The sequence below is a fragment of the Asterias amurensis genome, chromosome 9, assembly GCF_032118995.1.
Source record: "Asterias amurensis chromosome 9, ASM3211899v1".
Classification (NCBI taxonomy): domain Eukaryota; kingdom Metazoa; phylum Echinodermata; class Asteroidea; order Forcipulatida; family Asteriidae; genus Asterias; species Asterias amurensis.
In genome coordinates, this window is record NC_092656.1 from 7,325,484 (window position 1) to 7,467,224 (window position 141,741).

General features: G+C 39.2%; 12 protein-coding genes across 14 annotated transcripts in view; 5 read left to right on the plus strand and 7 right to left on the minus strand.

The window, feature by feature from the left end:
• Positions 1-5,141: 5,141 nt before the first annotated feature.
• On the minus strand, positions 5,142-15,394 carry LOC139942276 (zinc finger protein 474-like). The gene is made up of 4 exons (XM_071939075.1): positions 15,103-15,394; positions 9,773-11,498; positions 8,531-8,720; positions 5,142-6,510 (listed from the first exon to the last, which is right to left on the minus strand). The coding sequence occupies exons 2-4, from the start codon at positions 11,309-11,311 to the stop codon at positions 6,362-6,364; spliced, it is 1,878 nt and encodes a 625-aa protein (XP_071795176.1). The 5' UTR covers positions 11,312-11,498; positions 15,103-15,394; the 3' UTR covers positions 5,142-6,361.
• Positions 15,395-15,512: 118 nt separating this feature from the next.
• On the plus strand, positions 15,513-40,576 carry LOC139941528 (peroxisomal multifunctional enzyme type 2-like). The gene is made up of 22 exons (XM_071938068.1): positions 15,513-15,682; positions 18,724-18,777; positions 19,588-19,695; positions 20,347-20,406; positions 20,874-20,942; positions 21,455-21,604; positions 22,434-22,556; positions 23,659-23,775; positions 25,380-25,445; positions 26,287-26,349; positions 26,911-27,002; positions 27,512-27,590; positions 28,642-28,802; positions 29,844-29,967; positions 31,268-31,374; positions 32,270-32,405; positions 33,202-33,308; positions 34,121-34,207; positions 34,592-34,672; positions 36,577-36,724; positions 37,767-37,897; positions 39,232-40,576. The coding sequence occupies exons 1-22, from the start codon at positions 15,628-15,630 to the stop codon at positions 39,319-39,321; spliced, it is 2,208 nt and encodes a 735-aa protein (XP_071794169.1). The 5' UTR covers positions 15,513-15,627; the 3' UTR covers positions 39,322-40,576.
• Positions 40,577-41,969: 1,393 nt separating this feature from the next.
• LOC139941802 (uncharacterized) lies at positions 41,970-46,029 on the minus strand. The gene has a single exon (XM_071938424.1). It carries the CDS (start codon positions 46,027-46,029, stop codon positions 44,275-44,277), a length of 1,755 nt encoding a protein of 584 aa, XP_071794525.1. The 3' UTR covers positions 41,970-44,274.
• A 1,816-nt stretch (positions 46,030-47,845) lies between these two features.
• Positions 47,846-53,057, minus strand: LOC139942283 (uncharacterized). The gene has a single exon (XM_071939087.1). It carries the CDS (start codon positions 52,532-52,534, stop codon positions 50,879-50,881), a length of 1,656 nt encoding a protein of 551 aa, XP_071795188.1. The 5' UTR covers positions 52,535-53,057; the 3' UTR covers positions 47,846-50,878.
• Positions 53,058-55,140: 2,083 nt separating this feature from the next.
• Positions 55,141-68,577, plus strand: LOC139942205 (uncharacterized). 2 transcript variants are annotated; one of them, XM_071938981.1, is made up of 4 exons: positions 55,141-55,266; positions 63,374-63,597; positions 64,483-64,586; positions 65,208-68,577. In XM_071938981.1, the coding sequence occupies exons 2-4, from the start codon at positions 63,555-63,557 to the stop codon at positions 65,820-65,822; spliced, it is 762 nt and encodes a 253-aa protein (XP_071795082.1). In that variant the 5' UTR covers positions 55,141-55,266; positions 63,374-63,554; the 3' UTR covers positions 65,823-68,577. The 2 variants fall into 2 exon arrangements, with proteins under 2 accessions (XP_071795082.1, XP_071795081.1); XM_071938980.1 differs by having other exon boundaries at positions 55,146-55,310.
• Positions 68,578-69,060: 483 nt separating this feature from the next.
• LOC139942258 (DNA-directed RNA polymerase III subunit RPC3-like) lies at positions 69,061-78,530 on the minus strand. Its single transcript, XM_071939049.1, has 11 exons — positions 78,317-78,530; positions 77,526-77,772; positions 76,717-76,893; positions 76,185-76,264; positions 75,687-75,791; positions 74,867-75,040; positions 74,318-74,369; positions 73,480-73,607; positions 72,675-72,910; positions 71,877-72,026; positions 69,061-70,969 (listed from the first exon to the last, which is right to left on the minus strand). Exons 1-11 carry the CDS (start codon positions 78,461-78,463, stop codon positions 70,894-70,896), a joined length of 1,572 nt encoding a protein of 523 aa, XP_071795150.1. The 5' UTR covers positions 78,464-78,530; the 3' UTR covers positions 69,061-70,893.
• A 768-nt stretch (positions 78,531-79,298) lies between these two features.
• On the plus strand, positions 79,299-100,701 carry LOC139942199 (coiled-coil domain-containing protein 87-like). 2 transcript variants are annotated; one of them, XM_071938968.1, is made up of 24 exons: positions 79,299-79,449; positions 80,356-80,480; positions 80,964-81,036; positions 81,800-81,849; positions 82,539-82,652; positions 83,311-83,382; positions 84,260-84,356; positions 85,166-85,247; positions 85,774-85,903; positions 86,442-86,677; positions 87,020-87,170; positions 87,666-87,824; positions 89,891-89,991; positions 90,755-90,920; positions 91,578-91,694; positions 92,133-92,296; positions 93,682-93,985; positions 94,320-94,432; positions 94,672-94,787; positions 95,188-95,420; positions 95,941-96,090; positions 97,015-97,129; positions 97,506-97,648; positions 98,508-100,701. In XM_071938968.1, exons 2-24 carry the CDS (start codon positions 80,382-80,384, stop codon positions 98,676-98,678), a joined length of 3,156 nt encoding a protein of 1,051 aa, XP_071795069.1. In that variant the 5' UTR covers positions 79,299-79,449; positions 80,356-80,381; the 3' UTR covers positions 98,679-100,701. The 2 variants fall into 2 exon arrangements, with proteins under 2 accessions (XP_071795069.1, XP_071795070.1); XM_071938969.1 differs by having other exon boundaries at positions 79,300-79,449; positions 80,359-80,480.
• LOC139942202 (acetylcholinesterase-like) lies at positions 99,518-106,069 on the minus strand. The gene is made up of 7 exons (XM_071938973.1): positions 105,512-106,069; positions 104,227-104,386; positions 103,805-103,882; positions 103,189-103,307; positions 102,482-102,652; positions 101,322-101,938; positions 99,518-100,938 (listed from the first exon to the last, which is right to left on the minus strand). Exons 1-7 carry the CDS (start codon positions 105,890-105,892, stop codon positions 100,740-100,742), a joined length of 1,725 nt encoding a protein of 574 aa, XP_071795074.1. The 5' UTR covers positions 105,893-106,069; the 3' UTR covers positions 99,518-100,739.
• Positions 106,070-107,450: 1,381 nt separating this feature from the next.
• On the minus strand, positions 107,451-118,428 carry LOC139942200 (acetylcholinesterase-like). The gene is made up of 8 exons (XM_071938971.1): positions 117,826-118,428; positions 113,569-113,728; positions 113,062-113,139; positions 111,829-111,947; positions 111,093-111,263; positions 109,962-110,578; positions 108,736-108,923; positions 107,451-108,611 (listed from the first exon to the last, which is right to left on the minus strand). The coding sequence occupies exons 1-8, from the start codon at positions 118,192-118,194 to the stop codon at positions 108,505-108,507; spliced, it is 1,809 nt and encodes a 602-aa protein (XP_071795072.1). The 5' UTR covers positions 118,195-118,428; the 3' UTR covers positions 107,451-108,504.
• A 7,268-nt stretch (positions 118,429-125,696) lies between these two features.
• On the minus strand, positions 125,697-131,439 carry LOC139942201 (acetylcholinesterase-like). The gene is made up of 8 exons (XM_071938972.1): positions 130,991-131,439; positions 130,276-130,435; positions 129,947-130,024; positions 129,224-129,342; positions 128,764-128,925; positions 127,718-128,334; positions 126,597-126,784; positions 125,697-126,400 (listed from the first exon to the last, which is right to left on the minus strand). The coding sequence occupies exons 1-8, from the start codon at positions 131,357-131,359 to the stop codon at positions 126,294-126,296; spliced, it is 1,800 nt and encodes a 599-aa protein (XP_071795073.1). The 5' UTR covers positions 131,360-131,439; the 3' UTR covers positions 125,697-126,293.
• A 2,853-nt stretch (positions 131,440-134,292) lies between these two features.
• Positions 134,293-141,503, plus strand: LOC139941731 (cholinesterase-like). The gene is made up of 8 exons (XM_071938348.1): positions 134,293-134,738; positions 136,473-136,632; positions 137,887-137,964; positions 138,382-138,500; positions 138,866-139,036; positions 139,559-140,175; positions 140,571-140,758; positions 140,964-141,503. Exons 1-8 carry the CDS (start codon positions 134,325-134,327, stop codon positions 141,068-141,070), a joined length of 1,854 nt encoding a protein of 617 aa, XP_071794449.1. The 5' UTR covers positions 134,293-134,324; the 3' UTR covers positions 141,071-141,503.
• A 150-nt stretch (positions 141,504-141,653) lies between these two features.
• Positions 141,654-141,741, plus strand: part of LOC139941733 (acetylcholinesterase-like) — a 30,126-nt gene continuing 30,038 nt past the window's right edge. Inside the window, exon 1 of the mRNA XM_071938349.1 lies at positions 141,654-141,741. This exon is cut by the window's right edge and continues 1,356 nt beyond it. The gene's annotated coding sequence lies outside the window, so the exon portion shown is untranslated.

Genomic DNA, 141,741 nt, shown 5'->3' on the forward strand with positions numbered 1-141,741 from the left:
AAATTAATGTGCATGTCATGAATAACATGGGAAATGTTCGGCCGTTGGGTATTCGTTGCAATCATAAAATACGTGAATATTCATGCTGCATGTTCAGTCATGCATGCTCGCTTACGCGCGCACATACATGTCAGTCATGTACATGTCCGCCGGATGGTTTTTGCATAGCCCCGGAAAAGATTGCATGCAAAAGTGTCCGGAGCGGACAGTATTGCATGGCGGACACAATTGCATCTGACACCGGATTCAAGCTTCTGGTGTTTGATCAGCAGAGTGTGGGTGCGATTCCCGGTCGTGAAGCTTGCTACGTAAAATTTGGGAGGTAGTGCTTTCTGCTCTACCAGCCATGCTTCGGATTGATGATACCCAAGCCTACATCCATATGGACTGTAAAGGGGGTAACCCTGTTTCAACGGCCTCTGGAATAAAATAATTGTAGCCCACACCTTGAAGTGGCCTTCAGGCCTTGTGTGTCTGGCGACTTGCATATAAAAAAATAATAAAAAAAAAGAAAAAAAAATTGTCCTAGGAAATGGTTGGGAGACTGTACTGGCTGCTTAAACTTCAGCTCTTGAGGATTTGTACTGGTGAAATCAGTATCGCTTAAGGTTTGGTACTGGTAAAAACTATCAGTGGAGGATTTCTACTGGTAAAAAATAATCTGGAGGAATAGAATGGTTCTAATAAACGTTTATCTCTGTGAGATTGCTAGGGGACTATTGGTACAAACTTTACAATTACTTGATTTCATGTTGACACTAATCAATTTTATTTTACTTATTACGAATCCTAATAAAAGCTTTTCAATAGTTGTCACAAAATATTTCAGATATTTACTAAGAATGATAAAGTGACCTAAGGATGATTTACAAAACAAATTAATTACTACGCACACTTTGTACAAGTACTTTAAATTTTAAAAATAAAAAATAAACTCCATTTTTCTCTTAGTACCTGTAGTAAGTATACAGGCCTATATTTCAAACAAGAAATACAAATTGGCTAACTACACAAAATGACACACTTTGTACAAGTACTTTAAATTTTGAACATTAAATTTGTTTTTAACAAAATCTTTTTCTTTTATACCTGAGTGAGTCTAGACCTATATTATTTCAAACATACAATATTCAGTATATAAATACTTGAATGATCAAATAAATCTGGGTAATCATTTTAATAAACTGTCTAAGCAATAACAAAAAAATACATAATCTAAGAAAACAATACCTTTTGACGCCCCCCCCCTTCATTTAGTTGATTTCAATTTGCGCTATCAGAATGTGTCACTTGCATGCAGAGCAGGGCCCAATTTCATAGCGCTGCTAAGCACAAACATTAATGCTTAGCATGAGATTTCTTCCTTGATAAACACAGGGTTACCAACCACATTTCTATCTGTCGCATGTTGCTTCTTACTGGTATTCAGCTGTTGTTTGCTTGTCCTGAAAATCATGTGGAAATTTGGTTGGCATTCCTGTTTTTATAAAGGGAGAAATTTCATGCCAAGCAAATTTTTGTGTTTAGCAGCGCTATAAAATTGGGTCCACTTCAGTTGACTTTACATGTAACTTGTACTGCCAAAGTTTTTTATTTTTGCAAACAGAAAGTGGCCCTTTGCATACAGGGAGCAATGCAGTTGGTGTCACCTTGCACTGCCGAAATGTTAATTATGAATACAGAAAGTGTTCATTTTGTATACAGAGCATTGCAACTGGTTGCCTAAAAGTTGTCAGTAAAAAATGCCCTGTGACAAGTCTTTAAAGATGAATCTCTGCCTTAAAAGATACACACATTATGGGAACTAGGTCCATGAAAAGTGTAGACTTGCGGACAAGTCGTTAAATCGGCCCCACGTGCTGAGATAGTGCTCTCGCGAGATTACTGCTCTCGCGCGAACTGATGGCTCCCCGATTCGCCATCAGTTCGCGCGAGAGCAGTAATCTCGCGAGAGCACTATCTCAGCACGTGGGGCCGATTTAACGACTTGTCCACAAGTCTATGAAAAGTGTTGTTGTACGAGTTGTTTGATTTTAAGTATTAAAGGCACTGGACACATTTGGTAATAATATTGTCTGCAAACTTCCAACAAAGCAAACACTATGTTTGAGTATTTGTGTCTATTGTTACAAACAGTAGCTATCTGGTTTTTTTTTTTGCACTTTTGGCTTTCCAAAGTTTTTTAACCTCTGTTGGCAAAAGATCGGCCTGTGACGTTGCTCTAGAAAGGTCAACATTAGCATTCAGTGGGCACTGAACAAGTTCAGTCTATATTTTTTTTTGCTAGGCAAAATTGCCCCACAAAATTACTCCTTGTTTAGTGCATCCAGTGATGTAGCCACAGTGGCAGTGCTGGGCGGCCCCTGCCAAGGACTCACAATTTTTGCCCACATCCTGGGCAAAATATATTGTGCTGCCCAGTGTTGTAGTCGAGACCTCGCAGTCTAGTCTTATCTCGAGTTAGGAAGAGTTAATCGTCCTAACTTAGGACAAGCCATACGTTTCTTATATCTCCTAGGACTAGTACTAAGTTAGGACTAGTCCTAACTCTCTGTGAAATCGACCCCTGATGGTACCGGCATTAAGAGAAACGAATACTATTAAAAAAAAAAAAAAAAAACTGTGCTAAAATGTATTTATTATTTTATTGGTTTTTACATAGCATTCATTTTTAAATTAATTTATTCATTGCTGCTGTTTTTTCATTTTTTGTATTTTTTGTTTATCATGGACAACTACACTTTATTGTAATGGACTTTTTTATTGCAAAGTAATTTCATTTAAATTTAATATATTTGATATACTTTTTGCATTTTTAAAATGCTGGTTGAATTTTCGTCTGATAATGAAAGTTTTACTTTCTGACATCTGTTTACTGTTTTTTTTTAGCGCCAAGCCATTTTGGCAAAAGGGTATAGAAAACTTGTTCTGGGCCAACACTGGTTTCCAAGTGGCACACCATATTGGCAAATAATGGTATAAAAAAAACCGGACGGTTTTGCAAAATGCAATCGTGTCCATCGGACGGTTTTGCATATGCAATCGTGTCCGCCCGAACGCTGCTGCATAATGCAATTGTGTCCGCCCGAACACATTTGCATATGCAGTTGTGTCCGCCCCCGTGCAAAACCGTCCAGTAAATTAAACGCCCTTGGTCGACGGAACACATTCGCCATTTTTTCACAAGTATAAAATTAATGTGCATGTCATGAATAACATGGGAAATGTTCGGCCGTTGGGTATTCGTTGCAATCATAAAATACGTGAATATTCATGCTGCATGTTCAGTCATGCATGCTCGCTTACGCGCGCACATACATGTCAGTCATGTACATGTCCGCCGGATGGTTTTTGCATAGCCCCGGAAAAGATTGCATGCAAAAGTGTCCGGAGCGGACAGTATTGCATGGCGGACACAATTGCATCTGACACCGGATTCAAGCTTCTGGTGTTTGATCAGCAGAGTGTGGGTGCGATTCCCGGTCGTGAAGCTTGCTACGTAAAATTTGGGAGGTAGTGCTTTCTGCTCTACCAGCCATGCTTCGGATTGATGATACACAAGCCTACATCCATATGGACTGTAAAGGGGGTAACCCTGTTTCAACGGCCTCTGGAATAAAATAATTGTAGCCCACACCTTGAAGTGGCCTTCAGGCCTTGTGTGTCTGGCGACTTGCATATAAAAAAATAATAAAAAAATAAAAAAATTGTCCTAGGAAATGGTTGGGAGACTGTACTGGCTGCTTAAACTTCAGCTCTTGAGGATTTGTACTGGTGAAATCAGTATCGCTTAAGGTTTGGTACTGGTAAAAACTATCAGTGGAGGATTTCTACTGGTAAAAAATAATCTAGAGGAATAGAATGGTTCTAATAAACGTTTATCTCTGTGAGATTGCTAGGGGACTATTGGTACAAACTTTACAATCACTTGATTTCATGTTGACACTAATCATTTTTATTTTAATTATTACCAATCCTAATAAAAGCTTTTCAATAGTTGTCACAAATAATTTCAGATATTTACTAAGAATGATAAAGTGACCTAAGGATGATTTACAAAACAAATTAATTACTACGCACACTTTGTACAAGTACTTTAAATTTAAAAAATAAAAAATAAAAAATAAACTCCATTTTTCTCTTAGTACCTGTAAGTATACAGGCCTATATTTCAAACAAGAAATAAAAATTGGCTAACTACACACACTTTGTACAAGTACTATAAATTTTGAACATTAAATTTGTTTTTAACAAAATCTAACCTTTCTTTTGTACCTGAGTAAGTCTAGACCTATATTTCAAACATACAATATTCAGTATATATACATACTTGAAAGATCAATTAAATCTGGGTAATCATTTGAATTGTCTTAGAAGCAATAATAAAAATACATAATCTAAGAAAACAATACATGTTGACGCCCCACCCCCCTTTATTTAGTTGATTTTAATTTGTACTATCAGAATGTGTCACTTGCATGCAGAGCAGGGCCCAATTTCATAGCGCTGCTAAGCACAAACATTAATGCTTAGCATGAGATTTCTTCCTTGATAAACACAGGGTTACCAACCACATTTCCATTTGTTGCATGTTGCTTCTTACTGGTATTCAGCTGTTGTTTGCTTGTCCTGAAAATCATGTGGAAATTTGGTTGGCATTCTTGTTTTTATAAAGGGAGAAATTTCACAAATTTTTGTGTTTAGCAGCGCTATAAAATTGGGTCCACTTCAGTTGACTTTACATGTAACTTGTACTGCCAACGTTTTTTATTTTTGCAAGCAGAAAGTGTCCCTTTGCATACAGGGAGCAGTGCAGTTGGTGTCACCTTGCACTGCCGAACTGTTACTTATGAATACAGAAAGTGTTCATTTTGTATACAGAGCATTGCAACTGGTTGCCTAAAAATTGTCAGTAAAAAATGCCCTGTGACAAGTCTTTAAAGATGAATCTCTGCCTTAAAAGATACACACATTATGGGAACTAGGTCCATGAAAAGTGTAGACTTGTGGACAAGTCGTTAAATCGGCCCCACGTGCTGAGATAGTGCTCTCGCGAGATTACTGCTCTCGCGCGAACTGATGGCTCCCCGATTCGCCATCAGTTCGCACGAGAGCAGTAATCTCGCGAGAGCACTATCTCAGCACATGGGGCCGATTTAACGACTTGTCCACAAGTCTATGAAAAGTGTTGTTATACGAGTTGTTTGATTTTAGGTATTAAAGGCACTGGACACATTTGGTAATAATATTGTCTGCAAACTTCCAACAAAGCAAACACTATGTTTGAGTATTTGTGTCTATTGTTACAAACAGTAGCTATCTGGTTTTTTTTTGCACTTTTGGCTTTCCATAGTTTTTAACCTCTGTTGGCAAAAAATCGGCCTGTGACGATGCTATAGAAAGGTCAACATTAGCATTCAGTGGCGATGAACAATTTCTGTCTAGTTTTTTTTGCTAGGCAGAATTGCCGCACAAAATCACTCCTTGTTTAGTGCATCCAGTGATGTAGCCACAGTGCCAGTGCTGGGCGGCCCCTGCCAAGGACTCACAATTTTTGCCCACACCTCTGGGTAAAATATATTGTGCCGCCCAGTGTTGTAGTCGAGACCTCGCAGTCCGAGACCAAAACAGAGACACCAAAAAAGGTCTTGAGACGGTGGGGAGACCGAGACCAGGTCTCAAGACCTACAACACTGGTGCCGCCCAGCACAGAATTCCCCCTAGAGTAAATCAAAATATTGCCCACTGTGCATTGATCTGAGACACAGCTAATGATAAAGGAGTAGAGACACGTCCTAGAGAAAGAACACAGGCAAAAAGAATATTCAACTTATTGCACGGACCCATGTACAGTTTGGAAACCTGGCATCATGTCTGAAGCTTGCACTTAAAGCCATTGGACCCTTTCGGTAAACACTTTTGTCCAAGGCCCACACTTCGTGTATCACAACTTCTATATCAAATAACAAACCTGTGAAAATTTAGGCTCAATCGGTCATCGGAGTCTGGAGAAAATAACGGGGAAAAACCCACCCGTGTATCCGCGCGTTTGGCCGTGTCATGACATGTGTTTAAAATAAATCCGTAATTCTCGCTAACGAGAATTGATATTGTTTTACTGTTTTCCCAAAAAGTAAGGCATTTCATGGAATAATATTTCAAGGGAAGTCTTTCACCACTACCTTCTGTAAACCCTGTAAGTTATTTGTAAATCTGTGAAATTTTTTTTGTTTTTTTTGTACCCAAAGGGTCCAATGGCTTTAAGCAACGATGGTCCCATAATTAAACAAATACTTTTGCCCTTGGTGCACTGGATTGAAAGCCCACCACCTATATTGGTCTAGCTACAACCCTCATCGTATCATTTCTTTGGCTTGCATGATTTCTGGTGGACTAACAGTCTATCTGGTAGGAACGTTCTTCCGCAGTAATCACATGGGGCTAGATTAGCCTGAGAAGCCTGCCACGCTGCGTCGTTTAGCTCATCGATGTTATACTGACCCGATCCTCCTGAAGGAATGAGAGGAGAAGAGCAAATTAATAAGAGCATGATCTGGTAAGAATGCCTGTCTACAGTAACTTCATGCTGAGGGGTTTTAAGCACTAAATTTAAGTTCTGGTGGTTAAAGCCATTGGACCCTCTTGGTAAACAGTGTTGTCCAAGGTCCACACTTCGTGTATCACAACATCTATATCTGTGACGGTCATAGAAATTGTACCCCCCACTGTTATTTTTATTGCACTTACTTATTATGTAACATTTAATTATTCAAGAGAAGCGCCCTCTCTTGGACAGCATTCCAACTTCGCGCGCTTCCGCCACCCTCATAATGATTCTAGCGAAGACCTGACAACATGTATTTTGTCTTCGTCTGTTTCAGGTAATAATCTTTTGGTTTATTTTCATACATTTTCCCTCTAAATTCATCATTCATGTACATTATTGTAAACTGGTGTTTATCTTCAACGACTATTGATTCTATTTTTATTCATTTCGAGATTATTAGAGATTTAATGGAATTGATTGATTGCCGGACTAAAGATTTGTCCCGGTTTAGTTTTCTGAATACAAGTTAATTATTTATTTGTTGAACTATACCCTTGTAGTTTATTTGACAAGAGTTGCTATTTATAAGTATTTGTTCTTTAAAACATTTCCGATCAGGAGCATCGGCCAAGTTTTATTTGCATTTAAGTTGTTGTTTTCCATCGATAATCAAGATGGCGCATGATGTGAAAATCACATGTCATGATCTTGAGACATACCTGTTTACTTAAAGCCGTTTACGATTTCATTTAATACTGTTTGTACATAAATACTGTTCTGTGATTATTTGTTTTATAAGTTAATTAAGATAATGATTCTAGCGAAGACCTGACAACATGTATTTTGTCTTCGTCTGTTTCAGGAAATAAAATGGTGCACCGAGTGTAAAGAAAACAACTTGCCGTTAGCCTTTATCCTTATACGACTCTCTTAAGTATTGAGAGGGTCACATATCAAATAACAAACCTGTGAAAATTTAGGCTCAATCGGTCATCGGAGTCGGGAGAAAATAATGGGAAAACCCACCCTTGCTTCCGCGCGTTTCGCCGTGTCATGACATGTGTTTTTAAAATAAATCCGTAATTCTCGCTATCGAGAATTGATATTGTTTTACTGTTTTTTTTAAAAGTAAAGCATTTCATGGAATAATATTTCAAGAGAAGTCTTTCACTACTAAGTAAGTTATTTGTAAATCTGTGAACTTTTTTTTTCTTTTCTGTAACCGAAAGGGTCCAATGGTCAGTTGGGTGTGGGTTCAAATCCCGGTCGTGTTACTGGTGTCCTTGAGCAAGAGTGAATGTATTTCTGTTGAAATTGGCCGGGAAACCTACATTATTAGTAGTTACACTGCTGGATGGATAACCAGTGAAGATTTGTGATGGTTTGCCAGATATGTCGATAGTGTAATATAAAACAAGCCCCCGTCTCATACCAACTTAACACAATCAGTTGTGCTCTTCATGTATGCTTCAAGGATACAATGAAACATTGAGTTTACAATTGGCTAGGAGCATTTTGGAGAATCTCCTTCTGGTCCAAGATGCTCTATTACTTGCATACTGACTTGTAAAGCTAGAGAAACATATTGCACAATAGGTTTGCAGTAACACCATGTGTATATTGTTACCACACACCGATACATGTACAACTGTACACTGATACCTCACCACGCCTCAAAGCATATTAGAGAAATACAGTTGTCCGATCAAATGACAGCTTTTCAAACAGAGGCAATGCAACAAATGAACTTTTATTATGTTGAAAGCGCAGTGATAAATTCTCCTACAGGCCTTGAACTTCGCTCTTTAAGGGCAAAACAATTTTCCTCTAGTAAGGGGCACTCTACGAGGAAAACACACTTAATTTGTATTGGAACTTTGCAAAGGGAACCACCTGCAAAAGCATATGGCACCACTGCAAAAGCATAGGGCACAACAAGTGCTATTTTGAGGCCAGCTGTTATCTTTGTAAGATTTGATTTACCTTTTAGCATCCTGACTTGGGGTTTGACAGGCTCCGTTCTCTGTAACTTCTTAGGAAGTCGCTCGTTCTCCATGTGCCATTTCTGCAGACACTGTGGTTCGTGGATTGAAATGGATTTGGATCCGAACTCTCGGCTGCAGATGTAACAGATGATGGTCTGTGGTCTTCTGATGACTGGTGTCTTTGTCACCTGCAATATTAAAGTCAACATGGTCAATTAGGAATCAATATCGACAATGCGCCCCAACTACAATTTGAGGGTGAGGCAGCCACAGATGCAAGTCTTTGCCGTATGATGTTGATGATCAATGGGGGACTTTTGGGATGCTAGGTTGCGGCAGACAATACCAGGTTAACCCATTGTCCTTGGTAATGTGCGTATGCTCAGAGCTACATAATCAATGGAAATTTTCCTGGTAATTAGTCTGCTGCTACCTAAGTGTTCGAAAGTTTCCCATTGGTCTATACATCATGGAATTACATGACAACAGGGTGTAGGGCTTGACTTTGGGTGGAAAATTCCATAAGATGTTAAAAAGTTAAAAATAATTACTTGACCAGAATTTGTTTTACAAGACTAGAGTTGAAATGAGAATGTTCTCATTAAATATCGGTAAACAGTTTTCATATTTTAACTGTTTAGTCTGAACACGCTCTTTAGAGAAGATTTATCTAATTTTGTACAATGTACTATGGGTAATTATTCTTCACTACTCATTGTAACAGTATTACAATTTTGCTAACAGATTGAAAGTCAATATTCGAAAAACCTCCAAAATAAGACCGCCATACTTTTTTTAAAGTTTTTTTTTACCCATACACCGATGTGTGTTAGCACTGTATACTCAGTACTTTCCCCCCTGAGTCCTGTGAAAACAAATATATCACAGGCATGTTACTCGGATGGGATTCGAACCCACGACCCTTGCAATTTTAGAGCAGTGTCTTACCAACCAGACTGCCAAGATTGCCTGGTAGCTAGAGGCAGTTCGAATCCTACGTTTTGGCAGCGGGTACCGCAACGAAATATAATAAATGTTAAATTTGCATCCTGATAAAGAATATTATTTTTTTTGTGCGGTCATGAGTTTACTGGCCCGATGCTAGTATCACTGGCCTCAGGTCTGCAGTCAAGTGTAAAATTACAGCCCTCATGAGCTCCAGTATGTTCCGTTGAACAGATTTATAAAATTTGGCCTTGGTGTGTTGAAGGTCTTCAACTGATAGATTTATAAAACCTACCCGTGGGGGTCTGACATTCCCTGATGTTGATGTTGATAGCGGAGTTTTTCTCCCTGTTTTTCCCTGAGCACGACAGCTAGTTGTGTGTTTAACAATCCTGTCAGTTGCAAAGGTGCGTCCACAGTTATCACAAGGTACAAGGTTTGCCTTGTGTGCCTGCCATGCTGCCTCATTTATTGTCTCTGCTGACAATTTCCCAGTTGGCGTTCCTAATATTTCAGGCTTCTTTGGAACACGCTGTCTGAGCTCCCTCGGCAACTGCTGGTTCTGAATCTTCCATTTCTGAAGACACTGTGGTTCATGGATCGGAAGAGATTTGCTGCCGAATTCACGCCCGCAAATATAGCAAACGACTGTGCGCGGTTTCCCTGTGTTGTTGAAATTCTTTGGACTTGATGTCTGCTGAGAAGCCGAACTTCCACCTCTGGTTCCGGGCGGACCACAAGAACGCTGATGTACCGGCAAGCGATCGGGTAGAAAGGTTCGACCGCAATTCTCGCAAGGAAGCAACTGTGAATTGGCACTTTGTTGAGCAGCTTGGTTATAATCCTCTGGACCTGCAGCCGATTGGCCTATTCCGAGAGGTTTTCTGGGCGGAGGACGACGCATGTGCTTTGGCAGCTGGTTGTTTTCAATCTTCCACTTTTCAAGGCACTGCGGTTCATGAATTGAGATTGATTTTGAACCGAATTCTCGTCCACAAATGTAGCATACAACAGTGGCTGGTTTGCCTCTCATGGGATTTGATTTTGAAGAAGCTTTTTGAGGCGGTGTAGGTCGGGCGTTAGAAGGAGGTCTCGGCTTATAAAGTGCACCTGGACTCTGAGGAGGGGCAGAACCTTGGGATGCCAAAGCACCAGACTGGAGGTAAGGCTGTCCAGCGGCATCGGACTGGCGCCCTCGTTTGGCACTCTTTGGTCTAGGTTTCTTTATTTTATCAATCGGTGCATCAGGACTCGACAGTTCAGAAGGAGGCTCACTACTTGGGGTGCCACGTCTCAAGTCATTATCAATCGTCACAAGTTTCCTCTGCTTTAAGGTCACAGTGCTAGGCCGGACTAACGTTGCTGTACTTGGTCGAGGAGGATAATCCCCATCACACTGATCATCCGTTCCACCCCACGATTTTGACACATCTCCCCTTTCTTCCATCCCTCTAGAATCCACTCTTGACTGGTTCCTCACCCCAGACGTTTGACCGGCTAACGCTCTCCCAGCCGGACAAGTCTTCTCGTGAATTTTAACTCTCTCCGGAAGGAAAGTCCTGCCGCATTTTGAGCACGGGAGAAGCTGCGCTTGTGAAGTCTGGTATGCCGCCTCATTAAACCGATTCAAGTCCGAACCACTGCTTCCTTTTGAGATGCCTGGGAGGATGTTCGGTTTTTGAGGAGGAGCGGGACGTCGCTTGTCACGAGGCAGACGATCGTTCTCAGCTTGCCACTTTTTGCTGCACTCACGTTCATGGATCTCAATGGAGCGTGTACCGTACTCACGGCCGCAGATGTAACAGACAACGAGGCGGGGTTTACCGCCAGGCATTGTTACTTGGGAGTCTTTCAAGAAGTAGATGATAACTGTAGCAGTTCATCTGCATAAATCTGTGGCTCTTCTTTATCACGACATATTTAGACCCACATCAACATTTCTTTATCTGTAAACTTCATGGCAAACTCATTTTAATTACGGCTGGCAGGGCAGGATGATACATTATTTGTAGTATAGTGTCCTGAAAGACAAAAGATTTTAAAATGTTAACAGCAGAGCAGAACATCAGATTGACACAGTTACCTTCGTTCATACTTCCTGCTTAATATGGTTTGTGCGAAGCAAATTTTCTTGCATCACAGTGGAAGATAACTGCGGATTTCAATTATTGCGTCACCAAAAAATCCCTTCACATTCGCATTTGCAGGAAGTATGACCCGGCCCAGGCTTAACTGTGCTGAAGAAATTTGTGTTAAAAACAACAATATAAACAACAAGTTGTTAGTATGTAAGTCAGTCAAAATATTATGTAATAGAACAACACAATCGACACCTGTTCAAAACAGCCCATGGGTGATGGAAGAAAATACCATAAAACATAAAAATTGAAACTGACATCTTGGTAAGCTGTTTGTACACAAACATTTACACTATACATTAACTTTGGCGTTGTCTGCATATGTAGCTCTTAACCTGTTTCTCTCTTTGTTAAATCTATTAAATTGCATCACCTCACCACTGATCCAAAGAAAGAAAAACAAGCCAAATATCATACAAATCATCTTGCGTTGTGCTTCCATCAGCTTCTTGTTCATTCACTTTTAATTTGAAATGTGCAAAATTCCCTTTTACTTCAACAGCTTTCAACCAAACACACTGGCTCCGCCTTGCATTGTCTTTCATAAATGACTATTTTTTTTACATTGGACAGTTGGATAGAGTAAATCAGTACACATGGGAGTGATGTGACGACCTCTTTATAGATTCTGGTGCCACCATGGCAAAATAATGGGAATACAAAGATGTTAATTGCATCCTTCTTCCTCCTAACTGTGCCTGAGTTACATGATGACTATTTTTTACATTGGACAAGTGGATAGAGTAAATCAGTACACATGGGAGTGATGTGACGACCTCTTTATAGATTCAGGTGCCACCATGGCAACATAATGGGGAATACAGCGATGTTAATTGCATCCTTCCTCCTCCTAACTGTGCCTGAGTTACATGATGTGGAGTGTAGAGCATCTAGATTCAGCTAACGGCATCATATACTATACTGACTGTTATCTCACTAACTTGCTTTAACATCGTAGACTACGCCTACATTATGTACACGTAAATAATGTTAGAATATGCAGAATGAAGTTTGCTTCTTTAATGGATTTGGGTACTTTTTGTACGACACAAAACACAATGTCCATAGATTTACATTAAACTTACAGCATTTGAATATTATGACAGTAGAGAGCTGTCCTTAAAATATTACTAGCTGAGGTGATGTAGTTTTGGAGAAATGAGTTTAACAAAATAATTTGCAATTTTACACTTGACTCTCCTGAAAACATTGCTCTGTGATTTTGTTTGTTCCTTCTCAAAAACTTGATGAATAATGAAGCTGAAACTTCGACAAGTATGTCACAGTGAGTACAGATTCATGTGATGTCATGGCAAAGAACTTAAACTACAATTGAAAGGTACCAAAACCCTTTGACATCAAATGCCTTCATGATGTAAATATTTAGAAATATTTAATGCAGAATGAGCTTTGCTTCTTTAGAAGGGAAGCACTTTATAATCACTCATTTTGTAAAATTAATGCCAACAAAATATTTTGTTAGAAGCCTAGTCATAGCAGTTTTTTGATAGTAGGCCTACACAAAGCATTGAGAGAATACCTACATGTACAGACACTGGACACTAGGGCCTACTGGTAATTGTCAAAGACCAGTTTTCTCATTTGGTGTATCTCAACATATGCATAAAATAACAGTCCTGTGAAAATTTGAGCTCAATTTGTCATCAAAGTTGCGAGATAACTATGAAGAAAAAAACACCCTCAAGTGTCACATGAAGTTGTGTGCTTTCAGATGTTTGATTTCGGGACCTCAAATTCTAAATCTGAGGTCTTGAAATCAAATTCGTGGAAAATTACTTCTTTCTCGAAAACTACACCACTTCAGAGAGAGCCGTTTCTCACCATGTTTTATACTACCAACCACTCCCCATTACTCGTTACCAAGTAAGGTTTTATGCTAATAATTATTTTGTCCACTGCCTATTTAACCGATTGTGTTATAAATGTAAACAGATTTATAAGGTTTTATGCCCCCAAATTTGAACCTGAGGAGTGTTACGGTCAGTTATTAACTCGATTTGAACAAACGTACACTTTTGTCCACCTTTGAACCCGACAATTTGATTCTGAGATTGAGAAGTGTTTTTGTCAGTTATTAAAAACTACACGATTTGTACACCTTTTTTCAACCTCATTATAGGCCTTGTACTATTTGTAGCGTGCATGTTGTTTGGTCGGGAACACAGTTAACATCATGAAATCACCTTGGCCTAGTTCATTAACTTTGTTTATTACATTGTGGTCCACTGCTATTAGAGTACAATGCCAGTGAAAGGCTCAATATAATCATGTAAGATGCAATATTGATTGACTTTAATTAAATAATGGGGTCTTAATGGTTAAAGGCTCCATCATCAGACTCTCAAATGAAAATGAATATATGATAAATGGAGTATCATTTAAAAAATAGAAAGTTGTAGAATTAGCATTGCAGACCTGATACTTCACGGAGGCAACGAAGGCGATTGCCTCCGTGTCCCCTGGTCATTGCCTTGGTGCCCTTGAAATGCTCCAGTACAAATTTGCAATTTCATCATAGGGTGCCCTTTACCAAGAAGAAAATGCCTTAGTGCCCTTGCCCTTTCAAAAACGAAGCATACAGCCCTGGCATTGTACTGCACAATTAAATAGTTCCAGAATTGAGTGAAAGAAATCATTTTGTTTTGTTTGGGGGGGGGGGGGGGGGTAAATTTAGTCTTGCAAAAAAGGCAATGCAAGCAATCATTATGAACAGGTATATTGAGTGTGTGGGGAAAGTTTTCGTTGTATAGTACAAATAAAAGGAAACTTCAACTATTGGTGGCCAACTGTCGTAAAACTTTCATCTATCAACGACGATTTAAAAAAAAGTATAACAGTATTTTTTGTATTAACATTAAGCAAAGGAGGCCCAAAATATAAGACCCTAGCCTAGTAGGGCTAATTAATGGGTACCAGTCACTTCAGCACCTTGCAAACTCGGCAATGTTTTAAAAACTTGTCGACTGAACATGATGCGGGCGGACGGTAAATTTCCTGGCGGCCCAAATTTTCTCGAAAGTTCGGAATTCTTATCTTGAAACTCTCAACTAGTATTAACAGCGTTTACAATTACAAAGCTTAGTACTCTATCATTATCAACCATTTTTTTTATTTTGTAAAAAGTATACACGTAGCCTACGTTACAGCATGCCGAAAACAGAGCATTGTTTTAATGTCAGAGTTCCTCCATCACCCATCCATCTACATACATGTAAAAATAACGTCATTCTTTATCATGTTTGTTATTTTAATGAATATAATATAATATTTTGTATAATGGCCGGCTGCTGACTGACTGTCGGTGCTGGAGAAACCATCAACCATGTCAACATATCGAAATCATCATCTCCAATTTAGCAATTAAAATTATTTGATTTGATTTTGATTTTGAATTGATTTATAATAATATTATTATTTATAAAATTATTATTCACATTTTCAGACATTCAAAATGTATTTAACTTACTTGTTTCTTATCACTTTAGAGATCCTTTCAAGAGAGAATCAAACAAACGAACACGTCATTTTGTCATCATCAGTTGAAAAATTATTCAGAAAAATTAATATCTGTGGTTTACTCCTTAGCGCCATGACAACTGTACACTATATCGATTAGGGAGGCCGACTCTCATTTGCAAAACACTGCACTCGACCGCCAAGTACCCACTCGACCGAAAAGAAAAAATTAATACACAAATAAATTGATCTGTGGTCGACTTAGCCAAACCGACCTTCAGTGAAGCTATCTTTTACATGAGTAAAACACTGGTCGAGTAGGTAGATTAGTGTTATGTCAATGCGTTTGTTATCTCGGTCGAGATGGTTATTGCGGACCCGACTCGTCAAAGGAGGGCGCTTTGCGAAATGATCCTTTTTAATTTTAGCCTACATTTTATCGTCGTGATATTGCAAGAAAGGTGATCTAAAACTTATCTACGTTTTTGTCTTTAGAACTGAAGGCTCCAACGTACACATAGCTGGTCCTCCAAACATGGCAGAACTGAGATATGATGGCCGCGTTGCACTCATTACTGGTGCTGGTGGAGGTAAGCCATTGGTTAGAAACAAGTGAAAAACGCGGTAGACCGAGTTTTTACATACAGTTGAGTTAATATTAAAGTACAGGACAGATCATGCTGGTGGTGTGGTGTGGATCGTGGATGGGCGTGTGGGAGGGGGTGGGGCGGGTGGCAATGCATGCAGTACGCGTGCGGAACTCATGGCCCCCAAACAAAACAACTTTTTGAACTGTTGACACAGTGACCACAGCGGTGACACACACAGTGGTCACAGTCTGCAAAAGTTTGTTTAGTCAGGGAAAAGGTTTTTATCAATTCAATTGAATTAATTAATGGAATTCGAATTAATTAAAGGATAACTTTCTGTATGGCGCCACCACCTTTTCACTCATTTTTTACAAAAAGGGATATCTCATTGAGGTAAATTAGATACCATATTATTTCATATCGAATGAAAAAGTGGTGGCGCTATACGGAAACTTTTCCTAATTAAATTGATGAGAAATTAGTCTATTATTTTATTTATAGTCTTGACTTGTTGGAAAACTTTGCGCCATCACTTTTTAACTCATAGTCATTGTTATAAAAAGGACTATCTCGTAGCCAAAATGTTTTACTTTTTTATATAATTTTTCCCCCCAAAATTTTGGATTTGCTTTTCACCAAACTGGCAGAAGATTTATAATAAACATTTTTATATAGCGCTTTTCACACCCGGAGGGCGTCCCAAAGCGCTTCACATTATTACCCCTGGTCACTGGGCCTTAATTCACTCCTTACTCCTTAAACCATCTCAGCTCCCTGGTGGGGAGTATGCAGCCTGTGCAACATCAATATGTGCTTCTCGGCTAAATCATTCACAAGAACCATCTCTGCCCTCACAGGTACCCATTTACCCCTGGGTGGAGAGAAGCAATTATAGTTAAGTGTCTTGCCCAGGGACACAAGTGTCACGACCGGGATTCGAACCCACACTCTGCTGAACAGAAGCATCAGAGCTTGAGTTCGGTTTCAATGTATGAAAGTCGCTGGCGTATCACAGTTCACACATACCGTATGTATGGTGTTTGATGTTGAATGCAAATACTGGAAACTTTTAATCTACAGATCTATCAGGGGTACTGCAAGGAGTTGACTATTTCTCTCTTTAGCAGCACTACATAAACAGTAGCACTGACTGAGACTCAGAGCAGTGTACCTGCTGAGTGTTAGAGGGTCGAGAGTCATGACCAGTTGAGGCAGTACAATGTCATTTCAATACATACATGCACTACAGACAGGTCCAAAGTCCCACATTGTTGTGATGTATCTTATCACTAAAATAAACATCATTATCTTTTGTCTGACCTTTTTTAGTATGAAAGAAGGACTGATACAAAATTTGCCTAGTTAGCTAGTGATAACATTAATCTGGTTCTCGTCAATCTTGCCTATGTACATGTAGTCGTACCAAGACTCAAAGGGAAATTTACCATTGTTACCTTTTAGAAAAGCGTTTTCCTTAAAGAGAAGGTACACGTTTGGTAATTACTCAAAACAAAATATTAACTTAAAAGCTGACTTGGTAACGAACATTGTGAGAAAACGGCTCCCTCTGAAGTAGCATAAATTTTGAGAAAGAGGTATTCCTCACTAAAATAGTAAAAGACTTCTGGAGACTTCTAGCCAGAAGTCTTTTATTCCTATCTGAAAGCGCACAAATTCGTCCAACATGGGTGTTTTTTCTCTCATCATTTTCTCGCAACTTCGATGACCAATTTAGCTCACATTTTCACAGGTTTGTTGTTTTATGCTTATGTTGGGATACACCAAGTGAAAAGACTTGTCTGTGACATTTACCAAACGTGTACCTTCCCTTTAAACAGTGGTCTGCTGGCCACACGAGGACCAGTCAAAATTCACTGGAAGTGGTCTGGCTAGCTTGTACAGTGTTGAAAAGCATCCCTTGATGTATTTAATATCAATTAGTTGACTAGTGTCAAACCTGGTGGACTAGTGAAATGACCAGCTGACCGGTCTAGCTGGCCAGTCACTTAAAATTGTTACGTGCAAACCCTGAGAGTGAGAATGAACCAGACTTTATGATTGTAAAGAAAATTGACTAACAAAGAGCCAATTAAAGTTTATTACACTTGACTTTAACTTCCAACCCAGCATCAAACATAGTTTTTAAAGCGTTTGTTTTCTAATCAATAAGCCCTATAATAATATGCACAAATGAATTCTTGGATTTTATTGAGTCTTGATTTTAAATATTGTTGCAGGGAGTAAGGGATTGTATTCATAGTGTTACAATGTACAGAAGAGTTTGAAATTTTCACTGGAGCTCTGTCCCGAGGCCAGTAATTTTAGCATCGGCGAGTAAACCTATGACTAAGGCAGTCTTGTGTTGATGTACAAATGTCATCAATTTTAGGAAAATTAAAAAATATCTATCCTTGATACAAGAGTTTACGTACACCTTCTCTTGGTGCTTGTTCATATTAAAACGGTTCAAATCTTTATTAAAAAATTCTCATTTCAATTTTGAATCAGAATTATGCGCATGCTCAGAACACGTTGCCTTGGATCAGACGAGTTGGCCAAAACAAAAGCGTTTGTAACCATTTTTTTATATAATGCATATGGTTGGAAAGATGTTTTAAAAGTAGCATACAATGATCCACACAAGTTTGCCTCGAAATTGTGTGGTTTTCCTTCTACTGTGCGAACTATCACCGTCGGCCATTTATTGGAGTCAAAATTTTGACCCCCATAAATGGCCGACGTGTTAGTCGACGAGGTAAAAGGAAAACCACGCAATTTCGAGGTATGTTTGTGTGGATCATTGTATTCTACTTTTACAACATCTTTCTACCCATGTGCATTTTATAAAAAATGGTTAAAAACGTTTGTCAAAGACCAACTCGACCGATTCAAGGCAACGTGTTCCTTTAAACAATGAAAATTTATCAGGTAAGTCTGCTGCCACCTAGCGTTTGAAAGTCGCCCATTGAATGTTTATTTAAAAAAAAATTTTTTTAACGGTTTTATGAAAAAACACACATTTTTTTAATGTCTGAATGCAGGTCTTGGAAGAGAGTATGCGCTGATGTTTGCTGCCAGGGGGGCATCTGTTGTTGGTAAGAAAGAATTTCCCCAAGCAGTCATCCGTTATGGAGGATAAAACATAATTGGTTGACAGAGTGTACATTTCTAGGTTCTGTTAGCAGGCATTTTGGACAGAGTGTACATTTCTAGGTTCTGTTAGCAGGCATTTTTCAAAAGGTTCTGGAGAGAAAGGTTTCGCCCTTAGACATTAGATTGTATCATTTAAGTATCAGATTCATTAATTGTTTTGGGAAGTTCCTGTACAGTACATCACTCTAAGCACACAGCTTGCTCGAACAAAGCTGATTTACATGTAACAAGCCTTGTAAATAAAGAGGAGCACCAAGAATTGACATAATTATCTTTTTTGAAGCCATTGGACACTTTCGGTGAACAGTATTGTCCAAAGGCCCACACTTCGTGTATCACAACTTATATATAAAATAACAAACCGTTGAAAATTTAGGCTCAATCGGTTATTGGAGTCGGGAGAAAATTACGGGAAAACCAACCCTTGTATCCGCACGTTTCGCCATGTCATGACATGTGTTTAAAATAAATCCGTAATTCTCGATATATGGAGAATTTAAACTTGTTTTAATGTTTTCTCAAAAAGTATAAAGCATTTCATGGAATAATATTTCCTGAGAAGTCTTTCGCCATTACCTTCTGTAAATCCTGTAAGTTATTTGTAAATCTGTGAATTTTTATTTTTTTCTGTTCCGAAAGTGTATAATGTCTTTAAGACGAAAGTTAATTTATTTTCGGATGACTTTTTTCGCGAGAGAAATAATAGCAAGAGAGTTTACTTTATAACAGTTAATATCCTTGTATGTAATTAGTGAATGATCTTGGTGGAGGACCATCTGGGGATGGTGATGGGACAAAGATTGCAGACAAAGTTGTTGCGGAGATAAGAGCTAAAGGAGGCAAAGCAGTGGCTAATTACGGTGAGTGGAAAACCAAATCAAACCCCTTTTATATAGTGAGGCCAGTGGTTTAAGTGTCAGGCTTGTGCCTGGAAATGTTCGTCGGTCAATACTTAAAGATGCTATGTCAGATTTTGCCGATTTTGCCCACAAATTTTGATTTAAAATTCAATAGATATTTTGATGGGGGTCGACAAAGTTACAAGCTTTCATTGCCATTGCTCGAATAAGTCTGCCAATTATTAGTAGCAGTGAAATAAAGTGCTCAAAATTAGTTTTATGTCGGGAACGTGCTTTATAAGAAATGTTTTAAATTGTTGTCATGGTTCCTGACCATTAAAAGTAAAAGTAAAACTTTTTTTTGTTAGAGCGTGTGATACTCTTTAAAATACCATTCACTCAAAAAAATCTATTTTTTAATGTTTGGGGCCAAAAATCTGACATACCATTTTTAACGGGCAGAGTTGAATTGTTTTGGAGTCGTTGCAATTTTTGATAAATGCGCACACTCTTGTCATTCTGTCAGAACTCGTATCTTTTAATTACTTATCTTTCTTTTTGCTAAGCTTGTTTTTTATTACAGATTTATATTTAAGGGATTAATGTATTTTTAAACATATGAATTATCAAATGTTACTTACTGTTTTGATTATTTCCATTCTTGTTTATTAGATTCTGTGGAAGAAGGAGAGAAGTTAGTTCAGACAGCATTGGACCACTTTGGACGAATAGGTAACTCACTAAATCTTGCTCATGTAGATAATAAAACATATCTGATAAAGACACTGGACACTATTGGTAATTGTCAAAGACTAGTCTTCACAGTTGGTGTATCTCAACATATGCATAAAATAACAAACCTGTGAAAATTTGAGCTCAGAAATTAATGAAAGAAGAAAAAAAACCTTGTCACACGAAGTTGGGTGCTTTCTGATGCTTGATTTCGAGACCTCAAATTCTAAACTTGAGGTCTCAAAATCAAATGCGTGGAAAATTACTTCTTTCTCGAAAACTACGTCACTTCAGAGGGAGCCGTTTCTCGCAATGTTTTATACTATCAACCTCTCCCCATTACTAGTTACCATTTGAGGTTTTATGCTGATAATTATTTTGAGTAATTACCAATAGTGTTCACTGCCTTTAATGACTTGTATAAGAAAACTACATCAGGATGACGCATTTTGTTTTTTTTGTTTCAGATATCATCGTCAACAATGCTGGCATTATCAGGGATCGTTCATTTGCTCGGATTAGTGATACTGATTGGGGTAGGTCACCGTAGGTCATCGTTTGGTATAAACTGGCTATAAAAGGAGTTCTTGATTCAACTATCCCTATCAGTTATCTGCTCTGATTACTTGACCAATCACAATCCCTGTAAGCTGTTCTTACCCCTGACCAATCACCATCCCTGTAAGTTAGCTGTTCTTACCCCTGACCAATCACCATCCCTGTAAGTTAGCTGTTCTTACTCCCTGACCAATCACCATCCCTGTAAGTTAGCTGTTCTTACTCCCTGACCAATCACCATCCCTGTAAGCTGTTCTTACCCCTGACCAATCACCATCCCTATAAATAAGTTAGCTGTTCTTACTCCCAGACCAATCACTATCCCTATAAACTTTTGCTCTGAGCCCTTGACCAATCACATTCCCTTTAAGTAATTTCAGTCATTTCTTCTCAGACCAATCACCTGCTTACATTATCTCTATTCTATAACTATGACCAATCGCCACCCCTTTAAGATAACTCTTGCCCTTTCGGTCTGACCAATCACCAGATCTGATCCATAGAGTACATGTCCGTGGTGCCTTCCTGATTACCAGAGCAGCTTGGCCTCACATGAAGAAACAGAAATATGGGCGCATCATCATGACATCATCAGCGTCAGGCTTGTACGGCAACTTTGGTCAGGCAAACTACAGTGCAGGTTAGTGGATTATTTTGGTTTTATCCTAATGCTGATTTATTATCGTATTATAATTTCTTTTTTTACATAGCAGTCAAAACCTTCACTCATAAATTGGGTATAAATTTATTCAGTACATTTATTTCAATGCTGTCATACAAAACATTAATACAATAATGTACATTTAGGTCGAAATTAAACAAGCAATATAGTATGAGGTATGATTGGGTACACAACACTTCAAAAATAAGCAGCAATTTAAAGACAACATTAAGGTGTAAGGTTAAGCGAAATGCTTTTGTACCCTAACCTATTGACAGACAGACATGATACAACCAAGGAACACAAACAAAGACAAAGACAAGGGACAACACGGACAGACGAATACATATAGGTGTATATATAGGCCTACCAATTCGGTGATGCTCATGGCGCTCAAACATTCAATATTTTTCGTGCAAGGTACATGTATGCGTGGTTATATTTTAGAAGTATGAGACTCTTTTGTCTTTACATAGCACCATGTAATGGTTTATAAGGGGCATATCAGACAGAAACATGGGGATGAACCCCTTTTGTTTTTGAGAAGTGCACTGGGTTCTTTTACGTACTTTACACATTACACGGGACCAACAGCTTTACATCCCATACGAAGGATGAAGCAATATTGGTTAAGTGTCTTTCTAAAGGAAGAAAGTGTCAAGACCCGGACTCGAACTCACACTCTGCTACACAGAAACACCCAAGGTTTTTGTTTTAACCATTAGTAATTTTTTAACAACAACTATAGACTTTTGCAAATTACAAATCAGTTTTTGAATGTTTTTTTAACTGTTTAATTTTCCAACAGCAAAGATGGGTTTGGTAGGGCTGTGCAACACGCTGTCTATAGAGGGCACCAAATATAACATCCATTGTAATACTATCGCTCCCATCGCTGGGTCCAGACTCACCGAAGATATCATTCCTGAAGGTAAGGTCAAAGGTCAATTAGAGTCATTTCAGGGCAGGGTTTTCAGTCAGAGTGGGAAAAGTGGTGTAAAATCTTACTTTACATGTACAGCTAAAGACAAAGTATACCTTTGGTGTTAGGTACTGTTTGAATGTTTTAGTCCAATCAATGTAGATTTACACAATAAAACTAAAATTTTATTTCAAGAGGTAGTCCAGTTTTTTAGGTTGCGCAGGAAATTTGGTCTGTCCTATTATGTCCATGCAGAAAGAATAATCACTCGTAAGAATACACAGTCCAAGAAGCGTACTGGCAGTAATGTTTCTAAGGCCGTATCCAAATTGGCTGCTACGACTACGACTGCAGCTGGATTGCCGCGTCATCATGCACTATAGTATAGGACGCCCTTAGCAACACCCCTGGCAACGGTCGTAGCCGCAGCCGTAGCCGAAGCCACCAATTCGACACGGCCTTAGACTCACATTTTGAGGAATGTAAATTTATATCTTTTTACAAAACTACATACGTACACTTCTTCGAAGTGGAATGTTCCTCAAAATGCTTTATACTATCGTATTAAAGCTGCTGTAGGCTTCAAAAGTCGTTATTGCCATTGATTTTAAGAGTGATTACCAACTGTATATCTTCCCTTTAAAGTTGTATCTGATCAATAACCATGCTAATTGCAACAATTGTAACTCTTGCATTACTGATCCGACAACACGCTAATGAAACACACACATCAATGTTATTTTGTTCCAGAGATATTCAAGTTGCTAAAGGCTGAAACAGTAGCGCCAGTGGTCCTTTTCCTTGGTAAACCTCACCTAGTTATACTCCCACCATAAAAAGTTTCAATACTGGTTTGTTTATTCCAGAGATATTCAAGTTTCTAAAGGCTGAGGCAGTAGCACCAGTGGTCCTCTATCTTTGTTAACTTCTTCTAGTTATACTTCCACCATGCAAAGTTTCAATGCTTGTTTGTTTTCGTGTTCCAGAGATCTTCAAGTTGCTAAAGGCTGAGGCAGTGGCGCCAGTTGTTCTTTACCTTTGTAAAACATCACCTAGTTATACTCACACCATGCAAAGTTTCAATGTTTGTTTGTTTGTTTGTTTATTCCAGAGATCTTCAAGTTGCTAAAGGCTGAGGCAGTAGCGCCAGTGGTCCTCTATCTTTGCCATGAAGAATGTGAAGAGAATGGCGGTGTGTTTGAAAGTGGAGCTGGATGGGTTGGTCAAGGTATTGTCATAAATTCTAGAGTTTTGATCTAAATAGAGTGCTGGATACAACTAATTTACAAAAGTTTCAGCAAGTCCCCTTTGTATTTTGTGCCAACCAGTCCCAGAGATGCAGTGCTTTTACCAGTCCTAATTGCTGAGAGGTGTAGGGAGATTTGTCAAGATTGACGCATAGTAAGAATGCTATGTTCTTACCAGGTTTTTAGTGTTTGGTCATTTATTTGCTTAGTTTGAACGCTAAGTTCATGCCAGTTTATGATGTTTGGTCGATTCTTTGCTAAGTGAGAATGTTGCGTTTTACCAGCCTTATGGCGTCTGGCAATTTCTTTGCTAAGTAAGAACATTATGTTCTTAGCAACTTTATGGAGTTTGGCCATTTCTTCCTTTTAGTAAAAATGTTTTGTTTTTACCAGCTTTATGGTGCCTGGCCATTTCTCCCTTTTAGTAAGAATGTTTTGTTCTTACCAGCTTTATGAAGTTTGGCAATTTCTCTGCTAAGTAAGAATGTTATATTCTTACCAGCTTTATGCTGTTTGGCCATTTCTCTGCTAAAGTAAGAATGTTATATTCTTACCAGCTTTATGGTGCTTGGCCATTTCTCTTCTAAGTAAGAATGCTATGTTCTTACCAGCTATATCAAGTTTGGCAATTTCTCTGCTAAGTAAGAATGTTATATTCTTACCAGCTTTATGGTGCCTGGCCAGTTCTCTGCTAAGTAAGAATGCTATGTTCTTACCAGCTATATGAAGTTTGGCAATTTCTCTGCTAAGTAAGAATGTTATATTCTTACCAGCTATATCAAGTTTGGCAATTTCTCTGCTAAGTTAGAATGTTATATTCTTACCAGCTTTATGGTGCCTGGCCAGTTCTCTGCTAAGTAAGAATGCTATGTTCTTACCAGCTATATGAGGTTTGGCAATTTCTCTGCTAAGTAAGAATGTTATATTCTTACCAGCTATATGAAGTTTGGCAATTTCCTTGCTAAGTAAGAATGTTATATTCTTACCAGCTTTATGCTGTTTGGCCATTTCTCTTCTAAGTAAGAATGCTAGGTTCTTACCAGCTATATGAAGTTTGGCAATTTCTCTGCTAAGTAAGAATGTTATATTCTTACCAGCTTTATGGTGCCTGGCCAGTTCTCTGCTAAGTAAGAATGCTATGTTCTTACCAGCTATATGAAGTTTGGCAATTTCTCTGCTAAGTAAGAATGTTATATTCTTACCAGCTTTATGAAGTTTGGCCATTTCTCTTCTAAGTAAGAATGTTATATTCTTACCAGCTTTATGGTGATTTTTGTTAATTGTGTAATTATGTTATAGCAAGGATAAGGAGAGGCCACTACCTTAGAGACTGTTTCAGGCCTGTATGCACCAAGGCAATTTCTCCTTGTTAAAGTGCACCCTATGAGGAAATTGTAAATTTCTACTCTATCATTTCAAGGACACCAAGGCATTATCGGGGGCATGGAGGCAATCGCCTTTGTTGCCTCTGTGAAGTATGAGACCTGCTATTTCTAGTTACAATCAACATAAATCAGTTTTATCATGATTAAACAATGTTAGACTGTCAGTTGATAAGGATTCATCCGCTTGTTTGTTATAACAGTCAAAGTCCAGAGAGCAGAGGGAGTAGTGTTTGCAACAGAAGCAGCAAAACTCACACCAGAAAACGGTAAGTCTGAGCAGTTGAAATGAACAGTTATACTGTCTAGTAATACCCTGTCACTGATCACCTGCCAAGAGTATATGTAAGGTCAACTGTAGAGTCAATCTTTTAGCCAGGACTTGGTTAACAGGTTCCAAAATTTGCTGGAAATTTAGAAAAACTTGGCCTCAAAATTGCTCACTTTCAATAAATGACAGATAAAACAGGGTCTCCAAATTTAAAACAGAGTAGCCAAAATTTAAAACAGGGTGTCCAAATTTAAAACAGAGTGTCCTAATTTAACACAGGGTCTCAAAGTTGCTCAATTACAATAAATTACAGATAAAACAGGGTCTCCAAATTTAAAACCGAGTATCCAAATTTAAAACAGGGCATCCAAATTTAAAACAGAGTTTCCTAATTTAACACAGGGTGTCCAAAAGACACACATACACTGTACACCCGTCTGGCTAACACTATGTGTGGAGTGGAACATGTACATGCACTATTATAATCAGCGTTTGTCACTTTTTGCATGAGCTTTAATACAAATGCTTCATTTAAATTTAAGTTCACTGTTTCCCATTATCTTGTATGATCTGTTAAACTCAAGTTTTACCAACAATTATCATGTTTTGTTGTTATTTTTGTTTCATTTGAACTAATATTATCTAATGTAGGCTGGATTAAATTATCGTCTGGTTCATTGTACTTTGGAAATAGTGAGAACTATAACTGCCATGGTGTGCGAAGGCAATCATACAGAGAAGTTTGTTTTACAGTTTTATTAATAGATTGAGTTCATGAATTATACTGTTTTTACGTTCTTTTAGTTTTAACTTGAGACTTTGTCGCTTACTGTTTTTAGTTCGGGACAGTTGGTCAACAGTTGGTGACATGAGTACCTGTCATTATCCCACAGCCGCTGGAGGTATGTCTTTCTTTGGGTTTGTGGAATAATATAGGTTTTCCTGCCCCCCCCCCCCCCCCCCTGAATACAGCTCCAAGTAAACAAAACAATTCACGATATCACCTTGTTGAAATGTTTAAACCCTACTTTATCTTGACCTTGTTTCTAACAATCACTTGCAGACAAGCAGAGCACCTCTTTAGAAACATTAAGACCCTACTTTGTCCCGACCATTCCTCTTAGAATGTGGATGTTACATCTAGAAACCTACTTAGTCCTTACATCCTGCACCATGCAAAGCATCCGATCTTTTTTTTATCTCCGTGTTTGTTCTGATACACTGTACATGTTATCCGGCCATCCTGCTCACACAAAGATTTCCTAGATGGTCACAACTTGAATTTAGACAAATAAACAAGGTTTTCTTTTCACTAAAATCTTGCCTGTTTACAAGAGCTTACTGTACGGCGAGATGTGCAATGCTCGTTTGGAATATGACGCCAAACAAATGTTACGAGTGATTAATTGATTGACCGATTTCACGCAAATTCTTAGTGACTCTCATTTCTTTCTGATGAACAGATTCTACAGTGTTAGTTGTGCAATCATTTGAAAATGCCAAACGTGATATTACAAGGTCAACGACCTCGGCAGAAGAAGACGGATTCAATCCGGTACGTTTATTAAAGTGATTTTTTTTTTACGCACATGTACTGGGGTTTCTCCTAATGTTATTGAAGTGAACATTTGTCTTTGTTGTGTTCACTTTTGGCGTGTTGTGGCCGAGCGGTCTAGTTCACCAAACCAAAGCATTGGTGTTGTCAGCAGCAAAGGCTTGAATCCTGGTCAAGACAGTTTTGGTCTTGTAGAAGGCAAAATTTATAAGATTTTGAATTTTGCATTGGGGATAAATAATATATATATTTTGTTTTTACCCATAAACCAATATGTATTAAGCAGCACTGTACACTCAGTTCTTTCCCTAAGTTCTTTGAAAGAAAAAAAAACATAGACAAATTACTCAAGTGAAACTCGAACCCACAACCTTTGTTTTGCTAGAGCAGATGTCTAACCACTAGACCACAAAGCTAGCCCGGTGGCTAGAGGCAGGTTCCATCTGTGTTAGGTAAACAAAAATGAATACTAACAATTATATCGGTTGTGACCTGTTTCTTATCTATAGAGCCTGGCCATTGGACAGAAGTTTCCAAGTGCACAATTCTCCTACACACCCAACGATGTAATACTTTATGCCTTAGGAGGTAAGTTTCTGTCTTATAGATCTTCCATGAACCATTGAATGCCTAATACTGTATCAAAATTGTATATTCAGTTTGCGGTTACACCATTTGTATGTCTACTTAGCTGTGTAGATTTTGTTGTGAGAGAACTTGTTTGACTATTTATTCTACTGCTTCTACTGTCGCGGAGTAGATTTTGGAACTATTAACTAGTTCTTACTTAATATTGGTCTCAACCTTTTAGCAGTGCAGTTAAAAACAAGAAGTCCCCTTGATCCACAAAGCAAAGTTAGTACTCCTGCTGTGGATTTCACAAAGAGTTAAGACTAGTCTTATCTCGAGTTAGGACGAGTTACTCGGCCTGTAACTTAGGACTAGCCATCCATTTTTTTATATCTCCTAGGACTAGTCCTTAACTCTTTATGAATTCGACCCCTGGCAGATTTCCTATCTTCCGCCCAGGTAGTAGTTAAAATGCAGGACAAGTTATCAAAGAACATGTTCTACACAGCTAAAATAGATATACACATGGTGTTATTGCAAACTGGATACATTGATACATTACCGTGCAATGCCTCAAAACCTACACTGTATTACTACAACCCTCAGTTTATGTTTTGGGTACTGCAGAGCAGGGTTTAATAATAATAAATAATATTTGTTTTTTTATATATTGCTTTATACACCGTGTCTCAAAGCGCTTCCAACATTATTACCTTGATCACTGGGCCGTTTCATTCCTTAAACCATCTCGGCTCCCTGGGGAGTATACAGCCTTTTGCAACAAATGCGCTATTCGGCTCACAAGAACCATCTCTGCCCTCAAAGGTACCCATTTGACCCCTGGGTGGAGAGAAGCAATTATAGTAAAGTTTCTTGCCCAGGGACACAAGTGTCATGACCAGGATTCGAACCCACACTCTGCTGAACAGAAACACCAGAGCTTGAGTTTGGTGCTCTGATCCACTCTGCCACTACACTCCACAACCGAGTTTGCGTTGTTTTCAAACTATTTTTCCTCTAGTTGACTTTTGGTTTTGATGAGGAATGTTTTTGTTTTACTTTGGTTCAGTTGGTGCCTCTACTTCACAACCGGATCATCTCAAGTTCTTATTTGAACTCAATGAAGATTTCTGCACTCTGCCCTCGTTTGCTGTCCTTCTTGGACAGAAAGGAATGGGCAACTTATTCATGGGCAGAATACCTGGTCTAAGGGATATTGACATCACAAAGGTCAGTACTAATATAGGTTTTCCCAGCTAGTTTCACTAAAAATTAATTCAATGTCATTGACATGCATTCAAATTCATTTCTTCATAATTCACCCAAAACTAGGGTTTCTTTCTAGCTATTAATGCATTAAATTTTGTTTTTGTGCACGCATGATTTCTTTCTTCACATTCTGATTCTGGTCAGTCATTCTATTGCAATTATGGGCATTCACGAATATACACTCGAGTTAAATTTCTACTATCTATTTCAATTGATGAAATTGAATGGCTGGACCAGACCCCCCAATAAAGAAAGACTTACTTTGTCTTACCAAAACAGGGCCGCAGAGTTTTCCAATCTTGGAATAGAAAGCTCTTATAGTGTTATTACCATCTTCAAGACAAACCTCAAAACCTCAAAACCTACTTTTTCAGTCAGCCTCATCATAAACCCTTTGTTGTTTTGTTTTCTTTGTTTCTTTGTATTGTTCTTGTTATTGTACAGCACTTTGATCTTTGTTAAAGGCGCTTTACTTACTTACTTACTTACTTACTTAGCTGCGTAGGACTGGGTGTCCCTTGGCCTCCTTTGAGAACCGTCCCCATTCATGTCTATTTTTAGCTAAGTGCTCTGCCTCATGAAGTGGAATGTTGGCATCTTCCTGGATTTGCACCTTCCAGCGCAATGGTGGGTGTCCTCGTTGGCGTGGAGTGTTGAAGTCATTGTAGTAGACCAGGCTGGGTAGCCTGTAGGCTGGCATTCTGATGACATGGCCAAACCAGTTCAGGCGACGTCTGGTCACTACATCTGTTATTGTTGTGTTCATGTTAAGTTGCCTGCGTATTTCTTGATTTCTCATTTTGTCTCTTAATGAGACACCTAGTATGGAGCGGAGACAACTTATCTCAAAGACTTCCAGTTTTTGTGAGGTGGCCTTTTTGAGAGTCCAGGATTCTGAACCGAATGTTGCTATTGGGCGCTTTATAAATACCTATATTATTATTTTTATTATTATGACAGTAGTTTAATCCTAATGAAACCCGATGTTTTATTCATCCACAGATTCTTCACGGGGAGCAATACTTAGAAGTATTCAAACCAATGCCTACATCTGGTACCCTGACTACCGAGTCACAGATTGCTGATATCGTAGACAAGGGCTCTGGTGCTTTAATACTGACTGAAAGTAAGCTGATTGAATGGTTTTATTGATTGGCCACTAGTATTTATTTGCCATTTGAGTCAAGGTTATCAAATCTGCGAGGCTGAAAGGCAGAGAAAGTCCGAGTTCTTGTTACAGTTATTTATTAATGGTATTATGTCTGCTCAAACTCGGGGGGGGGGGGGGGATCCAGAATGATTACTGAACCAAGATTTAAGTTGCAAGGCCAGAATCAAACTGAAAAGAGAATAGATTCAAAATGAGAATACAGTTTTAGCATCTATACTGTTTTATTTGTACAAACACTAAGAGACGGTTTATAGGCCTTTTCACACTAGTAACCTTCTATCCGTGTCGAACCTTATCCGGGTAGGGTCCGTGATGGTTCGGTAAAATTTCAACACGGATACAAACAGCTTCGCTTTCACACTAGCTCTGCGCGAAATCAGCTTTTTGGTTACACGTGTAATGTTCAATCCGGATATTATCCGACCGTTTCACACTGCACAAAATCTTACACGGATCGAAGCAGGACGCGGCTACTTTTTATGTATGCAGCACCCTTTGTACGCGGTTTGTTTTTCTTTACGCGCTGGACAACTGTATTGTGCGCAGATGGCGCCACGCACACTCAACACGGATCAAAAATTAACCCGGAGGTGTTCACACTACGGTTTTCGATCCATGTTGGAATCTACATCGCGGATAGAAATTTATCAACCCACCTCCCGGGCAGGGTTGGTTTTGACACGGATACTGCACCATATCCGGATCAACACCGTCTTGAAAAGATGTAGTGTGAAAAGGTCAGTGCACATTATCTGGATCGTATCCGTGTCCAACACAGAGATTTTTGGCAGTGTGAAAAGGCCTTTTTCTTGTGTTTTATGGGTGATACTATGCAAGATTGAAAGATATTGCCCCACACTGAGGTCACTGGCCTCCGGGCGGTGGTTCAGTGTAAAAATATGAGCCCTGGTTGTGGCAGCATGATGGAGGTCTTGTGGCTTTAGCTTATGGCTTATTGCTGTGGCTGCAATTGCAGTATGATTGAACTCTGCAGAGATAATACAGACTGTTAAGTTTGTTTTTGCTTCTCTAGTTTACATTAAATATACTATTCAACCACATTATATAAGTTTCATTAAGAAATGGCCACATTCTGGCGGGAATTAAAATTTTTATTTTGGGCTCATAGTTGTGACATTCAAAATCAGCAACGGTATATCTAAACCGAAAGTAATGTTTGCTGTAACACCTTGATGGCAAAAACACATCCCTGGCTGTTATATAACTGCCTGTTTCTGTTTGCTTTGTTTTACAGCCAAGGCATACAACGAGAACAAGGAACTTCTGTCTCTCAGCCAAAGTGCAATATTTCTTGTAGGAGCTGGTGGATTTGGCGGAAGGAAAAAATCTGAAAAAGCTAAGGTGAAAATTTTTTTTTATCTGAACCAGCATTTCGAGATTTTTGTTCACAATTTAAAATGTATCTTGTTGAACTTAACACTGGGACGCAGGTCCTAGGCTAGAGATTTTAGCACTAGGGGCCGATTTCACAAAGATCTAAGATTGATCATAACTGCAAACCAATCGTAGTTGCTTAGTAAAGTGTGATGTCACAATACAAATCACTATGGTGATACTGAAAATTTGTCTTGCGATGAATTTTATTGCTTTGTGAAATCGACCCCAGGCCTGTTAACTCCACTACAAACGGTTTTGTTTGTCTTGTGTTTTTCAATTGAATGAAAATACCTCAATGTGTAATATCTTTGTAAAAAGCGGTTTTCCTACGAATCTGACAAATAACATCCAACTCTGTTGAGTATCAAAAACTACGTAACGACAACAAAACAAATGAGACAGGTCTTCTCATAGTGCTTTTTCAACTCATTTAGATTGGGCTCTTGTAAAAGCAATTATTGTCCGGTAAAGATTTTGAGTTACAAGCCGTCAGCCCTTCCATGGTTTCAAAGGCATACTATGTATGGATGTGAATGTAATGTGCCCTATCTGGGTCTCTTTTTACACTTTCATCCCATTTTTATGGCAAAAAACCTCGGTACTTGCTTTTCTCAATATTAAATTTTTCCAGTTAGGCTGTTTAATCATGGAAGGGCTACCTTGCAGTGTTTTGAATTTGCCCGCAAAATTTGCCCCGCTGCAAGCCTGTATGCTTTGTTTTTGAAAGGGCACAGTGCACGGAGGCATTTTCTTTTCAAGGGCACCAAGGCAATGACCAGGGGGCATAGAGGCAATCAACTTTTGTTGCCTCCGTGAAGTATCGGGCATGCTGCTGACTATTCACCTGTTTATTCCATAGTTGACAGTCAAGCCACCATCTCGATCTCCTGATGCATCGATGAAGGAGAAGACATCTATTGACCAAGCGGCCCTCTATAGACTGACTGGAGACGCGAACCCACTTCATATCGATCCAGCATTTGCTGCGATGGGTGGTAAGTTCAAATGAGTCTTTTCAAATAGCTGTAATTGTTACGAGGATGAAAAAGCAAGTACATTCATTCAAGGAAACTTCACGAAGTATAAATTCTTGTTAACTTTACACCGATAGGTACATGTATATTAAGCACTGTACTCTATATGTCGAAGATCCAACACCAGTCATTTCTTAGTAGGGTTGTACTCAAGATGATTCTTTTTGTACTTGATTTAAAAAAATTCATTTTTAAGTCAACAATCGGGTGAAACCATCCATCATGGTTAAAGTCTTTAGACTCTCTGTAGGTGCCTCTCTACCTCGTTATGAGGTCAAGTGTCAGGTTTGTCACTGATGCTTTTTGAGTAGAGGTTGTAAATCAATGAGAATTTGTTTAAAGGGAAATAAAGTCTGAAATTCATATGTAACTTTGGTGTTACCATTACACCGATGTGTGTTGGCACTGTATACTCAGTATTTCCCGAGTTTTGTGAAACAAATTTGAAGACAAAGACAAAAGCTTCAGTTTTAGATGTGGGAGGCAAACCCCAGAGAAATATTCCAGGGAAAACCCATGCAATCAAGTAGGGCCCGAAAAAATAATCCATGTAGTAATCCCGCTGTGATTCGGAGTCCTAGAGGTGAAAGGCGAGGCAAGACACCACCTGTACCAACCTGAGAGCCCAATGGTATCATTATTAATACTGTGATACTCCAAGTTCTTAGTGATGACATTTAGTTGTTCAGTTTGAACTGTTCAATGACTTGAAACACACATAGTTTCAATTTTGTTTTACTTTCTTTTTACTTGATAGGTTTTTCCAAACCCATCCTGCACGGATTGTGTTCCTTTGGTTTTTCATGTCGTCACGTTTTGAAGCAGTTTGCTGATAATGATGTCACTAAGTTCAAGGCGGTCAAGGTTTGTGAAAAATGCCCTCTCCATAGAATATTAAACTGTCAATATGAATAAACGTTTCTACCAGGTCTGGTATTTAACTCTTCTTTTGGTGTTATGATACTTCCGTGCCGGTGTTGCAGGAGATTCTGTCGCCCCCATATGGCCAACTGTGTACAAACGTCGTCAATAGCGCCCTCTTTTTAATCAGCCTCTTTCAGCGCATGTTAATTTCCCATTAGGGGGACCGGATCTCTAGAGGACAGAGTTCCGTGGGACACCGGTTTGCTAGGCTTGTTCTATCACGGCAGACTCACATCAAGTCTGGTATTTGTCTCTTCAATATTATTTTTTATCTTCTATATTGTTATGATATTTCAGTGCCGGTTTGCCAAGCCTGTTCTACCAGGCCAGACTATCAAGTCTGGTGTTTAACTCTTCTTTGTTGTTATGATATTTCAGTGTCGTTTTACAAAGCCTGTTCTACTATTTAACTCTTCTATGTTGTTATATTTCAGTGCCGGTTTGCCAAGCCTGTTCTTCCAGGCCAGACTATGAAGCCTGGTATTTAACTCTTCTATGTTGCTATGGTATTTCAGTGCCGGTTTGCCAAGCCTGTTCTACCAGGCCAGACTATCAAGTCTGGTATTTAACTCTTCTATGTTGTTATGATATTTCAGTGCCGGTTTGCTAAGCCTGTTCTACCAGGCCAGACTATCAAGTCTGGTATTTAACTCTTTTATGTTGTTATATTTCAGTGCCGGTTTGCCTAGCCTGTGCTACAAGGCCAGACTATCAAGTCTGGTATTCAACTCTTCTATGTTGTTATATTTCAGTGCCGGTTTGCCAAGCCTGTTCTACCAGGCCAGACTATCCAGACTGATATGTGGAGAGAGGGCAATCGTATTCATTTCCAAACGAAGGTAGGTAGGGCTATTCAATTCAGGCTTGAGATGTTGCTAAGTGAGGCTCAGCCACATTGCATATCGTTTGATTTGCTATTTGTATTGGACCATTTCATTTGTGTATGAAGTATGCACTTCTGAATTAATGTTTACTGTTCTGTTTCAATTAGGTAGGTACATGTATTAGGTTGGCGGCTGCCACTGTTACAAGAAGAGTTTTGCTGTATACGTACATGTACATTTATATAGGATTAAAATACCTGAATGGTTCCAAAAGCCAAAAGGTATACTTTGCCTTTAGCAAGCGCCATGCTTTTTTTTCATCATAAATTTACTGCTAAGGTCCCATAAGATCATCTAAGCATCATGTATGAAATGTATTTTTATCAATTTTGTCATCAGGTTGCAGAGACTGGCACTGTTGTAATATCAGGTGCTTATGTGGATCTCATCAACCTTGCTCCACAACCGACTGTGGTTGAGGTAAGTGGGTACATAATGGGAAAGCTATTACCTTTTCAGTAAGCGCCGCCCCATTTTTTATTTAGCAATCACAGCTGCGAAATCTGTGATCACCTTTTGGTGCATGTGCCTGTGGCCTTGTATCTTTGTTCTGGCTGCCATTAAGTTATACAATGGGCATCTGGAATGGTACTGTAGGGAATCCTAGTGCGCCCTCAGTGTTTAACTTGTAGAAAGTTAACTTTGGGGTCATCTAATGATGAATCATTCTGTTTTTCCACTATTTTTGGTCCGTTTTTGCTCTATATTTTTGTAGGGAGCATGGCCAGTGGTCTATGCTCCAAAATCTATTTATCTGTGAGGGATAAGTTCATGGATCTATCTATGAGTATAGACCCCTTGCTATTCGCGCAGCGTACTCACATGTGCCTACCCTGGGTGTTATTTTGGGTGTCAAAATCGTGTACAAACTAAAGAGAGTTGACACCCAAAATTACGCGCATTGTTCTGGCGCGTTCAGTATTGTGTAAGAAATCAATAGCTCACCCTTGCATAACGAGAAAGGCTACAGGTTTGCTGAGGTCACGCGCACGTTTTTACGTACAGAGAACAGCTATTGTCTCTTGATCTGTCCCCTTTTTGAGAGTGTGATGTCATATGCAATGGTTCTATTTTATGGTTACAATCTCACTGTATACCTGAGTTACTGTGATTTGTAAACCATTGGCAGTCCTATGTGTGCGTGTAGCACTAGCCAGCCTCGTGTGTGCTGACCTTTATGTGACCTTTGACTGTGCCTTATGTAATGCTTGTACTGAGTATTTTGTATTATTGTGACTTTTTGTATATTGTGTGCTATGGGTTTGAAGGATTTAAACCTGTACCGGAGAGATTTATTTATATCTTTAGACGTTATTGATTGCATTTATTATATTGATTGTATTTTGGTGAAAGCCTGCCTTTTTAATTAGAGGACCGGCTTCCTTCCTGTGTCTCTACAGTACCACTTGGGTTCTACAATCCCTGCCAAAATTCTTGGGCCACCCATTCCTAACGTTACATAAAACCAATCCCTGTACACTTCCCATTGACAATAATCATTCTTGCCCCATCTTCCCGGCTCAATGTTGACTGAAACGCAAAAGACCGTGCAATCAGAACCAACATTGAAAGGGGGCAAGGGGGCCCAACGAGATATGGCTGGGATTGTAGCCCCACTGTCTTTATAATACCTTTTATTGTTGTTGTTGTTGTTGTTGTTGTATGGTGTTTTTTTTTCCAGGATCCGCCCTTTTGTCTTTCTAGGGTTTACCTTTTATCTTTTTGCTTAGGCCTACTATTTCTACATTGTACCGTTTAACCCCTTTTTTACTTATACAATTTTCCAAGCAGGGACAATTTTATTGTATTGTACTGTATTGTATTGTTTTGGATTACAATAATGATGCCATGCATATTTAATAATATTAAAAAAGGTGTATGTCAGTATTAAATCATCCGTGTTTTGAACCCAATTAAAAAAATCTTAAGACATATCTTTTCAATCAAGTATTTGAGTAAATGGTTTGTTTTTTACCCTTCATTGTTTTCTTAGATATGGCATAAAATTATATGTATATCTCGACTACATGTACATGTTCTTAATTTCTTCTTAGCTTTAGGCTTACGTTTTAACTTTGGTTATTGAACATGTGTATGTTTATTGTTTGTATTTAGTGCCATGAGTACTTTGATGGATTTGTGCGCTTTATAAGTCTTTATTATTATTATTATTTAAATTATTATTATGAACGGAACGTCTCTGCCCAGTAATGACTAGCTCGGGGAGATGGGTGGTAGGCACTGTAAATTTCTGCCACACTTGCTTTCTTCAATTCACAGTTTGCAAGCCGTTATAACTAATTTTGCTGTCAATCTTTTTACAGCCAGCTGCATCAGAGAGTAGTTTAGCTTCGGACGTTCTCTTCCAAGAACTTGGCCGACAGCTTTCTGAGCATCCAGATCTTGTGAAGAAAGCCAAAGGAATATTCTTGTACATCATCACTAAGGATGGTAAAGAAGCCAGTCAGTGGAGTAAGTACAGCGCCATTCCTGCGTGACGATTTACACGGACAAAATCGTGTAGGACAGAAAATTATTGCTTAGCGGAAATAGGTTACCAGCCATGCTGCCATGTTATGTTCATTCTTATGACCTGTCTCCCTGCAAATGTTTGCTTAGCAAATAAATTTGAGCATGATTTTCTGCAGGGAAGGTATATCTTTGGTAATCACTCTTAAAGGGAAGGTACATGTTTGGTAATTACTCAAAACAAGTATTAACTTAAAAACTGACTTGGTAACGAGCATTGGACAGCTGTTGCTAGTATAAAACATTGTGGGAAACGGCTCCCTCTGAAATAGCATAGATTTTGAGAAAGAGGTAATTTCTCACTAAAATAATAAAAGACTGCTAGCTAGAAGTCTTTTATTTCTATCTGAAAGCACACAAGTTTGTCCAACAAGGGATGTTTTTATTTCATCATTTTCTTGCAACTTCGATGACCCATTGAGCCCAAATTTTCACAGGCTTGTTATTTTATGGTTATGATAGGATACACCAAGTGAGAAGACTGGTCTTTGACAATTACCAAACAAGTACCTTCCCTTTAACCATTAATGGCGATAACAAATATTGGTTGGAAGCCCACAGCATCATTTTAGGAATCTTTACACTGTCATTAACTAACCTGTGAAAATTTCGTTTGAAAAAGTGTAATGTTTTTTTATAGATATTACTGAAAATCCGGAGTGATTATGTTGACGCAGGAAGAATAATACTTGGTTGGAATACAATCTGAGAAATGTATTACAATAAGTTTTCTAAGATTCAAATTGTGGGGAATAAAAACCTTTTTCCATAACCACACTTATTCGAAGTGAAATGATTCTCAAAATACTTTAAAATAATCATATTGAAAGCTGCTGTACTTTCTCACCATTAAGTTTCTATTGCCATTTGTTTGAAGAGGGATGACCAAACGTATGTATTCCCTCTGAGATTATGACAAGTATGTTACTTTTTAACTCATGATCATCGAATGAAAGATTTTGAGATATTCTGGTTCTTCTTCTAGCCCTTGATCTGAAAACAGCGGGTGGTGCTGTTTACAGAGGACAACCCAAGACTGGTAAAAGTAACGTGACCGTTACCATCGCAGATGCTGATTTTGTGGATTTAGTCAGCGGTAAACTGAGTGGACAGCAGGTGAGTTGAGTAATGGTTGCTATACATGAAGTGGGTTGACATCCTGGTCAGGCCATCGCTATACATGAAGTGGGTTCACATCCTGGTCAAGCCATCGCTATACATGAAGTGGGTTCACATCCTGGTCAAGCCATCGCTATACATGAAGTGGGTTCACATCCTGGTCAAGCCATCGCTATACATGAAGTGGGTTCACATCCTGGTCAAGCCATCGCTGTACATGAAGTGGGTTCACATCCTGGTCAAGCCATCGCTATACATGAAGTGGGTTCACATCCTGGTCAAGCCATCGCTATACATGAAGTGGGTTCACATCCTGGTCAAGCCATCGCTGTACATGAAGTGGGTTCACATCCTGGTCAAGCCATCGCTATACATGAAGTGGGTTCACATCCTGGTCAAGCCATCGCTATACATGAAGTGGGTTCACATCCTCGTCAAGCCATCGCTGTACATGAAGTGGGTTCACATCCTGGTCAAGCCATCGCTATACATGAAGTGGGTTCACATCCTGGTCAAGCCATTCATTGCACAAGAGTACAAGACACTTGGAAACCTCTTAATGTTAAATGTTGTTTGTTAAATAAGGGAATCATTGTGTGGTGAAGAGGTTTTCAACTAGTGGTTTAAACCAGCCGAGGCCTGGTTCTTGATAATTCACCGAGACGAAGTGGCACAACTGTCCCTTGATGTGGCACAACTGTCCCGGCTGTTGCTCTCGACCTATAGGAATGAAGAAACTGTCTTATAAGTACAGGTGCAAGCTCGCGTGTCACGCCCATGTTTCAACACTTTTTACTGGTCATTATCAAATGTTTAAACACCCCCACATGACGCGCTCTCCACCTATAGGAATAGCGAAACTGTCTTAGGTATTTATGAATGCATTTTTAAAACCATGAGGATTTTCTTGACAGAGAATGATTTTATTTGCTTTTGTGTCGCTGTAAATGTTTCACTTGCAAGTTCTGTCTAAGTTTCTTTGTCAAATATTATAAACCACAAGGGAAACTGACAGGGTAAAATTTAAAATGATTTTGGGTTGAACAAAGAAAAATTTACTAGAGCGGGAAGTAGCGGAAGTAATTCTAGATTCTTTGTGCTTCAACCACTTTGTGGCCATATTTAACAAAAAAACATCTGTGTCTCCCAAGGGTATTTCATTTGATTTCATAATTAATTTCATAATGTGATTTGATTTCATTAAAACAACATGAATTGCAGCTAAATGCTTTATTGCTCGTGAAATACAATTAATAAACAACATGTATACAACCAGTCTGTTACCATGGTTATAACCAACTCCAATGACCTAATTTTTGTTTATTCAACAGGCGTTCATGACAGGTCGATTAAAGGTCAAAGGTAACGTCATGTTACTGCAGAAGATAAGTCAGCTACTAGTGGCAAAAGCTAAGTTGTAATCCAGGCCTGATACTCCACGGAGGCAATGAAGGTGATTGCCTCCATGCCCCCTGGTCATTGCCTTGGTGCCCCTGAAATTTAACGCCCAATTAATTATACAAATTCAAATGTATGAATGCAGATGCATTCTATAGAGAGATTATTTTTATTTTATTAGGTAAGTAAATATGAAAGTGTCAGGATAAATTTTGATAGCTTAGCAAAGTTACAGCTTCTGGGATATTTTAACCCATCTACCACTCTTAAAGGGTTGGGTACTTTTGTATTACACAAAACACAATTAATATCCACAGATTTACATTAAACATACTCTGTTTAAAGATGATGATGGTAGAAAGCTTCCCTTAAAATATAACTTGCTGAGGTGCTATATTTTTTTTGAGAAATGATAAACACAATTTCACAAAAGCATCATTTTAAGTGAGACAAAAAATATTACAACAGATTTACGCGACTCTCATGAAACATTTCTCTGTGATTTAAATTTTGTTTCTCTCAAAAGCTTGACAACTAATGAAGCTGAAACTTCTACAGGTAAATTATATTACATACATCTTCATTCAGAGTGAGTAGGGATTCATGTTATGGCCGAAATCTGGATCTAAAAAAGGTATAAAAACCATTATAACAACCAACTTTTCTGTTGATCTCTTACTTGATGTATGTTTATATACTGCATAACCTTGAGGTATTTTTTTTTTAATATGATTTTGTTTTACATCAGACTTGGAAGCTATTATTATTGAGATCTTTTTAAAGACATTTCTTTATATATTAAGTTTATGTGGTAATCAAAAAATATATTTGCACAAAGTTTTAAAGGTGTCAAACTTCTTTGTATGGTTTGAGCATTAAATAAAGAAGTTTTTTGCCATAATTTTAACAGTGATTAACAAATGTATACGTTTAAAATCTGTATCATTGAACGAGGAATATATTGTTATAAGCATACAGTAATAATGAACAAAACGTTGATATTTTGAAAGAACAATCAAAACATATCAGGTCTTTCAGAATATTATTTGTTGTTTCAAAGTGTCCTCGTCAGTATGGGCGTATGAGGAAATACAGTAACAGGAAATCCTGTCGTGACGTCAGTAATCGAAATTCCGTATTTAGGCCTATCATTTACTCGCATACACCTTTTTTGCCGAACTATAATTAGAATAATGTTTCCTGTATACAACTTCAATGTTTTTCCTTTCATCAAAGATCAACTTGAACAAAATCAGTAAAACATATTTTGATCCTTTATTTGTTGATTATGTGTTTAGTTTATATATTGTTGGTTGTTTGTTTGAAGATTTCTGTGCTGAAATTTTTCTCAAATTTTATCAGGAAAACTAGGCTCCTCTTCAATGTTTTGTAACCTATGTGTTCGGTACCAATACGTCATACTGCGGACTTGTGAAGATTGTTTAACGTCTATTTCTTAATCCGGTTGTTGTTAAATGTATGTAAGTTTGTATCAAGAAAAGCAAAAACATGTGCTGTCGGAAGATTCGAGAAACAACAAAATAGGTCCGGATTTGTTTTCGTTTTTTTTTCTTTCGGCGTTTCTTGTTATTTAGAAGAAGTTGGAAGGTAATTTTTTGATAAAACATTTTCTCCATGGTGGTATAACTATCTAAACGCACGTTCACTTTGATTCAAAACTTGAAAAAACAAAAAACCATGTATTTGTACATCAAGGGTCGCGGCAACAGTGATATGTTCTTGTTTGGTGTGGCTTTATCCGTTGGATTGTGCAGAGTAGGGAAATTAAAGTCATAATTCTTGTAATTCATACACATTATTTACAGGAAAGGAGTGATCAAGGTTTTTACCAAATCAAGTTGGATCATGTGGCACGTTCGCTCCGGTGACCATTTCCGGTGTCGCATGCAATTATGTCCTCTATGTAATACTATCCGGATGACATGATTGCATATGCAATAATGTCCGCCGGACGGTTTTGCATATGCAATCGTGTCCTCCCGGACGCTGCTGCATAATGCAATTTTGTCCACCCGGACACATTTGCATATGCAGTTGTGTCCGCACCCGTGCAAAACCGTCCTTGAAGTAAATTAAACGCCCTTGGTCGACGGAACACGTTCTCCATTTTTTTTACAAGCTAAGTGCATGTCATGAATGACATGGGAAATGTTCGGCTGTTGGGTATTCGCTGCAATCATAAAAATACGTGAATATTCACGCTGCATTATATACATGTACGTAGGTTCAGTGCATGCACGCTCGCTTACGCGCGCACATGATACATGTAAAGTCATGTACATGTCCACCGGACGGTTTTTGCATAGCCCCGGACACGATTGCATATGCAAAAGTGTCTGGAGCGGACAGTATTGCATGGCGGACACAATTGCATCTGACACCGGTGTCTTTTTGTAGGCAACGAGACGAGGATTCGGATAAAGCTTCAAAAGTGTGTCATATTGGTCTATGTGGTGGAGTTCGCCTGTGATAATATAATTATATCCTTGTTGAATAATAATCGTGTTTTGGCATTGTGACTTGCTTCCGGTGGTGTTGGTCTATGAATCACTGTTGGTTTGTGATGTGATACTTTTTTGTAGTGTCTGTGCATTTGCTTCAATATCGGGCCTCATCCCGTTGCTTTGAGTTTGCCTTTGAAAACCTCGACTTTGTTGATGATATCGAGGGTAAATGATGCATTTTGATTCGCGTTAATGAAAGTTTTATTGTTTAATTCAGTTCTCTGCATAACATAATGCGCATAAGCTTTTACGCAACACATGTGCTTGTTTAGGGGCCACCTTTTTTCGCAAGTTCGCAGAAGTGGTCTCCATATCACATGTTAAAACGTCAAACTTTACCAGTCTTCGACCAATCAAAGTGCAGAAACTCACCAACGTATTTATTACTTAAAAGTGTATAAACATTGAGTCTGCTTTTTCAGTTAATTTCAGTCAAATTTGCAAACTGTACGAACAAAATTTTCATCCGTGTACTTTGTTGCTGTATATACGTGTTGTTGTTCATCCCACACAACTATAGATTTGTAATGGTCTAACAAGTTGAAAATGACTAACAAAAATGCACAAACCATAGCGGCAGGCTACATCTAAATCCTGGTCAATGACGAACAAAATTTTCATCCGTGTACTTTGTTGCTGTATATACGTTTGTTGTGCATCCCACACAACTATAGATTTGTAATGGTCTAACAAGTAGGAAATGACTAACAAAAATGCACAAACCATAGCGGCAGGCTACATCTAAATCCTGGTCAATGACTTAACAGAAACATAAATTGTATTGGAATTTGGTCATTCCTTGCTTGAATAACTTCCCCTTTTGTGCCACGGTCAGGAACCAGTGGTTTTATAGGATTGTTTTCACAGTGAAATTAAGTCAAGTGGAAGAAGAATTTACTAACAATTTAAAGAATTTCTGTACAACAGTTGTATGCAGATGAAATTACAATTGCATTGCCAAACCAAAGTATTCCTGATTGATTGCTTTATTTATTCATAAACGCACCACAAACAAAATGGCCGCCAAGTTCTTTTTAAATAAAATTCCCACTGTTCCACGCACAATTTAAGAAATTGAGCATGTATAATATTAGTTATTTTGTTAAAGGCAGTGGACACTACTGGTAATTGTCAAAGACTAGCCTTCACAGTTAGTGTATCTCAACATATGCATAAAATAACTAACCTGCGAGAATTTGAGCTCAATCGGTCATCAAATTTGCGAAATAACAATGAAAGAAAAAAAACACCCTTGTCACACGCAGTTGTGTGCGTTTAGATGGTTGATTTCGAGACCTCAAGTTCTAAATCTGAGGTCTCGAAATCAAATTCGTGGAAAATTACTTCTTTCTCGAAAACTATGGCACTTCAGGGGGAGCCGTTTCACACAATGTTTTATACCATCAACCTCTCCCCATTACTTGTCACCAAGAAAGGTTTTGTGATATTTATTATTTTGAGTTAGTACCAATAGTGTCCACTGCCCTTAAAGTCACCTGGAAATAGATTTTTTTTTCTCTTTTAAACATAAGAGTATATGCTCACGAACAATAAACATTTTTTTTTAGTAATTGTTTGTCATGATTTATATGTTTAAAAAATATATAAAGTTGTTTGGGGGGCTGACTCCGCCTACCCCTTTTGTGACGTCAATCGAGGCAGACATTGCCTGCAATGCGTATAGTAAATGCACGTGCAAAGTACATGTACGTCCAAGTCGTGCGTTGGTACGTTTCAAAAAGTGTTTTTCTGCATTCAGCAGCAATACACCTGGTCGGCATTGCCGGAAAAAAAACAAAAAAATCTTTTTGTGAAACGTACAAACTCACGACTTGGTCCGCAATTGTGTTTACTCTACGCATTTTTAACAGGTTATATAGTTTTATGTTAAATAAAACCACATTTTTTTAAGGATTAGAACAATCGACAGTTAAAAAAAAAGGGACCAACTTTGCCTTTAACATAAAAACTTGTTATTTAAAGGCTTGTTATTTACCTTTTCCGTGTAAAAACTCTGGACACTATTGGTAATTGTCAACTTGGTGTATCCAACACATATTATGCATAAAATAAAAAAAACTGTGAAAATTTGAGCTCAAAATTGGTCGTCGAAGTTGCGAGATAATAATGAAAGAAAAAACACCCTTGTCACACGAAATTGTGTGCTTTCAGATGCTTGATTTCGAGACCTAAAGTCTAATTCTGAGGTCTCGAAATCAAATTCGTGGAAAATGTCTTCCTTCTCGAAAACTACGATACTTCAGAGGGAGCCGTTTCTAACAATGTTTTATACTATTCCCCGTTACTCGTTATCAAGTAAGGTTTTATGCTAATATTTTGAGTAATACTAGTAGTGTCCACTGCATTCAACAAAGCCTGACTTCAGTACCCGACTTGATGACTTGACGTATCAAGTTCAGATTCAAGTTACATACAGTTGATAGTTTATCTTTATGAGAGAATCTGGGCGTATACTGTCTGTTCCTTAACTGGACTTGCCGCCAAGTCTTTCGAGCTTACAGAAGCACCAGCCTTCATTTCCAAATCAGCATACACAACACCAGAGTCTGGCTCCCCAACGTCATCCCTCTTGACAATACTGTACCCATTCTTATCAAGCCCCCACAATACAGTCGACAGTAGTTTCTTCTTTGAGCGAGGTGTGGGCTGCGCGTATAAGCCATCTGTCGGTATAGACTTGTTATCAGTCGCTGGCTTTCTGATGCGATTGGGAGTTGCGTACAAAGGAACGTATGACTTTGGGAAGAACAACTCTGCATCTGCGGTTTGAGGTACACCACGTCTAGGCTTATTAGGGGATGCGTATACAGGGTTAGCTGCTGGAGTACTTGCAGGTGAGGACTGATGCAAGTTGGTCGACTGCTCCTGTTGAGGTTTATTAGGAATTTCCTCGTATGTATTGCCTCGCTCGGTCATTGGATAGTCCTCACGAGGTACTGACCTCCTCTTGTTTCTCCTACGACACATGCAACATATTATGACAACTGTTATGGCAAAGAATACAACAAGAATTACTGAAATGATAGCGATAAGCGTGATAGGTATTTGGGCTTCTGCAGTGGAGGTGATGGGCTGTCGGGTGGTGCTTAGTTCAGAGTCAGCGGTGGACTGCCGGGTAGCGTTCAGTTCAGTCGGTACGGTCGAATTTGTGTCAGTAGACACCATGTCCGAAAAAGTTGTTTGCCCCTCCGTTTTACTCAACACTGTACTCACCTCCTGTTCATTTAATCTAATAAAACCTGTTGAGTTAGCCGTTAGTCCATTGGGTGTAGTAACAACACAAATCACTTTGATGTCCTCTTGAATGTCAAGAATCTCCACTGATGTTCTATCGTCGGATATTGTGTAGCGATCCTGAGGGAGGTTTCCCCCAGTGTTGGTATTCTGTATATACCATCCATAGCTTATACTCGGTTCTCCATATCCATCGCAAAACAATGATGCTCCATCCCCTTGTAAGACGGCCGCCGATGAGGGCGTGACTAGAGCTGTGGGTAGAATCCTCAGTGGTTGTACCGAGCACTGTCTTGCCTCCTTTAAGGCGGGGGTTGTCATGACGCAGATGAAATCCATGCCATTGTCTTCAGCACGCAGTTGGTATTGAAATGCTATGTAAGAAGCAGTTGGCCCGACCAAGACCTCATCTGAGTCGGCTCTCTTGTAAGCAACCTGAGGTGGTGGGATACCAGCTACTGCTTCACATTTTAGAAGCACAGTGTCTCCCACTTCGTAGGTAATCGCTCCTGACTCCACACTGCACACCGGTGACTGGGGACTAGGTGGACTGAACACTGTGAGGTTAGAGCTCCCAGCATTCGTAGCCAAACCTCCTTCAAATGCATATTGGCAAAAATAAATCCCGCTGTCTGACACCCTGACGTCTGCCAGTCTCAAGTTGAATTGTTCTAAGTTCACATCGCCAATAACGGACAGTCGAGACTTCAAGGCGTCCGGTACCCGCCGGTAGATAGCTCTATTGTTACTCAAATAGAGTCTGGCCTCCCTATAGTACCAATAAACTGTCCTCTCACCGACGTCACGAAAATCGCAACTGAAGATGATAGTTTCGCCAACTTGAGCGAAGATCTGACTTTGAGGGCCTTCTTCCAATGTAATTGCTTCGGCATTTTTAAATTGGGAAGTCACCGCAGCAAGCAGCACCGCAACTGCAAAAACAGTCCACATCTTATCGCGATATCCCTTCCTAAACTGTGTTTTCTTCTTCCAAACTGTTCTCTCAAAGCGACATTCTTTTATGGTGTGGTGACATCTCTTCGCGATTGATTGTTAACACTGTAAAGCTGTTCGTCAACTGCAAGAGTAAGTCTGTGTTTTTTCCCAAACTGTCTCTTAATGCGACTTCTTTAATTCTGTGGCGATATCTTTTTTTCGACTCAATATCTTTTCAAACTGTAAGTTGTTATGTACAACTGATAGGCCTAGTCCACATCTTTCCGTGCACAATATTTCTACGTCAACTATTTTTTCCCCAAACTGTTGATGATAATGTTGACATCTCTTTCTGGACTGTATTTTCAAACTGTAAGTTGCTCGTGAACTGCTTAAATTTCCAAACTTTTTCTTTCTAAGCCGAATCACTTAATGATCTTCTGGACTGAATTATCTTTTCAAACTTGTTCTGTGGAGGCGGCTTTTTTCAACAATGCGTAAAGTTGGAATGTTTAATTGTGTTAAAAACCTTGAGCTATTTGTTTGTTTCCTATGGTTGGCCTCAATGCGGGGGTGACTCAAATATCTCGGTTCCTATATTTGTCATTGCCTCTCAATGCATGCGTCACCTCTGACCATAGAAGAAATCAATGATGTGGAAGAAAAGGTTTTATCGGTTCGTCAAAGTCAACAGAAAGACGACGTCATCGACAATATTTAATGAACACAATAACCAATAAATATTGGTAAAACTTTGGTTTCCCACAAGTGTGTACAGTTTTGCTCTCCGTTTCCATGAACAAATTTCTTTGGTTTAATATTTTTTATTATTATTTCGGTCAAGCCGTTCCAGCCATTCCAGGGGGGGGGGGGGGGGGGGGGGGGTCAACCTTAATAAAATATATTATGTCATGTTTTCAGAGAATTTGTTTTGATTTTAAGGTTTTTTTAAACTGTAGCTCATGCGCAAGGCAGTTTAAGACCAATGTTGATTAAAATAAATGAACAAGCAAACATTTGTCATTGCTCGGGAGTGAATGTGGGACTTGACAACTTCTCTTTTGAGAAGTTTGACTTGTCTCTACAAAATACAACAGGTGCTTATTAGTCAACAACGAGTACAAGATGTTGCATGTGTTTACAATCCTACAAACTTGTTTCTATTTCCATGTTTAATAGTTCAACATCTCGACTGTAGGCCTATATAGTTGAAGTGCGTTGTTCTGTCGTGCTGTCCGGTACCTGCCTGTCTCAGTATGGCCGCATGAGTACAGTATTGGTAGGCTATTGCGGTACAAGGACATGTCCGGACACGCGGTCTAACCGATTTTTGAATAACTATTACCATAATGTGAATAGCAACTGTCAGCATCCGTTCATACGATGCCGTCTGCAAATAGTGGTTCGGGGCTGTGCATTTTTGAGAGTTGCGACAACTTGCGGTTAGAATAAAATGTTTGGTTCTAAAAACTCATTTGCGCAGTCAGGGTACCAGACTAGACTGCACATTGGGTTATGCGACATTTTAGAGGAATTCAATTAGTGGTACACCCCACTAAGATCGTCGGTCTTATTGAAACCTTGTAGGCATTTAATAATATAAGATTTGACAGCCAAAGAAAAGAGGTACATTGTACACATTCTGACCAATTGTGACACAGGGGTTGTTGGAGTCCAACTTGAGTTTTTTTCTAATAATAACTTAGGCCCTGAAAAAGTGCCCTGGTTGTATTTGCCGAGAGATGTTGGGCCATTTTTATCAAGATTCATGCTCGGACTCGAAGGAGGATGATCACATAGTAATTTAATTAAAAATATTATGCATTTTTATTTCAGTTCAAGCGATTTCAAGTAATACATAAAATTTAATGACTGAAATGGAACTTTAAGAGTTAATAACAAGAATAGTGTACATTAATCAGTTATGCGCCATGTTTGCAATAAATGAAGCTCATATTAATGGATGCCAAATTAACAAAACAGACAGTTACCATAGTTACACTTGATTACAGGGTGAAGCAACAATAACTCATTAATCAGCAAACTAAATTAATACTCACAAAAGCTTGATTAGAAAGATGTATGTTGCAGCTTTCAATAGTTTAAAATATTTTGAGAATAATTTCATTATGAAGTTATGTGGTTATGGAAAAAAAGATCAATTTTTATCCCTCAAAATTTTAATCAGAGATACGTTACTGTCAGACACGTTTCTCAGAGTTGTGTATTCCAATTGCGGATTATTCTTCCTGCGTGGACATAACCGATCCGGATTTTAAAAAAAAAACACGATCACCCTTTGAAAATTATATTTACACATGTTTGTTGCATTATGTATACAATCTACATTTATATAGGTTAAAACAATGGAACGGTTCCAAAAACCAACGGTATTTACTTTCAATCTCAAACTCAAAGTGCAATCTCAAAAAAATGGCGTCAAGCTTGTCTTATAAAAACCGTTTCCCGATAGTCACTGTGTAGATCAATTGCTACGATAAATAAATTTAATTAAGCTGTGCTGTGTAACGATATATTTTGCCATTAATAGAGTATTATTTGATAAAAACGTCAGGTCATTAACTTTTTATTTGCTCCGAGACCCATGGCATGTGCCTATTTTTGTTCGGAAGCAGTTTGTAACAGCTAAATTCAACTTTATCATTTTTGTAATTTAAAAAATTGACAAAATATTGCACTTACTAAACAACTCAAAAATGCATTGATATATACAAGACAGTTTGCATTTATTTTTACCCTCTGGTATTCAAACGAATACTTTCTTTTGATGAGCAAGAAAAAGCGGAACTACAACCAGCATTTTGTGGAAAACATACATTGTAAAACGACTACGTATACTGTTAGTTTTTCTTCTGCAGTATCCCTTTTTGGCACTAAAGGTTTTCACTCGAAAAAAAAATGTTGTTTCAACTTCGTTGTTAACTTTGAAGGAATCAAAGAAATTATCAGAGAAATTATCCGAGAACCTATTTAGCAATGAGTTTTCTTCAATCGGAGTTAATAATCATAAGCCTAAACAGATCGTTACAGGAGTTGATTAAAGATGCTATGTCAGATTTTTGGTCCCAAACATTAAAAAATAGATTTTTTGAGTGAATGGTATTTCAAAGAGTATCACCCGCTCTGACGAAAAAAATTGTAACTGTTACTTTTAATGGTCAGGAACCATGACAACAATTTAAAACGTTTCGTATAAAACACATAAGAATTGGTCACGTGATTGTCGGGATACCGACAAAAACTAATTTTGAGCACTTGATTTCACTGCTACTACTAATAATTGGCGGACTTTTTCGAGCAATGGCTCAAATGAAAGCTTGTAACTTTCTCGACCCCCATCAAAATACCTATTGAATTTTAAATCAAAATGTTGGGGTCAAATCTGCCAAAAATCTGACATAGCATGTTTAAATCGGTCATTGTAAATGCCAACACTTATAATATTGATATTAAAAGGCACATTTCTTCCCTTTTTAGGGTAAAATAAGTAATTATTGTTATACATTTTTACAGCTGTTTAATTCTTATTATTGTCTTAAGCTGTCGCAAACAACAGATATATACATCTAATTGTGAGTAAGTAATTTTTGTGTAAAAGAAAAAGAATATCAAAACATAGTTGCGGACCGTAGGGTAGGCCCATAACTCATTTATTTTGACTTATACAGGTCATATTTTGACTAATTTCTAATGAAGTAAGGCGTGATTATGACTCCCCCTCAACCCTTAAATACTTCGGTAGAACCCCTCTATAGGAACATAATAAAGAGAAATCATGGGATGAGGCGGACTTTCGAGACAAATAAAATGTACCTCGTATATCAAGGGAAATGAGGAGAAAAACATCAATGAACTCATTGTTTACCTCTGTTTTTTCCCTTCTTATTTTCAAAAATAAAATAAGAAATCATTCTTTACCCCGTTGCTTTTTAAAGGCACCTGACACCTCTGGTCAAAGACCAGTATTCTCACTTGGTATATACCAGCATAATGCATAAAATACCAAATCTGTCCAAATTTTGACTCATAGGGGGGCCTATTGGTCGTCGAAGTTGCAAAAGACTTGTGAAAGAAAAACCACACACATTTTTGTGCTTTCAGATGCATACAAAATATAAAAAGACATCAGACCTGAAGCTTTTTAATTTCAAGGAAGAAATAACCCCTTTCTCAAAAACTACGTCACTTCAGAAGGGAGCCGTTTCTCACAATGTGTTAATCCACCATTGCTTGTTACCAAGTAAGTTTTTATGCTAACAATTATTAGTATTACCAATAGTGTCTACTGCCTTTAAGGGATGAGTAGTTTGATGCGTTACCATGAATCGAAAGAGTAGTCCCCCTTTTTAACGTGACTTGGCTTCACCACCCCCCCCCTCCCCCGGCATTGAGCCACTTAAAAAACGCGCGGGTATTCAAAAAGGTTATGTCACACAAGGCAATTTACAGGCAACCAGTTCTGCTGTGGCCGGCAGAAGATTCTAGCCTGTCCCCCGGTGGTTCGTCCCCCCCCCCATGGCGAACTGTGTACAAACTTCTACTGATAATATATGATATCGCCTTCTTTTGAATCATCCCCCGAGTCCACGTTTGGGGGGGGGGCACACAGAATCTGCGGCGGACAGAATTTCCTGGGACAGTCCAGTGGATATCGTAAGACATTGTTCGCAAAATGACCCATGTGTTACTAGTGGTCCAACATGTCGCACGCACTGCAAATGGGCCTCCAAGTTGCCTGTAAATGTTGCCGCCAGTATGACAAGGCTCTAATAAGGTCTAGCCAAGTCGAAACTGTTATTACCTTATAGACTTTCATAGTCCCTCGCGACGTTGTGCCGTACATTTAAGTACGAATCGATGCGTAAACAGTTTGTTCATTTGAATGGATTTCCTCTGGTTGTGTCTCATTTTCTTTATCAGAACCGCCGTGTTTATCCAAGTCAAGATCAGCATAGAGTAGCCCCGAGTCGCTTGCTACTGGTTCCTCCTCCCCGTCAGCAACAGCGCTATACATGTTCTCATGTGATCCAACATTGTGATCTTTTGGGTGTTTGGGTTTCTTCTGGGGTTGAGCGTAGATGACTGACATGTCTTGAGGTGAATCCACAGCGCCACCATGCGGCGTGGATTCTGGCGATGGTCTGCCCTTCTCAGTTTCGGGTCCGTCTTGTCTGGTAGCACTTCCTACTGCGGGGACGTGCGGGAATTTCTCCGGGAGGACATTTCCTGCGTCTTGGCCACCGATTGCTTCATCGTTGGATTTTGTTCCGTTCCGTCTTCCTGCCTCGCCATCCTCAATCTCGCTCATTTTGTATCCAACTTTAGGGTCAATGGGAATCATTGACTTTCTTTTCTTCTTTTGTTGCCATTTGATCAGCAGAATCAAAATGATGAAACCCACGACCAGGACACCGGCTACGACAATGATAATCGTGACGTGTAAGGAGAAAGAAGGCGGCTGTTTGGGGTTCATGGTCGACGCCCGTGTGTTGATCTCCTCAGTATTAGTCTCCTCTCGAGGCGTGACTTCAATAATCACCGTTGAATTACTGGACAGTCCAGACGGCACACTAGCAACACAATACACTATAATAGTCTCCATGACTTGCATAGACAGGGTGTGGCCCTCATTGGATAGCGAATATGTATCCGATGCCAGAGCCTCTCCAGAATTAGTTGTATAGACTTTCCAAGTGACGATAACACTAGGTACGCCCTCAGCGTTACAGTTGAGCGTGATGCTAGCCCCCTCCTCTACCTCAGTAGATGACAGTGGGCTAATAGTAACAGTGGGTAATATCACGAGCGGCATAACAGAGCAGGTACGCGGTACATCAAGGGCAGGTGTTGCCATGGTACAAGTGAACGTCACTCCATTATCTTCAGCAATTAGCGTGTATGGATGGGTAATGGTAGTGTCTTCTATAATGATCTCTTTCCTCTTGGTTATAGTGATATTAGGGCGTGGATTCCCTCCTGATGTTGAACACAAAAGATACACCCCGTCACCAACTGTATCACCAGTCCCCGAACGCGGGTTTACCCTACATACTGGCGAGTCTAGACTGGGCGGGACCAGTACAACCAGGTAAGCCATACCTGCAGTGGTTTGGTGGCCGCCGCTTCCAGTAGGAATATACCGGCATGAATACTCCCCACTATCAGATATTTGTACTTTCTGTATTCTTAATGAGAACTCTTCCTCGTCCACGTTACCAACGATGGATATGCGCTTTTTGACGCTTGGACTCGCTTCTGTTATAGATCTATCGTTCGTAAGATACGTAAAGGTACCACTGTCTGACCGATGCGCCCAAATGATAGAGTAACCATCAACATTTCTGAGATCACATTCGAATGTTACATTCTCTCCCTCATGAACTGCAGCATCCTTCGGCTTAGTATCCACACTTATCTCTGCCTGAACATGACGGCGTGTCATCCACACGAGAAACAGTAGGACAACAACACACCCAGTTTTATCAGTAATGTTAAACATGTCGGCTAAGTTACAATCAGTAGGAGCCTATGACAAAATACGGAGTCTGTGGCCTTCGTAGGAGAGTGCTCGTGGGGGCCAGCGAAGCTTACAGTAGAACGGTGGAACAGTAGAGCGGTTTCCTTCCAGAATTACTACAAACACGTCAATGTTGTCGAGAAGACTACAAAATGTTCATGAAAGATTTACAAACACTTTGATGCCCAACGCTGTCTTTATTCCGGAAACAAAAATTCCCTGTAAACGCTCGTATACTTACAAGCCCTTTTCGAAGCCAGGGCTTTGGCTTTGGATTCGGCTTCAGGCTCCGTTCTCTCGTATGAAGCCCTGACTATTGCACATTATGCCAAGCACGCGCAAATTAATTATCGAAACAACCGCAGGCCCAAGCTAGCCTGACCCAAGTCTGGAGCCGCCGAAGGCGTGGTTTCGAAAAGGGCCTATTGTTTATTTTTTTATAGGCGTTTGTTTTTCATTATAAAGTCTATACCGGAAATGTGGTTTGCTTTTTCCGTTTATACTAAGCGTGGTGTATTATGACCTACCCTTGCCCTACCCCGGTGTACCAGGAAGTTTCCCTGCCAAATTGCCATGACTGTATTTGGTGGCATTCTGTTGTAGTGATGTACTTTATTCATTCTGAGTTTATAGTAATGGTCCATTAATAGACATTCATAAGTACCTCAGACAGTTTCGCTATTCCTATTAATTTTTGTGGAGAGCGCGTCACGTGGGTGTGTATAAACCTTTGTTTATGACCAGTAAAAAGTGTTAACTCATGGGCGTGACACGCGAGTTTGCACCTGTGCTTATAAGACAGTTTCTTCATTCCTATTGGTCGAGAGCAACGGCCGAGACAGTTGTATCACATCACGCGATACCCGTGACGCGCACAGCATTCCCTTATAAGGAGTTGTTTACCCGAGGGCCTTGACTGGACTTACCATTTCATAGCTGGAGGGGTGTTGTGTTGAAAGAAATCATCGAAAATTAAAATTTTAATTTACTTTTTGACCATAAGTGTTGATGTTTTTTGACCGAAAAGGTATTTATGAATGGGAATCAAAGTGTGTTGAATCGGTTTTCAACTTGTGGTTTAAACCCGCCGAGGCCTGGTTCTTGATAATTTACCTCGACTTCGTCCCTTTTTTAGGGGGGGGGGGGGGGGGGCGGATTGTGAAAAAATCATGCATGCTTCCTTATACATACAGACAAACTGATTCTCAATCATTTTTTACTGGAAACAATGTATAGCAGCACCAAAACAATGGTTAAAAGAAAATTTTACTCTCACAAATCGACCCAGGGCAAGCATGCATAATAGGTACTTAGGACTGGACACCATTGGTAATAATCAAAATAATTGTTAGCATAAAACATTGTAAGAAACGACTCCCTCTGAAGTAGCGTAGTTTTTGAAAAAGAAGTATTTCTCACTCAAATAAATTTGAATTTGATTTCGAGACATCAGAATTTGATTTTGAGGTCTCGATCGCACACAACTTTTGCGACAAGGGTGTTTTTTTTCCTTCAATTATTATCACGGAACTTCGACGACCAATACTGAGTTCAAATTTTTACAGGTGTGTTATTTAATGCATAATTTTGTTGGGATACACCAAAAGAGAAGACTGGTCTTTGACAATCCAGTGTGACCTCCCACTGGAAGGGTTTATTAAAGTAACAAATCGAAAGGAAGCAATTATGTGATGACCATGCGTTTGGATCTAAAGTATGCATACTATTTGGTGTCATGGCTACACAGACATCACTGGTAAAATAAAAAAGGCCCACTATCGATCGTTTCTCAAAAGAAAGGGTCTACAATCTTTACAGATCTCTGGCAATCCCTCAAAAAGGGGAACAAAAACGCTTGAATGCCGGTGGCATGAGATTCTGTTCTCTACACGGGGTACGGCGAACTGTGTAAAAACTACTTCTGATATAGCGCCCTCTTTTGAATCTTCCTCCTCCAGCCCACGTTGGAAAATCGTAGGAATTAAAATCAAATGAAATCTTGGAATTACAACGACTGACATCCTGCCCCGCCTATCACATAAACACACAGCTCTTCGAGCATAGTTCAAACACCCAAAATGGAGTTGCCAACCTCAGACCTCTTTCTTTATGAGCGTGGACGACGGGGAGTGATGGCCAGTTTAGTTTACTTCAGCCTCGGTGTTGACACATTAATTCGATCGATTGTAACATGAAATGTGTCTTTAGATTTTTCAATCATGGAGTATATCTTTTGTCTGAATCAACCATGGTTCAACTATGGAGGAAGTTCACAACAAAAGATTGTAAAAAAGGCGCGCCGAACACGGGCACCGTCTTCACTAGCCTTTATTCAAGGCGTACGCAGCGGGAAAAAAAACAGCGCGAGCTGCGGATACGTGACATCTGGGGCAGCACCTGGGTGCCGCGCGCGCCTTGACTAAAAGGCTACATGTTCACTAGACTTTACTCAAGTTTCAATCCCGTACCATCGCTAGAAAACTGCTCTCCAAAGCTGTTTCTCGGGACCACTTATATTGACTGAGGGTATGCTTAGGGACCTCTCGCACGAGAACGGGACCTGAATCAAGTCTACGTCTTTCTCACACACTCGCCAGCCAAAGGAGTTAAAAGCAGACAATGGAGGGCGCTGTCTAAGAGTTAAAAATCAACCAAAATTCTCCGTGGGTGAACGTTAACAGTTCTTGCTTCTTCTCTTCCGATCACCGTCCAAGGTAAAGCAGAACACCCTTCCTCCCTAGACACATTTAAAGCTCAGGTGAGTTATCACAAAAACGTTAAACAAAGAAAATAATGAACAACTTATGACAAATAATTATTGGTGGTGTGTTTAAATATTATTAATAATCATTCATGGGTCTTTTTTGGGACACTAAATAATTATAAATAAATTACACTTGTCACTTGCCAGCCACATAGCAAAAAGGGATAGGCGGGGCCGAGGGGGGGGGGTGTTGCAAAGGGTAGATGTTAGTTTCCAAACGCCAGGAGTCGATCGTTACACGTGAAAAGGATCCGAAATAACCACACTGTTAAGAACGCTTTTAGACTTGACCAAGTCCGTGCAGCATTTCTCGTGTTGCCAGTGGACGGGACCCACTGCAGGGGTACATACGTATCACTCTCCACGTTGCAAAACTTCTCAACACAAACGTACGTTATCAATTAAGTTAAGGCCAATCAAAAGACTGGTCCATTCCCTTTCAGTACACAAGAGATTCATCTAGTTCTGCTGATTTTAATATTTAAGACCGAGAGTCCCCCTAAATTGCTTCATATACTGTGGCAAGTCACTTTGCCGTGCGTACAGTTTAAGAATTCATTTTATCATAGTTTGATAAAGCTTCATTGTATTTATTTGAGATTTTTAAAAATTAAAGACCACGCGAGTCCCTTTGCAGCATAGGCTACTGTGCGTGTGTAAACAACGTTCACCGCTGTGCGCACAGTTTAAGATTTCATCAACGCCACAGGTCGATTTGTAAAACGGTTTATCAATACGTTATCATTCAAATTAGACCAATCAAAGACAGTCATTACCTAAACAAAGCATTCATGTAGCATTACTGATTTTATTATTATTTTATAAAGCTCCGTTATATTTATTTCAGATTTTTGAAAATTACACACCACGAGTCCCTTTGCAGCATACTGTGCGCGTGTATTACACTGCTGTGCGCACAGTTTAAGATGTCATCAACGCCACGGGTCGATAAGTAAATCGGTTTATCAATACGGTATAAGTCAAATTAGACCAATCAAAGACTGTCATTACCTAAAAAAAAGCATTCATGTAGCATTACTGATTTTATCATAATTTTAAAATTCTCCATTATATTTGTTTCAGATTTATGAAAATTACATTCCACGAGTCCCTTTGCAGCATACTGTGCGTGTGTACTACACTGCTGTGCGTACAGTTTACAATTTCATCAACGCCACGGGTCGATTTGTAAAACGGTTTATCTATATGGTATCAATCAAATTAAACCAATCAAAGACTGCCATTCCCTAAACAAAGGATTCATGTAGCATTACTGATTTTATCATAATTTTATAAAGCTCCGTTATATTTATTTCAGATTTTTTAAAAGTACACACCGCGAGTCCCTTTGTAGAATACTGTGCGCGTGTATTACACTTCTGTTCGCACAGTTTAAGATTTCATCAACGCCACGGGTCGATTTGTAAAACAGTTTATCAACACGTTATCATTCAAATTAGAGGAATCAAAGACTGTAATTACCTAAACAAAGCATTCATGTAGCACTACTGATTTTATCATAATTTTATAAAGCTCCGTTATATTTATTTCAGATTTTTGAAAAGTACACACCGCGAGTCCCTTTGCAGCCTAATTTATCTGTGTACATCGCTGCTGTGCGTACAGTTTACAATTTCATCAACGCCACGGGTCGATTTGTAAAACGGTTTATCAATACGTTATCATTCAAATTAGACCAATCAAAGACTGTCATTACCTAAACAAAGCATTCATGTAGCCTTACTGATTTTATTATTATTTTATAAAGCTCCGTTATATTTATTTCAGATTTCTGAAAATTACACACCACGAGTCCCTTTGCAGCATACTGTGCGCGTGTATTACACCGCTGTGCGTACAGTTTAAGATTTCATCAACGCCACGGGTCGATATGTAAATCGGTTTATCAATACGGTATAATTCAAATTAGACCAATCAAAGACTGTCATTACCTAAACAAAGCATTCATGTAGCATTACTGATTTTATCATAGTTTTAAAATTATCCATTATATTTGTTTCAGATTTATGAAAATTACATTCCACGAGTCCATTTGCAGCATACTGTGCGTGTGTACTACACTGCTGTGCGTACAGTTTACAATTTCATCAACGCCACGGGTCGATTTGTAAAACTGTGTATCTATATGGTATCATTCAAATTAAACCAATCAAAGACTGCCATTCCCTAAACAAAGGATTCATGTAGCATTCCTGATTTTATCATATTTTTATTAAGTTCCATTATATTTATTTAAGATTTTTGAAAATTACACACCACGCGTCCCTTTGCAGCATACTTTATGGTGTACATCACTGCTGTGCGTACAATCAACGATTTCATCAACGCCACGGGTCGATTTGTAAAACGGTTTATCAGTACGTTATCATTCAAATTAGACCAATCAAAGACTGTCATTACCTAAACAAAGCATTCAGGTAGCATTACTGATTTTATCATAATTTTATAAATCTCCGTTATATTTATTTCAGATTTTTGAAAATTACAAACCACGCGTCCCTTTGCAGCATACTTTATGGTGTACATCACTGCTGTGCGTACAGTCAACGATTTCATCAACGCCACGGGTCGATTTGTAAAACGGTTTATCAATACGTTATCATTCAAATTAGACCATTCATAGACTGTCATTACCTAAACAAAGCATTCATGTAGCATTACTGATTTTATCATAATTTTATAAAGTTTCGTTCTATTTATTTCAGATTTTTGAAAAGTACACACCACGAGTCCCTTTGCAGCCTAGTTGCCTGTTTACACCGCTGCTGTGCGTACAGTTTACAATTTCATCAACGCCACGGGTCGATTTGTAAAACGGTTTATCAATACGTTATCGATCAAACGAAGCCAATCCAAGACTGTCATTACCTAAACAAAGCATTCATGTAGCATTACTGATTTTATCATATTTTTATAAAGATCAGTTATATTTATTTCAGATTTTTTAAAATTACAGACCACGAGTCCCTTTGCAGCATACTGTGCGTGTGTATAACACTGCTGTGTGTACAGTTTACAGTTTACGACGCCACGGGTCGATTTGTAAAACTTTTTATCAAAAGGACCCGCCCTTTGATGGTCCTTCGATTATGTCGTCCTACAACTTACACGAATGCAGAAAAAGATTGCTGGTGATGGACCGGGAGCAATGGTTTTCATGTATTCAATTTCAAGTAATGAAACAAACAACTTCACTTATATCTAAACTGAAGACACGCTTGGTTTAAAAGTTGTTTCCTTTATAATGTAAAGGCAAACACTCTTCACACCTTAGCAGTTGAACATCTGCCAAGATTTCTGTCACACAATACAAAATCAGGTCTTGGTCAGTTTCCAATACATGCCCCCCCCCCCCCCCAATGAATAAATGTAGGTTTCCTCGGTCAAATTTGGCAAATGAGCAGTGGAATCAACTTTCATGCGCTGGAATTAAAGCTGTTTTGCCTCTCCAATTGTGACTGCGTTTCAAATTTAGAATTCGGCCCTTCAATTTCGTATTGAGTCGAGTTATTAAAATTCCTTTAGCACATCAATTTAGCGTATCGTCATTCTTTTTCGAGACACACAAGCTTGAAGAAGCGTCTGCGAATTTCAATGCTGCTTTGTTGAATTGTTAAATTGAATGACGCTGTCCCCGCAGCATTACAGTTTTTGACTAATCATAAAAACGAAATTACCCTTTTCAGTAGCTTTCGATTTCGCGCGAATTAGAACAGGTTGTTGATGGTTAAATTGGCTGCTAATTTGCCGAAATTGACCAAGAAAATCTATTAATAAATAAATAAATAAATAAATAAAATAAACAAATAAAATATATAATGAGTAAGGTATAAATGGCCTTAGCTTTCGATCCAAACAGGACCTTCTTCGGAGGCATAAAGTACAAAAAGAATTAATAAATAAATTTAAAAAAGAAAAAAGAGAAAAAAAAATTAACACCGTATGGGCAGGGGTGTGATAGGTTGTTGACATCGAAAATAAACTAATAAAAAAAGAAATAAAAATAATGTGCAAAGCGTGAAGCTTGCGAGCGCGAAAGCATCCGAATGCGAGGCATTCTTACACTAATTTTCTTTGGTTTTGAAAGCCCACAATCTGGGGTGTTTCATGTGGTTTTTATCTAAGTTAATTTTCTCATGAATTTTATCTTAGTTATAAAATCTATTAATTGGAATAAAAGAGAAAAAAAGAGGATTAATCACACCCTGGTAATGAAAATATAATAAAGACAATCAGATTTAAAAGAAAGTACGGTACAGTTGCCTACAATTTTTTTCAGTCAATTTTAGGCCATCACGACAAACAAAAATAAATCGTCTGCTTATTTGACAAAATTGAGTGTCTTCACTAGTGACATTCATACTATCGCTCTAGATATATTGTTTTTTTCAGAGAAATCAGCAACTACCTGATTTTTCCCCCACATGTACTTATGGTAGTCCCGAATAACATGTGAAAGTCGTCAATGGTAAAACTTGCAAAGTACGAGTTGTTTTAATTAAAGAAAATAATTATTGGAAAACAACGCCCTCTATTGGTCGAAACTGGAGAACTGTGCACAAACTGTACAAATGGGCAAATCACCATGCACAAAAGAATTGGGAAATTATTTAACTGTTTCGTCCAATTGAGTGCCTTGCATTCCTTGATAGCCGGTCTGTGCTGGCTTACTCACTTACATCATAGATGAAGGACAGCCTTCCTCTATGCTTTATCAAACCAAAGTGTTTCTGTGTCGTATGTGAAAACATTACTTCATTCCCCCCTTAATTTTAATTCAATTGTTTTAATACTATCACCAACAAAACTTTCTGAACCTAATTTTGGTCATTTACTAAGTTTACGGAGCTAAGACAGGCCATTTAAATTTTAACTAAATGAAGAACTTGATATAAAAAGAGGATATTGTATGGAAGAGCCACACATTTTTATTTCTCACCGATTTTTGTTTGTTCCTTCCTTCTCTAGATGCCACTTTCTTATGATACAATATTCAAAAATCAGAAATAAACAGAATGGAGCATTATACAAATGGGATAAAATCAGTAATACTAAATAAATCCTTTGTTATCGTATTGATAAACCGTTTTACAAATCGACCCGTGATGAAATCTTAAACTGTGCGATAGCGGTGTTGTACACACGCACAGTGTGCTGCAAAGGGACTCGTGGTCTTTAATTTAAAAAAGAACTGAAATAAATATAATGGAGCTTTAAAAAATTATGATAAAATCAGTAATGCTACATGAATGCTTTGTTTAGGTAATGACCGTCTTTGATTGGTCTAATTTGAATGATAACGTGTTGATCAATTGTTTTACAAATCGACCCGTGGCGTTGATGAAATTGTAAAATGTACGCACAGCAGTGTAGTACATGTGCACAGTATGCTGCAAATGAACTCGTGGTGTGTAATTTTCAAAAATCTGAAATAAATATAACGGAGCTTTATAAAATTATGATAAAATCAGTAATGCTACATGAATGCTTTGTTTAGGTAATGACAGTCTTTGATTGGTCTAATTTGAATGATAACGTGTTGATAAACTGTTTTACAAATCGACCCGTGGCGTTGATGAAATTGTAAAATGTACGCACAGCAGTGCAGTACACAGGCACAGTATGCTGCAAAATGAACTCGTGGTGTGTAATTTTCAAAAATCTGAAATAAATATAACGGAGCTTTATAAATTTATAATAAAATCAGTAATGCTACATGAATGCTTTGTATAGGTAATGGCAGTCTTGGATTGACTTCGTTTAAATGATAACATGTTGATAAACCGTTTTACAAATCGACCCGTGGCGTTCATGAAATCTTAAACTGTGCGCACAGCGGTGTTGAATACACACGAACAGTAGCCTATGCTGCGACAGGACTCGCTTGGTCTTTAATTTTCAAAAATCTGAAATAAATATAATGGAGCTTCATAAAATTATGATAAAATCAGTAATGCTACATGAGTCCTTTGTTTAGGTACTGGCAGTCTTTGATTGGTTTCGTTTAAACAATAACGTGTTGATAAACTGTTTTTACAAATCGACCCGTGGCGTTGATGAAATCTTAAACTGTACGCACAGCAGTGTTGTACACACGCACAGTATGCTGCAAAGGGACTCGTGGTGTGTAATTTTCAAAAATCTGAAATAAATATAATGGAGCATTATAAAAATATGATAAAATCAGTAATGCTACATGAATGCTTTGTATAGGAAATGGCAGTCTTTGATTGGCTCCGTTCGAATGATAACGTAATGATAAACTGTTTTACAAATCGACCCGTGGCGTTGATGAAATTGTAAACTGTACACACAGCAGTGTTGTACACACGCACAGTATGCTGCAAAGGGACTCGTGGTCTTTAATTTTCAAAAATCTGAAATAAATATAACGGAGTTTTATAAAAAATATGATAAAATCAGTAATGCTACATTAATGCTTTGTTTAGGTAATGACTGTCTTTGCTTGGTCTAATTTGAATGATACCGTATTGATAAACCGTTTTACAAATCGACCCGTGGCGTTGATGAAATCTTAAACTGTGCGCACAGCAGTGTAGTACACATACAAAGTTTGCTGCAAAGGGACTCGTGGTGTGTAATTTTCAAAAATTTGAAATAAATATAAGGGAGCTTTATAAATTTATGATAAAATCAGTAATGCTACATGAATGCTTTGTATAGGTAATGGCAGTCTTGGATTGACTTCGTTTAAATGAAAACATGTTGATAAACCGTTTTACAAATCGACCCGTTGCGTTGATGAAATCGTAAACTGTTCGCACAGCAGACTCGTGGTCTTTAATTTTTTTAAATCTGAAATAAATGTAATGGAGTTTTATAAAAATACGATAAAATCAGTAATGCTACAGGAATCCTTTGTATAGGAAATGGCAGTCTTTGATTGGCTTAATCTGAAAGATAACGTATTGATAAACAGTTTTTAACAAATCATCTTTTAGTTGATGAAGAGTTTGTATTCTGTGGCTACACATTGCTTTGTTGTTTATTTAAAAAATCTGGGAATATACTTTAAAAATCAGCAATACATGACCCCTTTGTATATTAATGGTTGTGAATAAAAATAAATAAAACAAATGTCTGAACTTAAGAGCGAAACTCCAAAACATCGGTGTAGCTACCATACAAAAATACACAAACAAATCTTAGGGAGAAAAAGCTCAAGGAATGGTAGCGAGTCTATGTATTGCTGCCCCGTTTGACGACTACCGATTACATCGGATCCTTTCGAGTAGCGATCGACTCCTGGCGTTTGGAAACTAACATCTACCGTTGCAAACACACTGAATGGCCCACTGCTCTACTCTAGCCCTCTAGGTAGTCCTTCGTCCATGGTACTCCATGGTAGGACGCAAGAACGTCTATCAGTGAGGAGTCCAAGCTAGGCTAGCCATACTCCTACCCTAGAACTATTTCGACTATTTCGGTTTCGTACGGGAGACGATAGCCGGACGAAACCGAAATAGTTCTAGGAGTAGGCTAGCCACTGCTCAGTGCTTGCAATGGCATGACTTGTGCCCAATTTTGACCATTGTTTTACAAACTGTTCCGTCATTTTCTCCTTTTTTCTTTCTGGATATATATATGCGGTAATCCTTTTTCTCAGGTAAGAAACAAATTCAGTGGTTTTGGAGTTAATTAACGGCGGATAAATTGGTGGCGACGTGCGGAAAATTATCCCACATAATAAAGTCAGCATGGTCAGTGTTGACTGTTGTAGCTATGTAGACTAGCCCTGGTAGGACGTGGTGGTCTCTTGATTAGAATTAGTTCACCAATTGGGCATCCGGGCAAACGGTTCAGCAAAAGTATTCATGTTTAGCTGTGGTATGGGGCCATGGAAATCTGTGTTTGGCAATGCACAGTGTATTTTGCTCAGTCAGAGTGCTGGGTGTAATTTGTTACTTTTGGACAGGCCCTTCCAGCACCGCAAACTGGGGCAATCTAGTCGCTACAAAACTGCTTGTAGAAGCCTGTCGATCTGATATTCATCCACACTTTTCTTTTGATTTCAGAAACAAACGAAGCTTTGATTTGTACTTTAAAGCATCTGATCAATCAACAAAGTGACATTATTATCATCTCGTACAACTTACTAGTATCATGCTCTTCACTGCGTCATTCAAGGATATGTAATCAAGCTTCAATCTTCGCAGATAACCAGCGGGCGTCTGCCCTCTATCCTGCTATTTGCTAATGCCAAGAGACAAAAATAAATCCAAGAGCAAGAAATTCAGAGGTAAGGTAGAGTTAAGTCAATTGATAAAAACATTTAAAAATATACTATTACAGACTTGAAACTCGCTCTGGGCACAACAATTTTCCTTCATGGTAAAGGGCACTCACTTCTATTAGGAAATGTAAATTTGTATTGCAACTTTGCAGAGGGCAATCGTCACAGCAAAAACCCTCCTCAATATTCATGTTCATGAAACTCGCTTAAAGCCCAGGCCTGATACTTCACGGAGGCAACGAAGGCAATTGCCTCCGTGTCCCCTGGTCATTGCCTTGGTGCCCTCGAAATGCTCCAATACAAATTTGCAATTTCATCATTGGGTGCCCTATACCAAGAAAAAATGCCTTGGTGCCCTTGCCCATTTAAAAACGAAGCATACAGCCTTGAAAGCCATTATACACTTTCGGAACAAAAAAAAAACAAAAAAAAGTTCACAAATTTACAAATAAATTACAGGGCTTACAAAAGGTAATGGTCAGAGACTTCTCTTGAAATATTATTCCATGAAATGCTTTACTTTTTGAGAAAACATTAAAACTATTATCAATTCTCGATATCGAGAATTACGGATGTACTGTTAACACATGTCATGACACGGCGAAACGTGCGTAAACAAGGGTGGGTTTTCCCGTTATTTTCTCCCGACTCCGATGACCGATTGAGCCTAAATTTTCACAGGTTTGTTATTTTATATATAAGTTGTAATACACGAAGTGTGGGCCTTTGGACAATACTGTTTACCGAAAGTGTCCAATGGCTTTAATTCATCCACAAATAAATGATTTTGACTCTGACAAAAATGTTATTGATATTTTATAACGTATGTATTTTAACAACTGTTTTGTTTATAATTTTTTAATATACATTTATTTCTTATTTCCTGCTTAGCTTCTTCAGATAGTGATCTAATCAGTCAAACTGAGAGTGAACATTCTAATGTTAGTGAGCCCTCTAGCCCTAAGAAAAAACACAGGAAGGGCGCTGCTAAACACGTACGTAAAATGTAGGATATTGTAAACGAAATCGTTTGTTCAAGAAAACTGATGGGTCATAAAAATCATCTCTTTGTGAAACTCAAAATTGTCTTTATGCTAATGTAGCACTTTTGAGACGCTAGGTGGCAGCAGACTTACCAGGTAAATCCATTGTTCTCTGTAAGGTGCGCGTGCTCAAAACTGCGTAAACAATGAAAATTTACCTGGTTGGTCTGCTGCCACCTAGCGTTCCAAAGTCTCCCATTTGTGTAGTTACAAAACATGACTATTGCCCTACTAGAAATCATCATTCTGTCTCACAAAAATCCCCTCACTGTTTTGGCAGCCACTGCCAAAGCATGTCGGCTAAGGGCCTTTCAGGTATTATAGTATTCATTGTATGCATTTTTTTGGTTTTGTTTGTATTTTCTGTAATTTTTGTCTTCAACAGTTCTGGTGGTCCTCTTTTTGACTTTCCAAAAACACTTTAAACTTCATTTTCATTTTGTGTGAAATAAAAAGTGTTTATTATTATTAATAGTAGTGTTTCATCACTTGAAACTTTGTATGATATTTTTAAGAACTGCCTCTTCTTAAAAACATTGACGGTATGTCTTTTTTTTGTTACTCTACCAACAGGCTGCCAGCGCTTCTGACGTCACCCAGGGTCTCTTCCCTCCCCAGCCCATCCATACCGGTCACATCAGCGCCACCAATCCCTTCGACGACAACCCTAATTCTGACCCGCGCAGAAACCACGCGGGATTCATGGCGCGCCGCATGAACCCCCGCGGTGTGAACGCGGCACAGTTCCCTGGAATGATGAATAGTAACTTTCAGCGGGGGATGCCACCGGGGAACTACCACGGGGGTCCTGGTGGGCCAGGGGGTCCGCCGCCAGGACCCCCAAACGGTCCCCCTCATGGCCCCCCTCACGGCCCCCCTCATGGCCCCCCTCATCACGGCCCCCCTCCTCATCCCATGTTCAATATGAATAACCCCCACGGGCCGCCCCTTGTTCTGTGCGGTCTTTGTCGCCAGGAAGTCCATGATACTGAAGATGCTATTCAATGTGAAAGTGGTTGCAATATGTGGTTTCATCGACTATGTACAGGTTTAACCGAAGCTGCATATTCCTTACTAACCACAGAGTATCTCGCTGAGTGGGCATGTGATCGTTGTATTAAGGAGAAGAAGATTCCTTTGGTCAGAGTTAAACCACAACCGGTTATGTTATCTGGTCAACATAACTAAAGTATGGAGCCGCTAAACTTCTCATAATGGTTTAAGTTAAACCACAACCGGTTATGTTATCTGGTCAACTAACTAAAGTATGGGACCCTTAAACTCATTATGGTTAGAGTTAAACCACAGCCAGTTATGTTATCTGGTCAACAGTGACAATAATTCATTATATAAATACGTTAGACTGTTAAAATCCTCCATTATGGTTAGAGTTAAACCACAACCAGTAATGCTACATGTATCTGGTCAACATAAGTAAAAAAACCATTTAAAATCTTCATTATGGTTAGTTAAACTGCAACCAGTTATGTTTGTTTTCTGGTCAACAGTGACAATTATCAATTCTGGTTTAGTACACAGAATTCTGGTCCAGTAGATAATTTTTAGCTACCTAATAGCTCTGCGTTGTTGTGTGTTACCCAAAAAGATTTGAACCATGGAGTTTAGTTAAAATAGGGTTCACCTGAGAACCTTTTTCAGATAGTGGTTCCCACAGAACCGATGAGTCTTCTTGTTGTCAGCGGAACTGGTTTTGAGAACTGTTTTCAGATAACGGTTCCTACAGAATCCTATTGGTATTGTTGTCATAAGAACTGGTTTTGAGAATCGTTTTCAGATAACGGTTCCTACAGAATCCTATTGGTATTGTTGTCATAAGAACTGGTTTTGAGAATCGTTTTCAGATAACGGTTCCTACAGAATCCTATTGGTTTTGTTGTCATAAGAACTGGTTTTGAGAACTGTTTTCAGATAACGGTTCCTACAGAATCCTATTGGTATTGTTGTCATAAGAACTGGTTTTGAGAACTGTTTTCAGATAACGGTTCCTACAGAATCCTATTGGTATTGATGTCATCAGAACTGGTTTTGAGAACTGTTTTCAGATTACGGTTCCTACAGAATCCTGTTGGTATTGATGTCATCAGAACTGATTTTGAGAACTGTTTTCAGATAACGGTTCCTACAGACTCCTTTTGGTATTAATGTCATCAGAACTGGTTTTGAGAACTGTTTCAAGATAACGGTTCCTACAGAATCCTATTGGTATTGTTGTCATAAGAACCGGTTTTGAGAACTTTTTTCAGATAACGGTTCCTGCAGCAACCTATTTGTATTGATGTCATAAGATCTGGTTTTGAGAACTGTTTTCAGATAACGGTTCCTACAGAATCCATTGTTGTCATAGGAACCATGTTTGAGAATCGTTTTCAGATAATGGTGCAGAATTTGTAGAGTCAGAAAGGGTTCTTACAAATAATTATAGAATGTGAAATCTCATCAATCACTATCTATTTGTGGTTAATACTTGCAGTTGTTCAGAGGAGTTATTAAGTTGTAGAAAATAGAATTGTCTTTCATGGTAGTCTGGGTTTTTTTGCTGCTTCTTCCAAGGTTGTATCCTAAACTTTGGTGTGATCCCTGGCTACCATGGCAGTTGTACCCCAAAACAAAGATATTAACAAAAAAGGGAGACTGCCAACATATGGCCCCATATATGTAGCTCAGTTGGTAGAGCGCCAGTACAATAATCCGGAGGTCATTGGTTCAAGTTTTCAAATTTTCTTTGTTCGGCCCTGAAACAAACAATCAAACATGTGAAAAGTTGTTTTGCATGTCTAAGCACAGTCAGTCATATGCACAGGAGTCACAAGAAAATAGTAAACAAAAACTGATGTGCTTTTCCAGTTTTTAAACATTGAGTTTCGCAGTCTTGTGAGATAAAAAATAAACGTTTTTATACTCATTTCTCAAAAACTGCAAATTTGATTTTTCAAGGTTGATGCTACATCATTTGAAAAATTACACAGGAGTTTTTGGAGGTAGAGTCAAGCCTTTGGAATTCCTATATCAAATTGAGCAATAGTCAATGGATAATTTCACCTTCACTGTAAAAAGCTGTGAGACTTTTAAGTATTTTCTTTTGTATTTTTGAATGTTCAGCATTATGCAATGTATGCTATGGGAGTTTATTTAGTGGGGTGCTCCCTAGTTGAACTGGTCATCTCAATTATAAACTGAAAATACTGCTGAGCAAATTTCTTTGCTAAGCAAAAATTGAATGAGGCACCAGTTGCAACAATGTAAACTTCATGGAATTTTGGCTGGTAACCAGTTTCTGTTAGGCAAGATTTGTTTGTGCTTAGCAAGTTTTATGCGTACAGGCTTTATGAAATTGGTCCCTGGGGTCTATTTCACAAAGGTAGTCCTAACTTAGGACTAGTCCTAAGCAATGCTAAGAGATAGGACTGGTCTTAAGTTTGGACCAGTAACTCATCCTAATTGAGGACTGGTCCTATCTCTTAGCATTGCCTAGGACTAGTCCTAAGTTAGGACTACCTTTGTGAAATCCACCCCAGGTCTTTTTGCTAAATGCATATGGGTTGTGCTTGCATGTGGAGTATAGAACTGTACAAATAGGGGCATACTTAATTTGGCATACTTATAAACCTCTTGGCGCATCTATTTCCGGTACAAAGTGTGAATATAGTTGCCCTTTCTCAAGTTATTTTTTTATATATATATTGAGTTTTGTAAATAGGTGTATAATGTCAAAAGCCGATGTTAATTTTTTTGCGAGCGATTGTAGTTTGTATGATTTGAATTGTATCATCCACTGGTTGTAAATGTTTATTTGCATTCTCAATAAACTTAATTTGACGATGTTAATTAATCACAGCAGCAGTTGACTTTAGTGTTCATTTATACGATTATTCACAGTACATGTATATGGCGTAATTTTAGCATTGGCAGAATTATATCTTGCTCTAAAACTACATGCTTCAGAGGGGGTTGTTTCTTACAATGTTTTGTCACAGCAATTAGCTCTACAGTGCTCTCCACCAAGTTTGTATTTTTTGGAGTAATTACCAATTCCCTTGAACATATCTCTATCTAACATGGTTTCAAAGAAACCTACTTCTTTGGTTGTGACGCTTTTGTTTCTTATCATTGTGTGTATACAACTTTGACTCAGAAAATGTGCTACAAACTTGATCTTATATTAACTTTGGTTTTACCCATAAACACCGATGTGCTTAGCACTGTTTACTCAGTGCTTACCCGAGTTCTGTGAAAAAAAAATCACAGGCATATTACTCGGATGGGATTCGAACCCATGACCTGTGCAATTCTAGAGCAGTGTCATACCAACTAGATCTTCTGATTCATTGGGTCTTGGAAATAACTATTTGACAACAAATAAAACAGCTTCAATCGTTTAGTTAAATCAAAAAGCATTTTACTTTATTGACATAGACTGTACATAATGTGAAGAACAGCTTTGTAGCAGGTTATGTAAAATAATTCTAGGTTCAACAAATACAAATTAACTAGAGCAGGGCTTGAACCTGCGACCTCTGGTCCAGTGCTCTACCAACTGAGCTAGTAATCCAAACATTCCCTTGTCGACCCCGCGGTGCTCATTCGGGTGAGCCCCTGACAAAAGCTAATTGAACGATCACACTCGCCCTCTCTTGGTAACGTCATGCACCTCGGGCCTGCCCCAAGTGACCCGTTCCACAAGCAGGGCACTGGGGGCTGACCCGGGTGAGCCCCTGGAATGACGTCAAAGCTGTTCGAATGTACCGGGGCAGACTGGGGCCGACCCGGGGAAGCTAATCGAATGCACCCATAGTTAAATTGTGTTGTTTGACACCAAATTATTAAAAAATTACCCCGTCACTTTCCCTTGTTTGTTTTTACTTGCAACTTGAAATAAAAAAATGCATGATACCCCTAACTGTCACTTCCCAGGTTGTATCGTTAACTTGGGTGTGATTCCTGGCTAAACGGCCGTTATAAGTTGTATTGCTTCTGTTAAGCAAACCAGAACAAAGATATTGACAAAACAGGGACACTGCCATAATAGCTTAAAGTGCCGGAATGTTATTCCTGAGATAGCAGGTTTACATGTAAGTCTAGTTAATTTCCCTTTGTGTGAGTCAACCCAAAATTATTGAAAATTTACCTCTCGGTTCCCTTGTAGTTTATTACTTGCTCATACATTAAAGCCATTGGACACTTTTGGTAAACAGTATGTCCAAGGCCCACACTTCGTGTATCACAACTTCTATATAGAATAACAAACCTGTGAAAATTTAGGCTCAATCGGGCATCAGAGTCGGGAGAAAATAACAGGAAAACCCACCCTTGTTTTCGCGCGTTTCGCCGTGTCGTGACATGTGTTTAAAATAAATCCGTAATACTCGATGTTGAGAATTGATATTGTTTTAATGTTTTCTCAAAAAGTAAATCATTTCATGGAATAATATTTCAAGAGAAGTCTTTCACCATTACCTTCTGTAAACCCTGTAAGTTATTTTTAAATCTGTGAACTTTTAATTTTTTTTCTGTACCGAAAGTGTCCAATGGCTTTAAAGACACTGGACACTATTGGTAATTGTCAAAGACCAGTCTTCTCACTTGGTGTATCTCAACATTATGCATACAATAACAAACCTGTGAAAATTTGACCTCAATTGGTCGTCAAAGTTGCGAGATAATAATGAAAGAAAAAACACCCTTGTCACACGAAGTTGAGTGCTTTCAGATGCTTGATTTCGAGACCTCAAAATCTAATTCTGAGGTCTTGAAATCAAATTCGTGGAAAATTACTTCTTTCTCGAAAATTATGTTACTTCATCAGAGGGAGCCGTTCTCACAATGTTTTATACTATCAACAGCTCTCCATTACTCGTTACCAAGTAAGGTTTTATGCTATAATTTATTTTGAGTAATTACCAATAGTGTCCACTGCCTTTAAGATTTGCTTGAGAAGATGAATGATTGTGTTAAATTTTCATAAAGAAAAAATTGTTCCATAAACTATCCTTTGCACACTGTATCTCTTACCCTGGTACAATACAGCCCTGGGGGAAGCCCCAGGAGTTTGTTTTTACCCCACAGTTACCCCGCCACACTTTCACCCTGTCCCCACCTAAGTCCCTAATTGAGGGGGTTCCCAGTGCACGTTTCAAGAATACCCCGGGGTTTTACGCTTATTTACATTTGAGTTGAATATTTTAACCGGTATTTGACTCCAACTCTGGTCTTTTGATTGAGTATGAGGATGGTGTCTTCTTCACCTGCTCGCTAGTCGAATGCTGTTACTCAAGGTAAAGATGGTACAGTCCACTTGAAGTTCACTCTGTGCCAACCTGTTGTAAAATGAAAAAGTCCAGGAAAATAGTTATAAGGGGCCATTCAGAATAGTCATTGTTAGAATTTTGTTCTTGAAACTTTTGAAAGTGTCTAAAACGGTCTTCCACAGTTTGGTTGTGGTGTTTTCTAATTTTATTCTGGTGTTGAATACAAAATTCTGATCCAGAAAAAACTTGAGCTACAAGCCCTTCGGTCTTGTGAATTCCCCCCTACAGTTCACTCTGTGCCAACCTGTTGAAAAATGAAAAGTCAAGTGAAATGGTAGCCAATGATAAACAATTTCTTCCTCCCATCTTGTGAATTTCCCCCCAAATCAAGCCCGGTCAAAAAGGGAATTTGACTACCTAAGTAGTAAATATGGTCAATTGATAAATATAATGTTGGCTGTCAGTTGAGGTGCATGTATACTTTAATAACAATAATAATAATAATAATAATAACTTACATTTATAACATGTTAATACAACATTTCTCTGTAATGGGTTACAAAGTGCTTTGTTGCAATATGCAGCTAATCAAACCAGGATTACCAGGGCGAACCCCTTCTCTTTATGATAAGTGCACCGGGTTCTTTGTAGAGCACAACATAGCACTAGGGATCTAAGGCTTTGCGTCCTATCCAAAGGGCGCAGCTACAATGGCTTTGTGTCTTGCTCTCAAGAGCACAAGTGTCTTGACCGGGACTCAAACCCACACTCTGCTGATCAAAAACACCAGAGCATCAGTCCGGTGCTCTTATATCCAGTCTGCAACGACATGCCCAGAATATCGACTGACGCAATGATTTGACTTGGATTTAGAGCTATCAATGACTTTCAAATAAACACCCATTAAAAAGATCTAACACTAGGCAGAAATAAGGTTGAGTTGTTTCTTTTGGACATAGATATTAGAAGAACTTACTTTGACATTTTATTGCGGTATTTCTCCAGTTGATTTTTCTCTAATGGTGTAATCATATCTTCAACTTCGGCCGTCTGAGCTTGGTCAGCGCCGTGGCTTTGTAAAGAGGCGGCAATAGCCTCGACCCGCTGTGACTTCTCAATCAAACGTCTGGAAAGAAAAATATCTTGAGTTGAACAGTAACAACAAACAGAGAAGCTAATGTCTACGAGTCACAATTAGCTTGAGATGAGTTCATGAGTAGTTTGCGACGTAATTCTAGGCATTTTTGGCATGACCCTTGCAGCTGTCAGGACGTTTTCGGGAATCAGAGGGCACCAAGTTACCTCATCGTAAACAATTTTCTAATAAATTGGTTGATGCCCAGCCGATGTCCGGCAGGGCAATGTCCTTATTGGGCGGGCGCTTCGCCGACAACTTTACACACAGTTAATTTACGCACGACATCCGACAAGTGCTTGCCAGATCGAGCAACTGGGTCCAACTGGGTCCTTTTCAGATTTTATTTTGATTAACTTAATTAGGTTATAAAAAGAACCAGTGGTCGTTTCTTCTCATAACCTCCAACTCTTCTCAAGAGAGATGTACACATGGTGCTACTGCAAACCTCACCTGATAATACTAACTCCCACCTTTCAAAGTTTCAAATCCTTATCAGATCTTTTTATGATGGACTTAACTAGGTTCTACCAAAGAACCGGTGGTGTGTTCTTCTCACACACCAACACTTCTCAAAAGCAATTTACACATAGTGCTAATGCAAAAGCACCTGTTTCAAACTTTTTCGATGGGACTTACTTGTTTTCCTTTGTCTCAAACGCCCTCCTACTCATGAGGTTAGCGAGTGATTTGTAGCAGTGTTCCAGTACCATCCTGCTGAGTTGAGTAATCTCCACTGTGAATAGATAGAAGGTACGAGACGGCGCATGGTCTGGGGTGCGGGGGATTTCTTGCATAGAGACGAAATGCTCTGAGAACATCTTGTAGAGTAGCTCCTTGGCTTCTTTGGCAGGAATGAGGGCAAATTCTTCCACCTGTTGGAGGAAATTAGTGAAAAGTTAGGGCATGTCAAGTATCATGCCTGGGTCGAATTCATAAAGAGGTAGGACTAGTCCTAACTTAGGACTAGTCCTAGCTTAGGACTAGTCCTAGGATATATTAAAAACTCAAGGCTAGTCGTAAGACTCGTCCTAACTTGAGATAAGACCAGTCTTAACTCTTTGTGAAATCCACCCCTGGACTGTTACATCCAAACTTGCTTAAGAGTTGAATATAGCTGTCCTAAATGTTAACTGGGAACAGTAAATGACAAATGTAGAGCTGTATGGAGACTTTCAAAGATTGAGGAATGAGGAATGAGGAATGAGATTCGCTGGAGTAAGGAGTAAGGAGTCTGCATCAAAACTCATTCACTGGGAACCAAAACATGGACGCAAGTAGTGGTCTAGGCCTAGACCCAAGTTGACGTACTTAGATCTTTTGAGGAAAGACGCCAGACTGGAGACAGCAGAGCTACGGAGAGCAATGCAGGACATAACCCCATGGAAAGCTATTACAGTTCAAGCACATCACCAGAATTAAACAAACAAAATGACAACGGTACCTGTTTCTGCTCCAGATATTTCTTCAGTAGCAGCGTCTTGAATATGCGGGAGCTCTTGGAGCCAAAACGTTCAAGTACAATCGATTCGAGGGTAGATATTGCTAATGCACGGCAGGATTGCTGAAAGTCTTATACCAAATTAAGGTCACAAATTTTTGGCTTTTGAATGACACGTTTTGCTTTTGAAATAAGGCCAATTGTCTAAAATATACTTCTTAATTAAAAACCACAGTGGAAACAGACTGGGCAAGTTTTTGAACAGTTTGGGTTTGAACAAAGAAACATGAACAGGAGCGTGACTTGAACCAATGACCTCCGGAATAATGTGACAAAGCTCTACCAACTGAGCTATCCAGCCCAATGTTTGCGGTCTCCTTATTTTATCGATATCTTTGTTTGGCGGTTAACTGCCATGTAGCCAAGGATCACACCGAAGTTTATGATACAACCTTGGAAGCGGCACATTAATATTATTATTATTATATCTTTCTTTGTAAGGACCTGTTTACAATATGGTTTGCAGTAACACCATAGTGTGTGTCTACTTGCCAGGTAGAGTTTGTTTTGTAGAGAACTGTCTTGCTATATATTCTACTATCGCTGAGTAGATTGTTCAGATTTTTCAGAGACTTCTCAAAGAACTCTCCTGCTTCTAAAGTACTACCTGGGCGGGAGGTAGAAAATCGGCTGATTGTTATTTAATGCCATACATGTACCACAAAAGGAGTTCTTAATTGATCTCAATGTTTTGACTGGCTTGCTCTAGTCATCGTCATGAGACCTGCTTACGCACTTGCTTTATAATTCATTCCTATATCCGAATTTCTTTAAAGGATACCAATGGTGTATGTTCCTCCTCCCATTTCTCCAGTCTTTGTTATCATTTCGTTCTATAAATAAACAAACAAACAAACAAACAGACACAATAAGAGATAGTACATACAGCATTACAAAACTAGGCTCCTTTTTGTCTTTTTGAATGTCTGTAGGAAAGAGTAGTGTCTTATCTCTTTTATTCTTCACCAGGAAGTGTACATTGTGGCGTGTCATAGCCGAGCGGTGAGGGCTACATTAACTGGTTAGGGCTGTCAACCCAAGTCAACTGCCAAAAGGGGCACGTTGCCAACTGCTCCTGGGGCTGAAACAGGGTTACCCCTGTTGTGCTAATTTGTATTGCCTTGGTAAATCACAAAGTCAATAGTATTTCTTGAGATAATGCCCTCTTGTAATAATTGGTCGACATGTATGAGTGACACTTTTGGAGCAAATAAAAAACGTTGTACATGTACAATAATGGCCTTTTTGAAATACATAAAGTAGATTGCATGTACGACGACCTTGGCACTGAAAGAGTTAACTGATGTCGCTTTCAACAAATTATTTTTACCTGATCTTCTGCGAGTAGTTTGAGATACTGTTCTACAACCCCAAACTTCATCTGGTTCTCTTTGGGTAAACTTCTCATAATATCGTTGAGAGAGATCGGTTTGGACACATCTTCAGTTGAACTATCAGATAACTCATTCAGTCTCAGCATTGTACGTACCACTTCTGCCGCATTCTGTACAAAAAGGAGAATAAAACAAATGATTTATCTTTTAGATGTTAAATTTGCATCGAGGATAAAGAATATTCATTAAGGATTTGACCCATATACACTGATGTGTGTTAGCACTGTATACTTAGTACTTTCCCGAGTTCTGTGAAAAAAAAATCCCAGGCATATTACTCGGATGGGATGCGAACCCACGACTTTTTATAGCAGTGTCATATCTCTGTGGGCAATCTCGGTGGTCTAGTTGGTATGACACTGTTCTGTTTTTTTCTCAGTTGGCACAAGCGTATACATTTTGTTCACCCTTACACCGATGTGTATTAAGCGCTATATACTCTGTATTTTCCATAGTGCTGTGAAAACAAAATCCACAGGAAAATTACTTGGGTGGGATTCAAAACCCAGGAGCTTTGCGTCTCTAGAGCTATGACCACCATTGCAAGAGTCTTATTACCACTTGACCACCGCGCTAGCCCAGTGGCTAGACGGTCATGACCTTTGGTGGGAGGATAAAGGGTTTCCCCCAAATTCAAGCCCTGTCTACCACAGTGAGTAGACATTCATGTCATGGCAAAAAAATTGATATACAAAAAGATATCAAAACCCTTTGAGAGTGTATTATAGTCAGTAAGGCATGTTGAGGTTTTTTTACCCAATCTATTCTTCGACTGATGGCTTGGGTCACTTCGTGATCTTGGAGGTACTGGTGGAACTTGTGGAAGTTCAAACGCCAAAAGATGCCATCATCATCAGCAGTCTGGAGGCGAAACGATTATAGACAAATCAAAATTAACGAGGGATACTATGCCTGGAGATTTTCACAGGCCAAAAAAGGCCATGGCCTTCGTTGCCCCTGGTCTTGGCCTTGATGCCCTCCAAAATTTTCCCATTGACTTTAAGATTATACAATTTAAGAGCCTTTTGCAAAATTAAAAAAGGTCTTGCCCTTATTGAAAATCCGGGTTCGAATCCAGGTCATGACACTTGTGTCCTTGAGCAAGATGTTTTACTATAACCCAGGGATATAACTTTGGCAGCACAGGCTGTATACTGCCAAGGGAGCTGAGATAGCTTCAGGAATGAAAATAAATGGCACCAGTGATCTGGAATTCTATAGGCCCCCTATTCAACACTTTTGTTGTATTCCTACCTCTGTTTCAGTTTTCAATCTCTTGGCCGCCCTATCGGAGTCATCCTGCTCTGTTGACCTTTTCCGTTTTGCAACGTTGGCTTCTCACACCGGTAAGAAATAAAAGAAGTAACTTCACTGGTTTAAAATGTTTGTATTAATGTTATCAATGTGTCATTGCACATACTGATTAATTTGATTGAATTTCTTCAGATAAAATGGATCAAGAACAACAACATGGCAAAAATACACAACATCAGGAGATTAAAGGAGGGAAAGTTTGCGATTGGTAATCACTCTAAAAGAAAACGACAGAAAAAACTTTTGATTAGAAGCCTATTGCAGCTTTTGATTGTAAACAACATTTTGAGAAACACTTCACTTTGAGGTAATGAGTTGGACGATGGTAATTCTAATCTCTGACAATACCATGCCCAGGACTGTGGTTAGTTGTAGCCCTAACCATGAAGTGGCCATCCGGTGTCTTATGATGTTAGGCTAAGTGAATCAAACTGCTTTGCCACAGTTTCTCATTTCCAAAGTTTATTCTTACCCGTCTGTATTTCAATGCTTGCTGGTATCCTATAGAGGTTCTCTTGACTTATTTGTAGTTCCGGAATGATTGCAGCGGCATCATCGTTCTTAGCGGTAGGCACCCTCTGTAGGAAGTGTGTGTTGATTAGATCATTCATCTGAGTCTCGACATGAGATGAACTCACTGATTGTCCTCCTGGGGGAATAAATTCAAAAAATAATTACAGTGGCTTCTTATATAGCACTCATGGGGGCTTCAAAAATATTAACCACAGTCACTTTATAGCATTCTTTTAACCATCTCAGCTCCCTTGGGAATATACAGCCAGTGCTGCCAAATATGAAGCACACCAAGCTTAAAGGCAGTGGACACTATTGGTAATTACTCAAAATAATTATTAACATAAAACCTTACTTGGTAATGGTATAAACGAGTAATGGGGAGAGGTTGGTGGTATAAGACATTGTGAGAAACGGCTTCTTCTGAAGTGGAGTATTTTTCGAGAAAGAAGTAATTTTCCAAGAATTTGATTTCGAGACCTCAAGTTAAGAATTTGAGGTCCCGAAATCAAGCATCTGAAAGCACACAACTTCGTGTGACAAGGGTGTTTTTTTCTTTCATAGTTATCTCGCCACTCCGACGACCAATCAAGCTAGAATTTTCACAGGTTTTTAACTTTATGCATATGTTGAGATACACCAAGTGAGAAGACTGGTCTTTTACAATTACCAATAGTGTCCAGTGTCTTTAATCAACTACAAGAACCATCTCTAGCTGCCCTCACCCATTTATACCTCTGGGTGAAGAGAAGCAATTATGTTACTAACCCTCTGAGAGTCTTTGAGTAACCTGTCTGACCACTTTACTCATCATCATTCGACCATGCTGAAGTATCTCCTCGATGATCAACTCCCCTGCGTCTCCGTATAATGTCTTGGCGCAATAGATGAAGCGGGGATAGCGCACCAGGAGTAGAACTGGCTCAATACTGGCAGAGTATTCCACGAAGCCTCGTTTGTGTAGAGTAAACGAGACCATGTTGTGCTGGATGAGAACACAAAGAGCTTTACGCACCTAAACACAGAAATATGTAAGTTTTCGTTTCTTCAATTTTCAAGTTTATTATGGGGTTTTACTGCAAGGGGAAATAGGTAGTCATGGTAAAACAAAGAACAGGCACCTTTCTAAACAAACTTACCAGGAGATTAGTGTCTTGATTGTTGAGGCTGTGTATCTCATGTATGTTTTTTCTAACTGTTTTTTGAAAACCAATTCCATCAAAACACAAATAAAAAAATAAAAAATGCTTAGTTTTACTTTAGTGTTTACAAGTTTTAACATGTACATTAGGCTAACAGAACACAAAAAGAACAACACAAAAGTAAACAGAACCCCCCCCCCCCCCCAGACATTACTATAAATCAATAAAGAAAGGACAAAAAAATAACCCCAGAATGGTGACAGCAAAAAGCGAAATGACATCAATTGGCTATAGTTGATTTGATTTGTATCTTCTTGTCTTTTTTACTCTCCTCGCAGTCCCCATACTGTCGGAAATATACGGTTAACTCATGCGTAATTTACACACAGAGTGACACACAAAGTAATGTGACAATACCTGATCATTGATAAGTCCCGTTTCCTGAGCAATAACACGTAGAGGTTTGGGTCCATTTCTAATGAGATGTGTACAGACTTTCTCAACGATATCACCAAAATGTTCTCCGATTAGCTGAGAGGCCAGACGGGTTTGACAAACGGACATGTTTGACTTTGGATCTTGACCGTCGCTTCAGCAGTTCAGGAGTTAGCAGACAGCATTGACGATTACGTTTTAGGCCTTACAACACATTTTACAGGATGTTATTACTGCGCGAGAGTGTGCATAAATAAAGTAGTGCAGAGCACCTTTGCTCAAAAATTCAAAGCCTGCTTTTATAAAAGAAAATAATGTAGTTTCACCCAAACTATTCGTAGGCCTACTTTATTTTGTGGATATGTGTCTTTTATTGACTTGTAGCCGATGTTATGCAATAAAATAAATAAAACAAAATAAAATAAAATATTCATAAATTATTTTGATAAAATATATAAAAACAAAATCTCTCAGAAAAATGCTAATTTTGTTGGGACTCGGCAGAACGAATTTTGTTCGGTATTGTCATCCTTCAAAAAAAAAATACAATTTGTTTTTGAAGGATTCTTTTCCTCTAATCGACTTTTTAAAAAACCTTCCCCATTTCAAAATGCATTGGCAATTTTCATTTCATACAGCAACAAATTGCGCACCTCAAGTGGCTTAAAAAAACACACCTGCCCCATGGGTAACGGATGGGGCAGGTAATAAATAATAATAGGCTATACTATTTTTTTTCATAAAGTTCCTAACCGAGTGGCAAACTACATCAGACAAAAATACCCTAATGTTGAAATAAATAAAATTGATCTCATCTCAGTAGCATGGGTTTCTTAGTACAAGTATTAACCCGAACTATACGTAGAGAACTTGTAAATTTATCACGAACTACACTGTAGAATATACACTCCATAGCAACATACAGCCGACAGTCTGGTTCATCCTGAGTTGCGAATCCAAGGTTTTGCTTACTGCGCTAAACAAATTGATCGCCATGCATCGGAACCAGACTTTGACGAGGTCAAAATGGAATGAGCAAGTTTCAATTTGGTCCCCAATTTGTTGAGATTTTCATGCCCTAAAGGTCTGTAAAATGTAACTTTTGTTCGTTTAAGGTAAGTCATGTAAGTACTTGTTCCTGTAATAAAGGGAGGGATGAGATTACATTGCAATAATATAGTTTTTTCAGGATGTTTTAAATCTTCTCACGTTTTTATTTTTAATTAATAAACACGGGGATCTGGCCGTATCCTGCCACCACTTTTTCACTCATTATTTTACAAAAAGGGATATCTCTTTAAGGTTAATTCCTCTCACACAGAAAATGTCTGTATCCTGCCACCACTTTTGCATTGCTATGAAACAAATAAGTATCTAATTTACTCAGAAATTCAATGTAGCTGATAAGTGATAGCCCTAATAAAATAATATTCCTTTTTAATTTTACCTTTGTCTGTGTTGACTGAGTGTTGTGTTGTGTTGGTAAAAAAATTTCATTTTCCTGTCGCCAGTCTACGATTAAACACATACTGCAAAAGTGGAAGGAAAACAATGGCATTGGATTATGTGTTTATTACTGTTATACTCTTGTCATGCATGTCAGTAAGTTTATAAAAATAGGTTGTACGGCAAGTCTTTCCATGTGTACTGAGTACTGACTGACACAAAACACAAATGAAAGACAGACGTCCTTGCATTTGGTTTTTAAAAAAAGACCTACATGTAAAAAGTGCTGGAAAAGCTATGTCTTCGCGAAATATCTTACACTGATTCAGTTCAGTCGTCTATGGAACATTTCAGAAATTTAATTCAAAATGGAATAAGTATTCTGTACTCTGTCGTCCATTAAATCTTGTTTTGCTGTAACAGTACGCCCTTTTATTTGATCTTTTCTATGTAAATTTATGATTGATTTGAGAGGAATAAAATCAAATCCTAGGGACAGGATAACAAAAAAATGATAAAAATATATACTGTCAGAAGTTTAACCAGTAATGATCAATTTGTTTGTTTCCCTCCAGCAGTGCGATAAAGTCAGTAATCCATCATGGCTGCAGCTCAGAGTGACCAGAAGCCGTTCAACGATGCACAGTCACTGCATAGAAAAGAAGAGCTGTACACTTTGGGGAAGCTCGGCTTTGGAACTGTAAGTTGTGAAATTATGAACAAATGCTGTAGGTTATTTATAAAGTCTCCATTTGCTGATTTGGAATTTTAGGCTGCTTCATGATCATTCAAGTAAACAATACATTTCAAAAATCAACTGTTTTGTATTTTTATGTTTTTATTGACATTTACTGATTTTTACAATGACTAGAATATATCCTGTTCCTGTTTAGATACTGAATCACAATTTCTTAATTTGTGCAATTCATAGACATTGAAATAATGATTGTATGAGAGAGATTGGCTGTTGCCAGCTTTGTGTTTATATCCCCTAGTGGGAGTTTGCTAAGTTCCTTTGACAGGAAGATCATCTTAACAAACAATCAAACAAATATTTGTATGTAAATTATTGCTGTCCAAAAACTTCCGAAAACTATGTGTCTCCACATCTTGTCTGTTCATTTTCCGCAATATTTAGTTTAAAATCAAAATTTAAATAATTTTATTAATTCTCTTTTTGCAGCGTGATTTACAGAAGCGTTATGAAGACATCCTAGGACCTCTGAGTCTCTTTGCTCCTTATTTAAATGAGAAAGGTACTTACACATGTACATGGAAATTATTTATTTAACATATTCTGCATATATGAATTTGTTTAATATTCCAATTTACCTGACTTTTAACTTAAGAGCATATTATTTTGATTTAAAGTTTGAGTGGCCAGGGCATGGTCGCTTGCCCAATGGCTCTTTTCCAACATGGACAGGACCCAATTTTATAGAGCTGCTAAGCACAAAAATTTGCTTAGCATGAAATGTCTTCCAGGATTACCAACCAAGTTTCCATTTGTTGCATTTTGCTTGTTATTGGTGTTCAGCTATTGTTTGCTTAAATTCTGAAAAATCACGTGGAAATTTGGTTGGTTAAATCCTGTTTTTTATCAAGGAAGAAATTTCATGCTAAGCAAATTTTTATGCTAAGCAGTTCTATGAAATTGGGCCCTGGTCCGAAAGGGTATTCCCCACCGACTTGTACATAAACAAGTCTGTAGTGGAGTATGTTTGACAAACCTGACCCCAACTGTGCAAACATTCATGGGTCCTGCCCCTGGAATGGTGGGATACAATCTCTAGACCATCTGGAAGAATGTGGAATAACCATCAGTTAGTTCATCTCTCGATATATGACTGGTATATTGAGATTTAAGCATTGGCAGTTGTCGAATGCGAGGGTCTACTATTATTATAAGGTCCTATTTTTAAATTATGTAAATTATTCCTGTTGTTGAGTCAATTAGTCCCTCCATTTCGACTGGCTCTGTATGAAACCTTGATACGATTGTCATTCTTTCTGTTTTAGTTCCAGAAAAAATTGAGCTGGACATTAAGCGACCGGTGACTCCCATCGATGTAAGTGTGCTCTTGAAGCTTCTTCTTGCTCCCAAAAATGTTATCATTAGCTGAAAGATGGAATGTTCTTTGGATTGTCGTGGCTGTGCGGTGTAGTTGACAGGACCCAAGCTCTAGTGTTGTTAGCAGCAGGGTGTGGGTTTGTTACAGGGTCATGACACTTGTAGCCTTGAGCAAGGCACTTGGCCATAGGTGCTTCGTAAAAAAAAAGTTGGGAAGGTAGTGCATTCTGCTCTACCAACCAGGCTCCTAGTGAATGATACCCAAGCCTACATCCTTATGGTCTGTAAAGGGGGTAACCATGTTTCAGCCTTAGGAGTAGATGGCTATGTGCCTTCGGTGACAGTTGATCTTGGTCAATAGTAGTGTTATTGAATATTAAGTAATAACCCCAAAGGGAAACTGACTAGGTAAATGTTGATATAATTTTGGGTTGAACAAAGAACAATCGACTAGAGCGCGACTTGAACCTGCAACCTCCGATTAACATGCTTATTGATAATGGTACCATTTCTATTATTTAGCCTTGGAGAAAGATTCTGCTAGGGTCGAAACGTCAAGAACTTTTTGTTCCCAATATTTTTACGCAAGAAACTTTCAAGTATGCATCAAAGTTGGAACATTTCAAAAGATTTGCCAGCAACACCAAAATAATAATGTATTTTATTCTCCCCTCTCCCCAATTGTAGGAAAGTATCAAAAATCCGCCCTCAACATTTACTCAGCTGGCCAAGCTGATCCGACGTAGGATTGCTTCAAGGCCCGATGTCACTCACATCACAGTAGACGAGCAACAAACACTGGTAAATGGAAAAAATTAATCTGAATTTTTATTTGAATGTGTTTTGATTTGTCTTGTTCTTGACCCCCATTGCCACAAATTGCACCAAAATAAAGCAAATTTTGGCGTCACATTTGGTGTTTTTCGCTGCGAATGTTTTGCAGGAGTTGAGCACAAGTAAACTGATGCGAATTATATGTGCGAATTTTGACGCCAAATTCGTATGGCATTCGCAGGAAGTATGGACGGGGAGTGTCTTAAAAGTCGTGTATGTTTTAGGCTCAAAAGAATGTTCCTGTTGACATGGCTGCAATCCATTGGATTGCCAGAATGGTTAAATGTCCAAGCCGTAGGCTCCATGCGTTATGTACTGCACGTAAAAGAACCCAGTACATCGTAAAGAGAAGGGGTTCGTCCCCTGTGTCCCTGGTTGGATTGACTGCACATTGCACCACAGCACCTTGAAAAATGTAAAACTATTACAGGTTGCTACATGCACATGTAAGGGAAAAGGTCTCATACTTCAACATGTAGATCTGCATACCTTGCAGGAGAAACACTGAATACTAAAGTGCCATGAGTGTCACTGAGCGACGGATTCGAGTCCTATATAAGAAACCACTGTAAATGAAACAAGACTCCTCTTTCTAAATCAAATCTCTTCTTTCTTCCTGTGATAGGCTGGTATAATCATGGGTGAAGTCAACTGCATCTGGCCCGACATCAGGAGACAAGTGGACGATCCATTCCTGGTAGGTTCCGAAAATATGTAGCGATTTGTATTTTTCAGATACTCCCACCTTGGGTATGTCTTCAGCAATCAGGGGATCATCTTCGCTCAATGGTTTCTTTTCCTGTCTTTCACCACTGTGGGCCACGGTTCAAATCCCACCTCAGACCGGAGCCTTGCATGTGGATTGGGTTCTTTTCAGAACTGAGAAGTCTCCTGAATTCCGAAAATCTACTATGCAGTAGTAGAGAAGTCTCCCTATTTTCCCAAAAATCTAACCTGTGGTAGTAGAATATAAAGCAAGACAAGTTCTTGAAAGAAAATAATTTACCAAGCAAGTAGAAAAGTGTTACCTCAAACCAAACATAAATTGATACCTCGCCATGGAATGCCTCAAATCTCATACCTCGTTTTTGCTGGTTAAAACTCAATCTGGCTCATTTTTTCGCTTTTTGTTTCATAACTACCCTTAAAGGCAGTGGACACTATTGGTAATTGTCAAAGACTAGTCTTCACAGTTGGTATATCTCAACATATGCATAAAATAACAAACCTGTGAAAATTTGAGCTCAGTCGGTCGTGGAATTTGCGAGATAATAATGAAAGAAAAAAACACCCTGGTCACACGAAGTTGTGTGCTTTCTGATGCTTGATTTTGAGACCTCAAATTCTAAACTTGAGGTCTCGAAATCAAATTCGTTGAAAATTACTTCTTTCTCGAAAACTATGGCACTTCAGAGGGAGTATTTCTCACAATGTTTTATACTGTCAACCTCTCCCCATTACTCTTCACCAAGAAAGGTTTTATGCCAATAATTATTTTGAGTAATTACCAATAGTGTCCACTGCCTTTAAGTCACTGTAAGTACAAGTGAGTTTTTGTTGTTTATTCTTTTCAGACTGCAAATGAGAACAAGGAACTTCAGAGGAGGATCACCGTTCACATTGTGACAGTATGTGAGCAGCTATTTCTACACTACATGGAGAAGGCAAAAGGTATGTCACTGTTTGTCCCGAGTTGTCTCTGTTTGTCACTTTCAAAACAAAACTCAAAACCTACTTGTTCATTCAGCCTGGTCATTAATCCTTTGTTGTTCTGTTTGTCTCTCCTTTCTCGCCTTAATCTTGTTTCATTTATTGTTCAGCGCTTTGATCTGTGTTAAAGGCGCTATATAAATACGTATATTATTATTTTTTATTATTATTTGTCCCGAGTTGTTTTTTTAAAAACTTTTTGTCAATTTTTTTTTAAGGGGTTTGATAACTTTTGTAGATTAATTTTTTTGCCCATGACATGAATCCCCACTCACTGTGAATGAAGACGTACTATGTACAGTATGTAATATACGTGTACTTTACCCGTAGAAGTTTCAGTTCATCAGTCGCCATTAAGTTTTTGAGAAAAAAAAAGTGAAAATCAAAAAGCAATTTCTTCGCATATAATTGTTATACTCGTTTCAACTGTGCACCCAAAAGTAAAGTTATAAAGCCCCTTTCATTGCCCTGTTTGTTGGCTTAAAGTCAGTTCGAAAACCGTAACCAGTGAATGTATCACTGGTAACCAAGCAGGCACCCATGAACCACAGATGGGAGCTTGAGGAGGTGGACTGAAATGGCAGGACTGGAATAAATTTACTTCCAGACAGGCGAAGATGACAAAGGCTCAGCAGAGTTTTGGGACCTGCCCTAAAAAGAAAAATTCCCTCAGTGACTCGAGACTTGCCCTAATAAAGACTTGAGACCTCCCCCCTCAAGAGAATGTGAATAAAATTTGACATGAACAAACTTCCATTTCTTTTTTCCAGTGTTAGAGCATCGAGCTGTTTTCAGCAAACCAGCCAACATGAGCAGGCTTAATGCTCAACTCTCCATCGATGCCAACAAGTTGTAAGTCCATGTGTACATGTAATTGCGGTTTTGAATGATAAGTAAACTATAGTGGCCTGCATTATGTTGGCTTGTGGTGAAAGGGGCTATCTTCACAATACTTTTATAATAACTACATGTAGTTCTTATATAGGGTCGTTTATTATGTCGAACCAATGCGCTTTACCCTGTGCTTAGTACCCTAGTCATTGCGCCAATAACATTCCTGTAATCTTTCTCAGCTCCCTGGGGAGTATACATGTACATCCCCGGGCTGCCATGACACTCCAAAATCTTTTTTAAACACAATATCAACCTTTACTCTCGCAGGTACTCATTTAAACCCCCTGGATGAAAAGAAGCAAGTGATAGTAGAGTATCTTGCTCAGCATGCTCAAAAATACAAGTGTCATGACCGGGATTTAAACCCACACCCTGATAAACTGAACCACAAGAACTTGATTTTTATGCTCTAACCCGCTCGACAACGACACCCTGCAGTAGTACGAAATATTTAGCATCATTCGTTTTTTTTTCTCTTCTGCAGCCTAAACATCCTTGCAGTACGTCGTCACATTGTTGCCGATATCAGAGGTGTCTCGTCAGACTCGGAGGAAGAATATCCTGATGATGCTCCAGCAGAAGATGAAGCGGCCCCCCTCTCTTATCAAAAACTGGTAAGGACAGTTGTGTCTACACAGCCATTTTTTCTGAAATTGCTTGGTCTCTTGAAGGTGTTTTGGATTCGCTTGGTGGTTTTTTTCTCCCCTGTACTTAAAAAAAATCACAGGCATATTACTCTGGTGAGATTCAAATCTATGATCTTTGCAATTCTAGAGTAGTGTCTTACCAACTCGACCACTGAGATCTCCCGGTACCTAGAGGTAGTTTGAATCCTATAGGATTATTTGAGCAGCGGGTACCGTAACAATTTCATAGACATGATAGATGATAAATTACACAGGCATGATGTTTTTTCTACTTTAGGTCTGATATCCGATTTGTTTGCCCTTGGAAAAATCAGAAACTTGTGATTTAAGTAGTCTGAAATTACCATGAAAGCCTACACCATGTGCATGTGTAAGCCAGTCCTTGTACCTGATAAATTAATCCTACAGTTTTTGAAGGACCACATAATCATGCCTGGTTGGAATCGGGGCTAGTTGTCATTTATTGTCATGAATACTTACTTTTGTAATATGAAAACCTAACTAGATTGAGACCAGCCGCCCCAAACGTAAGAAGCGCTACCGCCAGACAGTAGAGCGAGAGGTGCGTGATTTGAAACGCCAGATGCCACCGATCCAGTCCCATAAGGTGTTGGACTACCTGCCTGACGTGAACGTCCTGCAGAGGGGACTGCTGAAGCAGACTTCCGCTGAGAGAACGGCCAACGTGCGTGCTGCGAGGCTCAAGGTGGACGAAGAGGCAGAGAGACAGAGATTTGACAGGTGGGTCGTGGGTTCGGACTGAGGGGGTTGGAGGGGACATGAGATGGTAGAAGGATTCTTTAGCCGTCTGTATCATTTTGGAACGAGTGAAACAGGAATGAGAAGTTTATTCTGTCTTGTTGCCCATGGTCTTGGCCTTTTGGTGCCCCATCACTTGTCAACATTTCAACTTTGTACAGTGTCTGCTGAGAAAACAGCCTAAATCTGGTATTATCATACACACTTCATAGTGGAAAGATACCAACGGCATCTCTGGCAAATGGACATCAAGCCTTAGAAATCTGAAAAGCGGATATCAAAAAATGATTCTTTGATGATTTTTTGTTCCCGTTCATGTTGCAGAGACAAGGAGAGGAAAGCTCGACCGAGGGCCAAGCTGAGGAGATCACACTCTGTGGATGAGATAGTGATTGATACACTGTTTGATGAACTGGGTATTGACTACAATTCTGTACACCGCAGGAGGCGTAGTATTGAGTTTGACCCAAAGGAAGTAAGTTTCTATATTTGGAATGGTTAAAGAGGGGCTCCAATGTCAAATTCACTTTTGTGATGCACTCATTTTTCATATAGATATATTCCTCAAGAAAGTTAACCAAAAAATAAAATTTTTAAATTGTGTAAATTCTCGTTTTGATACTTTTTCAGAGTGAAATTGATTAGACAGCAACAACAAGTATATTCTAAAGTCTTTACATCCCAAAGAGGAATTTGTGCACCGTTCTAAAGGTCAAATTCAATTATAAAAAGAAAACAAAAAATAGTTAATGGCTAAACTTTGGACCCTAGCAGAATCTTTCTGGAAGACTCTGCTGGGGATCTGAACGCCAGGCCATTAACTATTTTGTTTCGCGCTTATATCACGAGTCTTTTTGGTCGGTAAGGTGTTTGCAACAACAGCTAATTCTATTTTCTCATAATAATAAATGAACATGCCCCAGTACAGGTTAGCCCTATTCCATGCTTTTAAATGTTGTTATTCCCCTAGCCATCAACACCGAAGACGGACAAAGCAGACATCAAGCCTGAAGATACAAGAGCGTACATCCAGCAGGACCTTAAGAAGCTATCAGCATATCGGTCAGGGAGGGACGATGGGAGAGACGAGCAGCTTGCTGAGGATGAAGACCTCCCTCCTCTTTTACAGGTATTTATGCGTTCCACTTGCGCAAACAAAGCGTAACCGTTCGCGCAAATGCTTTTTATCAGTGGAATGATTGGTTGCGCACTTTGTGATGTAAATATGGCTGCACTCTGTTATAAAGATGGCGACACAGTTGCTCTTTCTGCAAATTGGTTTCTATAAATATGTAATCTTTGTGTAATTAGTTTAGGAGTATTTATTAATACAAACTACCGTATTTTCCTGCGGATAAGACGCTCGGCGGACAAGGCGCAGGACGCTAAAATGACCAAAAAAAATTCAAACGTCAGCAGACAAGGCGCACCGCCGCACAAGGCGCACGTTTAACCGCAAACAAAAGAACACCTGGCGCCACCCGTTGTCGGTACATTGACACAAAGACGTAATTTGTTGCCTTTGAGAACCTACGTATACCGACCTTTATCCTATCAGCCAACGCTGTATATTGTAAACAACATAAAGTTCGGCCCAATCAGCGGGCAGAAACCATGGTCCACGCACTGTCTGAAGTTCATTTTATTTACAACATGAACACAATGCCTCCCTGGACACATCCATCCGACGTCCCCACAAACTACGAGGGTCCTTGCTGATACAGATACATTGCAACGACAGACGGACGTAGCGTGTGGGTGTGGTAATGTATCCTCCGGCCGGGATGTCGCTGCATGCACATTAATATGCACATGTACACAGTAGATTGCGCTGCTCAATCTCGAGATTGCACAACAGATGTTGGAGACCATGTTGGCACCGTATTGAACGATGTTCGCCGACGGGTTGCGCTAAGCCGTCGCATTTGCGCTGCCTGGAAATGCGCCAAAATTCCCACGTGACTGTGCGGATCCCAAGCATGCCCAGACATAGCCAACATATGCGGTCAAATTCCATTGCGGACTTGAGAGCAGTGACTATTGGGCATCTATATCGCTGCACGTTCATTGTATCCAAAGGGAATCACTGGATCTAGCGGCAGGGACCTTCCGGATAAAGACAGGGGCGCAGTCTAGCCCAGACACGTCGAGTCTTGTCTCAATGCGTTTATTGCTGGTTCACGTATTTTTTACCAATAGAGGGCGTTTAACCCCACGCTATTACAATGTTCCAAAACGCCCTCTAGCGTTCAATGTTTCTTGTATTTATTGTCACACTACCAGTAACAACGACTATAGGCGTGATATCTGCTTTTGTGTTGCGTGATTAAATTTACAGACCTCGGAACGGTTGCGTTTTGGGGCTAATTTTCTGTGTCGTTTTGAGAGATTTTCGAGTCTGAACTTGGACATCGTTGATTTTACAGGCAAGTTTCATGCAAGGGCAACCATGATTTTAACAACCGTTCCTACCCGAAGTTTTGAAGCAATAAAATAAAATAAACCCTCAAAGTTTACCACACAATAGCGGTTGGGTGAATGACGTTTGTATGAAGTTATTGACTGTCAATCGTTTTCAGAACGAATACCCGGCCACACAGAAAAACGTTTGTACACTGCCGACGTCCGTTGGACCGAAAGCTAGACGCATTGCAGCATTAATGGAATGAAAGCACGGTCATGGGGAATAAACACGTTGCAGCATTGTTGGAATAATTGGACCGTCTGGGGGATTGCGGCATTGTTCGAACGAAAATACGGTCACAGTGTCTGAATAGCCTTGTTCGACCGCATTATTGAGTAAGGATTCTTCACACGAAGATCGTTGATTTGAACTGGACATGAAGGTATTTTTTGTTTCACGCAGTGATCATTAAAAAAAAATCAATCGTCGGCAGACAAGGCGCACCGAAAGATAAGACGCATCGATGTTTTTGGGGTCTAAAAAGTCAGATAAGACGCGTCTTATCCGCAGGAAAATACGGTAATATTGAATTTTTATATAATCTTGATGAGTGTTTGTACTTCTAAGAATTTTGTGTAAATAGAAGTTAACAAAAAATTTATTTCCCACAAAAAGTGTAGCCTTTTTTTTTCGTTTTGAGCGAGACTTGCACAGTCTAGGAAAATCTGCCGAGGGTTTTAAATAATCGACTTAGTAATTTGTCCACTTTGGTGTCGTGAATCTTCTAACAGGCGATCTCACAGACGGCAAGAGCAGATGCACGGAGGGAAGTGTTACAGAGAGAGTTGAAGAAGATTGAGAAACAACGTGCACTTGAAGAGAAAGAGGAAAAGTAAGTGTTCCCCTCTAGCCAGTTCAATTCATCATTAAAAATCAATATCTTGTTGCACAGGCATGATTTATTTTTTTCGGTAGGAGGCAACTTTCAACCATTAAGCCGAGTTCATACTCCCTGCAAATGTGAATGCGATACAAATTTTGGCGTCACAAATTTGCAACAAGTACACAACAGTTGAACTGTGTTCAACTCCTGCGAAACATTTGCTGCGAAAACAGCCCTGTGTTGTTGCAAAATGCACTTTGCAATCGCAGGAAGTATGAACGGAGCCTTACTTATTTGTTTTGTCACTGAAAACTCCCATTTGAACACTAGCACAATGACAATTTCTATCCAGGTATTTACAACATTCTAAAGGCTGATATTTTTTCAATGGTCATTCGATCAAGCACAATCACACCATTGGAAATTTGTGACATATTTTAGTCATTGTGCAATCAGCAGTTAGCTTAGTCAGAATTGAACCTACAAACTTTTGATTGCAACAAGTCCTGGGCCCAATTTCATAGAGCTGCTTAAGCAAAAAATTCATTGCTTAGTAAAATCAGATTACCGGCCAAGCTACCACTCAATTGTTATGCTAAGTAAACAACAGCTAAATACTAGTCATAAGCAATGTATATGGCATGAAAGTTTGGCCAGGAACATGTGTAAATTAAACGAGCTATTTCCGTGCTTAAGCAAATTTTTTGCTTAAGCAGCTCTATGAAGATCTTAAGATTTTATGCAATTCTTGTTTTTTTAATTTTCACCTTAGGATTGAGATATCAGATCCCACCCACCCCCAGCCAGCGACGGTCACCACACGCATGCCCAACAAGTCGGTCGTCCGAACCTCAGATGTCCGTGTGTCCGAGAGAGTTAGCCTGTCCTCAATCACACTCAAACTCAACACCACTGTGTTCAATGAGCTGAATGATGATGTGAGTAGCAAAGGCTAGGAATCTCATTTGGGTTTCAAAACACAGTTCATGCTGTTTTGTTCTGTTTGTTTTTTGTTTAGGGGGGTCCTGTCAAAATAAATGGAGGACAGGTTGTTGGATAACAATGTCAAATTTTTGTTGGATTTCCATGGGACTAAATTTCTATGTGAGACATGGTTTTATCTGCTGAAAGGCACTTGTTATCTAATGCACTTAAACGGCAGTGCACTCTTCTGAGGTCTGCATGTTATGTAGTGTACAATGTAGTGTACAATACAATCTTGAAGTTTTTGGAGCGATCTGGAAGATTTGAAGGTCAGTCATCATTGTAAATAACTGAAGATGTGTTTTGCAATTTGTTTTACTGGTACATATAGAGACCCCCTCGTTTGTGTTCCAGTAGATAGTGATGTAAGTCTCCGTGGTTTGTTAACAAATGTAACCCCAGGAACTGTAAACTTCTCCCATTTTCCGATCGCTTTTGTATACAAAAAATTCAATAATTATGTGACACTTTGGCGAGTTTTATTGATAAATACCTTTACAAACAAAGTGTGTATGATTTAACATCACTCAGTTGTGTAAACATTAAACCAGTATGCTCCTTTTACTAAATCAATTTGACCATTTGTGGATGATTGTTTTAACAATTTCAAGGTGGATGGAACTACAATCAAGAAGCTGGACAGTAACCTGTTCCGAGGTCAGGAGATTAATGAAGTATACCTGGAGATTATGAAGACGCTACCAACGGACCACATGGCCTACGATCAGGTAACTACATTGAGTATGGTCGAAAGGGCATCACGTGGCCGTGTTTAAACGTGTGATATGTATAAACACAGTAATAAGTGTTTAAACACAAGCGGTGGCATGCAAGCTTACATGTGGTGCAAGTTTACTTGTAATGCAATTAATACATACTGGTACTTAATGTAAAAACCACACGGGCGTGACCCTTCGCGAATCGGAGCCCCATTATGTGACAGAAAATGAAAATTCTGACATTATTTTGCTTTTTAGCAGTTAGGCATTTATAAATAGGAATAAAAGAGTAGTGACTTGGTCTTAAACGGCCGTTTAAAATCTTGCAGGATCGTGAAATCAGCCGCTGGTAATATAAATTCATCTGTAGGCAAGCTGATGCAATTGTTGACCATCATTCATGTATCTGTACTGATGATAATTAATATTATTTTGGTTCTGTTTTAGGATGATTTCATGGAGCAGTCATCCAGCTATGGAGCCCTAGCTAGCCACACTATCCTAGCCTCATCCATGCTGCAGAAACACGGCCAGGATCGGGTGCTCAATCCCACCCTGACCAAGACTGAAATACCCCCATGGGGTGAAGACCGTGAGGAGTGGTCCAAAAGGTAAGATGACCTGAGGTGGATTTCACAAAGAGTTAAGACTAGTCTTATCTCGAGTAACTTGTGACTAGCCTTAAGTTGGTAATATCTCCTAGGACTTGTCCTATTAAACTCTTTGTGAAACCAACCCCTGGGCAAAATTTCATAGTGCCGCTTAAGCAGAAAATGTTGCTAGACAATTTCCTGCTGAGCAAGAATGAGCAGGATACCAGTCACAAATTGAACACGTGACATGGTAGTTTGGCTGGTAACCTTATTCTGGTAAGCACAATTGTTTTGTGCTTAGCTGCTTTTTGTGCTATTAAACAGCTCTACGAAATTGGGCCCTGGGCCAAATTTCATAAAGCCTGTAAGCGCTAAAACTTGCTAAGCATCGAAAATCTGGCTTACCAGAAACAAGTTACCAGGGAGTTGAGGTGGTTTAAGGAATGAAATAAATGGTCCATTGACCAGGGGTTACGATGTTGGAGCGCCATGAGTGACAAATTTGAACACTTTATGAAACCACTATTGTTATCGTAATTTGTTTCATTCATGTCGTTTTGATATTATCTTGTGATGTTTATAATGACTGTTGGACAAACTGATTGATTATTTGTCTTACCAAAATGTGTATATTTGTGTTTAATTGTTATAACTGGTGCTCCTCAATGGTTTGTGCTATCACCATTGTTGTAATCATTGTAAACTCTCTGATTGTTTTTTTTTTCAATTGATGATTGTGCTTTTGAAAAATATCTGATTATGCTTGTTGGTATGTGAAGCGCGATGAGTGCTCTGGAATTGCACTATATAACATGTATCAAAACTTGTGTTACCATAATAATGATTGATATTATCCAACCTCCTGATCATTTGTTTTCTTCCCCCTCCCTGTTTCTATCTGCTGTTTTCCCATAGAATCGAGTGGTTATTGTTTCCAAATATATTGCTGTATTTCTTGTCTATAATGTCTGTATTTTTATGCATTCTTTGCATTTTATACATTTTTATTGTATACTTGTTTGTTACGAGTTTTAACCCAAAGTGTTATATCTGTATTTTGTAGGAATTTCTTAGCATGAGGTATTTCTTTTGTATATTTTTTATTAGTTATAATACCTGTATACGTCTTATAGCACAAGACTCTATATAGGCCTAATTACTATTGTTTACTTGTTTATAGATATAAACGCCATGAGTAATTTTCTATGAGTAATGTCTTTTAGAATATGTGTGCTTTTAAAATCCATATATTATTATTATTTTATTCAAAATTGATAGTTTATAGTTTCACAGGTAGGCCTACATGTATTTATGGTTATCACTGTACATCAAGAATAGAGTGTTGTAGAGATACTCTACTACAAAGTGCCCGAATGACATTGCGACTACCCTCTTTTTTGCAGCCCCATTTTCAATGCTACCTTTGCCAAGAAACCTAGCGCCCAGCAGGGCTTCAACCTGGGCACCAGCACCCTCCTGGACACTCTAGGTACCCCCTCCAACCTCCTCAACCTAGGTGGTGGGGCAGAACTGGGTGGAGCCCTCGGCGGCCCAGGACCGGGGGGCTTGGATCTGGATGGAGGGGGTACTAAGCCGGTGTCGCAGGGCCTGGTGGATGACAGGACTGCGAGGTCGTACGCTTCGTGGCTAGCGTGGTGGAAGAACACTATCAGCTCTGATGATTATACCAAGTACTTGTCAACGCAGGTAACTATCTTGATTTTTTTGTCAGATTGCTTCCTTATCCCAACATGTACAGTATGCATAAAAAAACGAATACATGTATGTGAAAATTTTCACTTGATTGGTCATCAATGTTGAAAGAGAATAATGAAAGAGAAACCCCTTGTTGCACAAATTTGTGTGCTTTTAGACGCTAAAAAAAGGCTTCAGAGGCCAGAAGTATTTTATTAATTGAGTGTGAAATGACCTCTTTCTAAAAAACTATGTTACTTCAGAGGGAGCTGTTTCTCACATGTTTTAGACTATTGTATGATATTCTTCATCTCTTCAAAATGGTCATTTTATTTTGTACCTGCAGGAGACAGACTTCCTTGGTGTTGTGTTCCACATGTATGAGAAGGACCAGGAAGACAGCGACGCAGGCAAGACGGAAAAAGATGTACTAAGCTCCTCTAAGATGGCTAAACAGAGGTAAACAACAAACCAAAATGAATATTTTTTATCCCTGATTCAAATTTAACATCTCTTAAATCCAAAGTTATCGTGTACACAAAAAGATAGAGTTTTTCTTTATTCATGTGGCTTCTGTACCACACAGATTCTCAATTTGATTTTATTATTGGTGAGGTTTGCTTTAGCACCATGTGTAAATCTCTTTTGAGTAGTGTGCGATAGTTGAACTTCTTTATTTACTTTTTTTTATTTTGTAGAGAAAGACAGGAGAGAATGCAGGAATTGAAAACCCAGAAGACAGAGTTCCAATCCGGGATGTGGAATGTGAATGCCATATTGATGGGCGGACTAGGGAAGGATCCTGAACTCGAAGGTAATTTTGCGGTCAGTTTACCTTTGTAAAAACATACCTATCCATTAGGCTCAGGCCTGTCACTTCATGGAGGCATCAAAGGCGATTGCCTCCATACCCCTTGGTCGTTGCCTTGGTGTCCTTTGAAATGCATAATAGAAATTCACATTTCCTCATAGGGTTCCCTTTACCTTTAATATATGAATTTGTGCGCTTTATAAGTTTTCATGATTATTATTATTATTATAAAGCACTGCATATTCATTACTTTCCCAAGTTCCGTGGAAAAAAAACCCACAGGTAAAACATAATAAAAAAAAAGGAAAAAAACACACCATAGAACACATAAATAATATTCTTGTATCCTCATCGCAATTATGATATCTGTTAAAAACTATTTTTGTTTGTTTTTCCCAATCAGACGAGGAAGAAGACGTAGTTGAATCTGAACATGTAGACTCGCGGCCTCATTCTCGTCGCTCACAATCGCGACACCTACTCAGGAATCCCTCAAGAGGCTCGGCCAAGTCAGTCAAGTCAGTGGCGAGTGTACTGCCCAAACACGTCAGCCTAATGGTGCCTGGCGGAGGAGGAAGCACGAGGGCGTCTTCCCGCTCAACCATGAGGGACTTTACGAGTCGCCTGTCGAGCACGGTAAGGATCTCTTTCTCTTGTCTTATCTCTTTTATGAAATTCTTGTCTGAGCCGATCCTTTTTTAAGAAGATGTGAGCATCTGTGTCTCGATGACCGCATGTTTTCTAGATTTTCTTTTTAAAAGCACCGGATGGACACTAATGGTAGTACTCAAAATAATTGTTTGCACTAAAAACATTGTGAGAATTGACTCCCCTTGTCTTGAAGTACTGTAGTCTTTGAGAAAAAGGTAATTTCTCACACAAATATTAAAAGACTTCAGGACATGTGCAACAAGGGTGTTTTTTTCTTTCACTATTCTCCTGCAATTTCGATGACCAATTGAGTCCAAATGATCACAGATTTGCTATTACAATTGCATATAATAGGAAACACCACAAGTGACGATATTGATCTTTGACGATTTACAAATGGTCCAGTTCCTAATCAAAACAGATTTGAAAATTACTATTGGTGAAACAAATTGCAGGATAACCCAAATTACAAGTAAATTTTAATTTTCCTTTTTTTCATTTTAAGAAATCGCACCTGTCGCCGGCCATCCTGGAGCCTCCCAGCTCTCAAGATAGATTGGAGGATATCTGGACCTCTCTTCAGATGCCTGATGCTCATAAACTAGACATGGCCATCAAGTATAGCTCTGATGATCACATGGACAAGCTGCAGGATGTAAGTGTGACTCGCTCGTTTTAATACCCAGCCATGATATTCTACTTTAGTCTGTTTTCCATTTCTTTTGCCCTTAAATCAAAAACAAATTGTGATTTAATAGCCTTAAATGTCTTTTAGAATCTTTGCCATGTGTACATGTAGATTAGCCTTTTGTACTGGATGCCTGAATAACATAGCGCATGTATCTACCGATAAGGTATTTAAGGTGTTTGAAGAGCTGCTGTTGAGCATAAGTCAATATTTGTCTATAATCACCTTTCACCTACATTCATTTCACATGGAGAATCGAGTAATATGTTGTAGTTATGAAACAACATTACATGCACGTACACTGCATACTGCATGTTGCAGACAACCGAAAGTTAGCCTTCCATATCTGTGTTATGATTGTGTCGAGATGATGTTTGTCAGAGACACCCACATCACCTCAGACCAATCAAAGTTACATAAATACGGAGAGCTTATAACACGTCATGCTTTTCCAGTGAAATAATTGTATCCAATGAAACTGCTGGGGTCGATTTCACAAAAGAGTTACGACTAGTCCTAACTTTAGGAGATATTAAAACGTATGTTCAGTCCTAAGTTAGGAAGAGTAACTCGTCCTAACTCGAGATAAGGCTAGTCTTAACTCTTTGTGAAATCCACCCCAGGTTCTGTAAAGCAACTACTTGTTGTTATCCTTGTGGATAAAGACAGGGGACCAGTCTATGGCTGTGTCCGAAACAGTGACTTTGGCTGCAGCTACGGCTAGATCAGCGCGTCTGCCAGTGTTGAAGAAGAGGGAGACGCAAGCGATCTAGCAGTAGCTGTAGCCAATGTCGCCGTTTTGAAGACGTTCTTACTAGTGGACTGTTAGGGTAAGTCTGGCACCTCCTAGTGTTCACTCTTGTACTCATTTTCCACCCCGTGTTGTTGCAGGCAATTGAAGCTTGGGAGACTGCTACTGAGCTGATTCTACAGCGAGAGGCAATCCTCGCTAGGCTGGAAACATTTGAACGTCTCGCCTCGGATCCAGACAGGTTCTTCCAAAGGGGTCAGTCAGGAATAACTACATTTATTTATAATAATATTTCATCTCATCACATCATGCAAAGGAGAGATAACACAAGGCATTTACCTAAACTCTTCAAAAGTAACCGTGGTACAGTGGTTAGACTGCAGGACTTGCAATCACAATGTTGTAGGTTCAAACCCTACCAAGCTATCTACTGTCTTTGACAATGACTAGAATAAGTATTGTCGTCTAGTTACTCATTTACAATTTCTTGATTTAATTTCTTTTATTTAAACCAATATTTGTATGAATGAGTTAGGCTGTTGCCAGCTTGGCGGGCCCCTTGGGGGAGTTTGCCGAGTTCCCGTGGCAGGAAGATCATTCAAACACATTGCATTCTGTATTTCTTTGATAGGTCACCGAGGGTCGTCTGTAGCTCGTCTTGAAGAGGCCAAGCAGCGTAGTGAGCTGTACACCAGACTACATGATCTAGATGTTCACGTCAAACGCAAGGTCCAGTTTGTCCACACAAAGTTTGGCGATACACCAAGTTTTCAGGTCTGTTGTAATGTTCTGCATTAACTTTAATTAGATTTGTTTTAAGGAGGGTATAGAAAACAAATCTGAAAATTCTACTCTGCGGTAGTTGAACATAAAGCAAGACAAGTTTTGAAAAGAACAAAATCTACCCAGCAAAGTAGATATACACAAGGTGTTACCGTAAACCAAATAAACATTAATCAATATTGTTATGATGAGATTTTTTCTGATCTGTGACCCCCTGCAAATTTCGGAGTGACAAATCTCTTTGGTGATAGTGTTTTATTTTTCACTTTTGTCTTTTTCTAGGCAACCGATCTTTTCTTTTGTCTGTGGCTCTCTCATTTTTAATGTTTTCAAATTTTCCATTTCCTCGTCACCTTGTGTCTTCCTTGTTCTTCTCTAATGCCTTGTTAATTTTTATCACGATTTTAAACATTTATTCACAATTTATGATGTATAATAGTGGGGGTAATTAATTTTTTTATATATTTGTATCTATTGTAGTAAAAATGGTGTACATCTTTTGTATGTACATGTATTGTTTTATACCTGAATATAGTATTACATGTATAATCATTACTATTAATTATCTAATCGGTGTTAACGACTTTTAAGGTAATTAATAACAATGATTAAATGCATTGTTATTAATTACCTAATCATTTTTATTAATTACCTAATCATTGCTATTAATTACCTAATCATTGTTATCAATTACCGAATCATTATTCATTACCTAATCATCGTTATTAATTACCTAATCAGTATTTTTAATAATCTTATTATTATTAATTACCTAATCTTTATTATAAATTACCTAATCATTATTATTAACTTGTAAGTTTCTGCTTTATCATCTTATCAACTTCCACAGGGTCGACCTTACCTTCAGAAGATGAAGGGAGACTGCACAGAGATGCTTTATTGGTTACAACAGGAGAGGCGTCAGTATGCGTTGGACCACGCTACCTTGACGCAGGAGGTTAAACTACCCATAGCCGATCTGTCTTCCATTTCGTCCATCACTGCCTCATCTACCGCTTGAGTCCATTTCAGGGGTGGAGGTTGAGGTGGGGGTCGGACAGAACAAGCGTTTTTTTTAAAACAAAATGTCAAACCCTTTTCACCTCTTCCTGCCACTTCCAGAAAGCCATAGATGGCAGAGGTTCTTTTACATATTAATTTATTTCAATTTATTAAAGGCACTAGACACCTTTGGTAAGTATCCAAGACCAGTATTCTTACTTGGTGTATCCTAACATATGCACACAATAACAAACCTGTAAAAAGTTTGGCTCAATTAGTCATCAAATTTGCAGGAGAATAATGAAAGAAAAAAACAACCCTTTTTGCAAAAAATGTGTGTGCTTTCTGCTGCCTGAAAGGCTTGAAATCTTTGCCAGATTCAGATATTTGTGTTAGGTGTAACCTCTTTCTCAAAACTAAATTATTTAAGAGGGAGTTATCACAATGTTTTACACTATCATCTCTCCGTTGCTCATTGCCAAGTACCTTACTAAAAGTGTCCAGGGGTGGATTTCACAAAGAGTTAGGACTAGTCTTATCTCGAGTTAGGACCAGTTACTCGTCCTAACTTGGACTATGCGTCCTAACTTGGACTAGTCCTAAGTTAGGACTAGTCCTAACCCTTTGTGAAATCGACCCCAGTGCCTTTGCAGCCTTCCATTGAGAATGATACACAGTATTGGTTTTTAAAAGCTATTTTTGATGTGACAAAAACCGAAAGTTGTGGTAAGAAAACAATTGCATAATACTGTAATTTTGTACATATAAATTTTATGGCTTATAATAAATTTCAAAGAATTTGTACATAAAGATTGTTTATTTGTTTGCCTAAATTAAACTTGTATACTATGATGTATCTCTTGTACAACTTTTTATTGCTCAATAAAACGCTCTGTCAAGTCAACAAAATATAAGTTTGATCAGTCATTCTGTTCACAATAAAGTTTACCAAAACAAATCGGTCTTCATAAAAATATTTGCAATGCTGCCTAACTTTTTCTAGGATCCAAAAGATTTATCGTAAATTGCAAAATCACAGGCCCGGAGTTCTTCTGTAAGGTACAGCCGCACTGGAGAAAGCATCTTTTTCCCTCAGGATCAAACTAATTGTTTTGCAGTAGTGCCACAAATTCATCTCGGCAAAAGTTCTTGTTAGAAAAGCATTTTCACTTCTTGCGCCTACCAACACCCCAGCCCCAAATGTAAAAAAAAAAGAAAAATCCCTTTTCTCAATTGAGGAGGTGTGTTCATTTTGTGACTCAACACAATTGCATTTTGTGATTGATATGTGGCATGGTGTTCCCCTTTCTTCCCCGTAAATCAATTTTTTGTTAAAGATTATACATGTACATTCTATTTCCTGATCTTTCTAGCCTATTTCACTCCAATGCAGGAGGAAAGCCTCTTCACCAATTCCCCATTTCACTCTTTCCTACGCTGTCTGTAACCAAGCAATGCCCCTATCTCATCTTCTGTTTTATCTCCCTCTTTGTCATGTTAGGTTTACTGGATTCCAGTTGCTTGTTTTGCGTGCCCACCTGCTGCCACGCCTCCTTGCTAGGTGACCTGCCAATCTCCATTTTGTTCGATTTAATGGTCTTAATAATACCATGTACTCTTGATTTCTGTCTTAGATCCTCATTTGTCACCCTGTCCTTTTGTGTTACTCTTAGCGTTATTCTTTCTATTGCCATCCCCTTTCCCGACCTGCTGCTACCCTTAGTCCTTTCTCAAGTCGTTTAGTGGTTGTCCATGTTTTGGCACCATACGATAGGACAGGTAGTCCTTTCTCTGTGGTATAATGAACTGATCGAATACCTGCCTTTTCAGGGATATAGGAAGGGTGTGATCTGGAATTTGACTGGAAAGATGTAGACAAGTGTGCAAAACTTCACCCATTGGTTTTGGAAAACAAATGCTTTCAAATCACAAAAGGGTAGACTTGCTTCCAAGTTTGTGATCGTGTCTTTTAGAAGTCTACCCGAAATAGCACCCTCTTGTGGATTAACCTTAGACTTGAAATCAAGTCTACCAAAGGGTAGATAATGGCAGATCCGAGTATTAGATGGGACTTGGTGTATCAACACTCGCCAAGAGTTTTGAGAAGTTCTGGAACGAACTCGTTCCACAGGCGACATTTTTGAGCCGCGATGCCACGCCCATTCAGCATCTCTGGTGACAGATCTTTGTACTCGAGTCCCTCAACGGTGAACAACGGCCACTCTGTCTTTTTTTCTTCGCATGTGAGTTTAGCATCCACAGAAGACAGGTTCGGGTTGCTGGAAAATTTATAGAAACAATGAATTAGTAAAGACGGGTGAAGTTAGTTTCCCGCGTCGTCGCTTCCGAAGTCTATTGTCGAAAGGTTGGGCACTCTGAAACAACAGAAAAGCAAGATGGGAATTGTTTCTGTTTGTAATCCCTGTGGGGCACCTCCACAAAAAAATCTTCTAAATTCTGGTTAAAGGCATTGGACACTATTGGTCTCCCTCTTAAGTAACGTAGCTTTTGAGAAAGAGGTAATTTCTCACTCAAATATTAAAAGACTTCTGGTCCGAATCCTTTATTTAGGCTGTATAGTGACAATGGTCGTGGGTTCGAATTCCAAACACGAGAACTGCTTAACACCCATCGGGGTATGGTTACAGCTGAAGCTACTTACCCGGTTTTGGCCAAGTTGGACCAGTATCGGATAACTTGTATCGCCATGCGAGCCTCTTCTTCAGTGTATGTATACAAATCGGATTCCACCAGGGGGAGACCGAAGACGAACGCCACTTCGTCACCGTGTGTTGCCCCGGTCCACGGCGTGCCGAGTAGGGTGGTCGTGGGGACGTGAGTCATGTGGTAACGGTACACATTACGCCCTGCCTCGCTGAAGCCTCTCGCCGTCTTGTCCGCGGAGCACACGAACAGGATGTCACCGCAAACTTGGGACAGACTCCCAAGATAGTCGCACTCGGGGTTATCCACGCACGCGGCGTCAGTGTACAGCAGGGTGGCTGCGGCAGAGACAAGCGGTTCGTCACTGATGAAAGATGTACAGATCTGAGAGAACGTCTCGTAGGAGGTCTTGTTTACGAACGGCGCAGTCTCGTAGTTTGTTGGGTAGAAGAGAGGTGCCATAGCCATTCCCTCGTCGGCGTTGACACCGATGATTGTGGAGGCATCATTGACAGCGCCCTTTGCGTGCAGCTCTGACGGGCTCTCCGGAAGGAATGAACTTTCTTCAACTGGAACGAAGAGCTCAAGAATGGTATTTTCAAGTGCCACTATTGCCTGTGGTATTGAAAATTCAAACACAATCAGACAGAGCGATGTTCTCATGTGTAGTCCTTCGGAATCTACTGCCAGAGTGAAGCAAGGGTCGTTAAAAAAATAAATATAATGACTGAGTGCGTTTGAGTCTTTCCAGAGTAAACATGTCTCCCTGTGTCAACCCGCGGGTCTATTTCACAAAGACATTCTTCTCATATCTAAGGACTAGTCCTAATACACGTGTTAGGAGTTACTTAAACCGAGGCTATAGTCCTAAGTTAGGACGACTAGCTCGTCCTAACTTGAGTAAGACTAGTCTCAACTATTTTGCAAAATCTGCCTATAACCATGCCGTCGATTTTATCCAACTCTTCATAACTTAGAATTAACCTTTAGGACTTTAGGACGAGTTAAGGTCCGTTACCATAAACGTTCAGGACGCATTGAACCCATCCTTGGACGAGTTACGATCGTTCCAACTCGAGAAATGATTCATCCAAGCGTTTCGTTACATCGGCTGCTGCAGAAAGAAAGATCTACATGAAAAAAGGAAATCAGACAAACCTCGCCTTGTTGGTTCTCGATGAGGGCATCTACATCTGCAGTATTCTGCAGGCATTCCAGTAACTCCTCCGACGTGTCACGCTCGCAGCCGACGAGACCGCCGAGGGTAAAGGCTCGTCTCCGGGCCTTGTCTTTAGAGACGGTTGCCCACGGGGCACTGGGGTTGCCGCTCTGTGATGGTCAAAAGGAAAACAAATGGCTTGTCATGTTCCTAACTTAAAAACAAGCACTACAAGTTGGTGTACATTTCAACCCCACTGGATTCACTTTATTACGTCATTATCCTAACAGAATATTGACATGCCCTACATGTACACATCCTAGCACTTTGGCTATGATCTTAGGTTGATAACATGAAACAAATCCATATGAGAGGCTTGTTTTCGCTTTCGCGTCATACACTATGGAGTATAGCTTAATTACAAATAATAATATTATTAGGTTTAGCGCTTTTTCACAACCTTATGAGTGTATCAATATACGCAATTTCCTGCCGATCAATAATCAGGAACACCTGGGCGAGCCCCTTCTCTTTTCGATAAATGCACAGGGTTCTTTTACACGCCTTACACCGTACACGGAACCAACGGCTTTACGTACCATCCGAAGGACGAAGCATCATGATGTCTTGCTTTAAGGACACAGACAAGTGCCACGACTGGGACTCTTACACCGTCTAGCCGCGACACAACACAATGGTAGCTTACCTCCATGATGGCACCCCTAAAGAGGCGTGCACTCTCAGGGGAGAGCATGTGAAGACCGATGCTACCTGCTCCAGCACTGGTCCCAAACACCGCAACACGCTCGGGGTCACCACCGAAAGCTTTATCGTTAAAACATTAAACACTTTTTACACAAATTAAAGGAAAGGATACGTGTGGTAATGTAGTTTGTTTTGTAGGACTGCACGGGTCGTTTATTTTTGGTGACGTCACATATACCGCCCTGTGTGCCGCCATGTTTAGCTCAGCTCACATTAAATACTTATTTAATTCATGTATTGAGTGTGCCATTAAAACTTAGAGTAGTCTACTACATGTAACCACTCCTATAAATGACTGAAAAAGAAAAAACAAAATCCCCTTACTTGTGGAAGTAAAGCAGCTTTTGACAGTATGGCATAACTTTGAGAATCATGGTGTGGCTATAGACTAAGATACCATGCAGTTTTTATCCCAAAATCTTAGAAACGCTACCGTCAGAAACGTTTTTCAGAGTGTATATTCCAATATCGAATTGTTCTTCCGGCGATATCTTAAAGAACGCTCCACCATTTGAGATGAAATGTTTTCAACAAAACTTCTGCGAACTGTACCCTACCTTTGATATTGTCTCTCACCCACTCCAAAGCGAGGCGCTGATCAAGCAGTCCCATGTTACCTTGAATGACGTCATCTCCTGCAAAACAAATTAAACGGCCGTTTCAAAGATCAAAGCTGGGGCCCATTTCTCAAAGCAATAAAATTCACCGTAAGAGAAATTAGTGATTTTTGTTGTGACACCACCCTTTGTGAAATCTGCCCCACTTTGCCATGATTGTATATTGTACTATCTACTCACTACTTACTACTTACGGTTTAATGGGTAGATTAATTAGGCACAGCCTTTGGGACCCCATATCCAATCTTTTCCTCCTTCAAGTGAGAATCTAGTTTTGACTTGAATCTGGTCAAACACGAACTACATTGCAATAAAACCCCACATACCAAAAGTTAGGCAAATAATTAATTAGGATTATTCACCAGTTGACATGAATCCAAGCGCCCCGAGCCGATAGTTTAGAGTAACTACAATGACGTCACCAACCACAGCGATGGGCGTTGGGAACAAGGTATCTACGGATCCAGCCCCGTACATGAAGGCACCACCGTGGATGTACACTAAAACAGCTGCTTGTGGTGGCTGCAGAAAAACCAACACACACAATTATTACAATATTTAAATAAATGAATAAATACATATGTGCACAGGTACGATATCACTAAACAGATAAACATTGAGTACCTTTTCGCAAATCTTTTAATCGACAAACTACACCTTTTTCATCATTGACGCAGCTCATCAGATAACTGCTACGTTAGTGGTTTTTAAGGGCAGTGGACACTATTGGTAATTACTCTAAATAATTGTTAGCATAAAACCTCACTTGGTAATGAGTAATGGGGAGCTGTTGATAGTATAAAACATTGTAAGAAATGGCTCCCTCTTAAGTAACATAGTTTTTGAGAATTAATTTTCTACGAATTTGAGTTTCGATACCTCAGATTTAGAATTATTTTAAGGTCTCGAAATCAAGCGTCTGAAAGCACACAACTTCGTGTGACAATGGTGTTTTTTCTTTCATTATTATCTCGTGACTTCGACCACCGATTGATTTCAAATATTCACAGGTTGGTTATTTTATGCATATGTTGAGATACACCAAGTGAGAAGACTGGTCTTTGATTACATCCTGTCTTAATCCCGTTTTGACAATTGTTTTATCTTGAGGCAAACAAGTGATCTCATTTCAAGCTCTTATCACCAATACCTATAGTTGGGCAAAAGATAAGCTTGGCTTAATAGCATAAATCTGGGCTTAGAACTATGAGATGTATAACACTTCCCGTTGGGCGAACTATATAAACTATATATAAAGCTACACTGCTTCATTTGAAGCGCGGGGGTGGGGGGGGGGGGTACAAAATTAAATGAATACTTTTAATGTATTTTTTTCTTATCATTCTGTTCTTTTCAAACGAACATACCGCCGATTGTTCTAATTGCTTTTCTGCTTGTTGCCTTATGTTGTTTAATTTAATTTTGGTGACATATGTGTATTTCAAGGCACCCTCCTACAATGGTAGACTGTGTGGCCCACTGTTTCGTAATCCAAAACCATACTCTTTGATCTAATGGTTTGTAACGTGTAAACAAACGTTCAGTCAATATTACCTAAGGAATTTCTTGGTTTCGTACGGTCAAAGACATAGGGTAAAAAGACTATTGCCAACAGCCATTAATACACACAAAAGAAACATAACTTACGACTTCACGAGGAACAAACACATCTAGGACGAGACAATCTTCAGAGATGTTTCCCGTCACTGTGGCGATGCCAAGCGGGAACCGTGGCTGCGAACATGCATTGCCCAGCTCCGTAGCCATCAACTCTTCACTCCACGACTTAGCTACGGGAGGTTTGAAGCGCAGCGGACCGACGGGCGGCTCGCCGTACGGTATGCCGAGGTAGGCGTCCACGGTCCGCTGGAACTCAGGGTAGTAGTCGACGGGACTGAATCGAAGGGTAGTGCCCGTGATCCTACCCTGGCTTGTCGTTACAACGGGAGGGCCTTCTTCACAAAATGCTACTTTTGCGATAAGAGGAACCAGCAGTAGAAGAACACTGCTGGTAAATATATGCCACATCTTGAAAAACGGCCCTGGGAAGGGGGTGGGGTTCAAAGTGATTTTGGTAGCAAGAGCGTGAACTGAATTCTTGAAAAGGGTGCAATGAAACTTTGAAAGGAACCATTTATTATAGCCTATACAGCCATAATAATATGAACAATCGACAGCGTCATATCATTTGTTGTTGACATGACAGAGAGTCTTCAGTAGAGCTGATAATGTGATTTCAGCTTTAGTTTACTTAATGCAATCCTATTATTGTGACATAATGTAATCTGATCAGTCATGCTGTAGAAAGCAAAGGGCACATGTACGTCATATATATTTTGTTTAAGAGCACCGTCCGGACTCCCATAGCTCTTGTGTGCCTATCAGCAGAGTGGATTTCGAGTAAAATAGAGGCACTGCAGCCAAACTCACGAAACGCTAGCGTTAATCCTATCTCGAGTTCCTAACGTAGGATGGGTTCAATGCGTCCTACGTCTTCGGTTACGGAACTGAAACACATCCTAAGTACCAAGATTAATCCTAAATTTAAAGGCAGTGGACACTATTGGTAATTACTCAAAATAATGATTAGCATAAAACCTTACTTGGTAACGAGTAATGGGGAGAGGTTGATAGTGTAAAACATTGTGAGAAACGGCTCCCTCTGAAGTAACGTAGTTTTCGAGAAACAAGTAATTTTCCACGAATTTGATTTCGAGACCTCAGATTAAGAATTTGAGGTCTCGAAATCAAGCATATAAAAGCACACAACTTCGTGTGTCAAGGGTGTTTTTTCTTTCATTATTATCTCGCAACTTTGATGACCAAATTTTCCTAGGTTTATGGTCAAATTTTCCTAGGTTTATGCATATGTTGAGATACACCAAGTGGGAAGACTGGTCTTTGACAATTACCAATAGTGTACACTGCTTTTAATAGGAAGAGTTTGGTGAAATCGACGGATCCCAGGTTTTGTGTATCTGATCAGCAAAGTGGTCTTCGAGTCATAAAGGCATGCACTGGACACCTTTGGTCATTGATGTCAAAGACCAGTATCCATCGTGTATTCTTACATAATCTATGCGTCAAATATTCCAACCTGTGAACATTTTGACTCAATTTGTCATTGAATTTGCAAGAGAATAACCAAAGAAAAAAGACCCTTGTTCAAGTGCACAAATTTGCGCACTTCCAAATTCCAATAAAAGGCTTCAGCTGCCGTTTCTCACAATGTTTTTATACTACCAACATCGCTCCATTTGTCGTTACCGAGTAAGTTCATTTGCTAACAGTTATTTTGAGTAATTACCAATAGCGTCCAGTGCCCATGTGCCTGTAAAGGATTTTTGTCCCTCGGTAAGACACTGTGACTGCTTTGACTTTGCAAGTCGATAATGTGACGCAAGCGCCAGTTCGGTCGGCTTCTAGACTTTAAAATCACCTAAAGGTAGCGCATTGCTCCCAATTAAAAATAAATGGGCTACGCGTCCTCCTAGATCCTGCGCTTGTATAGTCCACAATCTCAGAGATTAGTGTTGGAAGAAAAGTACAATTCTCAATAACTCTGTCAAAACGAACTTTCCCACTGTCTTGAAGAGTCGAAGCTCCATTTATTCTGCCTAACGACCTTTATCATAGTGCAGTCATCTTGATTTTCTCCTCATTCAAATCAATGTAACCAAACCGAGGCTGGAAGGAGAAAATAGTCTGGTTCCTTTTTGTACAATATGTACGAGCATCTATTACTGCTATTTGAAAAGGTACATGACCAAGCTGGTAGCAGCATGATAATGGTCTATTTTTTAGATCATACAATAATAACTCGTTTACATAATAACAACGTTGGTGACCACAGAGGCCAAGTACTATTGTTAGGATTTTTCGTACGATCACCACTGACCGTTTTTTACATCAAGAATTACTAATTGTGACCCGACCAGAGGTCGAATATTACTCTGTTCGGGTCATTATTGAGCACTACAAACAATCAACCCCTTTTTATAGACAATAAATCCCGTTGGCCCAGGTACAAATATAATTTTTAATGTTGTAATGTGTGGTGCAATAACGACTGTGACTTTCCTATGTCACCGACCATGGGCATCTACCAATCAGAGAACGTCTTAAACATACCGGTACATAGACATACTAAGACACTTGCCCATGAAGTCGATGATCCAACACGCACGTTTAGGTTCCAAGAGCAAATATTGAAGTTTGATTTTATTCTAGTAATAATATAGCATTATATACGCCTTTAAATTGAAAACAATATCACCAATTAAGTATTACTTCTTGTCCCGAAAGCAAATACAAACGTAAAATATTCTAAAAGGTAGAAAAACCGTAATACCGGTACATAGACATACTTAAGACACTTGCCCATGAAGTCGATGATCCAACACGCACGTCGAGGATCCAAGAGCAAATATTAAGGTTTTATTTTTATTCTATTGGTAAAAATATAGCATTATTTACGCCTTTACATTGAAAACAATATCACCAATTAAGTATTACTTCTTGTCCCGAAAGCAAATAAAAACGCAAAATATTCTAAGCGGTAGAAAAACCGTAATAATATTAAAACGAGTCGAAATACAGTTGAATGTCACTTCCAGGACCCCGTAGGCTTGTGTTTTGAGCTATTTTTCTGGGACCTCAGGACACTTGTCTTTTGTGCACGTCTCGCTTTCGGAACTGCCGTCTTGAGTCCATCTTGAGCCGCTCTCTTTGCACTTCTTTGCATCCTCTGGAAATAATCAGAATATAGAATCATGAGAGAAATGAACTGTGTGAAACTGTTTCCCCACAATTCTAGAAAAAACATTGTTTGTTTTTAATAGCGTAAACGTTTCTTGAAGTAACCAACTTACCAGCTGTTTTGATAAGTTGAGGAACGAACTCGTTCCAAAAACGACACTCCCGGGCCTTGATGCCACGCCCATTCAACATGTCTGGTGTCAGATCTTTGTACTCAAGTCCCTCAACGGTGAACAACGGCCACTCTGTCTTTATCTCTTCGTCTGTGAGTTCAGCATCCAGAGAAGACAGGTTCGGGTTGCTGGAAAAAAAGAAAACACAAAGTAAAGACGAATTAAGTACCAATGGGTGACTTTTGAACGCTGAGCAGCAGACTCACCAGGTAAATTGCCATTGATTTAATACGTAGTTCTAAGCATGCGCACTAGACCAATTGGTTTACCTGATAAGTCTGCTGCCACCTAGTGTCCCAAAACTCCCCCAATGACAAAGTTCAAAGATGTACACGATAGATGGGGTTGCGAAAAATTCAATCATTGAGTTGAAACAAAGATAAAAGGACAACATTCTGGTCTTGGGTAGAAATTGAAAGTTCCCTCTTTTTGTGCATATTTTAATGGTCATGCAGCTCAATCTCTCAAAGCTGAAGACTGGAAACATTTGAAGTCATCTTTGAAATGACATCATTGACTCCCTTAACCCTTCCTGAAATTTGTTTTCCAGCCCTGATTTTATTGCAGGATATGAATCCTCTTGACAAGTTCTAAATGTCACTTTAGTCTAAAGCTGTGTGTTGCTAAGCAATGACTCTATTTTCTAAAGTTAAACTAGCCATCTTTTAAAGTAGGATTTGAAACTTTACATGGTGGAAATACGATATTGGAATGTTTGCGGAAACACGTAATTACTATCTCTAAATGAGTTGGGTTGGGGTGGTTTTAAAAAGAAGTTGGCTCAGTATGCTCTGATCGTCTTCTAAAGAAAGCTGGACTGATGCTGTATCTACTATCTTCTGTTTTGTTTCCCTCTTTCGGTTTTAATTTAAGTCAAATTTGGTTGTTTTGCATGCCCGCCTGTCCTCCATGCAGGGTAATGACCCCCCTCATCTCCACTTTTTCGATTTAATGATCTTTAATAATACTATCCTGTACCCTTAGGTTGATTTCGTAGGTTCTCATTTACCAATCTGTCTTTCTTAATTATGTCCTCAGCCCTCTCTGTCACCTTTAGTTTTCTTCTCATGGTGTTTAATAACTTTGATAGTGCATGTGTGATACATGATTGCCTTTATACTCGTTATCTCACTCTTATAATTGAAGGACTTAAATTGTTAACATACCCCGTCTTTGCCAAGTTGGACCAGTATTTGATTGTTTGGATCGACATGCGAACTTCGTCTTCAGTGGTTGGATAGTCGTCTGAAGGTAGGCCTACCAGTGGAAGACCGAAGACAAACGGTAACTCTTCCTCATGGTTAGCTTTCAACCACGATGGGCCGCTGATTTTCGTTGTTGGGTCGTGAGTCATGAAGTAGCGGTACACCTTACGCCCGGCTTGGGTGTAAGCCCGTGCCGTCTTGTCGGCGGGGCAGGCGAACCAAAAGTCACCAATCATCTGTGAAATTGCCTCCACGTAGTTGCAACCCGGTCCATCTATGCAAGTTGGATCTGTGTACATCAACTTGACTGCATCTGTCACTATGTGCTCCGTGCTAATCATCGATTCAAATATCGGACCGAAAGCCTCGTATGTGGTGCTGTTGATAAACGGTGCCTCGTCAGAGATGTCGGGAAATAACATTGTAAACCACAAATTTCCTTCATCGGCATTTGAACCTATGATTGACACTGCGTCGTTGATGGCACTCTTTGCGTAAAGTTCAGCTGGTGGGCTCGGGAGGAAGTTGCCGTCAACAACCGGCACCAGCAGTATCGCATCTCCGAACTCTTTAGCTAGCTGCAATTATAGAGAAAAACGCTTCATAAAACTTGTTGATATAGTGATCGCGGTGAGACGTAAATGTAAGACGCTTGCGACGCTCAATGAGATTGGAGCATTGTATGTAGATTTTAATATGGTAAACAAGTCTACTGCCACATGTGAGTTTTAAGACAATTCTCATTTTAGTCCTTGATGAAACCAGCGTATTTGCACGGATAGGGGATTTTGTACGCCGGAGATTCGCCCCCCCCCCCCCCTCATTTGGAAGTTACCGTGAGGAAAGGGTGATGATTCAAAAGAGGGCGCTATCACACGAAGTTTGTAGGCAGTTCGCTGGGGCCCCCCTGGGGTGGGGGGGGGGGTGGGGTGGGGGCGGGGGTAGGACACCGAATCTCCGGGGAGCAGAATCTACCACACTGTATCTGAATTAAGATGTACATGCAAGATGGAACTTTGTTCCCCTGCGTGAATTTAAAAAGTCAAGATCTGATTGGCCAAATTATAAAGTGTTTACTAATAATAAACTTACCCCTTCTTGTTGGCTCTTAATGATGTAGTCAATATCCTCAACCTTCTGTAGACACTCCAGTAACTCTTCAGATGTGTCTCGCTCGCAGCCGAGTAGTTTACCGAGAGCAAAGGCAATCTTCCGGGCCTTTTCAGTTTCAATGGTTGCCCATGGGGAATGAACATTACCGCTCTTTCGGTAAAAAAGGGAAAAGGTAACGAGAAAGATTATTTTGAATCCGTTACAAATAGCATTTTGGATTATTCAGACTACATTTTTTCATTTGCCCACATTTCAAAAGTGTCATAGTATTGTGTTCTCGATGTTTCAACATGGCTGACGAGTGAGGGTGCATATTCCATGAATGGTGGTTTTAAAACGCTAGGTGGCAGCAGACTAATCAGATAGAAATCCCTTGTTCACGTATTATGTTCTGAGTATGAGCACAGTCCACCAATATACATAAATGCTGGGTTCCACTATAGTTACTGGCTCCCTATTACGCCAACACGTTCGATTGGCAAGGGCGAGGAATGTTGGAAACCTCAGAATCATATTAGCATCAACATTATCACGATGACCTAGACGTATGTTTTTGTTGCACTCCCCCTTCCCCTCCCCCAACTCACCCCACCCAAAACAGAATCTGTTTTCGTTCGACGGCCGAACATCTTTATTAAAAAGCCCCGAACAAAAACAAGGTGTACTAAGCTAACCTCCGAACCCCTTAAAATAAAAATAGACCGTCGTCACCTACCTCCATGATGGCACCGCGGAACAGCCCTGCACTTCCTGGGGACAGCATTTGGTGATTCACGCTAGCAGATCCGGCACTCTCCCCAAAGATTGCAACTCGCTCAGGGTCACCTCCGAAAGCTGAGGTTTTGTTTACACAATACATGAAAGCAAAAAAATAAAAAAAATAAAAGAGAATTAATCTAACTACAACCATTGTCCAGCCATCCAGCTCTTCTGTTTATCATGTCCAGAAAAACTGTGTTTGTGTTTCAGCCATTTTCCTTGCAATATCGTTGTACTCTGCAAGGTTCTCTAGCTCCAGTAGCGGGCATCTCAGGAGGTGATTCATAGTTTGTGGCCCTGTCCCACATATGCAGGTCATGTCTTCAGAGTCCAGATATCCCCAGTTCTTGAGAGACACTTTGCACCGGCCAGTTGATGTTCCAAGTCTGTTGAGGCACTTCCATTACGCCCAGCTCGAGTGAACACTAGGAGGTGATGCACTTGTCCATGGATGTTCTTGGTGGAAGTTTACCAAGTCTCTCACCCCACATGGCATTTCGGAGAACCCCGGCTTCTGCATTTGGTTTGAATTTGTCGAGGAAGCTTTACCTGGACCAGAGTCGTTTTTAGCAGGTTCGTGGCTAAATGGAGGGTATTGCTCATTTCTTTTGTAGTCTGACGTTTTCTGCTGCCTTTGCCGCACTGCGTCGAACAACAGGTGGCGCTATACCAAAAAGTATGTATAGGCTGCGAGTTGTATTAAAGTATTTGTCACTATAGGTTGCTGTTTTTCCTTTGCCATTCAGCCAGCCTACCTCAAACACCAATGTGTACTGGCCCTAAAGGGACATTTACACAACGAAAACATCTTTGCAAATTATTTGCGACATCGCATGTTGCCAAAGATATTTACAAACATTGCAAATAATTTGCAACATTGAATAGAAAATTAGCATGTATAAGATGATCATTAAGGGCCACCATACAAATGACTCGCTATACCACATCCAAACATTACCCATAACAATCAGATGAAAAGGACTTCTTTTGTTATTGGCAAATTGTAACCAAATAACAATGTGAATTGCTTTCTTGATGTTCATTGTGAGGCAATACAATTGTCAGAAATTATAACTCCATTGACGCATGTAAGATACTACATACATGTAATCAAAAATTAAGTGCACGCAACAAAAAATGTTCATAAATTAAACACGTATCAGTTGCGATAATACTGAGTCATAATTACCTTGGATATTGTCTCTGATCCATTTCAGAGCGAGCTGTTGATCTAGCAAACCGAAATTACCAGGAATGACATCATCACCTGAACGAAAAGAAACAATGCCCTCATAAATGATTCAAACTGATTAGGGGAGTCAAGTTTGCCTCAAATCTCATTTTGAAGTTGTTTACTTGCATCTTATTTGATATTTATTTTGGAATTTCCACTTGAGCAAACACAATCTTTACGAAGGAAAATATTATATGAACCATGATAAGGATTGGGTTTTCATGATAACATAGTCCTCGACAGAGAGACCTGCGTTTACGGTTTTTATATACAATGGTTTAGGGCTGATGTCAAGAGTTCCTGTAATGAATAGTATCGAGAAAATGGGTCCATGTTGGCTCAGAGCAGAAGTAGGGTGAGTGTGTTTGTGTTTAAGTCATATTTTCTACTCTGAGCTGCTGTCTTTTCCAAGGTCTTTATTGACTTCTGTTCGGAGCTGCCCCAACTTTTTTTTTGGCTTACCCGTCGAAAGAAATCCCAGAGCTCCGAGGCGGTAGTTCATAGTGACCAGGATGACGTCACCGATAGCCGCTGTTGTGGCTGGAGAAAATTCCTTGAAGGTCCCTTGACCCATGAAGTATCCACCACCATGGATGAACACAAGAACGGCTGCACCAGAAGGCTACATAATAATAATTATTAGCATAAAACCTTACTTGGTAACAAGTAATGGGGAGCTGTTAGTATAAAACATTGTGATAAATGGCACTCTCTAAAGTAACGTAGTTTTCGAGAAAGAAGTAATTTTTCACGAATTTGATTTACCTTGGAATTAGATAATGAGGTCTCGAAATCAAGCGGACGAAAGCTCACAACTCTGTGTGACAAAGGTTTTTTTTCTTTCATTATTATCGACGACCAATCGAGCTCAAATTTTCCCATATTTGCTATTTTACGCATATGTTGAGATTACCAATAGTGTCCAGTGTCTTTAAAGGCAGTGGAAACTATTGGTAATTACTCAAAATAATTATTATCGTAAAACCTTTCTTGATGACGAGTAATGGGGAGAGTTTGATAGTATAAAACATTGTGAGGATCGGCTCCCTCTGAAGTGACGTAGTTTTCGAGAAAGAAGTAATTTTCTACTAATTTTATTTCTAGACCTCAAGTTTAGAATTTGAGGTCTCGAAATCAAGCATCTGAAAGCACACAAATTCGTGTAACAAGAGTGTTTTTTCATTTATAGTTCTCTCTTAATCCGACGACCAATCGAGCTCAAATTTTCACAGGTTTTCTATTTTATGCATATATTGAGATACACCAAGACTTGTCTTTGACAATTACCAATAGTGTCCAGTGTCTTTAAGCAAGTTAATTTAGTTGCTCATTGAATAACATTGAAGTAAATTGATTTTTACATTAGGTATACACAATAATGAACTTTTACAGCAACAGATAAAAATAATATTAAAAAATAAAAGTTGCACAATATATGCTTAACGTACAAGCAACGAACAATTTAAACAACCCAGCTCTACCTATTGTTACGAACCTCACATTGATCCCTGTGCTTTACTAGCGCCCTCTTTTGACCCAATAACTAATCAATGTATTGACTTAAGATCAATGTTCGATTCGATATCATCTAGAATTGCTTAGCTCTTACTTCCACCTACGTCACAAGGACCCTCTGTCCAGTCATCACATTTTGATGTCGGACCCTGGATCGTCCGAGGGCCAGTGTGATCTCCCACTCATGCATATTCAGTGAAAGCTTTGTTTGCAACCTAGTAAACCACTCCCTCCGCACACGACGCAGAACTTTGTGCTTGATCAATTGCCTGTGTACACAAATACCATGCCGTGTCCTTGTACACACACTCGATTGCGTGTATTCCTTATGTAGTTGCATTTTGTACACAGGTGATTTAGCGTGTAATTCCCAATGTAATATCCTCATGCACATTCTTAATTGTACACAAGCAATGGGAAGCCCCGTCTTACTCTCAACTGTCAATCACTTTAACCTTACTACCCACAACTCCTTATTTGGGTTATCAACTCGCCACGTCCGACGACCTTCCAGCATTGCAGTCTTCCATTGGTCAAGACCCCTAATTGGCTTATGTTTAATTCATTTCTATACTCCAGCTTTCTATAAAAGCCCAGGATTTTCCTCATTCAGGGAGAAATGTTATGATGTTGAGAAGTAATAACTCAAGTCAATAACTCGATGTATGCTCCGAGTAAATGTTCCAACCACATTCCAGATATTATTATGTTCCAGATAATAGTACCCCATAATATTACTCAGTACCTCAGTTCTCCTTTTATGATTAATGGCTTATAAACCGAATAGTAACACTAGTTGCATTATTGCGCTACCACATCACATGTTGTAATGTCATCAGTGATTTAGCTGTAAATAACTTACCAGTTCATGTCGTCAGTAAATTCAGACTCTTGCAACTTAATATATTGTCTTCCTCGTATGTGATAGGCCAGCACAAGGAACGCAACATTGTATATGATAAAACTAGAGATTGAGAGTTTGTGAACAAACTCAAGGTGTTCAGTTTCCGGGAGTAAAAGCCTGTATTAAAAAACAAATATTACACCTTGCTTTGTTCTCAAGATTTGTAATAAATGATTCAAATTGCAAAAACTGTCAAAACAACATGATTACTCTAGCAAAAGTGTATGTTTGGTGACGTCATCGGTAATATTTGTTTTAAACCAGACCTTTGCCAGACTTGTATGCTGTGATGGTAAAGCATCAAAGGATGTATATTTCAACCTAAAAGGCAATAAACAACGCCCTTTCAAATCATTTTACAGTCACTTCCGGTTAAAACAGGTCAAAAGGTCAACGAAAGTTCACCAACATATCCATTTCTGTAAAGTACGTAAAGCCCTTTCATATGATGTATAGATTGTCAAAATAGCTTATGTAGTTTAGCAAATATGAACTTAGGAAATATTGACGACTGTAGAAAAGACTGTAAGGGGCATGTATGTTTTAACCGCCTTGAACGAAGACTATTCTTCATGAAGCTTTTTCGCGCTCTATGGATGAACACTGGAGCGTGACTCTGCTGCACCGCTAATACACTACACGTTGTGTGTATGCCTACGTGCAATGTTTGTGCACATACCAATGGGGATTTACGTTGTTCTTTAGACGTGAATTTTGAAATTTTCAACTTCTTTTTTGAGCTGTAAGACAACTTCGAAATGGGGTCATGTCTGTGGGGCGTTTACGGAGTTTTCAATGACGATTCCGATAATGTTTCGATTGTAAGAATCCCTTGTGTAGATCAAAAGTTATGATTTTTTGAATTAATAAACTTTGAATATTCATAACTCAAGAATTGATGACGTGATCATAACGTAACTCACACGGTTTCTTCTCCTAATAAATATCTAACTATGTGTGAAGTTTCAAGTTCATACGATGTTTGAAAAGATGTTTCTGTTAGGGGACAAGGGACGTACAGAAGAAGAAGAAGAAGAAGAAGAAGAAGAAGAAGAAGAAGAAGAAGAAGAAGAAGAAGAAGAAGAAGAAGAAGAAGAAGAAGAAAAAGAAGAAGAAGAAGTATCAATAAAAAAAAATAAAAAAAACGAACAAAAATAAGAGGTGTTCCGGGCTGTTGGCCCGAACACCTAAAAACTGTAAAAACAACCTGATTACTCTAGTAAAAGATGTTTGGTGATGTTATCGGTAACATTTTTTTTAACCAGACCTTTGCCAGACTTGTATGCTGTGATGGTAAAGCATCAAAGGATGTATATTTCTTTACTCCTCCATGATTTCAACCTAAAAGGCATTAAACAACGCCCTTTCAAATCATTTCACAGTCACTTCCGGTTTAAACAGATTAAAAGGTCAACGAAAGTTCACCAACATATCCATTTCTGTAAAGTACGTAAAGCCCTTTCATATGATGTATAGATTGTCAAAATAGCTGATGTAGCTTTGGAAATATGAACTTAGGAAATATTGACGACTGTAGAAAAGATTGTAATGGGCATGTATGTTTTAACCGCCTTGAAGGAAGACTATTCTTTATGAAGCTTTTTCGCGCTCTGTGGATGATCAATGGAGCGTGACTCTGTTGCACCACTAATACACTACACGTTGTGTGTATGCCTACGTGCAATGTTTATGCACATACCAATGGGGATTTACGTTCTGTTCTTTAGACGTGAATTTTTAAATTTCCAACCTCTTTTTTGAGCCAGAAGACTACATCGAAATGGGGTCATGTCTGTAAGGCGTTTACGGAGTTTTCAATAACAATTCCGATGGCGTTTCGATTGTAAGAATCCCTCATGTAGATAAAAAGTTATGATTTTTTGAATTAATAAACTTTGAATATTCATAACTCAAGAATTGATGACGTCATCATGACGTAACTCACACGGTTTCCTCTCCTAATGAATATCTAACTATGTGTGAAGTTTCAAGTTCATACGATGTTTGAAAAGATGTTTTTTCTAGGGGGACAAGGGACGTACAGAAGAAGAAGAAGAAGAAGAAGAAATAAAAAACGAACAAAAATAAGAGGTGTTCCGGGCTGTTGGCCCGAACACCTAATAAAAAAAATAAAAAAAACGAACAAAAATAAGAGGTGTTCCGGGCTGTTGGCCCGAACACCTAAATAGCCATTTCACTGGCAATGTCGTTATAGTGTATTTTTTAATACAACGTCACTAGATGGCAACGGCACACGTACACACATGTAAATGGATATAATTCTACAAAAAATCACCTACCACTTGCTGTGGGACGAACACATCAAGCACGAGACAGTCTTCAACCAAGCTACTAATTTGTGTTAATTTTCCCCAGTTCATTTTTGGCTGAGGACATGGGTTTCCCGGTTTCGTGGCTTGCAGCTCGCCACTCCAGGACTTTGCTACCGGCGGTCTGAGTCGTAGCGGACCGACGGGCGGCTCGGCGTACGGAATACCGAGGTAGGCGTCTACGGCCCCGTGAAGCTCCGGACGTCCCTCTGGACGGAATTGCAGTGTGGTGCCCACAATCCGACCCTGGCTCGTTGTAACGAAAGGGGAATCGTCACCGAAGGCTGGTACGAAGCAACAAGCTAGGAAGAGAACGGTGGTCAAACTCGCCTCCATCATGGTTGTGTTGTTCCGAAGGGGATGTCAAGTTGTAGTATTGACGAGTCGAAGTTTCAGGGTTCGATTGTATTCAATAAATGCAAGGTTATTTTTACTGCATGAATGCACTATACGGTCACATCAATAGCCTATATTGGGTGCGTTCGTTTAGCCTCCCTGGGTCGACCTCGATGTGGCGTATTTTATTTTTTTCTAGGACGAACGTGGGCACACAATTACCCCACGTTCGTCCTCGAACCCCAAGTGACCAAATACACAAGTAACTGTAAACAATTTCTTATCTGTTTTATTTTTTTAATCAGTCACTTATTTTACTGTTTTTAATATATCACAAAATCATCAGATTTTAGTGGTTTCTGTTCTGACCACACGGTAAGTCCGATCGGGCTAAATATTGGTGTGCATTCATGGCTCATTAGGACCTACAAGCACAACAATTTTTTGTCAAAATCGGAAGACATGAGGTCAAAAAGTGCGTTGGTTTGACATGGAATGACTCATATAACAAATCTATGAACTGTTGGACTCAATTAGTCACCATAAAATACAAGAGAACACTGAACTATAAAAAAACAAAACCAGGTTGCATAAATGTATGTACTGTCATGATGACAAACTGGCCCTAAGTCTGTTAATATTGAGAGAAAATACCTCTTTCTCAAAAACTACGTTACTCCAGAGGGAGCCATTTCTTACAATTTTTGTTATGCTACCAAGAGCTCCCAATTGCTCTTTAAAGACACTGGACACTATTGGTAATTGTCAAAGATCTTTCTTCTCACTTGGTGTATAAAATAACAAATCTGTGAAAATTTCAGCTCAATCGGTCGTCGAAGTTGCGAGATAACAATGAAACAAAAGACACCCTCGTCACACGAAGTTGTGTGCTTTCAAATGCTTGATTTCGAGACCTCAAGTTCTGAATCTGAGGTCTCGAAAGCAAAATTCGTGGAAAATTACTTCTTTCTCAAAAACTACATTACTTAAGAGGGAGTCGTTTCGCACAATTTCTCGTAGTATACCAATAGTGTCCACTGCCTTTAAGGAAGTTGTTATGCTAACAACTACTTTGCAAATACTCTCCAGTCCCTTTAAAGAAGATACTTTATATTGCCTGCTTTGACTTTGTTAGGCTATAATGATACTGGTATATCAACATACTGGAATGAAAAATCATCATTAAACACAATAGGAAACATATTGTCTTTATTGGAAGTTCGATTTTGTTTTTTTAATCAGATACAAATGAGTTACGAAATGATACATAGCAGTGGCAATGAAGTAACCCTCAGATTGTTCAAACAAAATCGACTTGATACCTTCGGACGACTCAATTTATGAAAAGATGGTTTATTATCAATAACAAATACACAATTAGACAATTCTGCTCAGAGAGTTTAATTTTGTACAGATAAAATCTATATAGTGTTGTTTTCCTGCATCAAATCAATGGATTTAAAAAGTTCAGCATTCAAAAGTGATATCGAATGTTTCCATGCAGCTTTTCCCTGTTTTCTTAATTTTGTTTGTAAATTCTCAAATAACCATCCTCAAATAACTACGTTAGCTATTAGGGGTGCCCATTGACACCCTCCATGAAGAGTCTATACTCTTAATGTACAGATAACGAAATCAATAAAAACATGATAACCATAAAATTGCTTTGGTTAGCTATGAGCGGTGCCAATTGGCACCCTTCATGAAGAGTCTATACTCCTATGTACAGAGAGTAAAATAAATACAAAAAGACAAACAATAAAGTAACTTGGCTATGAGGGGTGCCGATTGGCACCCTTCATGAAGAGTCTATCAGATAGTAAAATGAATACAAAAAGGCATACAATAAAGTACCTTGGCTATGAGGGGTGTCGATTGGCACCCTTCATGAAGAGTCTATACTCCTATGTACAGAGAGTAAAATGAATACAAAAAGGCATACCACAAAGTTGCTTTGGCTATGAGGGGTGCCAATTGGCACCCTCCATAAGAGTATACTTCTATACAGAGAGTAAAATGAATACAAAAAGACAAACAATAAAGTAACTTTGGCTATGAGGGGTGCCAAATGGCACCCTCCATGAAGAGTATACTTCTATACAGAGAGTAAAATTAATACAAAAACATATCTTTAAAAGCCTATGTGACATCTTTGACTTTGCATTTCTTTTGATTTACGTTTTTTTCAAATAGTTGTTTTCTTCTTCTGTTTTTGTTAATTACATGTAAACTCTTTGTGTCTGTTTATGAAATGGGGGACGTCAGTCTTATCCTGGTCCATACCATCGATGATTATCGTTGTCAGATCCCTTGGCTGGTGTCTTGCTCGCTCTCTAGCGTTTTGGTACCCCAATCTCTCCATTAATTCTGCATCATACAAATAGAAACGGGTAGATAATTTTTGTGCAGCAGTACGTAGCAACTTCTGTGTTGTTTTGCTGCAAATACCGTTATTTTAATAATAATGTGGTGCATTCAAGTTGCTTTCAAGTTGCATTATTATTGCAAACTACACCTATAGAAACTTGTGAGCATTGGGCACCGAGGTTGCTTCAACAAGTTCAAGTAGGCTACTGAATCTGCACCCTTAAGTCAGATTACTCTCGGATGGGTCACTATAGTTTTGTCACTAGTTGCACTGTCTGAAGCATTGTGTACAAATGGACACTCTTTTGATAAACAAACATATCCCCATACTTTCTAAAGAAACAGTCCATGCTATAAGTACAGCTCATGTACTCAAGTTGTACCATAGAGCATGGTTGTACTAATTAAAACCGAGCCTTTTTGATGTTTTGCGGTTGTAAAATGAAATCCCTTTTAAGGTGTGAATTCTGATCTCTACACACGAACTAAAAATATCAAACAGTGAAAGTCGCAAATTAATTGTCATCATATAAACTTGATTTTACTGGACCTCCTTTCGTGGATGCTCTTCCATACATGATATAATCCCCAAACCCTTGCTCTACTATGCCAAACCAACCTTGTGAACTTGTTGTAGGTTGCAGAGCTTCTTATAAAATAATTCTGTCACGTTATTGTAGTAACTCGGAAACGCTTTTTGTACTAAATCCGATAATTTATAGCTACACCCAAATAAAAAATTTACTTTTATAAGTAAACCATATCATGTCAACCCAAACATAATGTCACAATACCAGTCCCTGTCCTGACTGCATGCCATGGATCAATCCATGCTCAAAGTCCAACAGAACAAATGCCGCTCATGTAAACAAACAAAGGAAGTGTTATGTTGACATAAACAGTTAGACTGGTGTGATCATTCTTGTATTTTTATCGTCCAGTTTTACCAATGTTAAGGCATTTAAAAAAATAATGCAAAAAAAACACATATTTTTCAAGAGAGCCAGATAAATCTTTACCATGGCAATGATAAATTACTGCAGATGGTCGGCCCAAACAGATGTGAGGTGCTCGTAAGAAATCGTAGTCAGTTGAGAAAGAGGAGTTTGATTCTCCTCCACCAGCCTCGTTGCGTGTGGTCATCTTACCTGTTTTAAAGATTGACAATGATAGCTTATTAACATACATGTTTACCTTACTATTTCGTTTACAAACTTGCAGTAATAACTGTTAGACCTACAGCAGGGCCTACACGGTACAAGTTTCAAACGTGCTATTGTTTATTACAGCCTAACGTTATAGGCCTATCCTGGTACGCCATTTCTCATTTCCTTTATTCTTTAAAACACGGACGTCCATGCTCGAGCATCTTCATGGCGCTCGACTTGATAATGTTTCATTTTAGCCGTGCTCTTTAAAACTGTTTTTAAATTATGCTGGGCACTGTGAACTTAATCTAGGTCGTTTACAAAAAGAAAATCCAAAAACGAATCCATTTTCGAAGCATTGTAGGACCTATTGTAGGGATATATTGTTAAAAAATGTCAATGTGTTTTCAGAGTCGATGATTACCATCAGCAATACAATTTTTGTACTTTGAATTTCTCGACAGTGCGCCGAAAAAATCTTATAACGAAAGTTATTTAAACCCTCCATGGTTAAACATAAAAACGCTATTAACTAAACTAGGCCCCTACATTAATTAAAAACAAGTTGAAATTTTGAAGAAAACTCACCTTAATTTGTTCTTCTGTCTGTCCTCATCAGCTACATAAACTTTTAAAGAACTCAATAGGTCTTGTTTTTTTGTGTTTTAGAGTGTACGGCTTACAACCCTTTCTCGAGAATCTTTTTGCCACAAAGAACTTCTGAGTTGTTCCTTAATACATCCGTGATGTATTAATCCAGTATGGCAGTCGTGTTACCTGTGTGACCATAGCTCCATGTAGCCCAGGTTTGGACTAACGTCTTACTACTAGGGATATAATCTCCAGTGTGACATGACCTTGGTGCGACGTGTGATCATGGCTAAATCCAAACAAATGGACGTCCTTAATCTGTCGCAGACGCACAGCTAGGTTTGAAGTCGTGTCCAAATTAGCGGCTACAGCTAGGGCTATGGCTAGATTTCCGTGTCATTATGCGTTGAGGTAAAGGACGCTCTTAGCAATACACTTAGCAACAGCCGTAGCCATTGCCATAGCCGCCAGTTCGGATTGGGCTTGAGGTGCACGAACAAATGAGAAGTGCCTGACTAAGCCACACTCAGCCCTCCGCGCTGATAGCAATGATGTTACTATGAATTAAGTCAGGGAACTATGCAATTACTCAAATGGGAGCGCCCTCTATCTATTTATCTATCTATCCATTTATCTGCCCACCTCCTAGGAGACTGAGCCATTTCAATAAACCTTAAAGATTGTTCTTATTAATCTTTAATTTTTGTTTGCTAACACGTATCCTAAACATACCAATAAAACATTCTTCAGACTAATATGCCGCAGATGATGCTCAAATAAAGTATACAACATCAAAAAACAAATGTTATTATTTTAAAGATTTTTACGAAATAAGAAAACCATGAAGGTAAACAAATCAGTTGCAACGATGTTTCAAAACAACAATCGAGCAAAGAAAAACACAAGGGGTGAAACAAACAAAAACAACCAAACAAACCAACAAACACCAAAAACAAACATATCAAGATTACAAAAAATACGTTAGTTAAAACACATAATTTAAAGAACCAGATTGTCGGGTCGCGATAAAATCTGACATGATTGTGTTCTCACGAACAACTTGTTTAAATAATCTTTGGCGTTTTGTTTTCTGTCTGTGTTCAAAGTAAACTACTACACAACAAAAACTGTTACTTATCTTAAGTATTTTTAATTGAAAAATTGTTAAAAACATCAGAAAGAAAGTTAGGCGCAGCTATTATCAAACGACACACAAACACGAAGATGTCTCAGACAGAAAATTAACCGGCACGGGGTCAGCATTTCACCATAGTTTCATCTATGAGGAAGGAAGTCACAAACAGTGCCTCGTAACATCTTAAAGACCTTTTCCGTGCACCTGTTTTCTGTAAGACAGTAATTGTCATTATTGATATTGGTGATTATTTCTTCCACTATTTTGTAACACACACACAAAAAAGGGGGATTATTGGAAAATCAGTTGGTTTGAAAAAAACAGAGCGAAGTTTGTATTTAAGCAGTTTGTTCATGAAACTGTGGACATTTTATCCAATTAACTTCCTTATGTTATCCCCTTTTGATTATACGTACTAATTTTTCAACAATGATGTATATCGCGCCAGTTACAAATATTTCGCGTAATGCATAAGCAAGGGATTCAATTTCAATTTGAAGCATTATTTCAGAGTTTGTCGCAAGGAAAAAATATTTTTTCAGTATTAATTTGTGTTGCCATTTTGGAGTTTGCTGCCAATTTTCTTGGTGCAGTGATCATAGGATTGAAAGGAAAGGGGAATTTATTTGTATTTTTCAACTTTATTTATTGAACAGGTTCACGTACATTTATTTGCATCTTTTAATATTTTGCTATTTTTTCAAATTTACAGAGAAAATCGTCATTATGGTCTGAAAATTGCTCTCGAACCCAGATTTTAAACCGACACATTTTTGTTTTACTATTTATAATTCACCAAATCGTGAAAATACGCTAGAGATTTTATGAATCAATCTAATTTTTCTATGCCAACGTTTAAAACATTGATTAATTCAACTTACTTGTTGCACTATATGTAGCACATGTTGTCGTGCTTGAGTTTCAAGGGATAAACAAATAACCTTTCCTCTTTTTCTTTTGGTTTTCAAGCAGCAAGGGATAATAAATCTATCCTTTCCTCTATCTGGCTTAGTTTGTGCACCCGACATTTATTTTGTTCCACCAAATGAAAACATCTTCTAGAAAAGTTGCTATACTTATCCAAAAAAAAGTAAACAAAATTTTGAACCTGTAATTGATAACGTTGTAGCCCTGAACCTATTTCAAACTTGATTTTACCTTAACAAAAAACACACACTTGAACAGGTTGTACGCTTCAGTTGAACGAAATTGTCAAATAAAAAAAATAAAAAAACAGTAAAAGATATTATCTTACACAACTTTCTTCTCTATAAACAATATCTGCTTACCTCTGGTGAAATTCGTATTGTTTCTGGGACCGTTTTTTTTTCTCTTTCGATTATTGTGATTTAAAAAAAAACAAAAAACCATTAAATCCAAATTAAAACGCCCTTTTGGGGTAGGGAAGCTCCAGGCCGCTCTTATCCGTACGCAATAGGATCAAACAAGCATGACCTTGTTGCTGTTGGTGATACCACGGAGCAACAAAGTGTGCAAGGGAAATTAAAAGTAAAGTCTGGGGACAAAAAGAAAGAAAGTATTTTCCAATAAACAAAGTATTTTAAATGATGTTATTGGCAGACTGAATCTTATGGTTAAATTTTTTTTTTATATCGTTTTCATCCTTACAGTTAATTAGATTCTCGTCATCTATACGACTGTTTCCTAATGCTTTGGAAAACTTGTATAACGTGCAATTTATTGAATTTGTGGAATACAATACTAATCGTTTGGACAGAGGCCTTCGTTTGGACAGAGGCCTTGCTCAACTGTATACGCACCTTCTGGCCCAGATGCTTCAGTCAATAAAATCAAATCATTCAATAAATAAAGCTCTCCAAAATGGTTTGAAGAAAAATGTAATAGAATGTACTCATTTTAACTCTGTAGGGAATGATTATAATTATAGAAGTAGTTTTTCACAATGCAAAACAGTCGTTTGGAAAACTTCTTCAACAACGAAACACTTAAAAGTTACTCCGTCCGGTATTATTTTTACTATAGCCAATGCAGTTAAGCTAAATTATTTTTAAATCTTGGTATTGTCAGTGTGACCTGCATGCTGTGTTGTTTTTGATATCTATACTTCAGTGCATAACACAAAAAGTATGCTCAGCTCCGGTCAAGCATTGATAATAACCTGCTATGTACAGAGTCAGCCTGTGTATGTGCGTTTCTAGATGCCATCTCAGCAGGAGGGATATTTATTTACAACTCGGTTTCTAACGGTCATTAAATGGGGAATTTCTTTTTTGTTTAGTTCATAAAGAAAAGACATAGATATACAGCTAGTTTTTACACCACATGTATGCGACGTATAAAGTGATCGTTCGGCACTTAGAAAAAATGCTGCTCTGCTCCTATACTACTTCATAACAACATTTTTTTTAATGTTTTTTATTTTTGTTGGGCTTCATCAGCAGTCAGTTGAGAAAATCATTTATTTGGTTTGTGGCGATTAACAGTCAACGCATCTTGCTCTCAAACCCAGTAAATTTAGTACGTCTTGACTCACGACAATACTGCCGTGCTACCGTCTTTACAAACACATACCAAGTCTCTTATGTATTTTTCGTTTTTATTAATTAGCTTTGGAAATGCTAACCGATATCGGATGGCTTCATTGCACTGAAAATTTCCCTACGGTGTATGCTGTATTAATCAATTATACTATTCCTTGATTACCTGGAAACTCGTAAATATTTAATAAACGCTGACGTTGAAAGCTATTGCCAAAGTTGAATTCGAACAAACGCGGTTCTCACTGAAACTTTAGTAAGTCCTCACTTTAAGATATTATCTGAAAAGTCAACGAGCCGAATGCGTCACTTCCAGGAGTCATAGATGCTTCATGTTTTCAACTATTCTTCTGGGACCTCTGGACACTTGTCTTTTGTGCACGTCTCGCTGTCGGAGCTGCCGTCTTGAGTCCATTTTGAGCTGCTCTCTTTGCACTTCTTTGCATCCTCTGGAACAAAGATAGAATCAGAAGAGAAATGAACAAGCCACTGTTCTAACAGTTTTCCAAAATATCTACAAAGTACAAAGGGTTGTTCGATGTTTCGAATTTCATCAACCTTTAACTTTAAGTTTCAACTTTAGCTCTGGGTGTAATGTTTCATGGAATCTACATACATTGTAACCCTTTGAAGTAACCAACTTACCAGCTGTTTTGATAAGTTGAGGAACGAACTCGTTAAAAAAGCGACACTCCCTGGCCTTGATGCCACGCCCATTCAACATGTCTGGTGTCAGATCTTTGTACTCAAGTCCCTCAACGGTGAACAACGGCCACTCTGTCTGTTTCTCTTCGTCTGTGAGTTCAGCATCCAGAGAAGACAGGTTCGGGTTGCTGCAAATTTATTTCATAGAAAGCATAAAACAAAGACGAGTTAATTAAAATTGTACCTAGGAACGTTAGGTGGCAGCAGACTTACCAGGTAATTTTCCATTGTTTCCTAGAACATTATAGATTCGCCAGATAAGTCTGCGTTCCAAAAGTCCCTCTTTGACGGAGGTCAAGGATATGCACGTTTAGCCTGAACATATGACGTCACACTTCGAGGCCCGTGAATAACGCCAGCGGCCGGTCTTCATATGGCGTGTACAACCAACTTTGACCTTTACTTATTTCACATAGAGATACGCAGTCAAATAAAACGTGATACGTGATAGGAGTGTACTATTTGGGCATTGGAAAGCTCATGTCACTGTGCACGTTTATCCAATGATATCATTGTATCCAATGAAATCACTGGATGTAAGTAGCAGGTAACTGTTTTTGTCTTTGCGGACAAAGATTCAACCCATGAGTTGAAACAAATACGAAAAGATATAAAAAAATTGTTCTGTGAAGAATATGCCGTGCAATCTCTCAAAGATGAAAACTGAACCATCCGAAGTCATCTTTGAAACGACATAATTTTCCTCTTCTGTACTTATTTCTTTGTTCGTGTTTGAGACTCACTCCATTCCAGGATAATATCATCCTTACAATCTTTCTATTTCAGTCTATCCCGAGCGGTCTGTTACCAAGCAATACCCATTTATGTTCTTAATGGTTATCTCTCCAGAGTCCATTTTAACAGGACATGAGGTATGGTGCATTTTAAACCAGGTAACCTGCTGCTACCAAGCGTCCCGAAAGTTTCCCATTATAAAAAAAGAAGAAGAAGAAAAAAAAAAAGGGTATGGTGCACTTATAATTGTTATCTCCTTCTAATAAGTGGAGGACTTCAACCAAAACAAAACAAAAGGAACCGTATCTTTATAGAAATAAACTTACCCAGTCTTTGCCAAGTTGGACCAGTATTTGATTGTTCGGATCGACATGCGAACTTCGTCTTCTGTGGTTGGATAGTCGTCTGAAGGTAGGCCTACCAGTGGAAGACCAAAGACAAACGGTATTTCTTCCCCATGGTTAGCTTTCAACCACGATGGGCCGCTGATTTTCGTTGTTGGGTCGTGAGTCATGAAGTAGCGGTACACCTTACGGCCGGCTTGGGTATAAGCCCGTGCCGTCTTGTCGGCGGGGCAGACGAACGAAAAGTCACCGCTCATCTGCGAAAGTGCCTCCACGTAGTTGCAACCAGGTCCGTCCGTGCAAGTTGGATCTGTGTACATCAACTTGACTGCATTTGCCACTATGGGTTCCGTGCTAATAATCGATCCAAACATCGGATAGTAAGCATCGTAAGTGGCGCTGTTAATAAACGGTGCCTCGTCAGTGTTGTCGGGAAATAACATCGTGAACCCCAACATTCCTTCATTGGCATTTGAGCCTATAATTGACACTGCGTCGTTGATGGCACCCTTCGCGTAAAGTTCAGCCGGTTGGTCCGGGAGAAAACTGCCGTCAACAACCGGCGCCAGCAGTATCCCGTATCCGAACTCTTTAGCTAGCTGTATATGATAGAGAAAACGTTTTAGGTAAACTTGAGACAACTTATGATACAGTGATCGAAGCGAGACTATACGGAAGACGTATGGGACGCTAAATATCAGCCTTGAGCCTATGTCAAACCCCGACAAAAGAGTGAATCATTAATACTGTTTACACAGTTCAGGCAAAGTTGGTAAGTCTGCTGCCACCTAGCGTTCTGGAAGTATTCATCAGTAGTTCTCATCCTTGAGGAAACAGTGTGTAAGACTGGTCCCCTGTCCATGGCCGCAGAGTCGTATTAATATAAAACAACAAATGACAGTTTTGTTATTGTAAACGTTCTCTGAAAGATGGGCTTGTACTGATCGTGTTACCATGTCCGTAAGTTAATTTGATATTCATGAACTTACGAACGTAAATTAAAACAGGTTTTCTAATTTGGAACTCACCCCTTCTTGTTGGCTCTTAATGATTGAGTCAATATCCTCAACCTTCTGTAGACACTGCAGTAACTCCTCAGATGTGTCTCGCTCGCAGCCGAGTAGTTTACCGAGAGCAAAGGCAACCTTCCGGTGGTCAGTTGTTGACAATGGGGAGTGCGGATTACCGCTCTTGAGTAAAAAAGAAGAAGAGGAAAACAAGTTGTTGTTTTGTGATGCTCTGCATTCCCCCAACATGTTTCGCAGTCTCGGGACGTGACATTTTGACGGCGATGTTGCTATAATAGTGTAGTTGGTGCGACATGTTTAGGGACTTCTCACACGAGAACGGAACTTGTATAAAGTCTCCTAGGTCCTTAGTAATCCAACACCTTCCATTTCCAGAGGAGGGTCTTGGAAATTTCAAAATCACCCCAACCAATACAAAAAAAAATAAAAAATACAAAAAAAATCGACCGTCGTCACCAACCTCCATGATTGCACCGCGGAACAACCCTGCACTTCCTGGGGACAACATTTGGAGATTCACGCTGACAGATCCGGCACTCTCACCAAAGATTGCAACTCGCTCAGGGTCACCTCCGAAAGCTGTAGGTTGTTTCACACAATACATGGAAGCACAGCAACAAATCAACATTTTATTTAAAAGAGCTACAACCATTGTCTAGTCAATTTTAAGTATGTACCATTTCATTGCATGTGCCCTTCACCCTTCAGCTAGCTCTCCCTTGAGGGACATAGTACACAACGCCAACATCTTTGCAAATTATTCGCCACAACGCAGTGTGCCAAAGGTGTTTCAGAGCATTTATCGCAAATCATTTGCAAAGTTGCATAGATATTTGATTTTTAAGACGGTACTTTAGGGCCATCATACCTCGCTATACCTTCTTCAAGTGTGCATATCAGTCAATCTGAAGTGGAACAATATATTCAAATGAAACTTTTCTTCTTACTGACAAAAGTTTGTAACCAAAGACACAGTGAAATCTCTTTCGTGGCTTCTGATCGCGAAGCAATCGAATTCTGTAAAAATTTACCCGGCCCTTAGTCAGTGCTAAGAAGTTATGCCAATTTACGCTCGTAAAAATAACCGCCTCATCAAAATTCAGAAAGAAAACATTTTTTTTTTTGGAATCAAACATGTATCAGTGAAATGAATAAAATAGCGATAATACTGAGTCATAATTACCTTGGATATTGTCTCTGACCCACTTCAGAGCGAGCTGTTGATCCAACAAACCGAAATTACCAGGAATGACGTCATCACCTGAACAAAAGGAAACAATGGCCTGGTAAATAATAATGTTCACATTGATTTGGGGATTAAAGTTCAAATCTCATTTTGATGTTGTTTTCCTGCATTCTACTTTGATTTTGTTGTTCTACCTGCGAAACACCCGCAGCGAAAACAGCTCTCGGTGAACGCCATTATTTCCCTTTGCATGGAACATTCGCAGAAAATAGAAACATAGCTTGAAGTCTTTCCTCAACGCACAACCGAAGCTTCTTATGGCTTACCAGTCGAAAGAAATCCCAGAGCACCAAGGCGGTAGTTCATAGTGACCAGGATGACGTCACCGATGACCGCTGTTGTGGCTGGAGATAATTCCTCGATGGTCCCTTGACCGAAGAAGTAGCCACCACCATGGATGAACACAAGTACGGCTGCATTAGAAGGCTATGTTGCGTACAAATAGAGAGATGCAAGATTATAACAGAAGTGGTGAACTTTACTTAAATTCACACCTCGTCAATGAGGGACCATTTGGACGATTGATGGCAGCATAACCATGTCAGAACTAGTCCTAACTTAGGACTCAGCTAGTCCTAAGTTAGGACGGGTAACTCGTCCTAAACTCAAGATAAGACCAGTCTTAACTCTTTGTGAAATCCACCCCAGGGGGCTGATTTCACAACGAGATAAGATTGATCTTTAGTGTGTAGCAATCTTAATTACTGTAAGGCAAACATGTTAAATCACTTTACAAAATTACTCTGAACGGCTTTCTAATCTTAATATTATTTGGTAACATTGAGCTCAGGGCGCGGTCTTTAATCAGCCTGCCATGAAGGCTTTACATCATCAAGTCATTATAAGTTGCCCAAACAACCAAGCTCTACCTTAACGATGATAGAATTACCATTTCAATGGTCGTTATTGTGTTTCTTTTTTTCTCCAAGTTGGCTACATGGCAAGATCAGAAGAAACATGGATATACTAAAAACCACCTACCACTTGCTGTGGAACGAACACATCTAGCACAAGACAGTCTTCAGCGAATCTGACAATTGGTGACAGTTTCCCCATTTTAATTTCCGGCTGTGGACATGGGTTTCCCGGCATCTTGGCTTGCAGCTCGCCACTCCAGGACTTTGCTACCGGCGGTCTGAGTCGTAGCGGACCGACGGGCGGCTCGGCGTACGGAATACCGAGGTAGGCGTCTACGGCCCCGTGAAGCTCCGGACGTCCCTCTGGACGGAATTGCAGCGTGGTGCCCACAATCCGACCCTGGCTCGTTGTAACGAAAGGGGAATCGTCACCGAAGGCTCGTACGAAGCAACAAGCTAGGAAGAGAACGCTGCTCAACCTAGTCTCCATCATGGTTGTGTTGATCCGAATGGTATCAAGAGGCGAATACACAAAGAGACCTACAGTCAGCAGTCAACTTTGTTGTGTGTGTCTAGCCGTTTCAGGGTCTAATGTATTCAGTAACTGCATTATTCACTTACACTGCATGACTGCACTACCCCATGTTGACATTAATACGTCACTGCCTATTTTTAGATGCTAGAGTCGGATCATTTCCTCCATTATCGGATCAGCCGCAAAGCGTATCGCGAAGGCTGGGGGGGGGGGGGGCGTCGAAAGTTAACTCGAGCAGATCAAGGTTGTTTTGGACTTTGTTCAACATAGATGAGGTAACATCACAGTGTTTGTGTTTACTCGTTGGATTTATCATACATTAGGTCTACTCAGATTTACTACGGATAACATTTCAGCATTTTGAAAGACGATGGCGTAAAACGAAATGATAAATGGGGACAATACTAAAGAACTAAAGGCTAAAATAATGTTTAAAAAATAATTGTAAAATACCTAAATAAGTTACTTTTAAGTAACTATCAGTAGGTTCTTAAAAGAACAGTGAAGAACATGATTTTAATAAAACAACAAAAATGGTAAGAGATAAAACATTTATTTAACAGTTGTGATTTAAAAACAACGAGGGAATAAAGTATTCCACATTCGATCGCCCGAAATCGTAATACAAGAGAAGAAGCATTAATTGTTAACTGCTAGATTAAAATAACTACTTTGTATTGTATGATTGAGCTGGATCAGATAGGTTCGTGTGGTGGCCCAGAAGAAACACCAAACATATAAATATTCTTAATTTGTGCACCTCATCACAAATGTTCACGAAATTAATGTTGTTCGTAATTTTGGCAGTGTCACGAGTATACTTTAAAGCCAGTGGACACTATTGGTAATTGTCAAAGACCAGTCTTCTCTCTTGGTGTATCTCAACATATGCATAAACTAACAAACCTGTGACAATTTGAGCTCAATCGGTCATCGAAGTTGCGAGATAATAATGAAAGAAAAAAAAAACACCCCTGTCACACAAAGTTGTGTGCGTTTCAAATTCATGGAAAATTACAATTCTTTCTCGAAAACTATGGCACTTCAGAGGGAGCCGTTTCTCACGATGTTTAATACCATCCACCTCTCCCCATTACTCTTCACCAAGTAAGTTTTTATGCTAAAAATTACTTTGAGTAATTACCAATAGTGTCCACTGCCTGTAAGTGTATCAAGTTGTGTGTCCCAATTTACCAAGATGTCCAACTTTCAGGGCCACCGTAATAGGTTTGCCATTATCGGATATGACGCAATGGTTTGCTTTAGGCCAAAAAAAAAAAAAAATACCAGTTGATCGTCCGGGTGGGCCAAAAAGAGGATGGCGATCGAGGGCCTTTTTAATTTTCAATTTGTAATTCTTTCAAAGGTTGCCGCCATACATTTTAATTCAATCTGACCACCAATTCTCCAGTTTTAAGTCACCACTTACTTCATGTAGTTAAAAGTTCTTAAAAGATTAGTAAGTTGAATGAGAAATACACAGAAAATTTGTCCTTTTGAAAAGAAAATGTAAAAAAGTAAAAGAAAAACAAGGATGAGGGAGGGGACGATCAACTGGCATTTCTTTTTGTATTTGGCCTTAATGCAAAACTGACTGCATTAGGATGTAGTGGGTCTAATCCAAAGCAGTCGTAAAAAAAAACCCAAGGGGGTAATATATTGTCCAATTACCGCTTACTTTAAAGTGAAATGTTTCTCATAATGCATTATACTACCTCAAGCTGCTGTACTTCTATACCCGAGTTTTTCTTGCCATTTACTTTCTCAGTAATGAGAACGTTTATATTTTGTTAACTTTGTTCCCCGAGACTTTGGTTCCTTTTAGTCTGTTTCCGTCTATTTCGTTTTACGCTACCACCCCTTTAGAATATTATTTGCATATTGTGTTTGTTAATGCAAACCATTATGTAATCATGTGTAATCTAGGTATGGCAAGCCTTATGTGTGGCCTTGGAGGTTCCTTCCTCCATAGAGGGACACATATCACATGTGTTGTTTCTTGGTGAGGTCACCATTATGGGACCATTTTATGCCGGCACGTATGTCTGCACGTACATACCTGGGGCCAATTTCATAGAGCTGCTTAAGCAAAAAATTTGCTTAAGCACGAAAATAGCTCGCTTATATTACACATGTTACTGGCCAAAATTCCCTGCCATATACATTGCTTAAGACTAGTATTAAGTTGTTGTTTACTTAGCATTAATATTGAGTGGAGTCTTGGCCGGTAATCTGATTTTACTAAGCAATGAACTTTTTGCTTAAGCAGAAATTTTTGCTTAAGCAGCTCTATGAAATTGGGCCCAGGCGTGATAGTAACTCGATCCACTTATGATAAAAAAATGTGACATTTTAACAATCTTACTCTATGATCTGACGTACACGTTCAAGTATTGCTCCCGACAAGTGCAGCTAATTATTCGCGCCACGGAAATACAAGCGTGAGTAACATTACTAATGTGGTCATTTACGATTTAGGGAACAATTCAGAGTGCTGAAAAAAACTATTTCCGAAAAGACCCTTCGCTGAAACATTGTGCAAAGTTAATATTAATCAGTGCTAAACATATCCACCGGTCAGCCAACGGTATCATGATCTTACACAATGTGTTGGACAAAGTACAAAGCACAACTCTTCTGCTTGAGTTTACTTTCGACCCCGCCCCCCCCAAAAAAAAAAAAAAGAAAAAAAAAAAAAAAAAAGTATTAATTTAAAGCAAGCTCACGCGATATGATGTGTTTCTACAGCTTTGCGGCGTTCACGGTTTGCTAATCCGACAAATAAACAAAATCTTACGAAAATAGACAATGACGTAAACTTACGCTACATAAGTGGGGGTAGTGCAGCCATGGAGTTAATAAATAATGCATTTATTGAATGTGACAATAGGGGCCTGAAACGACTAGTCAGTATTACGACTGCATGGTTCTGTTTTGCATTCCTTTGACCATTCGAATCAACACATTCATGATGGAGGCGAGTTTGAGCAGCGCTCTCTTCCTAGCTTGTTGCTTCGTACGAGCCTTCGGTGACGATTCCCCTTTTGTTACAACGAGCCAAGGTCGGATTGTAGGCACCACGCTGCAATTCCGTCCAGAGGGACGTCCGGAGTTTCACGGGGCCATAGACGCCTACCTCGGTATACCGTACGCCGAGCCGCCCGTCGGTACGCTACGACTCAGACCGCCGGTAGCAAAGTCGTGGAGTGGCGAGCTACAAGCCACGAAGCTGGGAAACCCATGTCCGCAGTCAGAAATTAACATAGGAAAACTGTTATCAAATGGCAGCTTGACTGAAGATTGTCTCGTGCTAGATGTATTCGTTCCGCAGCAAGTGGTAGGTAAACTTATGTATTAAAGGCAGTGGACTCTATTGGTAATTACTCAAAATAATTGTTAGCATAAAACCTTACTTGGTAACGAGTAATGGGGACAGGTTGATAGTATAAAACATTGTGAGAAGCAGCTCCCTCTGAAGTAACATACTTTTCGAGAAAGAAGCAATAATTTTTCACGAATTTGATTTCGAGACCTCAGAATTAGATTTTGAGGTCTCGAAATCAAGCATCTGAAAGCACACAACTTCGTGTGACAAGGATGTTTTTTCTTTCATTATTATCTCGCAACATCGACGACCAATTGAGCTGAAATTTTTACAGAAATGTTATGCATATGTTGAGATAGGCTCCTTGAGATACACCAAGTGCGAAGGCTGGTCTTTGACAATCACCAATAGTGTCCAGTGTCTTTAACTTACGTTGTTGCCATATCGCGAACTTGGATATAAGAAACACAACGACCAGTGGAATTGCTTTTCTATCATCGTTTAGGTAGAGCTGGGTTGTTTAAAGACAGTGGACACTTTTGGTAAATGTCATACACCAGTCTTCTCACTTGATGTATCTCAACATATGCATGAAAAAACAAACCTGTGAAAATTTGAGCTCAGTCGGTCGTAGAAGTTGCGAGATAATAATGAACACCCTTGTCACACGAAGTTGTGTGCGTTTAGATGGTTGATTTCGAGACCTCAAGTTCTAAACTTGAGGTCTTGAAATCAAATTTGTGGAAAATTACTTCTTTCTCGTAAACTACGTCACTTGAGAGGGAGCTGTTTCTCACAATGTTTTATACTATCAACCTCTCTCCATTACTCGTTACCAAGTAAGGTTTTATGCTAATAATTATTTTGAGTAATTACCAATAGTGTCCACTGCCTTTAAGCACAATCTGGGAAATCATGTCCTGGGTGTCGGTGTTGGTCTCATATCGGTGACGAGTACTCGAGGGTGGGACGTGCAGTATTAGTTCACGACCTAAAAGGAAAACCGTGAAAATTCGAGAAATATTTGTGTGCATCGCTATAATTTTACTTTTGAAACATCTTTATAACCATATGCATTTCATAACAAATTGTTTCAAACGCTTTTCATGGACCAACTCGCCCGATCCAAGGCAACGTGTCCCTTCAGGATTGGTACACAGTTAAGATCGATCCTAACTCGTTGAGAGATCGGCCCCTGGTTTCTATAATAATCAAAATGTTCACAGTTTCGATGATACTCTTTACATAATAGACCTTTCTTTTGTTGATAAACAAACCGCCTTGGTTGGCATGGTCGGCCGAATGTTAGTAAATCATTAAATCGTAAAAACAGATGTTTTAACAAAATTCAACATTTTCTGCAAACTTTGAATTAAATAAAATACCTCTCGTAATCAGTTGTTTTGTTTTAAACAAAATCAACAAATTTGGTTCATTGTTACCAAAAAATATCGATCATTTCTTGATTTGCACATATGGCTTTCCATAGTTTTCAAATCTGGGTTGGCAAAAACTCGGGCTGTGACGTTGCAAAAGAAAGGTCTATACTCCTAACATCATTTATTGGACATAAGGTCAATGTGAGACTTTGAAACTCTGGGTGGCAGTTGACTTACCTGAAATTTCCATTCTGAAGATGCCCACATTACCGAGCACAAATAATTTTACCTGGTAAGTCTGCTGCCACCAAGCGTCCAAAAGTCTCTCATTGACGAGGTGTGAATTTGTGTTCCTTGTTCTATGTAGCCTTCTGATGCAGCTGTTCTTGTATTCATCCATGGTGGTGGTTACGTAATTGGTCAAGGGACCTTCATGGAGTTACTTCCAACCCCAACAGCGGTCATCGGTGACGTCATTGTTGTCACTATGAACTACCGACTTGGAGCTCTGGGATTTCTTTCGACGGGTAAGCCAAAAGAAGCTTCGGGTTGCGCGTTAAAGAACAATAATTTTAGCCAAGTGTTGCAAGAGATTATGTCACTTCTCCGGAGATTCTGACCCACATACCATACGCAAACTGTGTATAGCGCCCTCTTTTGATTCATCCTCTTTCCGGCACTAGTTAATTTCCCATAATGGGGACAAAATCTCCGGCGGACAAAAACTACCTGGGACACCGGTTCATACTTTTCTGTGAATGCTTTATGCAAAGCGAATTAATGACCTCGATGGACAACATTTTTTCGCTGAAAAAGTTTCGCAGAAGTTCAGCACAGCCGAATTGTTAGATGTTTGCTGCGAATGGCGTCAAAATTCGCTTCACTTTCGCATTCGCACCAGGCTTTAGGCCTACTTGAAAATAATTACGATTTGTTTTCACAAAATTACAAAAGAACCCAACTTCGAAGGTTTCTACTCTTAAAAAAATTGTAGTTTCGTTGATGAAGCTAAAAGAAACGTTGAGTTGCCATAATTGAAGTAACTTTATTGAGTATTGTATCCCATCCCTTTATCATCTCGCGAACCACCATTTGAATACCCTTAAAGCCATTATACACTTTCGGTAAACAGTGTTGTCCAAGTCTTACACTTCGTGTATCACAACTTATATATAAAATAACAAACCTGTGAAAATTTAGGTTCAATCGGTCATCGGAGTCGGGAGAAAATAACGGGAAAACCCATTCTTGTTTCGCGCGTTTCGCCGTGTCATGACATGTCATAACGAGAATTTATATCGTTTTAATGTTTTCTCAAAAAGTAAAGCGTTTCATGAAACAATATTTGAAGAGAAGTCTTTCACCATTACCTTCAATCTGTAAACCCTGTAAATTATTTGTAAATCTGTGAACTTTTTTTTTTCTGTACCGAAAGTGTATAATGGCTTTAACCCCTGGGATGGCGGAGGGACTCGACTAACCGCACCTCATATAGTCGCGATAACGACACTATTCACAAATGTCTGATTGTATTTAGTAAATTATGTTGTCATGAATAGTCGTGAGCGACACGATATTGGTTCATCAAACAGGTTTAGTCGCGACTACTATTTATAGCACTTGAAAAACGGTAGTCGCGACTCGACTAATGATTTAATAGTCACGACTACGACACTGGTCGCACTGGTGGCCCAGTCCTATGTGTCACGCCCAAATTAACAGGAAGCAAATACAAAGCAAATAGAAACATAGGATATATATAAGGATATTGTTTCTTTCAGATGATGACGTCATTCCTGGTAACTTTGGTTTGTTAGATCAACAGCTCGCTCTAAAATGGGTCAGAAACAATATCCAAGGTAATATATGATTAAAATCGTTTTCCGTTTGTGGTCATTTTACCAACTTATTTTATTAGTGACGAACAACTTCTTGTGCTCTTAATTTTGATGATGTGTCCTTATTAAAACATGCCCATTGGCGTTAACTTCTGACGATTTGATTGCTTCGCGATGATCAACCAGTAATGCAATTCCAATGTGTCAATGTGTCTTTGTTTAGTTTCAATGTTTTGGCAATCGGTTTATAACTAGTGGATAACTGATATTATGAGTAACACTTGGAAAGGTAGTGAGTATACGGTGGCCCTATTGGTCGGTATTCGTTTGGTTTTTAAACGCTTCAAAAGTTTCAATCCTACATCAATGTTAAATCAAACTAATCAATGGTCGCATCTTTGTTTTGCTGTCATTTGTTATGTGAAAAATAACCTTAAGCTTTCGGAGGTGATCCTGAGCGAGTTGCAATCTTTGGGGAGAGTGCCGGATCTGCTAGCGTGAATCTCCAAATGTTGTCCCCAGGAAGTGCAGGGCTGTTCCGCGGTGCCATCATGGAGGTTGGTGACGACATGTTCGATTGCTTTTTTTAGGAGTTTGGATTTTAAGCTAAGATCTCCTGATTTTTTTTGTTTTTGTTCTGGGCTTATTAAGATGTTCGGCCATCAAAAACCGTCATTGGTTTTTTTCTGGGGGTGGGGAGGGTTCCAGACGTACCTAGGTTGCAGCAGGCTAACCCGGTAAATCGTTTGTTCTGGGCAGTGAGCATACTCAGAACTATACGTAAACTATGGGATTTTATCTGGTAAGTCTGCTGCCACCTAGCGTTCTTAAAACATTCCTACCATGGGGTTGCCCCTCCCTTATTGTAACGGAATTAGAACAGTCTTTATCGTTACTTTTGTTTCCCCTTTTTTTACGCAAGAGCGGTGATGTGTTTTCCCCATGGGCAACTATTGAAGCTGAAAAGGCCCGGAAGGTTGCCTTCGCTCTCGGCAAACTACTCGGCTGCGAGCGAGACACATCTGAAGAGTTACTGGAGTGTCTACAGAAGGTTGAGGATATTGACTACATCATTAAAAGCCAACAAGAAGGGGTAAGTTTATTATAAGTGGAATAATACAGGAATTTGGCAACGTTCCTGACTGTTTAAATTCACGCATGGGATCAAAGTTCCTTTTGCAGTCCATCTCAATTTAGATACGGTGTGGCAGGAGATTCTGATACCCACATCTCCCTCCCCAGAGATTCGGTCCCCCATAATGTTTAAGGCGAATTGTGTACACATTTCTTTTGATAGCGCCCTATTTTGAAGCATCCCCCTACAGCCCACGATGGGACTGAATCTCCGTTTGACAGAGTTCCCCGGGGACAGTAGCATATCCGTACAGATACTTTCTTGGTTTCCTCAAAGACGGTGAGAACTACTCATACTTCCAGGACTTTAGGAGGCGGCAGACTTGTTTTCCAGATTTAAATGCATTGTTTTCGAAACTGTGAAAACAATGATCCACTTTCTTTCATCGTCCCAAAAGTGTTCTATCTTACGTCTCACCTCAACACTGTGTCAAAGTTGTCCTAAATTTAACAAAATACGCCTTTTTTCATATGATTTCAGCTAGCTGAGGAGTTCGGAACTCAAAGTATGTTGCTGACGCCGGTTGTTGACGGTAACTTTCTCCCGGGCAAACCAGCTGAACTTTACGCAAAGGGCGCCATCGGCGATGCAGTGTCAATCATGGGTTCAAATGCCGATGAAGGAATGGGGGTCTTAATGATGATTTTTCCCAACAATACTGATGATGAGGCACCGTTTATCAACAGCACCACTTACGATGCTTTCTATCCGGTGTTTGGATCGATGATTAGCACGGAGCCCATAGTGACAGATGCAGTCAAGTTGATGTACACAGATCCAACTTGCACGGATGGACCGGGTTGCAACTACGTGGAGGCACTTTCGCAGATGGGCGGTGATTCTATGTTCGTCTGCCCCGCCGACAAAACGGCACGGGCTTACACACAAGCCGGGCGTAAGGTGTACCGCTATTTCATGACCCACGACTCAACTACGAAAATAATTGGTCCACCATGGTCAAAAGCTAATCACGGGGAAGATTTATCGTTTGTCTTCGGTCTTCCACTGGTACCTTCAGACGACTTCAAAACCACTGAAGACGAAGTTCGCATGTCGATCCAAACAATCAAATACTGGTCCAATTTGGCAAAGACGGGGTAAGTTATAATTTAATGTTGACAATTTAAACATGGCTGATTATTTTTGTTTTCCTTTCAAGTCCTTCAATTATTAGAATGAGTTAGCAAATGTCAGTGCTTCAACTGTTCTCTGTAAATGCGCATGCTCCGAACCACGTACCATGGACCTTTTCGCAAAATACCATTGCGCAAGCGCAGACTGTTGAATGGGGTGCATTGTGGGATAGCTAAGGATCAGATTTTGATCACCAGCTAAACCACAATGCACCTATAACCAAGCTGTACACGCGCGCCCAGTATTTGCAAAAAGGTCTTTAATAATACCTGAAAGTCTACTGCCACCTATCGTTCAAAAGTGCCTCATTGCAATGCATCAAACGTCTTTATTTTATATACTTTTACCTTTGTGCCAGCAACCCGAACCTGTCTTCTCTGGATGCTGAACTCACAGACGAAGAGAAAAAGACAGAGTGGCCGTTGTTCACCGTTGAGGGACTTGAGTACAAAGATCTAACCCCGGACATGCTGAATGGGCGTGGCATCAAGGCCAGGGAATGTCGTTTTTGGAACGAGTTCGTTCCTCAACTTATCAAAACAGCTGGTAAGTTGTGTATTTCAAGATAAAGTATTGTAAATACTAGTTTTGAAAGTGATTCCATGGCGCATTACAGTTCCTTGAGGTACGTTCGTAACTTAAAGAGTAAAAACCAACGAATGTGCTATTTGTAAAGTTGTAGGAAAGCTGTTTTATAGACAGCCACTTTGCTCATTTCTCTTCTTAGTATAAGAACTTTGATTCTTTACAGAGGATGCAAAGAAGTGCAAAGAGAGCAGCTCAAGAGAGACTCAAGACGGCAGCTCCGACAGCGAGACGTGCACAAAAGACAAGTGTCCTGAGGTCCCAGAAGAATAGTTAAAAACACAAGCCAATACGGAGTCCTGGAAATGACTTTCGATTTGTTGACGTTAGACTCATTGACTTTAGATACAATACAAATCGGGTGGCATTTCTGGAGCTCCGTATCAATCGTTTTTAAATCGGCCAATCCTTTTCAACCCAAAGCATACACAATTTCTGCACATTGTAATAACTTATTCCGTCCGAAATTGTTTTGAGGTAACACAATTATTTCGAGGGAAGGAAGTAGTATTTTGATATTCAATATTTGTTTACCGGTCCGTATAATGTATACGATCTTTCTGCACACTTGTACATGGTGAGGGATTTTCTACATCTTGGAACACTTGAAACATCTGTCTGTGCTATCAGATGTAATGATTGGGGATTTTTGTCAATGGTAAGGCATACTATATTAAAGATATGCTGCTGTGAAGAGAAATTTGAACCTCAGTATTCGCTAAATGGAGCTTCGACTTCAGTGTAACACGTATTGTGTTTTTATTCAAATATTAATTTGGTTGAAAGTGTCGTTTCCATACCGTGACAATACAGAGTTAGACAATGCTTCTATAAACGTTGCTGTCCACAATTTGAGGCTATACATACAACAAGGCTGACCGTACAAAGGGGCGATTACCCCACAAGGTATAGCATGACCATCTGACGTCACACTTCGAGGCTCG

What these genes read in the sequence shown, in the direction of transcription:
- LOC139942201 (XM_071938972.1), bottom strand. Translation starts at nt 131,359, where the DNA reads ATGATGGAGACTAGGTTGAGCAGCGTTCTCTTCCTAGCTTGTTGCTTC. An exon ending in TCTGGGATTTCTTTCGACTG is followed by an intron (nt 130,025 to 130,275) that starts GTAAGCCATAAG and finishes CCTTTTGTTCAG; the next exon opens with GTGATGACGTCATTCCTGGT. An exon ending in TCCGCGGTGCAATCATGGAG is followed by an intron (nt 128,926 to 129,223) that starts GTTGGTGACGAC and finishes TTTTTACTCAAG; the next exon opens with AGCGGTAATCCGCACTCCCC.
- LOC139942202 (XM_071938973.1), bottom strand. Translation starts at nt 105,892, where the DNA reads ATGTGGCATATATTTACCAGCAGTGTTCTTCTACTGCTGGTTCCTCTT. An exon ending in TGTTTGTTCCTCGTGAAGTC is followed by an intron (nt 104,387 to 105,511) that starts GTAAGTTATGTT and finishes GTTTTTCTGCAG; the next exon opens with CCACCACAAGCAGCTGTTTT. An exon ending in TCGAGAACCAACAAGGCGAG is followed by an intron (nt 101,939 to 102,481) that starts GTTTGTCTGATT and finishes TCAATACCACAG; the next exon opens with GCAATAGTGGCACTTGAAAA.
- LOC139941528 (XM_071938068.1), top strand. Translation starts at nt 15,628, where the DNA reads ATGGCAGAACTGAGATATGATGGCCGCGTTGCACTCATTACTGGTGCT. An exon ending in CATTACTGGTGCTGGTGGAG is followed by an intron (nt 15,683 to 18,723) that starts GTAAGCCATTGG and finishes GTCTGAATGCAG; the next exon opens with GTCTTGGAAGAGAGTATGCG. An exon ending in CACAACCGACTGTGGTTGAG is followed by an intron (nt 34,673 to 36,576) that starts GTAAGTGGGTAC and finishes ATCTTTTTACAG; the next exon opens with CCAGCTGCATCAGAGAGTAG.
- LOC139942200 (XM_071938971.1), bottom strand. Translation starts at nt 118,194, where the DNA reads ATGATGGAGGCGAGTTTGACCACCGTTCTCTTCCTAGCTTGTTGCTTC. An exon ending in GATCAGAGACAATATCCAAG is followed by an intron (nt 111,948 to 113,061) that starts GTAATTATGACT and finishes ACAAAACCTCAG; the next exon opens with CTTTCGGAGGTGACCCTGAG. An exon ending in TCAACTTATCAAAACAGCTG is followed by an intron (nt 108,612 to 108,735) that starts GTAAGTTGGTTA and finishes GATTATTTCCAG; the next exon opens with AGGATGCAAAGAAGTGCAAA.
- LOC139942205 (XM_071938981.1), top strand. Translation starts at nt 63,555, where the DNA reads ATGCCAAGAGACAAAAATAAATCCAAGAGCAAGAAATTCAGAG. An exon ending in CAAGAGCAAGAAATTCAGAG is followed by an intron (nt 63,598 to 64,482) that starts GTAAGGTAGAGT and finishes TTTCCTGCTTAG; the next exon opens with CTTCTTCAGATAGTGATCTA. An exon ending in GGAAGGGCGCTGCTAAACAC is followed by an intron (nt 64,587 to 65,207) that starts GTACGTAAAATG and finishes CTCTACCAACAG; the next exon opens with GCTGCCAGCGCTTCTGACGT.
- LOC139942258 (XM_071939049.1), bottom strand. Translation starts at nt 78,463, where the DNA reads ATGTCCGTTTGTCAAACCCGTCTGGCCTCTCAGCTAATCGGAGAACAT. An exon ending in TACTCAAAGACTCTCAGAGG is followed by an intron (nt 76,894 to 77,525) that starts GTTAGTAACATA and finishes TTATTCCCCCAG; the next exon opens with GAGGACAATCAGTGAGTTCA. An exon ending in TACCGCAATAAAATGTCAAA is followed by an intron (nt 70,970 to 71,876) that starts GTAAGTTCTTCT and finishes ATTTTACAACAG; the next exon opens with GTTGGCACAGAGTGAACTTC.
- LOC139942199 (XM_071938968.1), top strand. Translation starts at nt 80,382, where the DNA reads ATGGCTGCAGCTCAGAGTGACCAGAAGCCGTTCAACGATGCACAGTCA. An exon ending in CTACATGGAGAAGGCAAAAG is followed by an intron (nt 84,357 to 85,165) that starts GTATGTCACTGT and finishes TCTTTTTTCCAG; the next exon opens with TGTTAGAGCATCGAGCTGTT. An exon ending in GCGATACACCAAGTTTTCAG is followed by an intron (nt 97,649 to 98,507) that starts GTCTGTTGTAAT and finishes CAACTTCCACAG; the next exon opens with GGTCGACCTTACCTTCAGAA.
- LOC139941802 (XM_071938424.1), bottom strand. Translation starts at nt 46,029, where the DNA reads ATGTGGACTGTTTTTGCAGTTGCGGTGCTGCTTGCTGCGGTGACTTCC.
- LOC139942276 (XM_071939075.1), bottom strand. Translation starts at nt 11,311, where the DNA reads ATGCCTGGCGGTAAACCCCGCCTCGTTGTCTGTTACATCTGCGGCCGT. An exon ending in GGAATGTCAGACCCCCACGG is followed by an intron (nt 8,721 to 9,772) that starts GTAGGTTTTATA and finishes TTAATATTGCAG; the next exon opens with GTGACAAAGACACCAGTCAT. An exon ending in CCAAGTCAGGATGCTAAAAG is followed by an intron (nt 6,511 to 8,530) that starts GTAAATCAAATC and finishes TCATTCCTTCAG; the next exon opens with GAGGATCGGGTCAGTATAAC.
- LOC139942283 (XM_071939087.1), bottom strand. Translation starts at nt 52,534, where the DNA reads ATGTTTAACATTACTGATAAAACTGGGTGTGTTGTTGTCCTACTGTTT.
- LOC139941731 (XM_071938348.1), top strand. Translation starts at nt 134,325, where the DNA reads ATGGTTCTGTTTTGCATTCCTTTGACCATTCGAATCAACACATTCATG. An exon ending in TTAAAAGCCAACAAGAAGGG is followed by an intron (nt 139,037 to 139,558) that starts GTAAGTTTATTA and finishes ATATGATTTCAG; the next exon opens with CTAGCTGAGGAGTTCGGAAC. An exon ending in TCAACTTATCAAAACAGCTG is followed by an intron (nt 140,759 to 140,963) that starts GTAAGTTGTGTA and finishes GATTCTTTACAG; the next exon opens with AGGATGCAAAGAAGTGCAAA.